Below are 121428 nucleotides of genomic sequence, written 5' to 3'. Positions count from 1 at the left end.
AATCCAGATGTACTGACTGCCAGTGCCTATATCATTACTTGAGACCCTAAAATGCTAGTATAGTACAAATACCTCTAAAAATACCTTTTTGGAAGTATACACCCCAAGGTATTTAGTGTTAGGCATGGTGAATTTTATGAAGTTGTAATTTTTTTCCACGGCTCTTTGTAAAATGAAAAAATAAATAAAATGTGTTTTTTTTCACAAAATTGTCAATTTAACAACTTATTTTTCACACAAGGCAAAGGTGTATTTGCAGTTACACCACAAAACACATTCTGCTACTGCTCCCGAAGAATAGGAATACCACATGTGTAAGACTATGTCACAGCCTAGCCACATTCGGGTCTAAAATGCAAGGATCACCTTTGAGCTTTCAAGAAGCATAAATTATTTATAAATCATGCATCTAATTTCCTGACCACCTATCACATTTTTGGAGGCCCTGGTGCACCAGAACAGTGGAAGCGCCAACAAAATTGCCACATTTTGGAAAGCTAACACCTCAACATATTTTCTAAGAGGCATAATGAGTCTTTTAAAAATGTAATTTGTTTGCCACATGTTTTGGTAAAATGTAGAAAAAAATGTAAATGTATCTTTTAACACAAAATTGTCAATGTATAAGATATTTCTAACACACAGCATGGACATACTGAGAATTACACCCAAAATACATTCTGCCAGTCCTCCCGAGTATGGTGATACCACATGTGAGTCTTCTTCACAGCCTAGCCACATAACCCTAGCCCAACACAACAAGGAGCACTTTCATGCATTATAGGGGCATAAATTACACATCTAATTTCCTAACTGCACACCCAAACATATTTTCCTTAGAGGCATAAAAAGTCTTTTGTATATGTCATTTTTCACCACAAATTTTTGGAAAATGTGGAAAGAAAATGAAAATGTTGTCAATCTATAAGATATTTCTAAAACAAAATATGGACATACTTATAATTGCAACCAAAAATATTTTGCTCTGCTGCTCCCTCTAAGTATGGGGATAAATATGGGGATAACTCATGTATAAGACTTTTTCAATGTCTAGACTAATTATATACCCAATTTTGCAAACTGTGTAACACAAAAATCAACCAACACTGTATAGAAGACTATGTAGTATAATGGTCGCTTCTGTACAAGTGATCAGTGAGAGCCATGTAAGTATTCTTTGATCAGTTTCCTTGGATGGATGAGCCACACTGCATAATTTAAGGGACAGTATCCTTTGTTTAGATGCATATATCAGACAGCTTGAGGAGACAGCCTTATTACATCTGTGGAACTTTAACTTTTATGCAATATTTCATCAGGACCAATAGCACTCCATCTCTATTAGAACTTTCTACATGACATAGTTACTGGTGCTACTACATGACACTAGTGTTCATAATAGAGATATATGCATTACAGTCCCTTTATGTCACTATCCACCAGCGGGTGAGACTGGATTTATGGACTTTCTGTATCAACTATTTGCAAGTGAGCACATATGTGGTTTAAAGATGCTGTATCCATGGTCAGGTTTTTTCCCTTTAAAAACAACAAACATGTTATACTTTCCTGCTCTGTGCAGTGGTTTTGCACGAGAAGCCCAGATCCTCCTCTTCTTGGGGCTCTCGCCGGCGTTTGTGGCCCCTCACTCCTGCCGAGTGCCCCCACAGCAAGCAGCTGGGCTGCCACCTCTTTTTCCTCATTGGCTTACTGACTTTGATTGACAGCAGTGGGAGCCAATAGCGCAGGGAGAGACCCGGACAGCCAAGACTCTTGTGCAACTTCTCTTAATTAAGGGCCTAATTCACTAAGAATAAAGAGAAGAAATAGTCATTCTACATTTAATTACTTCCAATTAAAACAACAAAGACTTCAAATAGGTGAACATTTATTTAGCTATGATCATGTGTGTACATGTATGTCAATAAATATGGGGTGTGCTCTACCTCGTTTGTGGCTTTTTATTTATATTAGAAGGACATCAGCACTCTAGCCGGCCAGTGTATGAACCACACTGGATCAGAAATCCGAAAGGAGCAGATCCAGGATAGAAAGCTAATATTAATCCTCCACTCGGTAGAGCTGGATCAAACGGAACATATCTCCTCTGCTGCCACTTCCAGCAATGTCTCCTCTCTACTTCCTCCCAGAGAAAGTCCAAATTGTAAAGATTGTCAGAAGAAAAAGGCATTACAGGGGCCGCAGGCCTTGGCGATTGCCCAATAGAGCCTTTTGCAAGGGCAGTTAAGGACGCCATTGCTTGGAGTGAAGTGGAGGAAACTCTCCACAAGGTTAGAAAGTACTAATTTCCCTTTGCTGAAAAACTGGTTAATCCAGGAAGAATGGAAGGGGTCAGAGAAAAAGGCCTGCAGGTTGTTAAAACTGTATACCCTATAAAAGCTAAAGGTCAACCTGCTGCAGTCTCCTCTGATGGTGGATGCATCATTATTGCAGTTGGCAAGACACGTCACCTTGTGGTTATGTTCAAGGAGGCTCTAGTCTGAAAATTAGACCCAACTCTGCAGTGCTCTTACGTACTGTAGCATCTGCAGATGCCTGCAGACCAGCAATAACAAGCCCATGTGCTGAGTGAGTCTAATGGAAGTGGTTTCATAATTATCAATCAGCTGCTGCACCTGCAGGACTCTGAGGAAAGGAGCAGGGTCTGCATCCCTTTAGACATGATTTCCTATTGGGAGTATCTTACCAAAAATTACATTTTTGTTGCAGTGGATGCCAGAAATCAGACTTGTATCTTCATGTAGACTTCTGGGAAAATCAGTGAGCCAATCACTCAAGCAGGAAATTATGTTTCAGGGGGGCAGATCACCTCCAGATAGCCATAGTGCCTTGCATTTTACAGACAATTACAGCCCTGCAGATTGAAAAGAAAAGTGGAGTTACCCTTTAAAGAAGCCCTTCGGGAGGAAGTAAAGAAAGACAAGGCAGTAACAGCTTTGTAAGAGATGAAATTGGCAGGAGACTCTGAGGCGGATGTGTCAGTAGATGTCAATTGATGTTTTTCAAGAGCGGTGTTCTCCGCAGTAAAGATCCTGCCTTAAAATGAAAACTGGTGCCAGATACCAGACAACAGATCCAATCTATTTGGGAGTAGACAGGATACAGCCATCTCAAGGGTGACCACTAGCAGGTCAAGACGAATATCATCTGACAAAAAACAGCAAAAAATAAGAAAGGGTCCAGCATACAGGCGGCAACTCCAACATAGATACAAGGAGGCAAACTTCTACGGACCGGGAAAAAGATTAGTAAAGGAACTGGAGAAGTACTCAATCTTCATTATTGAAGCCTTGAAAATCTAAGGCATCTGTCTTGGGAGAACAGCGGAAGTCCTTTTAAGGGCGCACTCATCCAGGGGGTGCCTGTGTGAAGCTTTGGGCACACACCTGAATGGAAAATATTTAGGATCAGTGGACCATATCAGTTACATTAGTGTGACATTGGTGGAAGTTTTAGGGATGTCCACCTTTCCGATTTCTTCTGCCAGCCAGGCTACCAGATGTGATGGAAAAGCAAAAAATTCTGGTTCAGTTTGTAGTTGGATTAAATGAAAAATGAGCAATTGTGAAGGTTCGTGTCGTGTAAGATAGAGTACCCCCAATCATTTCTATTATTGATAAATCTGGGGAATTGGATGCTCTGTAGATTCATCAGACACCAACTTACTTGTCCCAATCCATCCTCAATTCCTCTACCAGTTTCAGTGCTTCCCCCTCGGTCTGTACACCTCCCCCAGGTCATACACAAAGGTCTTACTGTCTGCAATAGCGACTGGAAAAATTCAGTAGAACTTTCACAAGGGAAGATCCGTCCTCCTGATAGAGAAAGTCAAAGGTGCTTTAAGAGCAGAGTCTCTTCCAGCAGAACAGTGCCTAAGTATCCTTGGTTCTTCATAACTGACCAATTGTTGTTTTCGAATGGCATATTATCACATCAGACCCCAGCAAGAAAGGTTGGGGCACTCATTTCAAAGAGCAGGCTGCTCAGGGTCATGGGATGTTCAGCTTATGAGGCAAAGTATTGAATGCTCTCAAACTGAGAGTAGTGTTCAAAGCCCTTCTGTCATTCACTCCTTTTATAAGAGGAGCAAGAGTTGTATTGTGCCTATACAGCAGTGGAAGGGTAGAATTCTTAGGCTGTCAGTGAAACTTCCTGTATCAGGAATTGCAGTTATTCCATTTTGGCTTAGGAGGCTCTAGTGTCTCTCTCCTACAGTTGAGCATTGAGTCACCACTGCCTCTGCCAGCTATGACGGATCTGCTCTCTCATGGCCAGTTTTGCCATCCAGCTCCAAGAGACTACTTTTGATGGCATGGAAGTTGAGAGACGGAGGCTACCAAGTCAAGGGTGCTCAGTGCAGGTAGTGGCTACCTTTTGTCTAGTCAGAGAGGTCTCCATGAATAATACTTACCAGAGAATATGGGTAAATTATGCAAATCTCACATAGCAGAAGTCTGGAGTCCTTAATCACCTAAACCAGCCAAGGTTCTGCAGTTCTTACAACTGGGACTGAACAGGGGCCTAGGTTAAAATATGTTCAAAGTTGAGCCTTGTCTGCACTTACACGGGTTTAAGGAGTCCTTAATAGGGATGATCGAACGGTTCGGGTCGACCATCGGTTCGACCCGAACATTGACTGTTCGAGGTTCGGCCGAATTTAGAACTTTTTGCTGAAAAAGTTCGGAATTCGGCAACCAGAACCGACCAAAATGCAATGGGCCAGGAAATGGGCTTTAAAAGCCTGTGATTGGACCAGAACCATTAGTAAAAGCCAATTGAGGGGGCAGGAGAATGCTAGGAATGTGTTTGGAGTGACTAGGGGGTCCCTAGGCCAATCATTAGTGAATACACCCCCCCAGTATATAAGATAGCCCCCGCCAAATTCCTAGCATTGTAATACAGGGACATGGAAGAGAGTGGAAGCAGTTCTGTTAATTTTACTTTAAAAGTGTCATTTAGCATTTATTAGTGTGAGGAAAGGGATATCTAGTGTAGTTAGGGTGCTATTTTCCACTTTAGTTCGATGCAAAAATTTAGTTTCTGTAGGGAAAGTGTTAAGTGCCAGGGTGACCATAATGTTGTGTAGGGTGAACTGACACTGACTGCTATGGCAGGGTGACCAAACCCTTCCATATCAGGGTGACCGCTATAGAGAAAACATTGTTTCTCTTAGGTCACATTCAGTGCACTAATATGGCTTCTCGCCGGTCAGCCTGCTTTTTGGCTGCAGGCGTTTATAGGCATTTTTTGAGGACAAAATGGAGTGAGGCATGACATCTAAACTTGTGTATTGGGGTATATATACACACACATGTCTGTATATATACCGCTGCACATGTATAGGTGTGAAAGGAGCAGAAAACTATTCTTGCGTTAATTAAATAATTAACACCAATATGGTTACGCTCCTATCACACCTATATATGTGTATGTGTAAAATACATATAAGTGTGTGTGTATATATATATACCCCTATACAGAAGTTCAGATGTTTTGCCTGCCTCCAAAGAACCCAAAAAAATGCCCAAAAAACACCAGCGCCAAAAAAAAAACGCCCAGGTGTGTTTTTGCAGCAGCCGTTGTTTTGGGCATTTTTTTGGGGTCTTTGGAGGCAGGCAAAACATCTGAACTTCTGTATAGGGGTATATATATATACACACATACTTATATGTATTTTACACATACTCATATATAGGTGTGATAGGAGCGTAACCATATTGGTGTTAATTATTTCATTAGCGCAAGTATAGTGTTCTGCTACTTTCACACCTATATATGTGTATGGGTATATATACATATAAGTGTGTGTGTATATATACCCCTACACAGAAGTTCTGATGTTATGCCTGCCTCCAATAACCCCCAAAAAATGCCCAAAAAAACGCTTGCTTCAAAACCGGCAAGGTGTGAAAATAGCGAACCCATATCCCTGTTCTATAAGTGACATAATACAAACAATCTTTTTTTTATGGTTCTGGACATGCTACAGAGCTGAAACTTCACAGGTACACTTTTTAGACCCCCCCAGACACTAAATCCAAATCTCTTTTTTTTATTTTTTTTTTATTTTTTCAATAATTGGCTCTCTATCAAAAATGACAATTTTTAAGAACTTTTTTTGTGTGATTAATAGTCCCTGGGGCATGACCCAGAACCCTAGGCACTTTTTAGGGGCATTTATTGGGTTTTAGGGCTTCAAAATGGTGTTCGGGTCCCATTAATTTCAATGGGGTTTTGAAATCCGGGCCGAACTTTTGGGAAGTTCGGGTGTTCTGGTCGAACCGAACTTTTCAAAAGTTCGATCATCCCTAGTCCTTAACCCTTTAGTGATGCAATTCTTAAAAGGAGTGCATGACGTTATAGACCTGCCAGCAAACCATTGTTCCCTATTCACTATATATGCCACTTATGTATTTATACAGGTTGATCTTATCCCACCTTAATCTCCTATTCTCAGGAGAGGATAATCTTAGTTCAGCAAATCTTTCCTCATAGCTGAGCTCCCTCATGCCTCTTATCAGTTTGGTTGGCCTTCTCTGCATTTTCTCCAGTCCCCCAATGTCCTTTTTGTGAACTGGTGACCAAAACTGAACTGCATATTCCAGATGAGGTCTTACTAATGGTTTGTACAGAGGCAAAAAAATACCTCTCTCTCTCTTTGCTGTCTATACCTTTTTTAATACAGAAAGGATTTTGCTAGTTTTGGAAACTGCAGCTTTGGATTGCATGTTATTATTGAGCCTATGACCTACCAGGACACCAGATTCTTCTCCACCATTGATTCCCCCAGTTTTACTACCCCTAGTATATACGATGCATGCATATTTTTAGCCCCCAAGTGCATAACTTGACATTTAATCAACATTAAACCTCATTTGCCACACAGTTGCCCAATTAAACAATTCATTGAGGTCAGCTTGTAAATTGGAGACATCCTGTAAGGATGGTATTCCACTGCATAGCTTGGTGTCATCTGCAAAGACTGTAATGGTACATTAAATCCCAGACCCTAAATGTATAAATATATTAACAATGAAGGATCCCAATACTGAACCCTGGGGTACAACAAAAAAACAAAAATGAATCATTAAACACTACTCTCTGAAATTGTGTTTTAGCCAGTTTTCTAAGTATATCCAAGTATACTATATCCACAGCCATTCCTTTGTCTAAGGTTTTGCTTACCTTCTTATAAAAAGAAATCAGATTTGTTTGACAACGTCTGTCTTTCCATGCTGACTATTGCTTAAAATGTTTTTGTTTTTTTTGTTTTTTTTCTAGCAAAAACTCATCTATGAGTACCTTTATTAAACTTTCCAGTTTCTTTGCAACTATAGAAGTTAAATGAACAGGTCTATAGTTACTTAGTAAATACTTTTACCCCTTTTTAAATATAGGCACCACATTGACCATATGCCAATCCAATGGTACTATACCAGTCATTAAAGAGTCCCTAATGACAGAGCTCAACTCTTTTTGGACCCGTGGATGTATGCCAACTGGTCCAGGTACCTCTTTAATCTTTAATCTGGCTAAATATTTCTGGTTAGTGGTTAATCTGGGGTTATGTCATTTTGATCCCCAATATGGACATGAGCTTCCCCATGCTCCTTTGTATACACAGAGCTGAAGATTAGAGGGTATTTAATACATTTGCCTTCTCTTTGTCCCTAGTCACCCACTCCAGATTATTTCATAAAGGGCCTACATGCTCAGACCTGACTTTTTTACTATTGATATATTTGAAAACATTTTTAGTATTTGTTCTACCCTCTTTTACAAGCAGTGGTTTGTTTTACATTTTTGTGGCCTTGATTTTCTTTTTACTACTTTATTCTGGTATACTCCTTGCAATTTTTAAATGATGATAGTGTTCCTTTCATATTTTTTAAAAGCTATTTTCTTAATTATGTATAGCTTTTTACCTTTGGCATTGAGCCACATGGGCTTTATATTTAACCTTTTAATCTTATTGCCCATGGGAATATATTTTGCAGTGTGTTTGCAGAAGAATTCTCATTTCATTCTGTGTTCATGGATGCCAATATTTCCTTCCAGTATAAGACTTTGAAAGCAATACTAATCTTTGGAAAATTTGCTCTCTAGGCCTCATGTACACAGGGCTGTTGAAAACCTTTTTTGAATGCTGGAAACTGACAACTAATAACCGACAGTGAAAAATGTCAGTTTTACAGCTTTTACGTACCGAGTTTATGCGAGTTCAGCAGCAGTTATGAGCATTTGAGGTTAGAAGAGTTTTTTTAAAGATAACCCCAGAAGATCCTCCCAAGTGCTCACAATGCATGAAAAACAAGTAAATTATTAACTATTTCAGTCATTCTGTGAGAGAAGAGAGAGCAGTGTGCATTAACTATGGATTATCTCTGTCTCTCTCTCTGTCTCTCTCTGTCTCTCTCTGTCTCTCTGTACCTCTCTCTTTACCTCTCTCTTTTTCTCCCTGTCTGTCAAATTCAAATTTAAATAAGCTTTATTGGAAGGACCAAATACATTCATTTTATCATTGCCAAAGCAGTTGAGTTTGTAAGGGGGGCGGGGGTTATGGGTAATACAAAGGGGAATAGGGGTGAATCCATGTAAAGGATTAAGTCTTCAGTTTTTCATGTCCCTCTCAGTATGTTAATATGCTGTCACATATTGTGCAGCTATTTTTACCATTGGCTCCTCTTCTTCCAGTAGAATTAGAAGTTTCTTCTTCTCTTCTATAAAATTAAAGTCATAGCTGAAAGTGTAGAGTCTCTGGAAGTGAATGTCCCTCACTGATGAGTACTTAGGGCACTGTAGAAGGGAGTGGTCCTCATCCTCCAAGACCCCCTGGTCACATTGCTGACACAGTCTTCTTTCCCTGGGTTTTTAGATTTGTCTATGCTGTCCTAATTCTATTTCCAGGCTGGGGGCGCTCAGTCTGTACAGGCTAAGATATGGGGCAAGTTTGTAGTCTCTCTGCAGTGACTGAAAAACAGTTCATTTCTTGGCCTTTTTTAAATTTCTCCATTCTCCAACATATTTTTCTTTGGAATAATTAATTATGTTTGTTATTTGTGATTTTGTCAGGCCAAATTGTTGGGGGTTAGGGATGGACAAGGTGCTGATGAGCTGTTGCAGGCCGCCAGGCTTGGGCTGGTTCTTATTAGTCTTATTAGGACCATATGGTCGTATGAGTTGTGACTGCTTTTTTGTAGATGATCCCAGAATGATGGTGTCCTCTTCTGTATTGCAAGAAGTAAGGGAAATTTGCCCAGCTCAGACCGACAAGCACTGTTGGAGGTGCTCTAGTGGACTTGGAGGAGGTGCTTACAAAATTCCAGATGAAATATTTTTGTTGGACTGGAGTCCCATTTGGATTGGTCTGGGTAGGTGATAGGACCCCAAACCTTATAAATGCTGTCAAAGATTCTAAGCCAGACACTCACTGGTGGTTTTTGGTGGTAAAGTTGTCTTCTAATGGCAGAGAAGGCACTGCATGCCTTGCCATTTAGTGTCTCTATGGCTGGCTTGAAACTTCCTGATTGGGTAATTTCTAGGCTGAGGTAAGTATTAGCTGTTAGTTTCATCAAGAGTGCAGTTGTTTAATTTAAATGAAGGGTTCTTTGTTTTTTCTTTGTGTTCTTTCCTTGGAAGACCATGATTTTTGTTTTATTTGAGTTGATAGGTAGTGCCCACGTGGCACTGTATTTCTCCAGCACTTCCAGGTTGTCTTGTAGGCTTTTCTCTGTTGGTAACAGAAGTAGGAGGTCATCCGCATACAGAAGGAACTTCACCTTGGTGTCATGCAGAGTCAGTCCAGGTGATAGGGAGGATTCTATAGCTGTAGCCAGTTCATTGATGTAGATGTTGAAGAGGGTTGGACTTAGGCTGCAGCCCTGTCTGACTCCTCGGGCCTGTCAGAAGTGTTCTATTCTTTTTCCGTTTACCTTTACACTGCATCTGTTCTCGGTGTATGAACTCATGATGACATGATATGTTTTCCTTCCTATTCCACTCTTCAATAGTTTGAAGAACAAGCCTGGGTGCCACTGAGTCAAAGGCCTTCTTAAAGTCCACAAAACAGGCAAATATCTTCCCATGTCTTGTATTATGGAGTCTTGATGAAACTGTGTAGGGTGTAGATGTGGTCTGTGGTGCGATGGTTTAGCATGAACCCTGCATTTTTTTTTTTTTTTTTTGTAAGAAATAAACAACCCAGCGATGATTAAATACCACCAAAAGAAAGCTCTATTTGTGTGAAAAAAATGATAAAAATTTCATATGGGTACAGTGTAGCATGACCACGCAATTGTCATTCAAAGTGTAACAGCGCTGAAAGCTGAAAATTAGACTGGGCAGGAAGGGGGTGAAAGCTGCTAATCTGCTGCAGAGATGAGGCTTGAAATTACCTCATAAAGCGCTGCAGCTTTCTTCTAGCTCAGCAGCTACGAATGCCACCTTATTTTTAACCCAACTTGAACACTGTGCCTGTAAACTCTAGGATTGTAAAAGAAATGGGACACCTTTGGGTGCCCCAAGGAGAGTAGTAATGCGGTGCACGCAGCGTGTCGCTGTGAACAGCGGATGTGGCCAAATTGTGTTAACAGTGGAAGGGGTTTAAAGGAACATGGTTAAATAAAACAAAATAATTCTTGTACCCATACAATTTGCTTAGATTAATAAAACAAATGTCAATGTAAAAATATAAACTTAGCCTACCTTATAGTGGACAGTATCAGTCAGTAGAGCAGTGGACAGTGTCAGTAGGTTAGGGGAAAGTGTGTGGACAGTGTCAGTAGGGCAGTGGGCGGTGTGTGGACAGCATCAGCAGGTCAGTGAATGGTATGTGGACAGTGTCAGTACTCAGTAGGGCATTGATCAGTATCAGTAGGGAAACAGAGTCATTAGAGCAGTGGATGTATCAGTAAGGCAGTGGACTTTGTTAGTAGGGCAGAGGACATTGTCAGTAGAGCAGTGGACAGCATGTCTTTTTTTTTTTTACATTTTTATATTGTTTATTATTATATTCAATTTTACTTTTTTATTATTATTATTTGCAATTTTACTTTTTTATTTTTTACAATTTTTAAAAATATATTTTTGCAATTTTTTAGGACTTTAGGAGCCCCTTTGGGGGAAGGGGGCTTTGGTTAGATATCAGGGGTCTGTACAGACCCCTGATGTCTCACTTTTGGACTAAGGACAGAGATTCCCCAGTCCCTTTCTCTGTGGATGGTGGCACCCCTTTCAATGCGGCACCTGGGGCACATGTCTCACTCCCCTCTAGTTTTGGCCCTGATTCTCAACCTTAGTGAGACCAAGGCCTGATACATTCTTTCAATACATTCTCTTTCCCAGCAGTAAAAATGTTTATATCCAGGATAGTAGTATATAGGATAGTATAGGATAGTGGCCCTAATAGTTCCCCAAATCATTAATGTCAGCTGGATAGTTGCTTCCAGGGAATAGCCCCCTAAATTTTAGCGTATGTACACTCACCTCAGTCAACTTTACAGATGCATGTGTGTTAGAGATAATCCAGATGTGCTGGAAGCATTCACAAGTCTTGAAACAGGAGCTAGTGCAAATCAGCAATGTCTATTGTATCAACCTTTTGAAGGCATGCTGACCTTTCTTCTCAAGACACAATTCTATCCCCACTGGTCACACAAAAAAGGAAGTAGTGACATCACAAGTGCACAAACACAAAGGTAAAATGCACAAAGAGTGTTGAGCCCAAAACAGTTAACACAGACAAAACAACAAAGTAATGGCATTGACAAAAAAAAAGAACACAAAAAGAACTCCAAAAAGATGTGCATTTATTATTGTTTTTAGAAAGTTGAATATCAAAACATTACACTAAATATAAAAAATCAGGGCCATCCAGGCCCTAATCAGGTCAGAATATAAACAAACAAAACATGATCATGTGTGAAATCTTGCTGGAGCAGCTGGAAAATCTCAGTCAGTGATCAATAGCACTTACTAATAACCAGTGGCGGCTGGTGGTCGGTAATTCGGGGGGGCGTCAAACCAATGCGCACCCCCCCGGGTCGGTGGGTCAGTGGGTCAGTCGGTCAGTCAGTCACACATTTCACCCCCCCCCCCCCCCGTCTGCCCCCTTACCTAGTCAGTCAGTGACACATTCCCCCCTTCCCCGTCTGCCTCCTTACCTCCTCCTTGCTTCTGTTCGAGCCGGGGAGTGCTGGATGGCTGAGCCTCTGTTCTCCTCCAGCCATGTCTCTTCTGCCTCTTCCTGGCCACTGGCCAGTAAGATCGCTTCTCCTTTTGGCCAATTGGCAAAGGGTTCTCACAACCCTCTTCCTGATTGGCTGGGAGAGTCAGTGTGACAATAGCGAATATTCATTCTCTATTTTCACACAACTGGGTGGGCTCAGGACGCAGTGCTCTGCGCCCTGAGGCCATCATTTTTCTAAGCCTATTAGAGCCTCTGGCTCTAATCACGTGCTTCAAAAAAAAAAATCCCCTATTGGAATCCATGCGTCCGGCGCCCTGCTTGTAGATTAGGGGGCCAGACCCATGGATGGGGGGGTGGCACCCCTGCGCCCCCAATGGATGGGCCGCCCCTGCTAATAACAGTCCCAACATAGCCAAACCCTCAGTGTTTTCCATATGTGGACAGATAATGAATTGTGACCGACAGTGCATCATGTCAGATAAGAAGCAGGAAAATCCCATGCAGCAATTGGAGACAATGCACTCATATAAAGGAGAAGCCGTACTATATACCAAGGCAAAGAATGGTCAAAATCACACACAGACACAGATGAAGACATAAAGTGATTTAGTGACAACAGATAAAAAATCCCCAGGAGCAGAAATATGTGTCATGAAACAATCCCAGCCAGTGGGCAAGGTTTCTGAGGTACTAAACTACAAGGGATAGATAGGATAAAAGAAATAAAATATACTTATCATTATGCAAAATGCAAAATGTCGTTTTCTGTCTTCAAAGAGATGATTTATTTTCTAAACTGACTTTTATTATCTATTAACTGCGATAAGTCTCAGTCAAATCTAGACATTTGCTCAAATTACATTTTATACCTTATCTAAATATACAGACAGATACTGTTTAATTTACCACACCCTTATCTTAAAAGAATGAAGTCTCAAAGTCATTTCGTTTTTAATGTCAAACTTAATCATTTTGTAGCCAGGTGCTTGGCTAAAAATGGAGAATGAGAGAAACACTGGATGCAGCTGCTCTCTGTAGCTGCTGCCCTATGGTGCTAAACTGGCTAACAGCTATATCCACAAGAGGAGGGGGCTTCTAAGCCGGAAGAGTTCAATAGACTGAGTCAGGCTACCCTGCATGGTTGGGACTGTAGTCCAGAGGAGGGAGACTCTTCTGTAATCAAGAGCTTTTGAACTGTGTTTCCCAGAAGGAGATTGCTATGAGAAGGGGAAAGAGCTGACATTTATCAGGCTGTACAGCATAGAGCTTTCTCTTGCCATGAGGGAGACCAGAGAGTGCACATCACTGTCCAGTGTGCACCATCACTGCTGCAAATCAGTGGCCTGAGTGGGATCCAGAGTGCTGAGTTGGGGGGTGCTGACAGCCAGAGTCACATGGGAGCAGAGCAGAGAGTGGATCAATCACTATGTGCGGCTGTATGGTGAGCTGCCATATCACTAGCACTGGTGAGCTGCTGCTTTGGGGATTTGCTATCTGCTGCTAGAGAGACTGAGCCCTTTGGGAACTGATTATACAGCCATTGAGTAGCCTTACTGCTGCCTGCAGGTGTGACTGAGACTATTCTCAGGTGCACCAATGGTACAACTGAGCCTCAATGCTAGCCTGCTAGACTACACAGAGACCTTCACCTATTGCTTATGCTAAGAGGTACCTCTGAGGGGACATTGCACCATATCCTAGCCAAACTAGACTACAATAGTATTATTATTCACTTTGCTGTTAATGCTTATATACACTGTTTATTGCTGACTTTGCTGATTCATGAGTCCCTAGCATAGTGATTAATCTGCCCAGTGGACTGTGTCTGAACCTACCTTCTACGTGTTCATTTACCACTAAACACAAGTTTTGTGTCTGTTTCCTGGTGCTAATTCACAGTCAAGTTAAAGGCAGCTCTCAAAATCTTCACTTGCCTGCTCACATTTGGTAAGTGAAAATTAGTTGAGGAAGAGCGTGGAGCAGGGGTGGACTGGGCCAATAGTTTCTTGGCTGATTTGCTTCTGGCAGAAGCAGTACATTTTTTTTACAGGGCATTAGAGCACTCCACTTCTGCCAGAATCAATCAGCCAGGAAACTGTCAGGAGGAGAGACGGCCATGTCACACAGAGTGGGGATCTCCTGCTGTGACACAGCTTGGAGATAAAACGCTAGCCGTTGTCAAACAAAGTTCTGCCTCCTTGACTGGCATTGGACCAGTGTGCAGTCTATCATAGGAGCTTGTCCAGGAGGTGGGACTTTGACATCAGCCAGTGTTTAATGTACAAGCTGTGTCACAGTGGGAGACCAGCAATCCTCCCTGAGATCCCTGCTGCATTGATGGGCATTGATAGGCTGCACTCATGTGTACTGATAGGCTACACTTATGGGTACTGATAGTCTGCATTGATGGGTACTGACAGGCTGCATTGATGGGTACTGATAAGCACTAATGAGGCTGCATTGATGTGCACTGATAGGCTGCACTGATGGGTACTGATAGGCTGCATTGATGGCCACTGATGAGGCTGCACTTATATGCACTGATAGGCAGCATTGATGAGCACTGATATGCTGCACTGATAGCCTATAATGAGGCCGCACTGATGGCCACTGATTAGGCTGCATTGATGGCCACTGATGAGGTGGCACTGATAAGCTGCACTGATGGAGCTGCACTGCTAAAGCAGCACTGATATGCTGCACTGATCAGCACTTAGGAGCTGCACTGATGGTCACGGATGACGTGGCACTGATGGCCACTGTTGAGGCGGCAATGATCTGAACTGATAAGCTGCACTGATAGACACTGATGAGGCTGCACTGATAAGGCAGCACCTATATGCTGCACTGATGGGGCTGCACTGATGGGGATGCACTGATGGTCACTGATAGGCTGCACTGATAAGACTGCACTGATGGGCACTGATGGCCACTTTGGGCCACTGATGAGGCTGCACTGATGAGGCTGCACTGATGGCCACTGATGAGGTGGCACTGATGGCCACTGATGGGGCAACACTGATAAGCTGCACTGATGAGGCTGCACTGATAAGGCAGCACTAAAATTCTGCACTGATGGGCACTGATAGGCTGCACTGATGACTACTGATGAGGCTGCACTGATGGCCACTGATGAGGTGGCACTGATAAGCTGCACTGATTGACACTAATATGCTGCACTGATAAGCTTCATTGATGAGAAGACAGATGGCCACTAATGAGGCTCCACTGATGGTCACTGATGAGGCGGCACTGGTGGCCACTGACGAAGTGACAATTATGGGCACTAATAAGCAGCACTGATGGGCACTGATGAGGCTGCGCTGATGGGCACTCATGAGGCTGTATGATGGCCACTGATAAACTGCACTGATGGGGCTGCACTGATAAGGCAGCACTTATATGCTGCATGGATGGACATTGATGGGGCTGCACTGATGGGCACTGATGAGACTGCACTGATGGGCACTGGTGAGGCTGCATGGATGGCCACTGATAAGATTTCTCTGATGGGCACTGATGAGGCTGCACTGATTGCCACTTATGAACACTGATGAGGCTGCACTGATGGCCACTGATGAGGTGGCCCTGATAGCCACTGATGGGGCAGCACTGATGGCCACTGATGAGGCGGCACTGATGGCCACTGATGAGGCGACAATGATGGGCACTGATAAGCTAGACTGATGGGCACTGATGAGGCTGTACTGATAAGGCAGAACTGATATGCTTCACTGATGGGCACTGATATAATATACTGCACTGATGGGCACTGATGAGGCTGCACTGATGGGCACCGATTAGCTGCACTGATGGGCACTGATGGTCATTGATGAACACTGATGAGGCACTGGTACACTGCACCAATGGGGCTGCACTGATAAGGCAGCACTAATATGCTACACTGATTGACACTGATATGCTGCACTGATGGGCACTGATAGGCTGCACTTATGGCCATTGATGAGGCGGCGCTGATTGCCACTGATGAGGTGGCAATGATGGGCACTAATAAGCTAGACTGATGGGCACAGATGAGGCTGTACTGATAAAGCAGCACTGATATACTGCACTGATGGGCACTAATGAGGCTGCACTGATGGGCACTGATAGGCTTCACTGATGGGCACTGGTATGCTGCACTGATGGGCACTTATAGGCTGCACTAATGGCCACTGATGAGGCTCCACTGATGGCCACTGATGAGGCTGCATTAATGGCCACTGATGAGGTGGCACTGATAGGCTGCACTAATGTGGCTGCACTGATAAGGCAGCACTGATATGCTGCACTGATGGGCACTGATATGCTGCACTGATTGTCCCTAATGAGGCTGCACTGATGGCTACCAATGAGGCGGCACAGATGCCAACTGATAATTCGGCAATGATGGGCACAGATAAGCTGCACTGATGAGGCTGCACTGATAAGGCTGCACTGATGGGCACTGATATGCTTTATGTTAATATTGTTAAAGTTGTTGTTAATAATTCTGCATAAAACTTTTAAAAGTGTAATTTCACTGAATAATTTACAAAGGCATGTTTAGGAGTAGACTTAGGGGCAGGGCAGAGCAGGGCAGAGCAGGGCAAGGTAGGAGTTGGGTGGGACAAAGTGTTACTAAACCCAGGACCCTAACTACACTATATTTGGTCTGCCACAGTACACAGAATATGGAAATGCAATTATTTTAGTAAATATAAATTGCTAAATATGTTTTTCTCATCAGCAGTTTATAGCAGTATTGTGACTATGAGTTCCTAGTAAAGCTTGTAGGAGGAGTTTTCATACTACACTGAGCTGTCCTATCAGGATCCAGGTCTGATCTGGACAGAGCTGATTGCTGATTGGCCCTGTGCTGATCACATGCACCCTCCCAAGAAAAAAAAAACTCTCTACCAATACACGCCAAACTGAGCATGTGCAGCCTGATTCCAAAGGCTCTGTCTTAGCCAGACATGTTCTGGAGTCAGTTGAAGAAGGGGAGGATCTGTGCATACAGGATCAAACAGCCTTTTTACATAATGCGGAGGGTTACCCTATTAGGTTCCACAGTGAGTATAACGAGCATGCTTTACTGCATATATAGACTGAATTTACTGTTGTGGGTTTAGTAACACTTTAAGGCCTGACTAGTAGATCAGGCCTTAAAATGTTTAGCCCTGTTAAAGGTATTGTGCTTGCAGAAACTTTAATTCAACCAGGTGTGTCAAAGGTACTGATGTTCTTCTTGGAGTTGAGGCGCATAACAGAGAACCCAAATTCCCAAGCGACTCCTGCAGGGGTAGTGCTAACCTTTTATTAAAGATTGTACATGGTCAAATGTACACACACAAAACTTCTGTTCGTATGCACTGGCCAATACACAATTATCAATTCATAATTGTCGACAAGAAATAAATTTGAACCTAATGCACCCCATTCCACTCAGTGGTTCTTACAAACCATTAGCAAAGGAATCTTCTGCTGCAAGCGAGCTTGGTTCAATATACCCCAAGGCAATGGTAAATTGTGTTTTTCAGACCTGGAGCAGTCCAAATGCATCTAATAGATTCCAAATACATGAAATCACTCCACTTTATCAATTTCTTGATCATAGATATTTTTGTAGAAAAATAACCTTAACATGGATGTAAACCCTCACATATACCCAGTAAAGGGAATAGCCTCAGATGATACACAGAGATGAGACAAATCTCGCTTCACAAGTATTATATGTATATCTGCTGTCCTCAGCTTTCTACATTCGTTAGAAAGTGCAGATTGTGTTACAAATTTTTCTCCTGTCTCAGCAGTGGGAGGGGAGATTAGGCATACACTGTGTGAGAGCTGATTGGAGGAAAGGCACACACCCCCCTCCACATAGACAGAGGAACTAAAAAACCTGCAGAGCTGTGCTGTGAATAGACAAGCTCTCTGCTTGGCCCCCCGATACAAATTTTCAGCTATATACAGTATCTCACAAAAGTGAGTACACCCCTCAAATTTTTGTAACTATTTTATTATATCTTTTCATGTGACAACACTGAAGAAATTACACTTTGCTACAATGTAAAGTAGTCAGTGTACAGCTTGCATAACAGTGTAAATGTGCTGTCCCCTCAAAATAACTCAACACACAGTCATTAATGTCTAAACCGCTGGCAACAAAAATGAGTACACCCCTAAGTGACAATGTCCAAATTGGGCCCAATTAGCCATTTTCCCTCCCTGGTGTCATGTGACTCGTTAGTGTTACAAGGTCTCAGGTGTGAATGGTGAGCAGGTGTGGTAAATTTGGTGTTATCGCTCTCACTTTTTTATACTGATCACTTGAAGTTCAACATGTCACCTCATGCCAAAGAACTCTCTGAGGATCTGAAAAAAAGAATTCTTGCTCTACCTAAAGACGGCCTAGGATATAAAGATTACCAAGACCCTGAAAATGAGCTGCGGCACTGTGGCCAAGACCATACAGTGGTTCAACAGAAAAGGTTCCACTCAGAACAGGCCTCATTCATGGTCGACCAAAGGAGTTGAATGCACATGCTCAGCGTCATATCCAGAGGTTGTCTATGGGAAAAAGACGTATGAGTGCTGCCAGCATTGCTGCAGAGGTTGAAGGGGCTGAGGGTCAGCCTGTCAGTGCTCAGACCATACGCCACACACTGCATCAAATTGGTCTGTATGGCTGTCATCCCAGAAGGAAGCCTCTGCTAAAGATAATGCACAAGAAAGCCTGCAAACAGTTTGCTAAAGACAAGCAGACTAAGGACATGAATTACTGGAACCATGTCCTGTTGTCTGATGAGCCCAAGATAAACTTATTTGGTTCAGATGGTGTCAAGCGTGTGTGGTGGCAACCAGGTAAGGAGTACAAAGACAAGTGTGTCTTGCCTACAATCAAGCATGGTGGTGGGAGTGTCATGGTATGGGGCTGCCGCCATTTGGGAGCTACAGTTCATTGAGGGAACCATGAATGCCAACATATACGGTGACATACTGAAGCAGAGCATGATCCCCTACCTTCAGAGACTGGGCTGCAAGTAAGTATTCCAACATGATAACGACCCCAAACACACCTCCAAGACGACCACTGCCTTTCTAAAGAAGCTGAGGGTAAAGATGATGGACTGGCCAAGCATGTCTCTAGACCTAAAACCTATTGAGCAGCCCTCAAATTTTCAACTCACCTGCTCGCATTTTGCGAGTGATAAATGATTGAAGGCGAGAGAGGAGAGGAAGAGACAGAACACTGTCGGTACGTGCAGGGGTGGGCAGTGTCCATATCTGTGATTAGGGGGGGGGGGTGCACTAGGAGCTTCTGCCTTCACCTGCCTGACAGGAGTGAATGTCATTCTCCCTCCTGTTATTGCACAATGCATGATCTCTGGACTCCTCCGTTCCAGCCACTTATCTCTCCTGCAGCCATTCATCACTTCTCTCCTTTCAAGCTCCCCTCCCCCTGTTGGTTTGTTCTCCTTCCCGGCCAGGTCACTTTCACTTTGTCCATCTCCTCGCACTTGTTTTTATCTTCCCTGCACAATCATAAGTCAGCAGCGATTCTTGTGCTCCTCTCTCCTGTTCACATTAACCCTTCATCTACTTCTATCTTTCAGTTGTCCCCTCCATAAATCTGTACTGTATGTCCTGCAGCCTCTGGTCCCAGCTCTGAGCATTCCAAGCAGCCATTTAGCTGACCCTGTCCCAAAATACAGCCTTAGCACTTTCTCTACAGTCCTTCACTCTGCTCTTCATTAACATATATTATTACAACCCAGACCCCCCCCCCCCCCCACCCTATTCACTCTCTTATCCCTAATAACTGGTGAACTGTGGTTTGCCCAGTGTGATTGTATGTGTGCTTTACCTGGATTTTATGTGCATTTCTATTGAATTTCTATTACAAAGTGCGTTTTCATGAAAGCGCTTTAAAGTCCTGCATGCTGCCTCTTTGATGCGGCTTCAGAAAATGCACTGTGTAATAGAATTCAATAGAAGTGCAACTAAAATCCAGGTAAAACGCACATACAATCACACTGTTGTTATTAATATTTGTTTGTGAAACTTCTGCATTCATGCAAAAACATTTAACTGTCATTTATAAAATAATTTTTTGAGGGCGCATTTAGGGGCTGGGCAACTGGTGGCGAGTAACCCTTAAGGCCTGGCTAGTAGCTCAGGACTTGAAATTTTGAGCCCTGCTATTGAGCATATGTGGAGCATCCTCAAATGGAAGATGGAGTAGCGCAAGGTCTCTAACATCCACCAGCTCCGTGATGTCCTCATGGAGGAGTGGAAGAGGATTCCAATGGCAACCTGTAAAGCTTTGGTGAACTCCATGCCCAAGAGGGTAAAGGCAGTGCTGGAAAATAATGGTGGCCACACAAAATATTGACACTTTGGGCCCAATTTTGACATTATCACTTAGGGGTGTACTCACTTTTGTTGCCAGCGGTTTAGACATTAATGGCTGTGTGTTGAGTTATTTTGAGGGGGTAGCAAATTTACACTGTTATACAAGCTGTGCACTCACTACTTTACATTGTAGCAAAGTGTCATTTCTTCAGTGTTGTCACATGAAAAGATATTATAAAATATTTACAAAAATGTGAGGGGTGTACTCACTTTTGTGAGATACTGTATATGTGCAAAAAGTGCACTCCCACTGTGAAAACCTCATATTTGTAAACGGTAGTATGAACTCATATACAGTGAATCTGGAAAGTATTCAGAGCGCTTCACTTTTTCTACATTTGCTATGTTACAGCCTTATTACAAAACAGATTACATTCATTATTTGAACTACAAACAATACCCCATAATAACAACATGAAAGAAGTTTGTTTGAAATCTTTTCAAATTTTTAAAAATAAAAAAAGGAAAAAATCACATGTATATAAGTATTCACTGCGTTTGCCGTGACACTCAAAATTGAGCTCAGGTGCATCCTAATTCCACTGATCATCTTTGAGATGTTTCTACAACTTGATTGGAGTCCCCCTGTGGTAATTTTAGATGATTGGACATGATTTGGAAAGGCACACATCTGTCTATATAAGGTCTCACAGTTAACTGGACTTTTCAGAGCTCAAACCAAGCCATGAAGTCCAAAAAATTGTCTGTAGACCTCAGAGAGGATTGTATGGAGGAGGCACAGATCTGCGGGAGGGTACAGAAAAATTTCTGCAGCATTGATAGTCCCAATGAGCACAGTAGCCTCCATCACTCGTAAATGGGAGAAGATTGGAACCACCAGGACACTTGCTAGAGTTGGCCGCCCTGCCAAACTGCTTGGGATAGAAGGGCCTTAGTCAGGGAGATGATCAAAAACCCAATGGTCACTCTGACAGAGCTCATCACCTGGTCAATACCATCCCTACAGTGAAGCATGGTGGTGGCAGCATCATGCTGTGGAGATGTTTTTCAGTGGCAGGAACTGGGAGTCAGAATCGAGGGAAAGATAAATGCAGCAATGTACAGAGACATCCTTCATGAAAACCTGCTCCAGTGCCCTCTGGACCTCAGACTGGGGCGAAGGTTCATCTTCTAACCTGACAATGACCCTAAGCACACAGCCAAGATAACAAAGGAGTAGCTACACTCCTTGAGTGTCCCAGCCAGAGCCCACACTTGAACCTGATTGAATATCTCTAAACAAATCTGAAAATGGCTGTGCACCGACGCCCTCCATCCAACCTGATGGAGCTTGAGAGGCCAGCAAAGAAGAATGGGAGAAACTGCCCAAAAATAGGTGTGCCAAGCTTGTAGCATTATACTCATAAAGACTTGAGGCTGTATTTGGTGCCAAAGGTGCTTCAACTAAGTATTGAGCAAAGGCTGTGAATACTTATGTACATGTGATTTTTTCATTTTTTTTTTTAAATAAATTTGCAAAGATTTCAAACAAACTTCTTTCACATTGTCATTATGGGGTATTGTATGTAGAAGTTTGAGGAAAATAATGAATGTAATCCATTTTGGAATAAAGCAGTAACATAACAAAATGTGAATAAAAGCGCTGTAGATACTGTCCAGATTCACTGTATATACATACAAAATCAATAGAATTCGAAATCAAAATCAATAAAAGTCCATCATATATGTGCAAATTATTGCAGTTCCATCATATTTAAAGTGCTGAGGTGCCAAATGCTGTAAACAAAATTGGTGCAGTCCGTGCTCCCTTCCTGTGTGCCAACTCACTCATCAGCTGCCATAGACTCCCATAACAGAAGTCATGTGCACTTTGCAAAACATCTCAGATGTGGGGATTAGTAGTACTCCAACGGAGCTCCTTTTTTGTGGGTGTGGATTCCCTTCATATATAGTATAATGTCAGAAGAGAGGAGCAATATATAGCATAATTTTGTTTATTAAAATAATACTAAATTTGCACTCACTTTTGTACAAGGTAAAACAAGAATAAAACTGGAAGTACGCCGCCACTTGATTGTCACCAGCTGACCTGACTTCACCACCCGCGGTCAACTGACGCATTTCGTCCCTCCCACAGGACTTTATCAAAGGCTATCCTAAATTTTCAGCTGCTTTTATCTCCTGTGTTGGAGAGCTTGTCAGAATTTATGCTGATAACAGTGGAATGGAGCAGCACAAAGAAACTGAACTTAGGGCTTTGGAGAGAGATAGGTAAACACTACAGATATATGTGCCCAGGTTAGATTTCATGAATGAGGTTTACATCCACTTTAAGGTACCCTTGTTGATATCTGTTTATTTGTGCATTCCCTTTTCTACTGTAAACATACAGATGAGCAAAGAGATTGAAGTAGTCTCATTTATTTTGAGCCACAGTAATCTTTAGTTTATTGATGTATAGTTCTGACTGACACATATTGATGCATAGTTTAGTTTTTATTTTAAAATAGGTTCCCTATAGCTTTATTTGATGCATGATCATAGCAATTGGGTAATAACTTCTCTATTCAGTGTGGAGTTCTGGTTCTAGCCTGCAAAGACACCTTTAAAAAATACACATAAGGGTGGATCACCAACACCAACAGACCTAAATTGGTCAAAGAACATTCTCTTTGACCAGGAAATTGTTCTTTTATTGGTAAGCTGGTCAGCAACTTGTTCTTCCTTTTTTTTTCAGAGTGGGTGACCAATCAATAAACCAAGATCGTCTTTTAACTAAGCAGATCACAGATAAGCATTTCTTTAACTTAAGGAATGGCAGAGCCAGAGACAGAGTACATCTTGCTCCAAGACACAATATAGAATACAAGTATCACCGCACACTGTATTCATATCTGGTGCGAAGTAAATAAAAGGCAGGCTTCAGTGCAAATTCCTGCCCATCGGTCTTGCCGGGATAGAGACCTCTATGGTTAAGCCCAATGTGGATGAAACATGTCAGAGGGGCATGACCAATGGGCAGGGATTCAATTATCACCATCATCATGATGACTGTGAACTTGAAAGATGTTTTATATTGAGACTCTGATTTTTTTTCCTGGTTTGACTGTGATTTAACTAGCGTGTCACTGCCCAAGCCCTCTAAATGACTTATGATTTGGTCTTTTTTCTCTGGGTATGTTCTCTTGCAATCAGAGCTCAGAGTCCTCCTTAGCTCGGTTGGGTGATCATGTCTGCGTTGTCTTGGAAACTAGCCATTGTTTTTTTTTAAACCTTCTCCAATCAAGTGGCAAATTTTAGGGTACACTACCCTGAGACTTTCCTTTTGCATCACACCCTGGGTTAGGTAATCAAGTGTTCCAATAACATCTGAAGAAATATGATTTCTTTAGACTGAAAATTGAGTAAAGACTTCTTAAACAACTCTCATAGAAGTTGTATTCAGTTTCATGCAAAATAAATTAATGTCCACATCAATATGCAAAAGCAGTATTCCTTTTATTGTTCGGTATTTGCATTTATCTTGAATATGTCTTTTTCTGTCCATAAATTATTCCAATGTAAAACTGACTTTTTTATCTATTATCTTAAAAAAGTTATTTAACTATGATAAGACTGGCCAGTTTCTGGGCATTTGGCCATATGAGTATCTTTTATCTTATCTATATACACAGACATGCTACTCTAAGTATCTAATGTACCACACCCTTATCATTAGTCTAAAGTAAATTTAGTTTTTAACATTAAACTTAAGCATATCTAAACCCAAAACAAGCATTTAATATATTGAAGTTTACCAATCTTTGCATGCAGTGGCTAAATTAATTTTCTTTTTTTAGTATTTTCCCTAAAAAGTTGATTAAAGGGGTTCTCTATGCTAAAATGTTTGGGAAAAGCTAGTTTGTTCTGACCTTGTACCTGCTCTTAAAGTGATTGTAAAGCTTGTTTTTTTTTTTAAATTAAAATACCAAACTTACTTGCTCTGTGCAATAGTCCTCTACTTCTGGGGTCCCCTGAGCTCCAACCCCCACCGAGTGGCACTCATGCTTGCTCGCTCCCGACACACAGTGTAAGACACACAGAGCGGGTCTCGGCCCCTCCCCTGCTCCCTTGTCACTGGCTCTGACTGACAGCAGCAAGCAGAGCTGCTGTTATAAATCACGGGGCCCCGTACAGCCTACCCCCTGAATATATCAAGACAATATATTCACAAAAAATACACTAAAATCATCATTAGCAGACACAAACATAACAGTGAACTTGTGTGAATTAGCCATTTTTATTTGTTTTTTACATTTAAAAATATATATATATAATTTATTTTAAAAATGTTAAAAATGTTTACAATTATTTTACAGTTTTTGTTTTATTAATTTATTACAATGTTTAATTGTTGGTTTTTTTACAATTTGTTATTTTTTTACAGGACAGCGAAGCCTGCAGTGCTGGGGGGGAGGAGATACAGTGAAAAAAAGGGCACACGGGGAGAGGGGGGATCAGAAGCAGGCAGAACAGAGAGGTGGATCGGTGTCGGAGAAGCAATTACAGGAACAATGCCCTGTATCCGTGTCTCTCCCTGCAGTAGCTGAAAACTGGCAGGAGTGGGAGTAACTGGCTTTTAGCTACTCCGGAGAGCCACAGGGTTTCCTTCTGTAATTACCCCTCTGCTCAACCATACTGATTCCCAGGGCTGTTGGGGCCCCCCTGTGTGCCCAGGCCCCCTACAGGAGGACCGGTGGTCCCCCCTCCCTATCAGCGGCCCTGGCAGCGAAAGCCAATCGCTTCTTCTGCTGTATCTAGGCCAATGAAGGGCAAGTGAGCCTCGGCTCTCGCGCACATTGCTTGATTGAGATCAGGCTCAGGTATGTATTTAGGGGTAGAAAATGGTGTCGCGCTGATCAACATATAAAATTTCAACTGTCAATAAGAAGCGAACAAGTCCCAAGTGCAAGTGTCAAGTCCACATAAATCCCAGATAGATGGAAGGGTGCAAGCAGGAGAGTCCACCACCAATCAAGATACCAAGGTACTCTTACCAACTTTAAAGACCCCACAAGGTCAAACACGCTCTGAGTGTGGATAGACAGATGACAAAGGGAAACCAATCACATCGGTTCGTCTCCTCCTAAAACGACCAGATCGGGCTCCCAACCGTTCCTTCAGACACTCCTCTGTTGCCACTTCCAGCAAAGTAGTGGATCCAGCAATGTCTTACAACCACTATAAATTTCTGTGCTGTACTCAGATGTCTGATCATGCACTCCTCTGGATTACTGCTCTACTCTTCTCATCAAGTCAATTTTCCCCCATAACTTTCTAAAACCCTTAGATATGTCCAGGGTCACTTTCTCCCTGTAACTTAAGCCCCGTACACACGTACCGATCGTCGTCATACAAACGTCGGCGGACGAAAGATCTGCCGATTGTACGCTTGTTAGTATGGTGCCTCCGACAGCTGTCTGCGCACATTCTGCGGACAAGAGTCTTTCTTGCAAACATGAAAATTTTTGTATGCCGACACCAGAACCGACGATTGTTCGCCAGTCAGTACAGAATTCTGCCGACAGACCGCAGATTTGCAAGACTGGGCATGCTCAGAAAAGAAAAAACACAGGGAAAGTTAACCATTACATGACATCACTTCTGCAGTCAGCTGAAGTCGGCGGATAACATTCTTGTGCTGTCTTTGCACTTTTCAACAGACATCGACATCCCGGGGAGAAAAGACGAACGTTTGTATGACGACGATCGGTACGTGTGTACGGGGCTTTAGATAAAAAAAAAAAAAAAGAAACTTAGGAAAGAAAAAGAGACTCCATCGTCCACAGCTGTCTCTGATTGCTGCCATCACAAGCTAAAAATTTTGCTGTCCAAATAAGGGCAGTAATATACTGAAAAACTGCTTCCCTAGATTTCTTGGGCACTTAAAGCCATGTTATTGGCAGGAACTTCTTCATTGCTGAAACAAAATGTGAGCATTGAGGAAAGGACTACCATGCCCCACTTACATCTTTTTTTATTTAATAATTTTTTTATTGAAAAGAAAAAAGGATTTTCCAACAAGAAAAACAAGAAAATAGAAGAAAGATGAAAAAAAAATTCAAAAAAATTCAAAAGATTCCAAACAAAACATTAAATACAAAATATGGCCATATTAGCATAACATGGTATAGTGTGTGAGTATATATCATTATTCAAATAATAGGTCATTTTGCCGTATTGGCATAACATATTACAACATATTAACATATGTCATTGTTCAAATTACAAATCAAATTGCCATGTCTAAGATATGTGACATGTCTTTGGATCAAACTATCACACTAAACTTCTATATGATCATAACGAGAAAGAAAAAACGAAAAAAAAAAATTTTTGGAATGAGAGGGTAGGGAAAGGATAAGGAAGGGAAGAAAAAGGAAAGTATTATTCGGAGACCTCCGTGGACTTCTTAAGTCAAAGTATTTGTATTAGATGACATCGTTTTGATATATTCCGATGAACATGTAAAGGAAAGCCAACCAGCCCATCTTTTAAGATATGTATGATTTTGATCTTACATCTGACATGCCAATGCTGGATCAGATGCTGTGGAATATCTGAATATCTGGAATATCTGAAAACATTTCAGACATTTGGAAGGCAAATATTAGTTTGAAATAAACTCATAAAATATTTAGAATTTGCAGTGGAAGCTTTTATTTACATTCTTTGCTTACACACAGGCACTGTGAATAGGTTAGGTTTCCTAGGTTGCCCTAAAACCAGTTTACCAGGGAGGGGGGCACCCTATGGAGGGTAAGTAGCTGGCACAAAAAGCTTCCCTTCTTTTTCAACACCCATTCCTGAGCACCAATGTCTAAAGAACCCAGTGTCCTTCCGTATTGGGCATCAGTGCTTAGGGAGGGATTCATTCATTTTGCTGTATCCAACAAGGCAGGGGGTTGCACTCTCACCGTTTTCTTTGCTATGGGGATACAAGCCTTGCACGCCAGTTAACCCTCCTGTTGGAGAGCTATTACCAGCAGAGCTATTACCTGAGTTAATGGTTAGCTAACTACAGCAGATCTGCCTGCAGGGTAAATGTTACTCTTCACAGATACTACACAAATGCGATTTAATGGCTGTTCAACAACTGTTGCACTTGTCTGGTGCCCATTCATCCTATTGTAAACAGGGTTGACTGTAGAAAACAGTGCAAATGTCATTGAATTTCACAGGGCACATGTCAGTAAAGCACTGCCCAAACTGTTGGCACTATGATAATCCTGTTTAATATTATTAATAATAATAAAGTATTCACTGAGCAAATTTTCCAGTGAATCCTTGATAAATAGACCCCTCTGTGTGTTCAAGCTTAAAAATTAATGTTTTTACCACCAAAAACACAGTTTAAGCCCAAGCTTTCTGTGAAGAGTCGATGCAATCTGTGAACTGGCCACAACCACAATAAAATAAACAAATACATAAATAAATAGAATAAAATATTATTCACCAACCCCAAATCTTTAAATTCAAACCTGACAATAGTGTTCATCTCATCATCACCACCCCCCCCCTTTTTTTTTTCTCTCTTCCACGTGCCTTCCCCAACTATTTCTCTCTTATTTCTCTCTTCTCTTTACTTTCCTTCACATATACAATTTATCTTAAAAAAATAAATAAATAATAAATTACCAATATTACCTAATAAGAACACTCTCTCATACCTTCCACTCTTCATTATTTAAATTTGTTTTATACCATATCATACCGTTCTTGACCCTTCAAGACCTATTAATGCAGGTCATGTGTAGGTCTGTGGGGGCAATCTATACACTTTAATTATTGCACTTAAACTAGGTTTGACATTTCACAATATTATATTAGTATAATATTAGGACGCTTACCTGTCCTTGAATCCAGCCGATGCAAAAAATGTTTTTTGCATCGGCTGTCAGGTGCTGACGCCACCTTTGCCAGTAAGGGAACCTGGCAGTTAAGCCTTGCAGCTTCACAGCCAGTTCCCTACTGTGCATGCGTTCTCTTACTGGCCCGGCAGCAGGGGAAGGAGGAGGGGGGCCACACTGGTGAAATAGCTCGCCATGGTGAGGTCCAACAGAAGTGGGGACAGGGTTCTAGAGGAGCGGAGGTATGCATGGTGGCGGCAACATAAGACCCATCACAGTGCTACGGGGATACTCCATCTCTAACTGCATGATATGGCTTAAGTGGTTCTAACCTAATGCAAGAGTCCCCATTCTTTTGGGAATTCAGCCACAATTTAATAGGACTTTCTTATGCAGTGATATGGATTTATTTTCATGCTACTATTAGCGCTTAAGAGTTATTTGAGGTTCATCTGAGACCATATAAACACCATTCCATTTTGGTCCACCCCACCCCCTCCTCTATACTATCATATATTTGATATCAAGTGACAATCTTTGACAATAACAGAAACTCTTATTATACCAACTCGCCCTTGAGAAAGCTCTTTAGCGAAACATGTCGGGCAAAGATATGGGTGGCAGCATTCAGGCCCCCACCCAATCAATATAAGAGGATCCACAATATGTTCATTGATTGCTAATTGTCACACAATATCTTAATATATGTATTTTCTTTATTTTCTGTGTCAAATTAAATGTTTTTAATCTGTAATCTTTAATAAAATGTATATTTTTTTTATAATTTATGTGTTGATTTACATTATGAGTATGATACCAAGAAAGTCCCCATGCAGCCCAATATTCACCAATCCCCAATAGGGGTGTTGGTATATAAAAATTATCTATTGAATCTGGGATGTAGGTATCGCAAAATTAAATTTTCATATTATATAGCACAATCACTTCAATGACTAATTTTTATGTTTCATGTTTAACTCATCAAATCCAGCTAGATAGTTTTATGTTTCAAAATACACTCTGTGCATTCTGTTCATTAACCAAAACATTGTACCCCAATTAGAGTTTGTATATTGTACCTTTGTTCAATAAACTTTGTATTATGGAAAAAACAAATGAGCTGTAGTGTAAGAATTAATATACTAATAACCAGCTTTGTGACATCTGAAAAAACAGAGCTGCGATAAATCTGTAATGGAAACCTAGAGAAGGTTTCCCTTTTTTTATAACAGGCTATTATCTCAAAGTTCTGCTTATGGTACACATTATTTTCTCATCAATTAAATACCACTAAGTTCTCCAGAAGCCAATTGAAGCATTTTAAGCCATCAAATACCATTACAATATTTTCACTGTGAAGGATTCCTTTAAGACCCAGAAAACGAAGTTCCATTGTTCCATTAAGTATGTGGGTTTGTACATAATGCCTAAGTACTCTAAGAGATGTTTGGATCGTTAAAGCAGACTGTTGAAAACTGATTTCCTTACTGATAACATAGAAAAGCAAAGGCTTAATAAGGTGGAAGGTAAGTTATTATATATTAAGTCAATCTAGTAGAACGTTATATTTGCATTGCTGTATGCAGTATATTTTGCATGAAAAGATCTACAGATATTGTATCAGGTTAGCCAAACTTGTGTAGTATATATTTGTGCTTTCTTAATCTGTATGTTCAAATAGTGTTCAAGATGTGTATAGGGCAGTTACCATAGCATTAATTCAGATTTCCCTAATTTAAAGTAAAAGAAAAACAAAATTTTGATTATAGATTCTTGTGGTTTACTGCTCGTTGCACGTTTGTTCTTCGCATTATTTAAAGACTTAGTACTTTCTTGAAGAACAGTGAGGGGAAATTTGATGATGTGAACCTTCGGACCTCTGAGGTTTAGCAACAAAATTCCCAAGCTTAGTGGGGCTGGCAATGCATTATGATTGGATATGTGATCAGGTCAAACAACTTTTGAGCTGCCTTAATGCATATCTAACCCCCATACCCCACCCAAAAAAAGTTATATATTGCAATTTAATACATCTTAGGTGAGGTTGCTGTATTATTTTTAATTTTTATTTTTATTACAGGTACTTATATAGCAGTGCTTCACATATTGTACATATTATACATTCACATCAGTCCCTTTCCTTTAAGAAGTTTACAATCTAAGGTCCCTAACTCACACTCATAGTAGTAGTCGTGATTTGAGCCGACCACTCTAGTGCTGCTAGGTGCAAATGCTAATCACTTAGACTAAGAACATTTTCAGCAAGTACAGGATATACCGATTCCTTTTTCCAAAATGCAGTGTGCTTGTCACTTGAGTGAGTTGAAAAGACAGCAAAAGCAATGTTTCTTTTTCTTTTGTAAACTTCTAATCTCATCAACAACCATGTATTGAAGATGAACAAAGGCAGATATGTTTGAGGTCCAGCCTAGGTGACCAATCATGGCTGCCTCCATAGATATAGTGGATAAATGTAGTTACAAATGGAAAGGAAATTTGTTATTCACAGGATTACCAGGTGAAAATAAGGGGAGGAAGCCTACAAAAATGAATATAGCCTCCACATCTAATGCACTATATCACTAAAAGTATTGGAATGCCTGCCTTTTCACAAACACATGAACTTTATTGGCATCCCAGTCTTAGTCCGTAGGGTTCAATATTGAGTTGGCCCACCCTCTGCAGCTATAACAGCTTTAGCTCTTCTGAGAAGACTGTCCACAAGGTTTAGGGGGTGTGTATGGGAATGTTTTAACATTCTCCCAGAAGCGCATTTGTGAGGTCAGGCACTGATGTTGGACGAGAAGGCCTGGCTTGCAGTGTGCCCTCTAATTCATTCCAAAGGTGTTCTATCCGGTTAAGGTCAGGACTCCATGTCTTTATGGATCTTGCTTTGTGCACTGATGTGCAGTCATGTTGGAAGAGGAAGGGCCAACCCCAAACTGTTCCCCCAAAGTTGGAAGCATGAAATTGGCCAAAATGTTTTGGTATGCTGACGCCTTAAGAGTTCCATTCACTGGAACTAACTGGCCAAGCCCAACCCCTGAAAAACAACCCAACACCATAATCCCCCCTCCACCAAATGACTTGAACCAGTGCACAAAGTTAGCATAATAAAGACACGGATGAGCGAGTTTGGGGTGGAAGAACTTGACTGACCCCAACCCGATAGAACACCTTTGGGATGAATTAGAGCGCAGACTGCGAACCAAACCTTCTCTCAAACATGAGTGCCTAACCTCACAAATGCGCTTTTGGAAGAATGGTCAAACATTCCCATATACACACTGCTAAACCTTGTGTATGGCCTTCCCAGAAGAGTTGAAGCTGTTATAACTGCAAAGGGTAGGCCAACCCTACGGACTAAGACTGAGATGCCAATAAAGTTAATGTGGGTGTAAAGGCAGGCGTCTCAATACTTTTGGTAATATGGTGTCTCTTCTCACAGGCTCCAACAATTGGCTTTCTGCTTTTGAGTTCCCAGGTCTGCACACCTGGTGTAGTCTTAATGATGGTGTTCCTTCCTATCTTTAATTTTCTTTTTCTGTTTAACCACCTTAGATCTGGAAGGTTTTACCCCCTTCATGACCAGGCCATTTTTGCTATTCAGCAGTGTGCTCCTTTAATTGGCAATCACTCAAATTCAATTTATATCATTTTCTTCACACTTTCTTTTGTTGGTATTTGATCACCACTGTTTTTTCTTTTTTTTTGCGATATTAACCACTTTACCACTAGAGGATTTTGCTGTCTTACGTCTGGGCCACTTTTTGCGATTCGGCGCTGTGCGAATTTAACTGACAATTGCGCAGTCGTGCGACGCCATACCCAAACGAAATTTACGTCCTTCTTTTCCCACAAACAGAGCTTTCTTTTGATGGTATTTGATCACCTGTGCGATTTTTACTTTTTGCGCTATAAACAAAAAAAGAGCGTTTATTTTGAAAAAATAATATTTTTCACATTTTTTTATATGAAATGCCCCCCAAAAAAATGTAAAAATCAAATTTTTTTAAAATTTTTGGCCAATTTGTTTTCTGCTACCTATGTTTGGTAAAAAAAAAAATCACAATAAGCATATTTTGATTGGTTTGCACAAAAGTTATTGCGTTTACTAACTAAGGGAAAGATTTCTGTCATTTTTGGTGGGTTTTTTTTAACGCGTAATGGCGGCGATCTGCGATTTTTTTTGCAGGACTGCGACATTGCGGCGGACAGATCGGACCCCTGACTGACATTTTTGACACTTTTGGGGGTACCAGTGACATTACTGCAGTAATCAGTGCTATATATATGCACTGTTACTGTAAAAATGACACTGGCAGGGAAGGGGTTAATTTTATTGGAGAGGGAGGGGTTAATGTATGCCTGGTGCTTACTGACGTGTGGGGGGGGGGAGGTGACTGTGTGACACAAGGACAGATCGAGAGTTCAACTATGCTGAACCCTGCAATCTGACCCTGCCTGTCACTTCAGAGATCCGCCCGCTTGTGTTTACACAGGCGGGCGGATCTCCACACTCGATTCCCCGACGATCGGGGAAGAGCAGTGGCGATCGCCGCTGCTCCTCCCCTGGCCCGACTCCCGCTGTGACTGAATACAGCGGGAGCGAGCGCCGCCGAGAAAGGGGAGTGTCTGACGACGTAGGTCTACGTCGTCAGACAATAACAAACCACTTTGCCGCAGTAGGCTCAACGTGAGCAGACGGCAAGTGGTTAATAAAAAAAAAAAAACTGAAAATTTTGGAAAAAAACAATATTTTCTACTTTATGTTGTAAAACATATCCAATAAAATAAAATTTCTTTATTACATTTAGGCCAAAATGTATTCTTTGGTAAAAAAGAAATCCCAATAGGTGTATATTATTTGGTTTGCGTTAGGATCTCAGCTAAGGGAAAGACTATAAGCATTGAACTTATCTCTGGAGAGGAGATGCTTAAGAGGGGATATGATAGCGATTTACAAATACCGTACCGGTGACCTTAGCATAGGGAAAAAACTTTTCAGTGAAATGGCCGGTTCACACTGGTGCGATGCGGGAAACCCTGCGAATTCAGTGCGGGTTCCTGCATCGCACCAGAATTGCCTTCAGTTCACGCAGCCCTCTGCGAATTGCTGATGGTGTCAATATAAAGTTAATGACACCCCCAGATCGGTTTGCAGATCGCAGTGCAAACTGTGAATTTGGACAAGAATCGGATCGTATGGGTGTGAACACCCATGCGATCCGATTCTGGTGCGGACAAAAAAAGGGTCCTGCATGAGTTTGGTACAAATGCAATGCGAGTTCAGCCATAAATTTACATCGCATAGAAATTGCATGTGATCTACACAGCAATGCGGTGCAAATCACATGCAATGTCTGGCATCACACCAGTGTGAACTGGCTTAGGTCTCAGAGGGCAAGTCTCTGTGTGAGCCATACTAAGCCCAGGCGGTTGGAAAAGGGGATGGTGATTTCCAGCAAATGCCATTTCAGTCCTAAGACTAAAACTAAAACTAAATTGAAATTTGCTGCCAAAATTAACACTGCTACAGGCTCAGGGATATACCTGTATGTCCCCAAGCACATGTGCACTGGCCCGCCTTCTGGGGATTGCAGTAGCCCCATCCTGTGACAGCGGATAACTGTGCTCAGTGCATAATATTTTGTGATCTCTATTATTGGTCATAGTGATCACATGGTACTCCGGCCGCTCACAGTGGCGAGGGTATCCTGAATGCTATGACCAGTCATTGAGATCACAAGATATTATATAAGCAAACTGTCATGAATGACTTTTATTCATGAACAGCTTGCTTACTGTTGTGATGCTGTGATTGGCCCATAGCCATCACATGGTACCTGGGCTGGGCCAACCCTGTACGATGTGATTAGCTGTAGCCAATCACAGCATGTCAACAGTAAGCAAGCTGTCATGAATGAAAAGCCATTCATGACCGTTACAGTAACTATTGCTTATGACAGTGATGATCACTGTTCTAAGCAAGAACAGCATAAAAAACATCCCTGATCCCCCCCCCCCCCCCCAAAGTAGTGCAGCACTATGGTGACACTGAACTACTCTGATGAAAAACAGAGTAAAAATTATCTAACCTTATTATTTTATTTTTTTTTTTACATGCTGTTGCCAGTCAGTATCCCTGATCACCACTACACCAGTCATACGATACTGCTGTGCAGCACTGGTGACAGTATGTAAAAAAAAAAAAATAATTGTGAAAAAAAAACTAATTTAATGTCTTAATTTAACAAAAAACTGTGACAAAAAAATTCAACTTCAACAAATTCGCTATGCCCCTTACTAAATATTTTGGACTAATTTCCAAAAAGGTATAATATAGGGGGGGGGAGAGATAATTATTAGAGATGGCCTTGCGGTTCGCCCGGCGGTCAGTTTGAGGCGAACTTTGCTCGTTCGCTGTCCGCCGATCATGCGAACATATGGCGATGTTCGCTGCCGCCATATTCTTTTACAATGTGAAGAACTTTGACCCATGACACATCTATCAGGTGGTACAGGACAGCCAATTGAGACATTTCAGCACATGGACATAACCTCTACCTTATAAATAGACCTGATCTGGCTGCCATTTTACATTCTGCCTTTTGTCAGTGTACTGTCTAAGTGTCTATATTCTGTCTTTTGTCAGTGTAGGGAGAGGTTGCTGTGGGGAGCAGGGACAGACTGTCAGTGACACAGATCGCTCGTTAATAGGTCCACAAAAGTCCTTTTAAGGACTGGTATAGGTGTACTGTCTATATTCTGTCTTTTGTCAGTGTAGGGAGAGGTTGCTGTGGAGAGCAGGGACAGACTGTCAGTGACACAGATCGCTCGGTAATAGGTCCACAAAAGTCCTTTTAAGGACTGGTATAGGTGTACTGTTTATATTCTGTCTTTTGTCAGTGTAGGAAGAGGTTTGCTGTGGGGAGCAGGGACAGACTGTCAGTGCCGGTTCACACTGATGCGATGCGGGAACACTGCGAATATATCTGCGTGTTCCCGCAGCACAGGCAGTTCACACTGCCATATGCGATACGCTGGGGGTGTCAATTCAAAGTTAACGACACCCCCAGCTCAGATCACAGTTCGAACATTTGGACCACGGAAGCCTGCCTTTTTCTAGAAAAATGTGAGGATGGCATGATCGAAGGTGGAGTGGAGGACAATTGTGAGGAGAGAGGAGAAGGAGAAGAGGCTGGACGGTGAGAGCCTGGAGTGTGGCTTTGTGGGTTCTGATGGCGTTGCTCCCACTGGGCTCGGTGATGGGAGTCCAGTTGCCTTCTTGGGCCCCTTTCACACAGGCGGACTGTTCAGATCCGCCTGTCTGTTTTTTTGGTGGATCTGAACGGTCCCCCCATGCATGTCTATGGGGCATCGGATGTAAGCGGAGACATGCCCACTGACATCCGATCCGTCAAATCTGGACGGATGGAAACCCTATTTTCCATCCGTCCAGTGGAGCGTCTTATGCGTTGACTGCAAAGGCTCCAGCATCAGGAAACGCATAGACCGACAGGTGTCAGACTACATCGGGTTAACGGCAGATGTGGACGCTCTGAGAAGTGATGAAACCCTGGACTACTGGGTGGGCAGGCTTGACCTCTGGCCAGAGCTTGCACAATTTGCAATGGAACTGTTGGCTTGCCCCTCATCCAGTGTCCTGTCCGAAAGGACGTTCAGCGCAGCAGGGGGGATCGTGACCGATAAGCTCACTCGCCTAGCTCACGACAGTGTTGACTACATCACTTTTCTAAAAATGAATGAGGCATGGATCTCTGGGGAATTCAACACATGTGACCAGTAGACCATGTTTGATTAAAATTCCTCATGGCAGGCCACAAATATCCGCCACCACCCATAACAATTCATGGTCCCTGTCTTAGGTAAATACAGCGGCATAAAAGGCCTTTTATGTCCATTGAATGCCTAATTGCTACAGTCTGTCCCAGCTCCACACAGCAACCTCTCCCTACACTGACAAAAGACTTTTGTGGACCTGTTAGCTAGCGACTTGTGTCACTATACAGTCTGTCCCTACGCCACACAGCAACCTTCAGCCACAGAATACAAAGTTCTTTGCTGTCAGGTGAAACACAGGTGATATCATTTGCTGCTCAGTGATTGCAGTATTCTAGTCTGCATCTCCCCAAGGTAATACTTAAAATCTGGCCTGTTCTTGTGCCCTGAGGACCGAAGTTGAGAAACACTGGCCTAATATACCTCCAGCCACAGAAAACCAAGTTCTTTGCTGTGAGGTGAACGCCTGTGGGTTAATATTTGGGGCCTGTACTGGCCGACACTGACTTCTGTATCCTATGAATGCCTAATATACCTCCAGCCACAGAATACAAAGTTCTTTGCTGTCAGGTGACGCCTGTTGGCTAATTTTTGGGGCCTGTACTGGCCGACACTTATTTCTGTATCCTGTATATGCCTAATGTACCTCCAGCCACAGAATACAAAGTTCTTTGCTGTCAGGTGAACTCCTGTTGGCTAATTTTTGGGGCCTGTACTGGCCGACACTTACTTCTTTATCCTGTGAATGCCTAATTTTTCAGACTGGCATTGAAAATCAATGGGTCTGTAAACGTTCCGCTAAATTGTGGAACAGATGCGGACCCATTTTACAGACGTGTGAATGGACCCTATATGTTTTTGACATGTATTTACCGGCTGGTGTCAGTTCTGGCTAATTTAGAAAAAAAATAAATTCATTTTTTGGCTTAAAAAAAAAAAAAATGTTATGGCAACTTTTCCAATAGCAATACTTCTGGTATGTCAGTGTCCATGTTGTGGGACTATGTGTGCACAGCTAGTAAGTATTTTGTGGTTGCAAATATGACCTGGAGGTTTTTAATGTTCGCCTGTCATTAACGTGAATGGGGTTCGCCGCAAACTTGCGGTTCGCGAACATTTGAGAAAATTTGCGGATCGCGTTCATGAACCGCCCCGTCCGATGTTTGTCCATCACAAATAATCATACTGTCCTGACATTTTAGGGCCTCAAGAAAAGAGATAGGCTGTCAGTACATCAGGATTGATCAATTTTCAAATACATATACCATAACTTGTAGACGCTATAACTTTCACACAGACTCAATAATATACACTGATTTGGTCTATATTAGAAGTGTCACAGACTATATTTTGGCCTAAATTTATGAAGAAGATTACAGTATTTGTTTGCAAAATTGTATAACAGATACTAGGAAAAAACTTTTTTTTTCAAAATTGTAAGTATTTTTTTTGGTTTCTTGGTAAAAGCTACAATGTCACATATAATGCATATATGTTAGATAAAAACTACAATACTATATAGTGCTATAAAATTACATAACCTCATATATATACAGAAGAAAGGATGAACAAATATTCTTATACAATCTATCGGTTGAAATATTATGATCTTTAATTATTATGTCTTTATATTTAAGTCAACAGCAAAAAATTAAACACTTAGGGGTTATTCAATACCACCATAGAAAGCTCTATTTGTGTGAAAAAAAAAATTAAATGAATTTCATTTGCGTACAGTGTTGCATTACCAAACACTTGCCAGTTAAAGTAGCACAGTGCTGAATAGTAAAAAATGCCCAAGTCCTGAAGGGGGTAAAACCTTCTGGAGGTCAAGTGGTTGAAAAAAGTGCTCCTTTTCTCCTTTTTTATCCCTTGTTGCGTTCATTTCTGCTGACTTCATCCCCTTTGTAACCACCTCCTGTCTACAAGCATTCCAGCGATGGCTGCATGGCATTTCCCAAGGCGGGTTACCTGATAGTGACAACAGTGATTTATGCCTGTGTAATGTTTAACCAATACCAAAACATCACAGAACTGGGTCTCTATAAAAACGTATTCGAAAAATCTAGACCAATGCATCATAAAAAACAAGTAACACTGTAACACATAGCCAATTATAAAATTAATCATAGACCCCAAACCACCAAGTCAATATTTCACAATTATTTCACATTCTCATTCATCCTGTAACTGTGTACAGATGGATCCTGGATACTGTAATATTGGCTATGAGCAGGAGGGATGTGCAGAAAGACCCTTATTATGATCCTTCAGGAAGACCAGACATGATAATTTACAGTATGTTCCACTTGAATCAATAGCTGGAAACAAATATATGGATGCAAGAGTTCACTCCAATAGAGTGTTTTATCAGATGCATATTCAAGTGTGTATTCAAACTTCTGGGCAACAGAACATGTGTGGCTGGGTACAGAGTCCTGTACAGGAATAACAGGCAGCAGTTGATGAAACGTCCATAGAACATTTTTCCACAGCATGGTCTAAAGGAGGACTCCAAACTTGAGACTGAAATTCTATGCTTCAACCTCCCTCGCACACCGTACAGAGAATATAGACTTGCAGCATCTGCAATATAGTCCTTGAGACTAATTATCACATATAGCGTGGTTTAGAGGAGAGCTCAAGACTATGGTTCCGAATGTTTATACCAATCTCCCCCAAATGCTTAAACAAGCCACTAGATGACCTGCATGTCATAAGGAGGTATAGTGTACCAGAACCACTTGTTCAGTACTGAGAAATTGTCCCAGTGTAAATGCACAACAAGCCACTTCAAGCAGAAACTGTAGAACGGGGGTCGTACCATACTCCTGACCCCTGCCTTCTGAGCATAATGCACTGGTGAACCCTGCATTCTGAGCGTAATGCATTGATGAACCCTGCATTCTGAGCATAACGCACTCCCAAACTCTGCATTCTGAGCGTATTGCACTTCTGATCCATGCATTCTGAGCATAATACACTCCTGAACCCTGCATTCTGAGCGTAACAAACTCTTGAACTCTGCATTCTGAGCGTAACACACTCCTGAACCCCGCATTCTGAGCATAACGCACTCCTGAATCCTACATTCTGAGCGTATTCTACTCCTGGTCCCTAAATTCTGAGCGTAATGCACTCCTGAACCCTGCATTCTGAGCTCAACGCACTCCTGAACCTTGCATTCCGAACATAACGCATTCCAACGTGGGTTTCGCTCTATTCAAAGTGAGAGAGCGAAATTGGTTTCTCAGCAACGTGAGGTCGGAGAGAGTCTTCGTAGCTAGCGACTTCTTGTGGATGGCCTCCTGGGCCGTGATCTTTTCCAGGAGATCCTCAATGTGCTTTGATTTTTCACTTTTAAGGCGGGATCCAATCTTAATTAACACACCTCTGATGTATCCCTTATGTGCCTCCCACACCATCATGGGTTCGCTGTCTGGAGTCACATTGGAGGAAAATAAATTGCGTAGCTCCCTGGAAACCTCAAAGACTGCGGAGGATTAAATGAAAGATTTGTTCAACTTCCACATCCACATGGGTGACTGCAGGTCTATGTCCACAAAGACATATAATTACGCCGGACACAAACGTTCACCACTCAGGTAAGGGATTCTAGCCAAACCCATCCTCTATTTACAAAAATATTCGACTCTAGTTCCAATATCAAACCAAAAAAACAAAAAAAAGAACCAACACGGACCTCCGTCTGGGACGAAACCGTATACTGAACTGAGGGTACATGGGTATCTCAAGGGAACACTCACTTTCTCAAAAAAGGTGCAAAACTCAAGCTATCATTGAGACCAGGTGGCTTGGTCTCCTCAAGTTCTCAAATCCACCTGGCCTCATGTTGAAATACAAATCTGTCAAATTCACCACCTCTTTTGCTACGGGGTACTACCTCCAGGACCCAACATCTCAGGACACTCAGCCAGAGGCAAGTAAGTCACATGGCAAGCCAGCGTCAGCTCAGATGGACAGCAAAGACGTAGTCAGAAGTCAAACCATGGGTCATACACGAGGACCAAGAGTAAATGTAGGCAAGCAGCAGGCCAAGGTTGGTACCAGGAAGAAAGCAGAGCGTCATCAGGGTCAAGAATCTACAAATCAAGGTCAGAAGCAGGCCAGATCAGCAATGGAAGGTCAGATAACAAGAGCCAGAACACAAGCGCACAGGTCACAGGAAGCTGAAGAACATCCAGCACTTAGCACGAATCAGGACCTCCTTTAAGCAGCTAGCTTGGTGCTACTGCCGGAATTGGGTGTGCGCGCCGGTGCACACAGATGCGACAACATGTCAGTGTACATTAGTTACTAGCCAGAGTCCTTCTGCGTGCTTGCAGAAGCATTAGTTGCATGAGTATGTGCACAAGCATTAGCTGTGCAAGTATTAGTTCCCTATACACAGTGCATCCAGCAACCTGTTGCTGATCGCTGCCACATCAGTGCAATGTTGCCCCTTCCTGCTGCCTGTCCTGTCCAATATATACACTACATTTCTACCTGCTTCCTGGACCGAACTTTTGCCTGTTTGTTGACCTTGGCTGCCACCTGAACTGACCCATCTGCACAGTACATTTGACAGGTGGGGAAGAGTTGATATCGCTTCTTCACTGCATGTTTTAACTACTTGAACCCCGCATCAATGCCTGCCAAATGCAACAGTGGGGATAATTTTTGCCATGGCATGTGTAAACCCTCATCCACCTGCCTTTGCAGCTTAAGGGGGTTCAGCTATGAGGTGGTTAAAACTAGGGATCAATCGATATTGTTTTTTTACCGCCGATACCAATTTTTTGGTCATCGGATATCAGTATCGGCCGATATCCGTTTTTTTTTTTTTTTTAATGTCTACAGATACTGTGGTGGAGGGATCTGGGGGTCTAAAAGACCCCAAACTCCTCCTCTGCACTTAAAAGCATTCAAAACGCCAAGTTTGGCTGTTTTGAATGCTGTACGTTTTCGAATTCGGCGCCGCCAGTACCCAGAAGTGATGTCATTTCATGACATCACTTCCCAGTACTCGGCGCTGCCGAATTTAAAAAAATGGAGACCCGGTCAGACGGCGGCGGTGAAGGTAGGATGCCCGGGTCTCCCGGTGGGACAGGAGACCCGGGCCAGCCTCAGAAGGCGGCGGGAGGGGGGCGCGTCCCCTCCCGCTCCTTGGAATGACAGCCGAGTGGCTTCTCAGGCGCATCGGTTGTCATTACAAGACAGCCGACCGTCGGCTATGGACACTGGTACCGGGGTGATGCATCAACCCAGTACATGCACTTTCCCGAAATATTGGCAATATCGGTAAATCAAAAGGCCGATTCCGATATATCCGGGAAAGTGCATATCGGCCCTCGATATATCGGCTTTGATTTATATCGGCTTTTCGATTTCTAGTTAAAACACCTCTCAAATGTGCATTTCCTGTAATTTTATAAATATAATGACATGGCAGTAATAAAAAAAAATTATAGCAAACTCAGAAAAATCTGTTTAAAAGGAGTCTTTCCTTTGACAACATTAGGGGCTGCCTTGTTCCCGTCTCCTGCAAGTTCCTTGGTGTTCATGTTGACTCTCTTGCTTCCATACTTTTCATAGGTAAACCAGAACAAGTATGCAAATTCGGACTTCCGTCCTTTATTTGGATTTTCCAATCTGCAGGTTAGTGATGCACAGGGCCGGTGCAAGGATTTTTGGCGCCCTAGGCAAAATAAAAATTGCTGCCCCCCCATATGCTCGGCCGACGATGTGACATCACAAACCCATATGATATGCCCATATCATGACATCACATATGACCCATCCCTTTCTCAACTTTTAAATTAAAAGAGTTATATGTTGCAATTAAGCCCCCTATTTAAAATGGGGGAGATTAACTACCAAAACTTAAGCCATTGCTAAAGAAACAAGCCTGTGTATTAGATTGTTTGGTTGCTCGTGAATTGACACCCCAACGGACTCCATGACAGCATCTGTCTAACAAGGGTGGGTTGTAGAAAAAAGTAAGGTTTCAATCACAACTCTAGCTAACAGAAACCCTAAAGCCAAAAATACCAGAAGAAGCCTAGCTTTATACCACAATAAGTCAGAACTGTTTTGGAGGATCATGTCATCACTTTGCAGCTAGTACTGGCACCCTGTTACACGGAGCCTACTAAGTCAACACACTCCTGGTTGAGTCTGTTCTCATCACTTGTGTAGGAACCAAGCATTTAGCCCTATAAGCCAGTTGGCTAGCTGACACGTCCTAGTGATGATTCTGGATAATATCTCCTTCCTCTGATTCTGCCAGAGAAGGCCTAAAACTCACAATTGTCTCATTTTTTTGAACAACATGTTATACTTACCTGCTCTGTGTTTAAGCAGGTGGATGTTAAATATTTCATGTTGGTTAAAAATGTTTTACTATTTTGTAGTTTATGTATGTGGTTAGAAATTAGTGTAACCATGTATCACTGTTTAGATGTGTTTGCCCTGATGAGGTAGTACTCTCTGAAAGGTAAGGGTTAACTCTGCTGTCAGGTTTTCTCAGGAGAGTAAAGCCTTCTTCTGGGACAAACACATAAGGCTCTGTTCACAACATGGCGTTCTGGATTACAGAACTTCTTTTGGGAGACAGGCGTCCCGCAAATCTTTTTGCACGATTTTACCGTAATTTGTCGGGCAACAATCATGGCCAAATTGCGCCGTGATAGGGGTGCCATTGAAATTAACGGGGATCGCAAGCCCGTCCCACGTTTTGTGGCAATTCAGGATCAGAGGAAGAATCGCTGCGATTCCATCCGCAATCCCGAACGCCATGGTGTGAATGGAGCCCTAAAGAAGGAGGAACGTGCTGCTAAGGATGTGATCCACTATTTTGCACTTATTGTAAACACCCCTTGTAAAGCCCACTTGGGATTCCAGGGGTGTTGACTTCTGCTGTTGACTCAAGGACTTTAAAGGACTTTTCACACCTTTTCAAGTAAAGAATGTTTATTGTTATATAACTTTGCCTCATCTGAAGTTACTTGAGGACAATCTAAAAGGAGTGCATACATATATCACAAGAACAGTCCTTTTTAAGGCACAAAATGAAATAGAGAAGATGCAGTACAAATGTCTAGCATGCAGTGAAGCTATTCGAAGGATGCTAGATTGGCACTACTAATGACTACCATACTGCACAAGCAACCAGCTAGTCCGCAAGCCATGTGACTTGTCAGAGGTGACAGAAGGTGGATTGATACAGGATTCAGGTAAGCGTTATGAAAGAGGGCTGTTGGGCACTGATATTGTAATGCAGAGAATGCATTAGGATAAAAAAACCTTCAGCGCTTACAACCACATTAACAAAGCCTTAGGTTGTCAGCAAGCTCTATGTATCCCAGTATTTAGTTAAAAATCAGTAAGACTTAGTAGTTCTGTATGTGAGGAGAACAGTTTTTTGTGCTGCAGCACCTTGGATTGCATCACAGTATGAGTATAAACATTACCTGACAAAAAAGGGTCCCTTTCAGTCCCTGATCCTGTCAAACTCTATGCCTGATGGTACAACCCTTAGAGAGGCTGTCTTCATGGCTTAGTCATTATTCAAACTGCAATGAAGGTAATCCCATCTGGAGCTTCAGGCAGCCATATGGTCCTGCATAGCCTAAAGCCCTTTGTGATCACCTTTAGAGAGGCTTTCTTAATGGCTCAGCCTTTACTCAAGGTGAGCTAAAAGTGTTCCCGTTTGGAGCTGGCAAAGAAGTCCAGAGCAAGTGGTAAATCCCACTTAGGGAGTTTTTGCCATCCCTCGATTCTAAGATATAGCATCCCTTTAAGGTATTGGATGAGTAAAGGAGTAAAGGATATTTCACAAATGAGACATTGGAGATGACAGGGAGTGCAGAGATCTGCCCCCCTAGACAAATGAAGATCAGTATAAAAATCAGGCTGGTGTACCAGTCCAGGCTATACTGGACCTGAGGACTGAAGCAACAGATGTCAAATCAGTCAAAACGGAACAAGCTTTACTCAAATCCTGTTGTAAACGATGATAGTGAGCAATCCTCTGGGAGTGTAGATATTAGTTTAGAGAAAGCAACTCAGGCTGATTACTCTTATCCTCTCAAGACAAGTGTTGAGCACTGCACTCAAGAAGATCTTGTCTGAGAGACAAAGGCTTGCCAGCCTAAGTTCTTTTTGAAAAGACTTGTAAAAGAGGAGGTAATAGTGGCACTAGAGGGGTGTATGAAGACCCATATCAGAAGAAGGCTGACATATAAAAATACAGTCTCACCCATCAGCAGGTGACTTTCACTGATGGGTGAGTGATGATGGTCACTGATGGGTGACTGGTGACAGGCGATGGTCACTGATGGATGACAGGTGCACTGCTGATGGTCTCTGGTGGCAGTCTCTGATGGTGACCGGTGCACTTAATTGGCACTGATAGGTGACAGGTGATGGTCACTGATGGGTGACCGGCAATGGTCACTAATGGGTGACTAATGACAGTCACAGATGACGGTCACTGATGGGTGACTGATGACGATCACTGATGGGTGACAGGTGATGGTCACTGATGGGTGACAGGTGATGATCACTGATGGGTGACAGGTGACGGTCACTGATGGATGACAGGTGCACCGCTGATGGTAACTGATGGCAGTCTCTGATAGTGACAGGTGCACTTTATGGGCGCTGATGGGTGACAGGTGCATTTTATGAGCAAAGATGAGTGACATGTGCGTTTTATGGGCACTGATGAGTGACAGGTGCACTTTATGGGCAATGATGGGTACTGATGTGGTGACTATTAGGTGACATCTACGCTGGGGGGACAGTAACACTGCTGGGCACTGATAAGGACTGTTGTAACGTTCATGCGTTTTTGTTAGTGGATGGATTTACAGCTGCAGAATTATTACACTCAGTAGCCTTGTAGAGATTCTGTTGAACAAACATATCCAACTCTCAGGACTTCATCACAGTGCACAGCCTGTTATGCAATATACATCTACTCAATCAGATGTTTAATGGAGGGATAGAATATATGAGAATGTATAGATGAGAGACAGGCTATTGTATGGTGAGCACTAGGAGTAGTATTTGGAGAGTTGCAGGTGATGGTAAAGCAGATAGGTTCTGATGTCAAGTATAGTGCAGATGGTAAGAGGACACAGATGGAGTATACTTAGACAGAGTAACCTAGTGCAAGGATAGTTGAAGGTAGTCCCAAGAGCTAACAGTCTATGTAGATGATAGGGAATAGATAGATACAGATAGTCCTGGTAATTGCAGTAGATGACAGTAGGAGATTGGTTAGTAAGGAATCCCCTGTGGGGTACTTATCACTTAGATAGGTTAGTAGTAACAGTGTCCATTAGAGAGAGGTGATCCCGTAGCGAGATACGGATCAGCAGCGAGGTTCCGGCTTCAGTTCAGCAAAGGGAAATGTCAGCAGCTCCGACTTCACAGGAGAAGGTGCGGTGAACATGTGGTTTGAACGAGGAATGAGTGAGAGAAAGCCGGCGATTGAAATAGCCGCTCATAGCGGCGCTCAGCAATGATGTCATCCGGTCTTAAAGGTGTATGCGTCTCTTGGATAACAAGATAGGACGCAATTTAGTAAGAGAGAAATATGGAACAAGGGTACCAGAGGTACCAGAACATTACAGTACCCCCCCTTAAGGCCGGCTCCGGAAGGCCTCTAGAACTGGTTTTTCTGGATATTTCGAGTGGAAATTGCGAATCAGTTTAGGGGCATGTATATCGGAGGTATCCAGCCAGGTGTCATCTTGGGGCCCATAGTTCTTCCATCGTACAAGATACTGGAGTCTTCTTCTATGGAAACGGGAATCCAAAATCTCTTTTATCTCAAATTCTTCTCCACCTTCCACTTGTACAGGAGGTGGAGGTGAGATAGTAGGCCTTATTCCTTGGTTAGGAACATGGGGCTTCAGTAGCGACACATGGAAGATGGGATGTATCTTGAGGTCTGTTGGTAATGTGAGTTGTACTGCAGCGTTTCCAATAAGCTTCTCTATTGGGAAAGGTCCCAGAAATAGAGGTCCAAGTTTTTTACTAGGGATTTTTAATCTCAGATTTTTTGTAGAAAGCCAAACAAGATCCCCAATGGCATATTGGGGAGAGGGTTTCCTACGGAGGTTGTAGTACCTCTTTTGTTGGCTATGAGCATGTGATATGGTATTGTTGAGTAATCCCAGAGAATCCTTTATCTGGGCAAGATAATCAGATGCCACTGGATTACTTGATGGCAAGATACGTGGTGGAAGGAGTGTGGGATGAAACCCGTAATTTAGGTAAAATGGACTTTGTTTAGTAGTGCTATGAGTCGCGTTGTTATAGGCGAATTCTGCCAGCGGGAGGAGATCTGCCCAATCGTCCTGTAGATACGAAGTATAGCAACGCAGATACTGTTCAGTGCACTGGTTAACTCTCTCTGTCTGTCCGTTGGTCTGAGGGTGGTAGGGAGAAGTAAGTTTACGCTCTATTCGTAGTATCTGACATAGAGCTAGCCAAAACTTTGAGATGAATTGTGAACCACGGTCAGACAGCAGTGTTTTTGGAATACCATGTAACTTAAAGACATGTTTCACAAGTAATTCCGCTGTTTGTTTGGATGAAGGTAGTTTTCGGATAGGAGTGAAATGTGCCATCTTGGTCAGATGGTCCACTGACACCAAGATGGTGTTGAATCCTTTGGAAGGTGGTAGTTCCACTATGAAGTCTAAGGATACCACTTCCCACGGAACCTGGGGTATCGGTAAACTACAAAGTAACCCCGATGGTTTCGTGTTGTCAATTTTAGACCTTGCACAGATATCACAAGATGAAACGAACTTTTTTACGGTTGTCTTCATGTCTGGCCACCAAAACTGCCTAGTAAGTAGATTGAAAGTTTTAGTCATACCCATATGTCCTGCCATAGGTACATCATGCGACAATTCCAAGATCTTGGTTCGCATAGTAGGGGGTATGTATAATTTATCGTTGTAGTAGAGGAAGCCTTCTGCGTCAGTAGTTAGTTGTGGTGGAGGTGAGTCCAGTCCTATGCTGTGCAAAATCTCCTCCTTCAGGGAGCGAACAACACCGATAATACGTTCAAGTGGTATTATAGGAACTGAGGGAACCTCGTACAATCTTTCTCGGCTAGTCGTGAAAGCGCATCCGCTTTCACGACTAGCCGGAAGGCTGCGGGAGCATTACATAGCCCAAATGGCATTACAAGGTACTCAAACAGTCCGTATCTGGTTCTGAATGCCGTCTTCCATTCATCCCCTTTACGGATTCGAATTAAATTGTATGCCCCTTTTAGGTCCAATTTTGAAAAGAAAGAAGCTCCACGCACCTGTTCGATAAGTTCAGGAATAAGAGGTAAAAGATAACGAGCCTTTATTGTAATGGCATTTAATTGTCTGAAATCAATGATAGGCCTAAGGCTAGAATCCTTATTGCGGACAAAGAAGAGTCCAGCAGCAGTGGAGGAAGTAGAAGGTTGGATGAATCCTTTTGCCAAGTTCTCATCCAGATACTCCTTAAGATGAGAGAGTTCATCCTGTGAGAGAGGATAAACATGTCCGAAAGGCAACTTGCTATTAGGGAGTAGATCGATACAACAATCATAGTCCTTATGGGGAGGTAGCATTTGAGCGTTTTTCTCAAGGAAAACCTCCGATAAATCCTGATAACACTTGGGTATAATGTCATCCGGCACTACAGACAGGATCCTATCATATGTGGGGAGATTACACATCGTTTCACAATAGTGAGAAGAGAAGGCTAGCGTTCTTGTTTTCCAATCGATGATTGGTTGATGTATGTGTAACCAGGGAAGTCCCAAAATGATTGGAAAATGTGGTGAAGTTAATACATCAAAGGTGGTGGTCTCCACATGAGACTCGTCAGCAGTTACAAGGAGTGCCTGTGTCTGACTGGTGATAGGACCAGAGGATAAAGGGGTACCGTTAATAAAACTAACGGAGACAGGTTTGGGTTTTGAAACAATAGGTATTTTATTAAGGGAGACAAAACAAATGTCAATGTAGTTTCCACAAGATCCTGTGTCGATCATAGCCTTGGTGGTGATCCTAGTTTGGTCCCACTGCAATGTTAAATGAACAAAAAGATAAGGATTAGAAAAGGAAGTTGTGAGTCCCCCTAGCAAGACATTTGAACACTCACCCTCTTTTCTGCGGACAAGGGGACAGCCGCTTATCAAATGATTCGGGGATGCGCAGTACATGCAAAGATGTTCGGTTTTCCTCCTGGCACGTTCAGAAAGGGTCAGAGGTGGGCGTATCATTCCTACTTCCATAGGAGTAGGGTCAGCAGGCAACATCCGAGAAGGACTGGATAATGGTGAGCCCATCTTTTCAGCCTTTCTTTCTCGTAGTCGTCTGTCAATATTGATACTGGTCTGTATCAGTCCCTCCAGAGTGCCAGGTAAATCCGCTCGGGCGAGCTCGTCTTTAACGGCCTCAGATAGGCCGAGTCTAAACTGCGTTCGCAAAGATGTGTCGTTCCACCCTGAATCAGGGGACCATCTTTTAAAATTTGTCGCGAAATCTTCAACAGGTCTCCTTCCTTGTTTTAAGGCCCGTAATTGGGTATCAGCGGTACTCTGCTTATTGGGGTCTTCATATAAACTAGCGAGTTGTGCTAGGAATAAAGGGTAAGAATTAAGGAGTGGATCATCCTTTTCAAAGAGAGTGTCTGCCCAGGCCCGGGGTTCACCCGATAAATAGGAGATGACGGTACAAACCTTAATTTGGTCAGTGGTGTAGGTTAGAGGTTTTAACAAAAAAAGCAATCGACATGCGTTTTTAAATTCACGAAATTTGCTCCGATCACCAGAAAACACTAGAGGAGGGTTTATCTTAGGCTCACGGGGCTGAGCAGCAGAAAGCTGTGTGAGACGGCCAACCTGCTGTCTCAAGGTCTGATTTTCGTTTTGTACCTCTGTAAGCGCAAGGATCAATGCCTCTACTTGCTGTTTTAATTGTAGTACATGAGTGGGTAATTCTGCTGAATCCATATTTTTTTTTTTTAAGGCTCGTTCAATCTGTAACGTTCATGCGTTTTTGTTAGTGGATGGATTTACAGCTGCAGAATTATTACACTCAGTAGCCTTGTAAAGATTCTGTTGAACAAACATATCCAACTCTCAGGACTTCATCACAGTGCACAGCCTGTTATGCAATATACGTCTACTCAATCAGATGTTTAATGGAGGGATAGAATATATGAGAATGTATAGATGAGAGACAGGCTATTGTATGGTGAGCACTAGGAGTAGTATTAGGAGAGTTGCAGGTGATGGTAAAGCAGATAGGTTCTGATGTCAAGTATAGTGCAGATGGTAAGAGGACACAGATGGAGTATACTTAGACAGAGTAACCTAGTGCAAGGATAGTTGAAGGTAGTCCCAAGAGCTAACAGTCTATGCAGATGATAGGGAATAGATAGATACAGATAGTCCTGGTAATTGCAGTAGATGACAGTAGGAGATTGGTTAGTAAGGAATCCCCTGTGGGGTACTTATCACTTAGATAGGTTAGTAGTAACAGTGTCCATTAGAGAGAGGTGATCCCGTAGTGAGATACGGATCAGCAGCGAGGTTCCGGCTTCAGTTCAGCAAAGGGAAATGTCAGCAGCTCCGACTTCACAGGAGAAGGTGCGGTGAACATGTGGTTTGAACGAGCAATGAGTGAGAGAAAGCCGGCGATTGAAATAGCCGCTCATAGCGGCGCTCAGCAATGATGTCATCCGGTCTTAAAGGTGTAGGCGTCTCTTGGATAACAAGATAGGACGCAATTTAGTAAGAGAGAAATATGGAACAAGGGTACCAGAGGTACCAGAACATTACAACTGTACACTGCTGATGGGGTGATGTAACAGGTTCACTTTATTTGTGTGCTTGGCGCAGGTCATTGACAAACACAAATCTGTAACTCACTGATCCCTGGCTCTTTTCTCCTCACACTGGAAACGGTGTGTGAGGACAGAAGAGCTGGTAACAGCCAGTTACCGCTCTGTGTTTACATTTGTGATGGGCTGTGAATTGATCATGGACAATCACATGGTAAACAGCCACAGTCATTGGCTGTTTACCACTGTCGGTGACAAGCTGTGTTCCTGGTAACACGCCGCCACCTACATCGCTGCGCAGTGCGCTCCCGAACGCGTGCATGCGCCGTTCAAAAGGGGGAAGTACCAACTGTGATCTGCTGTGAATGGATCACGGCCGATCACATGGTAAACAGCCGTGATCATTGGCTGTTGACCCCTGTCGGTGATGCAGCTGTGCCATGATGCAGGCTTCTGATCACGCACATACCCTGTTGAAATGGGCTGATGTCATATGACGTCCGCCCAGAACGAGAGCCGCACCGCCCCGCCATCATTTTACAATACGGCGGGCGGGGAGTAGTCAAAGTGGTTCTAAACCCTTATACTGTATACCCAGTGAAGTGACTGGCCTCAAGTGATACACAGAGATAACACAAATCTTCTTAAATAATGTGTACCTGTTTATCTGCAGTCCTCTCTTCTCTACATCTGTTTAAAGTCCAGAATTTTTAAAGCTTGTCTGAGCGTTCAAAAAGGGGGGCGGAGAGCTGACATTATTCACTGAGCTCTGCTGAGGAGAGCTCTGAGAGCTGATTGGAGAGAAGGGACAAATCACCACTTCTCTCCAATCAGAGCGGAGGCAGTCAATCACAGGCTGTGTGCTAGGGATCTTTCCCCTGTCACCTTTTTTCTTTTGGTGTCAGGAAATCCTGTCAGAAGGGATTCATGCTGAGAGGAAAGGAATGAAGCAGAATATAGAAATTACACTTAGTGCCCTTATTTGAGATAAGTACACACTATAGAGGGATATGCTTTGTTCATATTTCATATCTGAGGTTTTCTAACTACTTTAACCACTTCAACTCAAGTTTTACCACCCTAAATGACCAGGTCATTTTTTGTGATTCGGCACTGCGTTACTTTAACTAACAATTGCGTGGTCGTGCGACGCTGTACCTAAATACAGTTGATGTCCTTTTTTTCCCACAAATAGAGCTTTCTTTTGGTGGTTGATCACCTCTGTGGTTTTTAGATTTTGCGCTGTAAACAAAAAAATATTTTTTACTTTCTGCTATAAAACATTGCCAATAAAAAATAAAAAAAATAACATTTTTTATCAGTTTAGGCCAATTTGTATTCTGCTACATATTTTTGGTAAATAAAATCCCAAAAAGCATATTTTAACCTCCCTGGCGGTCGGATTATGTCCAGATTTCTGTGCTAAAAGTGGTACATTGTTTTGCATGGAAATCTGTTGTTTTACATTTTAAAACTCACCTTCCCCTGTGATCCCCCGCCATCCTCCCACTGTGTGCTCGGCCGATGCCGGCACCTGTCTTCCGGTTCCCTTCCCGAGCATTGCGACGCAAGGGGGGTGGAACCGGCGGCAATTTAAAAAATGTAAATACACTAAATGACATGATACAAAGCTGTGATCCTAACGGATTACACTGTATCATGCCTTTTCAACACAGGATTGCACCTGGTGACTTTTTCAGAGCCCTGCCTGTGCCTGGAAAATTGAAAATGACCATGGTGTCCAAAAAGCACTCTTTTTCCGCAAAAGCACTTTAAGGCGAACTGGAAAACAGCGACAGAGTTACTTGAAGAACTGAGCGATAGCGATTTGTGGGAAAATTCGTCATCAGGTACGGAAAGTGATGACAGCGACGATTTTGATGTCTCTTTCTGGCACATAGCTCCGTTGGAAATTCTGAAGAATTATTTGATATACTTCCCGAATTCCACAAGCTATGTGCCAGAAAGAGACATCAGAATTGTCGCTGTGGTCACTTTCCGTACCTGATGACGAATTTTCCCACAAATCGCTATCGCTCAGTTCTTCAAGTAACTCCGTTTCACTGTCGATGTTTTCCAGTTCGTCTAAAAGTGATTTTGCGCAAAAAAGAACGCTTTTTGGGCGCCATGGTCGTTCAAAAATTTCCAGGCACAAAGCACTGGAAAAGCACAGGCAGGGCACTGGAAAAGTCACCAGGTGCAATCCTGTGCTGAAATGGCATGATACAGTGTAATCTGTTAGGATCACAGCTTTGTATCATGTCATTTGTATATTTACACTTTTGAATTTGCCGCCGGTTCCACCCCCCTGCGTCGCAACGCTCTCAGGGAAGGGAACCAGAAGGCAAGTGTCGGCAATCAGCCGTGCACAGAGCAGGGAGAGAGTGTGAGGACACCGGGGAGGACAGCGGGGAGGACAGAGGGGGATCGCAGGGAAGGTGAGTGGGATTCTGGGGTAATCCCAAGTGTGGCTCGGGGTTACCGCTTTTGGTACTGAAAGTTAACCCCGAGCCACACTCGGGAATACCACCAAGGAGGTTAATTGGTTTGCGCAAAAGTTATAGCGTTTACAAACTATGGTATAGATTTTTGTACTTTTTATTTATTTTTTTTTGTTTTATTAGTAATGGCAGCGATCAGCAATTTTTAGTGGGACTGCGACATTGGGGCGGACAGATCGGATCCCCAACTGACATTTTTGACATTTTTTGGGGACCAATGACATTAATACAGTAATCAGTGCTAAATAATATGCACTGTTACTGTATAAATGATACTGGCAGGGAAGGGGTTAACACTTGGGGTGATCAAGGGGTTAAATGTGTTCCCTATATGTGCTTGCTAACTGTGGGGGGAGGGGAGGGCTCTGTGACAGGAACAAAGAGATTGGTGTCTCAGCTTAGCTGAAACACAGATATCACTGTGCCTGTGTGATAGAAGAGCCACCTGCTTTGTTTACATAGGCAGACGGCTCTCCTGTCAGTTTCTGTGAAGATTGCGCGAGGCCGGCGACGATCGTGCCCGCTCCTCCCCCACTTTGGCTCCCGCTGTTTCTAATCCGGGTGCACATAATCCCGTAGATCTACGAGATTATGCGCAGCCGAGCCGCCCTGCCGCAGTAAATCTGCGTGGGGTGGTCGGTAAATTGTTAAAATCAAGGGCCTAGCTTTCCATTCACCTAAAAGAAAAAAAACATACCTGAAAGATGCCCCTACGTTCTAGATGTTGGCTGCCTACAAGGATGAAGTAGCATTTAGTGGTTCAACACAGTAAGCACAAGTTTTTTGCTGAAAAATTGCAGTAAGAAATACAAGAAGGTAAAGAGTGTACAACCCTAAGAGGTCCACACAAGGACTGACAAACCAAGTAAAAGTATCAGAATGAAAGATGCTTGCTCCCCTAGCTAGCAGCCCACAGAGAGCAGTCATAGCAGTGATTAATAGCAGTAAAAGAAACACGTCACTGCACAAGTTTAAAGGAGAATTCCACGTTAATAAGAAAAAAATTCTACAACATGTACCTTGTATGATTGCTACTCAAGCAATCTAGTAATTTCATGATACTAAAAATTGCCTACCCATTTCAAACTGCAGCTGCTGAAGTTTCCCAAGCTGTCAGAAAATGCAATGCAATAGTTGTTTGTTAGTTTTGTGAGAAAAAAACAGAAAGGGTTAACCACTGCTGAAGGGTTGCTGACACCGCAACTTCTCACATCAGAGCACTGTGATTCCACCAGGTAGCTAATGAATTAAACCTTGCTATACAGAAAGGGGGACATAAATAGTTATTTGTCGAGAGCAGAAAAATAAAAAGTAGGAATCCTCAAACTTAATAAAATTCTGCAATGTACATAGATCACACAGAGAGGATAGTTATCTCCATTTGATTTTTTTTAACAAAAGTGGAATCACTTCTTAAGTAGCCCACATGCAGTCCGGTCAAGTGCCTCATGCCCACTTCAGACTGCCTCACATACTCATGCATCCTGGACCTCTTCCCCAGGGTGAATGATGCACATGCTGGGTATACCCTGGACCACCTGCTGTTAGAAGGGCATTTGGTCAAACAGTCTGGCTGATGGTTGGGAGTGCTTTTGGATATGCTCCTCATCGCAAGTGTGCCATGAATATCACCCCGCTAGCTGGGGAATCCAGTATCATCCTGGAACTATCTCACTGATAGCTGGGAATATGGTGTGACACAGTCCCACGGATAGCTGAAAACATCAATCCTCATCTTTTGTGTGCCATGAATACCACCCTGCTGATAGCTAGGGAGCCTGGAATCATCATGTAACTCAGAAAAACCCATCACCGCTCATGGCTCTGCCAGAGATCCAGAAGCTGACATCTAACAGTAAACCGACAAAGGTAAGAGAACTCAATCTTGATATGTTCCACAAGGAGGACAAAAAGGGAATATGTGGTCTGGACCAACCTCAAAATTTATGGCAGTGGGGTACTAGGTGGTAGGAGCGAGGGAGAGTCTACCTAAACATATGCTGCACAGCTATACTGTTTGCTGGATAGCATTAGCATTTCCCAGATTTCCTTTTTAACAAACAGTAATTTAGCTTATGTAAAAATTATAGGTATATGCCAAATGTGTGTATATATATATATATATATATATATACACACACAGTATCTAACAAAAGTGAGTACACCCTCACATTTTTTGTAAATATTTTGTTATATCTTTTCATGCGACAACACTGAAGAAATTACACTTTGCTACAATGTAAAGTAATTAGTGTACAGCTTGTATAACAGTATAAACTTGCTGTCCCCTCAAAATAACTGGACACACAGCCATTAATGTCTAAACCGCTGGCAACAAAAGTGAGTACACCCCTAAGTGAAAATGTCCAAATTGGGCCCAAAGTGTCAATATTTTGTATGGCCACCATTATTTTCCAGCACTGCCTTAACCCTCTTGGGCATGGAGTTCACCAGAGCTTCACAGGTTGCCCCTGGAGTCCTCTTCCCCTCCTCCATGACGACATCACGGAGCTGATGGATGTTAGAGACCTTGAGGATGACCAACAGATGCTCAAGAGTCATGCTTGGTAAGTCCATCACCTTTACCCTCAGCTTCTTCAGCAAGGCAGTGGTCGTCTTGGAGGTGTGTTTTGGGTCGTTATTATGTTGGAATACTGCCCTGCGGCCCAGTCTCTGAAAGGGAGGGGATCATGCTCTGCCTCAGTATGTCACATTACATGTTGGCATTCATGGTTCCCTTTAATAAACTGTAGCTCTCCAGTGCCGGCAGCACCCATGCAGCCCCAGACCATGACACTCCCAACATGCTTGACAGTAGGCACGACACACTTGTCTTTGTACTCCTCACCTGATTGCCTCCTTACACGTTTGACACCATCTGAACCAAATAAGTTTATCTTGGTCTCATCAGACCACAGGACATGGTTCCAGCAATCCATGTCCTTAGTCTGCTTGTCTTCAACAAACTGTTTGCCGGCTTTCTTGTGCATCATCTTTAGAAGACGCTTCCTTCTGGGACGACAGTTATGCAGACCAATATGTTGCAGTGTGAAGCGTATGGTTTTAGCACTGACAGGCTGACCCCCCCCGCACACCTTCAACCTCTGCAGCAATGCTGGCACCACTCATACTTCTACTTCCCAAAGACAACCTTTTGATATGATGCTGAGCATGTGCACTCAACTTCTTTGTTCGACCATGGTGAGGCTGTTCTGAGTGGAACCTGTCCTGGTAAACCACTGTATGGTCTTGGCCACCATGCTGCAGCTCATTTTAAGGGTTTCGGCAATCTTCTTACAGCCTAGGCCATCTTTACGTGGTGCACCAATTCTTTTTTCAGATCCTTAGAGAGTTCTTTGCCATGAGGTGCCATGTTGAACTTCCAGTGACCAGTATGAGAGAGCGAGAGCGAGAGCGATAACACCAAATTGAACATACCTGCACCGCATTCACACCTGAGACCTTGTAACACTAACGAGTCACATGACACCAGGGAGGGAAAATGGCAAATTGGGCCCAATTTGGACATTTTCACTTAGGGGTATACTCACTTTTGTTGTAGCAAAGTGTCATTTCTTCAGTGTTGTCACTTGAAAAGATATAATAAAATATTTTAAAAAAAAGGTGAGGGGTGTACTCACTTTTGTGAGATACTGTGTGTGTGTATATATATATATATATATATATAATAAATATATATATATATATATACACATATACTGTATATATACACACATACATATACACAGTATATATAAAATTATTTTATATTTTTTGCAGATAACTGGACAATGCTAAAATGAAGTCAAATTGCTGGAAGTCAAAATGCTGGAAGTTTCTGTCAGCCTTTATCAGTCGCTTTTTTTTTGGTGTACATGGGATCTTTATGATATGTTGCACTGTGGAAGACACAAACAATCACAATTACATGTATCTGCTCTGCATTATTGCCCTCTTGTTCATTGAGATGATCATCACACTGGTGTTAACAGAGAAAGGAGAATGGAAATGGTAATATTGTGTAATAGCATATATAATTATAATGCAAAAAAGACTGCTCAGTTGTCATACAGGAATGCTAAAAAATCAACAACCTTCAGTGATAGATTTTCTGAAATTTCTGAGACTGACAAAGTTTATCACATCCCCAACATACATTTTCTTACTTCCCTCCATTTGATACTGTAGTCCTCTTTTGGGGGTGTTATGAGAAATGAGAGAACCAGAACCTTGGCTAAGTGGAAGAGAGTTGATAATAAAGTTGACAGTGCCTCCACCCAGGACAAGGTCTCTGTGAACAGAAGGGATTCCTTTCCTGGGAAATGAACCAGTAATCTAAGCAAAGTAATTGGGAGCAGAGATATGACTGCATGCAACATACAGTATAACTTTAACCAAAAGTATATAGATGCATACCAGTATGGGAATAATGCAAGCTTTATATAAGAAAAGATAGATAATAGTACATAAATCCAATTTACAAACAGGTATTATTAGCAAGGGTCCAAGAGTCCTGATGGAATTGGGCACGTACAGTATACCCCAGTATATATAGTATATAGTATAATTAATAAAGATACCTCCAGATGAATGTTGCAGTAAAGTTCAATTGCATGGGCCCGCAAAGAATGATTGCAATGATCAAGATGAACAAGATCAGCGGTGATGGTTAGATCCTCCAACCATTGTCCAACCAGCCTGGGAAGCAGCTTCTCAACAGCAGAAACTTTGGTATGGCACTGGAACTCAGAGTTTGCCTATCTACTCTCCATCTAAGTCCCTAGTAGCTTCTAATCTGCCATGCAACCGGCCGTCTAACTACCATGTGGCTGTCAGATGCCTAACCTGGCTCTAGCCTATGCTATTTATTGAACCCTAAGCTAAAACTAGCTATAGAATCCCAGACTAGAAGGAACAGGGTTAACTAAAATAAGAGGAGCTGCATATAAACTCTATTGCAATAAACAAGTTAATCTACTAATATACTGGAAGTTGGCTATTACAAACATACAGTAGCACAGACCTACATATTTAGCACTGTGCGTGTGAGAAAATAAGAACAGGACAGTAATACGTCTGTCACAAAGATTCAGACACACACTCAAGAAGGTGCGGGCAGCTGCAGTTAAACTATTAGAAACTAGGGAATAATTGCATAATAGTCTCTGCTTCTGGTGTGGATCAAATACAGCAACAGCAACTGTGTGTTTATGGTCATGTGGCTTATGTCCTCTCTCTCTCTCTCTCTCTCTCTCTCTCTCCGCTTCCTTTCTCAGGGGTTTCTTACCCACCCACACAGAGACAGAAAGTGATGTACATAAATACATTTGTGATAATAAGAGCACAGGTATCCACAAATATAGACAGTAGAGGGCTCTGATCCCTACACACTCACAGTGGTAAAAATCTTTAGTTAGTAAATCTTGAAGTTAGTAGCAATACATGGTAGGTGAAGCAAAAACAACTAACATGTTGACTAAATTGGAGAATGTCCCTACCCAAGCATGACACAAGTGTAGCTGAGTGATAAACCTGGTTCACCCCTCCAAATTATCATAGGTCAAAATGGATTGAGGATGTCTGACTCTCTGCCTTCTCTTCACATCCCGCCAAGAATGAAGTAGGACTATGAGTCAGGGGAAGTGATGGCACTGGCTGTGTAAAAACACTGGGTTCCTGATTAAACATGCTCATTAACTGAAGCACAAACTCTGGAAATTCACGGTTCAGAGGAGAGAGAGCTCAGTAACTATAGTCAAATCACTCATGGATATAAAGAAGATCATATGAGAGTTCTGCCTAAAACTGGGGTGAGTCACATTTTGAAGAGTCATCTTAACCACTGTCTTGAGGTCTAGGTAGCAAAATATTTCTAAGCCATGTTTTGATCTTACCTTCTGTTTCCTTTATCTTGTATACTGGGATACCAGCCAATTTATTTACCACTATAAAAATCTCTTTCTGTCATCATTCAGCCAGCCTATGTTTTCCAGATGCTCTCAAGTTCTATAGCAAGACTTGGTCACCTGGTTTCGAATCTCTGTATCTCACACGGAGATGCATTTTTTTCAGCTAAACAGTAAGCAGATTTGAGGGTAATGACTTTGATGACTAATGCCATCTGTGGAAACTCCTAGCAGGAGGACTTTGGGTAATCTTGACTCCCTCCCGAACATCAGAAAACAGGGAGAGAATCCCATCCTCTTATGCTTGGTCCTGGTTTAAGCATGGACCATGGCTTTAACACTGCAGATCCAGGTACGCTTACCGTCAGCCTGTAGGGTACCTGGCAAATTAAGCAAGGTTCTGTTGAATCTTTTAGGGAGAGCATCGCCTTTAGGGTGATAAGGGTGGTTTGATGTCTGTGAATGTTCAGCAGCAGAAGTAACTTTTTAATTAGCTTGCTCGCAAAAAGAGTGTTACCTGTGGGGTAGGCTTTAATGGGTGAAATTCTTCTCCCAAAGCACTCTCGCGACTGTAACTGCCCTTTGATCCTTGGTAGGAAATGTTTGGGAAAATCAGATATAGTGGCCAGTCACCACCAGTACATTTTCAAATCCTCTTGAATCATTGTCAATGCAGAGAAAATCTATACTAAGTTCATAGGTCTCTGAAAGTGCTCCAATGAAGCAGCTTGAATCGGCAGGGCTTTCCTCTGTAAACATCTTAGGCAATGTCTACATAGACTACTCATGGTAGCTCCTATCTTGGGCCAAAATAATTGGTTTTGAATAGTGTTGAGCGAACACGGACTGTATTATTCGTGTTCGTACCGAATAATTGGATTTTTTGTACCCGAACACGGACACGGACACTTTACTGTATGTTCGGGTAAAAATCCGTGTTCGGTCGTTTTATTTCCGGGTTTTGCATGCTTTGGCGCTCTTTTCATGGCGGGCTTTCAACAGCCAATCAACAATCGTTTAACTGGTGTGCCTTAAGCCATCCCAGCCATGCCTGCAAATGTCTCAGTAGCTGTGATTGGCCGTCTGAAGCATGTGACCAAGTCTTTATAAGTTCGAGGCAGCCGCAGCGGCGTCATTATGCTGCTTAGATTCAGGGACAGAGCACACATCAACGTGCTGGCTGCTGATTAGGGAAAGATAGGCAGGAAAAAACCATTTGTGTCCGGATAGAATTGAGGGACAGGTCGGAGTGTTTAGGCAGGGCGAGTTGTAGGCATTTTAGGGATAGAGTCTGCTGAATTATAGGGTCAGTGTCTTCTACAAACTACAATCGATATTGCTGTGTGGGGGGTGGGGTCTGCACTCAATCCTGATCTACGATCTCTTCTCAATCCTGTTAGGGACAGAGTCTGCTGAATTTTAGGGAAACTGTGTTCTACAAACTACAATCGATATTGCTGTGTGGTGTGGGATTGGAGATAGGCAGGTGTCAGTGATCCACATCCATTTTTCTGTGTGTGAGCTGCAGTGAACACAATCTTTTTGGGCTGCAGTGAACACAATCTTTTTGGGCTGCAGTGAACACAATCTTTTTGGGCTGCAGTGAACACAATCTTTTTGGGCTGCAGTGAACACAATCTTTTTGGGGTGCAGTGAACAAAATCTTTTTGGGGTGCAGTGAACACAATCCTTTTTGGTGTGCAGTGAACACAATCTTTGTGGGGTGCAGTGAACAAAATCCTTTGTGGGGTGCAGTGAACACAATCTTTTTGGGGTGCAGTGAACAAAATCCTTTTTGGGGTGCAGTGAACAACATCCTTTTTGGGGTGCAGTGAACACAATCTTTTTGGGGTGCAGTGAACAAAATCCTTTGTGGGGTGCAGTGAACACAATCTTTTTGGGGTGCAGTGAACACAATCTTTTTGGGGTGGAGTGAACAACATCCTTTTTGGGGTGCAGTGAACAAAATCCTTTTTGGGGTGCAGTGAACAAAATCATTTTTGGGGTGCAGTGAACACAATCTTTTTGGGGTGCAGTGAACACAATCTTTGTGGGGTGCAGTGAACAAAATCTTTTTGGGGTGGAGTGAACAACATCCTTTTTGGGGTGCAGTGAACAACATCCTTTTTGGGGTGCAGTGAACACAATCTTTTTGGGGTGCAGTGAACACAATCTTTGTGGGGTACAGTGAACAGAATCTTTGTGGGGTGCAGTGAACACAATCTTTGGGGGGTACAGTGAACACAATCTTTGTGAGGTGCAGTGAACACAATCTTTGTGGGGTGCAGTGAACACAATCATTGTGGGGTGCAGTGAACTCAATCTTTGTGGGGTACAGTGAACACAATCTCATACTTCTGAAGGTTTGAGGGTGCTGCCTGTTCCATACTCCCCCTACTCCTCATCTAGCCTTTTAGGGGTACAAACAATAGTAATTGGGGCCTAGTGTGGTTGTGTACGTGTGATATACATACACTTTTTTGGGATCATATTTTCTATTCCGCTATTTAATCAAAAACCTTTGGGGATCAGTTAAATTGGGGGATAGTCTGTGTTGGTACGTGTGAGAGAGATCCACCTTTCCAAGTTGTTGGGGTTCATCTCATACTTCTGAAGGTTTGAGGGTGCTGCCTGTTCCATACCCCCCCTACTCCTCATCTAGCCTTTTAGGGGTACAAACAATAGTAATTGGGGCCTAGTGTGGTTGTGTACGTGCGAGATACATACACTTTTTTTGATCATATTTCCTATTCCGCTATTCAATAAAAACCTTTGAGGATCAATTGAATTGCGGGATAGTCTGTGTCGGTACGTGTGAGAGAGATCCACCTTTCCAAGTTGTTGGGGTTCATCTCATACTTCTGAAGGTTTGAGGGTGCTGCCTGTTCCATACTCCCCCTACTCCTCATCTAGCCTTTTAGGGGTACAAACAATAGTAATTGGGGCCTAGTGTGGTTGTGTACGTGTGATATACATACACTTTTTTTGGATCATATTTTCTATTCCGCTATTTAATCAAAAACCTTTGGGGATCAGTTAAATTGGGGGATAGTCTGTGTTGGTACGTGTGAGAGAGATCCACCTTTCCAAGTTGTTGGGGTTCATCTCATACTTCTGAAGGTTTGAGGGTGCTGCCTGTTCCATACTCCCCCTACTCCTCATCTAGCCTTTTAGGGGTACAAACAATAGTAATTGGGGCCCAGTGTGGTTGTGTACGTGTGATATACATACACTTTTTTGGGATCATATTTTCTATTCCGCTATTTAATCAAAAACCTTTGGGGATCAGTTAAATTGGGGGATAGTCTGTGTCGGTACGTGTGAGAGAGATCCACCTTTCCAAGTTGTTGGGGTTCATCTCATACTTCTGAAGGTTTGAGGGTGCTGCCTGTTCCATACCCCCCCTACTCCTCATCTAGCCTTTTAGGGGTACAAACAATAGTAATTGGGGCCTAGTGTGGTTGTGTACGTGCGAGATACATACACTTTTTTTGATCATATTTCCTATTCCGCTATTCAATAAAAACCTTTGAGGATCAATTGAATTGCGGGATAGTCTGTGTCGGTACATGTGAGAGAGATCCACCTTTCCAAGTTGTTGGGGTTCATCTCATACTTCTGAAGGTTTGAGGGTGCTGCCTGTTCCATACTCCCCCTACTCCTCATCTAGCCTTTTAGGGGTACAAACAATAGTAATTGGGGCCTAGTGTGGTTGTGTACGTGTGATATACATACACTTTTTTTGGATCATATTTTCTATTCCGCTATTTAATCAAAAACCTTTGGGGATCAGTTAAATTGGGGGATAGTCTGTGTCGGTACGTGTGAGAGAGATCCACCTTTCCAAGTTGTTGGGGTTCATCTCATACTTCTGAAGGTTTGAGGGTGCTGCCTGTTCCATACTCCCCCTACTCCTCATCTAGCCTTTTAGGGGTACAAACAATAGTAATTGGGGCCCAGTGTGGTTGTGTACGTGTGATATACATACACTTTTTTGGGATCATATTTTCTATTCCGCTATTTAATCAAAAACCTTTGGGGATCAGTTAAATTGGGGGATAGTCTGTGTCGGTACGTGTGAGAGAGATCCACCTTTCCAAGTTGTTGGGGTTCATCTCATACTTCTGAAGGTTTGAGGGTGCTGCCTGTTCCATACCCCCCCTACTCCTCATCTAGCCTTTTAGGGGTACAAACAATAGTAATTGGGGCCTAGTGTGGTTGTGTACGTGTGATATACATACACTTTTTTTGGATCATATTTTCTATTCCGCTATTTAATCAAAAACCTTTGGGGATCAGTTAAATTGGGGGATAGTCTGTGTCGGTACGTGTGAGAGAGATCCACCTTTCCAAGTTGTTGGGGTTCATCTCATACTTCTGAAGGTTTGAGGGTGCTGCCTGTTCCATACTCCCCCTACTCCTCATCTAGCCTTTTAGGGGTACAAACAATAGTAATTGGGGCCCAGTGTGGTTGTGTACGTGTGATATACATACACTTTTTTTGGATCATATTTTCTATTCCGCTATTTAATTTAACTGGGCCTCCATGCGAGACCTGTGTGCCTTGTTGCGCTGTTTTGAGTACTCCACCAACATGGCCAGTGGCAATGACGCCGTTCTCAGCTTAACTATCCCACTTCTATGCCTCCTTGAAAAAACAATTCGGGCGATGATGGAAGAGGATGTGGCACAGGATGAGGAGGAGGATGAAGAGGTAACATTTCCAAGGCTTTCAGGGCAGTCATTCGCAAGGGGCTCCGAGGGTGGGTTCCTGCACACGCAAACGCCAGGGACGCAATTGTCCAGCAGGGGCACAGTTCTGGAGGATGAGGAGGATGAGGAGGAGGAGGAGCTGGAGGAGGAGATGGAACCATGTTCACAGCAGGGTGGCACCCAGGCCAGCTCATGGCCATCACTGGTGCGTGGCTGGGGGGATACAGAGGACACGGACGATACACCTCCCACAGAGGACAGCCTTTCGTTGCCTCTGGGCAGCCTGGCACACATGAGCGATTACATGCTGCAGTGTCTCCACAACGACCGCCGAGTTGCCCACATTCTAACTTGTGCTGATTACTGGGTGGCCACGCTGCTGGATCCCCGTTACAAGGACAACGTACCGTCCTTAATTCACTCACTGGAGCGCGATCGCAAGATGCGCGAGTACAAGCGCACGCTGGTAGACGCCATGCTGCTGGCATTCCCATCTGACAGCGGGGCCACAGTGGAAGCACAAGGCAGAGGAGGAGGAGGAGGAGGTCGCCAACGCAACCAGGGCACCGCCAGCACCTCAGAAGGCAGGGTTAGCATGGCCGAAATGTGGAAAAGCTTTGTCAGCACGCCACAACAAACAGCAGCACCAGCAGCTCAGATGGAACGTCTTAGCAGGAGGCAGCATTTTACCAACATGGTGGAGCAGTATGTGTGCACACGCCTACATGTAGTGAATGACGGGTCTGCCCCCTTCAACTTCTGGGTCTCCAAATTGGGCACATGGCTTGAGCTTGCCCTTTACGCCTTGGAGGTGCTGGCGTGCCCTGCAGCCAGTGTATTATCTGAACGGGTATTTAGCACGGCTGGGGGCGTTATAACAGACAAGCGCAGCCGCCTGTCCAGAGACAATGTGGACAAGCTCACGTTCATTAAAATGAACCAGGCATGGATCCCACGGGACTTTTCCGTACCTTATGCAGAATAGCAATGGATACCGACCTTACCCACCCATTGTTCCATTTTTGCTCTTTCTCACTCTTTTGGGGTGTACCCTCATTTACAATTTTTGAAAAGAAGCAGTGTTGGCTACCTCGTCCTCCTCCTCAGGGCCAGATTAATGTAGGGGCTATTGGAGCTGCAGCTCCAGGCCCCTACCTTTTATATAGGCCCCGGGTTGGCCATATTCACTGTTACCGCTCTTCTGTCACTTGTAAACACAGAAGTCTGGCTTCTATGCTCGCTTCCCCAGGCAGCACCCTCAGAACCTCCCCACACAGCGTGAAGGCCGGACAAGGAGGGACAGTTGGCGATGCATGGATGTGTTTATGGGCTTCAGAGACAGCATCCCATGTTGAATTAGGCATGCATGGCTGCACCCTTCCTCCTCTGGGTGCATGGCAAGGCACGGCCCTTAAGGCCCTTCAAAATCCTCAGCACCAAGCCCATGATGCTGTTAATCCGGCCCTGGTCCTCCTCCACCGCCGCTTCCACCTACACCGCCCATAGGTGTGCGCAGCCTATTGCATTAAGGTGTGCACCCCAAAGTTGAAATACACATGCATGTGTTTGCCAGCAGGGAGAGTAATGTATCGGGGCCATGTACCTGTAGGCAAGGAGAAATAGAGCAGAGCAGGTCCCAGGGAGATCTTTCCCATCTCCTCACTGGCAATGCTATGTGCCCTAGGTGATTAGGGTGTGCCCAGGCACACCCAGCACACCCTGTGCGCACGCCTATGTCACCGCTAGGCTTGTGACGGTATCAGATTTTCATGCTGCGATTAATTGATTAAGGTTTTGCCACGGTATACGGTATTATCACGGTATTCTATTATTAAATTTAAATTATTAAATTTCCACCTCACTTCAATTTCATTGCTGAATTTAGGGGCTTTGGTTCACTTATGCACATTATTATATAGTCAGTCAGTACAGACTCTGTGAACCAGGCCTAAAATAGGTCATCAAGCAGTGTCTGGCCTAACTGGTGATAACTGGTTCTGGCGCTCGGCTCCGATCCGATGGCCTGGTCATTAAGAGGGCAAATCCTTGTGGTCAAGAAGTGGTTAAACCTGAAGGAGGTGTTGTTTATAAATTACTTTACTATTGCTTTAGGCCTGGTTCACATGTATGCGGGTTGGTGGTTCACATTTGCACAGGCATAGCAGCCCATTGATTTGAATGGGCTGCTATGCCCTCATTTTCCGCAGAAAAAAGGTGCATGCAGCATTTTTTTAAAATTCAGTGGCCTTGAAATCCATCCTGCTTTTGCACCATGCGACTAACCTGCAGTTCCTGCTCTGGCAAGCTTTCTGCATTTTTTGTATACGTGGGCACGGCATTTAAAAATAAACAGTTTGCGTGTGCAGCAACGGCAGGTAAGTCGCATGGTGCAAAAGAAGGATGGATTTCATGGCCACTGCATTTTTTTAAATTCTGCATGCACCTTTTTTCAGCTGAAAACGCAGGCATAGCAGCTCAAGCCCATTCACATCAATGGGCTGCTATGCCTGTGCAAATGTGGGCCCCCAACCCGCATACATGTGAACCAGGCCTAAAGCAATAGTAAAGTCATTAATTGGTTAAACCTGCAGGAGGACCGGTGTTTTTATCTATTAATGACTTTACTATTGCTTTAGGCCTGGTTCACATGTATGCGGGTTGGGGGCCCACATTTGCACAGGCATAGCAGCCCATTGATGTGAATGGGCTTGAGCTGCTATGCCTGCGTTTTCAGCTGAAAAAAGGTGCATGCAGAATTTAAAAAAATGCAGTGGCCATGAAATCCATCCTTCTTTTGCACCATGCGACTTACCTGCCGTTGCTGCACACGCAAACTGTTTATTTTTAAATGCCGTGCCCACGTATACAAAAAATGCAGAAAGCTTGCCAGAGCAGGAACTGCAGGTTAGTCGCATGGTGCAAAAGCAGGATGGATTTCAAGGCCACTGAATTTAAAAAAAATGCTGCATGCACCTTTTTTCTGCGGAAAATGAGGGCATAGCAGCCCGTTCAAATCAATGGGCTGCTATGCCTGTGCAAATGTGGGCCGCCAACCCGCATACATGTGAACCGCCAACCCGCATACATGTGAACCACCAACCCGCATACATGTGAACCAGGCCTAAAGCAATAGTAAAGTCATTAATAGATAAAAACACCGGTCCTCCTGCAGGTTTAACCACTTCTGGATCGCAAGGATTTGCCCCTTTAAAGACCAGGCCATCGGATCAGAGCGCCAGGACCAGTCATCACCAGGTAGGCCAGACACTGCTTGATGGCTATATAATAATGTAATGTGGGCTGCTAGGCGTGTGTGTGTGTATATATATATTTATTAGAGCTGCACGATTCTGGCCAAAATGAGAATCACGATTTTTTAGCTTGGAATAAAGATCACGATTCTCTCACGATTCTCTGTGTAACAAAAAAAAAAAAATTGGGATAACTTTACTGTTACGTTTTTTTTTTTTTTTTTATTCATTAAAGTCTAATCATTGCGTTTGAAAGACTGCTGCGCAAATACAGTGTGACATAAAATATTACAACAATCGCCATTTTATTCTGTAGGGTCTCTGCTAAAAAAATATATAAAATGTTTGGGGGTTCTAAGTACTTTTCTAGCAAAAAAAAAACTGATTTTAACTTGCAAGCAGCAAGTGTCAGAAAAAGATCCAGTCTTTAAGAGGTTAAACTTCCTTTCTCCCTGGCAGAGGGAAGGAAAAGATACAAATGTAATCATTTTTGTTTATAGTTAGGAGACTTAATGCTGAAAGGTGTTAGCTGAGTGAGTGAATGAGTCATCCAGCTCACTGAAATGTATCAATTCACAAGTCAGGCAGACTTGACAGAGAAACTCGGTATTTTAAAAATGCCACAATAACAATACCGTGGCTATGCAATACCGCGATATATCGAATTACCGAAAACCGGCATATGTCTAGTCACCGCCACATCCACCACCACCTCAACCTCCCTCCTACTCCATATGGGCCTCGTCCTTCAGAGATGAAGAAGAACATTGTTTTATTTTTCTGTTTTTTTTTGTTGTTTTAAGTTATTTCCCTATCCACATTTGTTTGCAGAGCACTTGCCATGCTCTTAATTACGTTTTGCTGCCATTTGCAGCACTCTAGCCCTTTCCTTTGGTGTTTTAGAGCCATTTTAGTGCCTTAAAGTTCGGGTCCCCATTGACTTCAATGGGGTTCGGTGTCCGGGAAAAGTTCGGTAAAAGTCCGGGACACGGACCCGGACTTTTTTTTAAAGTTCGGCCGAACCCGTCGAACACGGACATCTAGGTGTTCGCTCAACCCTAGTTTTGAACTATGCCATAAGTTTTCTCAGGTCCCAGGTGACCATGGTGACCATACAGACTTCTGAAGACCATCTTGGAAACAATATGTGAGAACCGGTTGTCACCTTCCAGGGGAGTCATAATACAATACCACATGATAGAGCAGTCCATTATCTATCTTAAACTTCTCCCAGTCTCTTATGAACTGACTACACTTGGTAGGTAAAGCCTTCCTCTTCACCTCTTAGTCTTTGGCACTAATGGCCCTTTACAGAGGTCCAGTTAGGAAGTCAGCCTTTTGGCTCCTGACTATTCACTGTGGAGATATAGAACAGTTCTCAAAGGACCATAAGGCTGCATGGTAGCAATAGCACACATAGCCCCAATGCCAGGACTAGGGAGAACTTCCTATTCACTGTTTTTGGTAACAGAAGCCAATCCTGGTCATCTAGATAGGACATCAGCTCCAATTTTCTGTGGGCCAGATTTGTACTTCACAGTGAATTTAATAATTGGATAAGACAGCCAACCACTGATGTCTTATTTAGAGATGTAAAATTTCCAAAAATTTTGAAGCCATTGGAAACTTACTTTTTTAAATTGTATTTTTTATTACAAATGGAATAACTAGGACTCTATATGTTCAGAACAATTCAACTATGAGAACAGGTAACCACCACCTTTACCCTCATAATAATTTTAAAGCTTCCTGCCAATATGTATTTTCAGGTATTGACAATACGGATTCAGAAGCATACAGTATATTGCTCTTGCAGGAGCTTTATGAATGTTCTCCTAATTTTCAGGTGTAATTTTCTCTATAAATGAAGGTAATGTGTATGTTTGGGAGGCCGTGGCTTGTAACATTTCCTTATGTGAACATGCTGCTGGTGAAGAAACACTTTGTGATGATCCAGAAGCAGCAGAAAGAGTATTTCTGGAATGAGAACTATGGAGGAAAAAGCTCCTTGCACTTCCATTCTGGTTCTCATGATTTCATTTCATAAAGTATTTTTAATGTCTTTAGGACACCTGTCAGGGGAATAGCCAGAAAAGAACTGGCAATGTCACCAATACCCGGCATGGCCGCATCCTGCGGCATGCGGGTGCGCAATGCCGTGAACCAGCAGGTGCGTGTGCACAGTAGTGCGCACAGGCACAATAGATTCTAGCCCCCATTGGCCTTTAAAATAACAGCGTCCTTGCTCACTGGTTGCTGGATGATTGCCAGCCCCCCTGTGTTCCTGTGCTTCTGTGTATTCTGCTATTGGATTTCCTGTTACTGACCCGGCTTGCTTTTGACCTGTCTTGTCTCCATTTCTGGCTGTGACCCCTGGCTTGTGCTACTGACTCTGCTGCTGTCTGATTACCTGTGTATGACCCCAGCTTGTGCTACTGACTCTGCTGCTGCCTGATTACCTGTGTATGACCCTGGCTTGTTCCTGGTCCTGCTAACTGCCTCTGCTTCTGACTGATCAACCGTGCATGACCACTTGCCTGGCTCCTGATCCTGCTTCCTGTCTTGCCCTGCTGTCAAGTATGCCTAGAACTTCTGAGAGACACCTGCCCTGCAGTGCATTCTACCTGTTCCTGCCATTATCTGGTGATCATCATCTCAGCTGTTCTGGCTATCAAAGCTGGTAACCCGTGCGTCTTTGGGTATAGCACCTGTTATCACCTTCAGGGGTGTTCTGCACTCAGCCGCAACCCTCTCAGCACTCCAGCCTCCATCCAGGTACGTGACAGTGCTTATAGTATGCCAGGATGTGTTTTGTCATCCTTGCAGCGTGTGGAAAAGGTTATTTCTTTCACAATATTATTATTGAATGAAGACAAACTCATAAAGCAGTACACAGACGCCAAGGCCAGTGGCAGGCGACAATTTGAGGAAGGGATACATACATACCACAGACAAGTAGGCCTCATACATAGTGTATCTTGTAACTTCAAACAAAGATTAAAAGGTAACAAGGTAAGGATTTCTCAGTACCTTTACGGTCTATGGAGAAATAACAAGTCATATAGTTCTCAATGGTCAGAACCTAAAAGGTATGCTAAGCAAAGAATATTCCAGAAATCATCATGTAGCCAATATAAGACAGTACCTGAGATTTACCTATGTTCGCATATGGAGTAAAGTCTGAGAAGTCTCTCCAAGACCAGAAGAAAAGAAAAAAATAAATAAATACATTTAAGAGTATATCCATATAAAAATGATAGGGGAAGAAAAAAGTTTAACCTCCAAAAATGTGGCCAGAAAACAGTAACAATCTCCACAATGGAAAAGAGCAATGGGTGCAGCGCTTATATATAGTGAGCAGTTCATATATAGTCCACAGACAGGGGTGGAATAAGGGAACAGTATTAGCTCAATTGCAATCAAGATGTCAATCCCTTTATTTCTTGCACTTCTAAGCAAGTATTTAATAAGGTGTCCTTGCGGGCTAGAATATATTGGTCGTACCATTAGGATGCTACATGTTCGGCTCAAGGAACATGTAGCCAATATTATCAATGGGTACCCTAAACACAGCGTCTCGAGGCATTACGATCAGTGCCATGGAAGGAATCCGGAAGGTACTATCTTCCTGGGTATTGATACATTTTCTGGCTGTTGGAGAGGGAGCAACATGACCAGGGGGGTTTCAAAATTGGAAGCCAGCTGGATTTTTAATGCCAGGACATACACCCCGTTCGGTTTAAACATCGAATGGGATGTGAATGCTTTTATTAGTAATGCTTAATATAGATCTTGATGGCATTTATTAGTTTTTAGTAATGAGATTTTTTCCTCTTTTTTTTTTTTATTAGTTTTATTTGTTATTTTGAATTTATGTATTTATTCTAATAATCTGTTGTTCTTGTCAAGATTTGTTATTTTATGATGTTTGATATGTGCTATGATACTATCTGGTGTTGTTTTATATTTATTGTTTGGGCAGTTAGCACTGTGACCACAAGATGGCGCCGGTCCGTTAAGTTGTATTGGCGTTTTTGTCAGTTTTATATATTCATCATTGATTTATTATTAAAGTAGGCCTGTATTGTTATGGTGGGAAATAGCGTGGGATTGCCGGTGGTCTCCTCCTCTTGTGGGGATGATTATTTCCGGTTGGCTGCAACGCATATAGCCCCACTTCCTGCTTCTCAGTATTGATGTGTGCCCCTCCTTCCTCCGGTATATATATTGTGAGAGTAGCGCCACTAGACATGCCCCCTGATGAAGTCTGGTAATGATGAAACATTAAGGCGGAGCTTGGCTGGCGTGACGCTCAGTACATCGGAGGACACGGCAGCCATCTTTTTGGTTTCCAGAGCTAGTGCTGATTGCCATTGCTGACTACCAGATGAGCGAACACTTGCTATACTTTGTGTAAGTGGCCCATTTTTATGTTTTAATAAACCTGCCTGTTGTTATACTGCACCATGAGGAGTGTAACCTTTTTCTCTCTGATCTGAGGTCTGGTACCGGTGGATATCGGGCTATAGGACAAGGATTGCTGTGGTGACTGGTGTGGATTCTCCAAGAGGTTTATTATATGCGCTAGACCTCTGTAATGGGGGTTGGTCAATTCTGGTAAGAGGCTTGAACACCTGGGTGATTGCTGGTGGTGGCCCATGGATTGACATCTTGATTGAAATTGAGCTAATACTGTTCCCTTATTCCACCCCTGTCTGTGGACTATATATGAACTGCTCACTATATATAAGCGTTGCACCCATTGCTCTTTGCCATCCGCACCAACTTAACCTCTCCTCTTGGGGAGCAGATCCTGGCTGCTCAACCTGATGCTCCCACAGAGAGACCTGCGGGCAAATGTTTTGTACCTGAGGGGTTGTGCATCAGAGTGCTGCGCAAGTACCACAATTCAAAGACTGCCGGTCATCCTGGTAAGAACCAGATGTTCTGGGCCAATTCCCCGTCAGTTCTGGTGGCCGTCTCTCTGCACTGATGTTGCTGCGTATGTGGCTGCTTGTTTGTTCTGTGCCCAGAACAATCTCCTCAGCGCCTTCCCTTGAGCCTACTGCATCCCATTCCTAATTGGGAGAGTCCCTGGTCTCACCTGGCCATGGATTTTATTGTGAAACTTCCCGCATCTCAGGTACAGTTACAGAGTTATCCTCATGGTGATCGACCAGTTCTCCAAGTTGTGCCACTGTGCTCTGTTTTAAAAGGCTGCCTACCGCTCAGGCACTTGCATGTTGCATGTGTTTCTCTTGTTGCAGGTGCTGCTCTTGCGCGTGTTTGCCAGGAAGGTCTTTTGCTTACACGGGTTGCCTAAGGAGATTGTCTCAGACCGTGGAAGCCAGTTTGTCTATAGGTTCTGGTGCGCCTTTTGCTCCCAGTTGGGTATTCGACTCTCCTTCTCCTCTGCCCTTCCATCCGCAGTCCAATGGTGCCACTGAGCATTTCAAGCTCTGGAGCAATTTCCCTGCTGCTATATTTCTGACCATCAGGACAATTGGGTTGATCTGCTACCCTGGCCAGAGTTTGACAGAAACTCTGCCATCAACTCGTCTTCCAGAATGTCTCCATGCATGGCTAATTATGGGTTCCAACCCGCTGTGTTGCCCGAGTTGTTCTCACCACTGAACATCCGGGCTGTGGAGGATCATATTTGTGCCCTCCGTTCCTCTTGGGTGCAGATTCAAGAGTCTTTACAGGTCTCTGCACAGTGTCAGAAGCTCCAGGCAGACTGGAGACATTTATCTTCTCCTTCGTACCAGGTCGGGGAGAGGGTGTAGTTGTCAACCCATAATCTCAACCTCAGGGTGCCCATTCTAAAACTGGCAGCCTTTTTTGTTGGGCCTTTTCGCATCCTCCTTAAGGTGAACCCGGTGGCCTTTGCCCTTGGTCTTCCCCCTGGCATTCGTATCTCCAATGTCATTCACGTGTCACTTTTGAAGCCACTGGTTTGCAATCGCTATACTTCCTCACTTCCTCGTTTTTGCCCCATTCCTGTGGGAAATCATGAGGTGTATGCAGATAGCAGCATCTTGGATTCTCATCTGTTCTGAGGTCAGGTTCAATACCTGGTGTGCTGGAAGGGTTAAGGTCCCGAGGAGCGCTCCTGGGTTTCATCCGTTGATGTTCATGCTCCCACCATTCTCCATGCTTTCCATGCTTGCTTTCCTCAGAAACAGTTTTTTGCTCCGCGGAGGAGGGGTCGTTTAAGCGAGGGTACTGTCAAGGTCTTACCTTGCCCTCCTGTTGAGAGCTATCTTGGACATTTGCAGACTTCTGCCTCTTATAGACTCTGATTGCATCATCACTTGCCTGCTGCTTGGGTGTCGCACAGTGATGATGATGCACACCTGACTATATCAATCACCTGATGGGTTGCAGTCCTTGCCCTTGCGTTTGTGCTACAAGGTGCATCACTGCTAGCAGTCTTCTGTTCTCCGTGTTCCTCTGTGGCTGACAACTCTCCTGGCTCTCGACCCCGCATCGGAAGACCACCTGTCATCGGCAGTCTGAGTATGTTCTGTATCTGAATATTGTACTGTATCTGAGTAGTGTGAGTTCCTGAATAGAGGGAGTACCTGAGTAGGATGAGCACCTGAGTATTGTAAGTATCTGAGTATTGTATCTGAGCATAGTGAGCGCCTGAGTGTTGTGAGTATTGTATCTAAGTAGTGAGAGTACCTGAGTAAGGTGAGCAGCTGAGTATTGTGATTATCTGAGTATTGTACCTGAGTAGTGTGAGTACCTGAGTAGGGGAGTATCTGAGTAGTGTGAGTGTCTGAGTATAGTATGAGTGTTGAGAGTACCCGACTGTTGAGAGCAACTGTGTGCTGAGAAATTAGGGTCAAGAAGCTAGTAATCAGCTAATAGGACAGAAGTATATTCCCAATCCCCATTACATTAGTGGTTACAATGCTCGGCGGGTGTGGAGATGCGACTCGGTGTACATCTTGTGGCATGTATGCGTTCCTCAATCATGCGATTGAGGGTGAATACAGCTGCTCAAAATGCAAGCACGTTACTTCCCTGGAAGCTCAGGTCCTGAATCTAGGGAAGCAACTGGCAACACTGAGAAGAATCTCCATACTTAAGGAGAGCTGGGAACATACCCAGGAGGGGCCAGCACAGGTGGGTGGAGATACAAGGGTGCAGGCACCAGAGCAGAGTAGTTGGGTGACAGTTAGGAAGGGTAGAGGGGAAAGAGGCAAGGAGGCTGATCCTGGGCTGGAACATTCCAATAAATACGCCCTATTGCGTGATTTTGAGGAAACCAGTCAGGGACCAACATTGCTGTAGCAGAGCGACGCCCCTAGCTGCTAGGGGAAGAACTCCTCCAGCGAGGGCGGGAGCAAGGCTAAGGGTAAGGAAAGACAGGTTCTGGTGGTAGGGGACTCAATTATTAGAAGGACAGAGAGGGCAATCTGTCAAAAAGACCGTAAGCGCCAAACTGTTTGTTGTTTACCGGGCCCTCGAGTTCGGCACATCACGGATATGGTGGACAGATTATTGGGTGGGGCTGGGGAAGACCCAGCTGTCATGGTACACGTGGGTACCTATGACAAAGTTAGAGGGAGATGGAGAGTCCTAAAAAAACAATTTCAGGAACTTAGGAGCAGGACATCCAAGGTAGTATTTTCAGAAATACTACCTGTACCTCGAGCCACGCCAGAGAGGCAGATGGAGATTAGGGAAGTTAACATACGGCTGAGGAGCTGGTGTAGTAAGGAGGGTTTCGGGTTCCTGGAGAACTGGGCCGACTTCTCAGTCAGCCACCGGCTCTTTAGTAGGGACGGATTGCACCTAAATGGGGAGGGCACAGATGTACTGGGAGCAAAGATGGCTAAAAAGTTAGAGGGGCTTTTAAACTAGGTGATGGGGGGAGAATACAGATGTAGGATTAGTCAGCGGTGAGAAAGGTTCAGTGGGCATTAATGAGGGCATTAGAAGTAGGGTGTCCAGAGATCCTAAACCCAAGGTAGGTAGGCTGACAAATCACAAGTGCAGCCTCATAACTTAGAACAAGGATATAGTATGCAACCGGACAAAATTACGAGGTTTGTAAGAAAATGCTAGAAGTCTGGCCAACAAGATGGGAGAACTGGATCTGCTAATGTATGAGGAGGATTTCAGAGACTTGGTTTGACAGCTCCCATGATTGGCTGGCGACCATTAAGGTGTAATCCCTATATCGCAGAGATAGAGAAGGTAAAAAAAGGGGAGGGGTATGCCTGTATATCAAGAACAATGTGCAGGTAAATATGAGGGACGATATCACGAATTTAGCTAGGGAGGAGGTAGAATCCCTATGGGTAGAGCTTCAAAGGGAAGGTACTATGGGAAAAGTAATATTGGGTTATGCTATAGGCCCCCTAACCAGAGGGAGGAAGGGGAGTCAGACCTCCTATCTCAGCTTGGAATTGCAGCAAGGATGAGAAATGTCACTATAATGCAGGATTTTAATTATCCAGATATAGACTGGGCAGACAGAACCGCGCTTTCGCCTAAGGCTCGCCATTTCCTAAATGTTTTGCAGGACAATTTCATGGGTCAGATGGTGAACGCACCGACAAACAATGCGTTACTAGACATACTGATTACTAACAATACAGACCTGATTATGGATGTAGAAATACGGGGCAACTTAGGAAACAGTGACCACAGGTCAATTTGTTTTGGTATAAATCATAGTAATAGGAAACACAAGGTAATACAAGGACACTGAATTTCCCTAAATTGCACTCTTTGCTAGACAATATAAAATGTGATAGAACCCTATGAACAAATAACACGGAGGAAAAATGGGTGTGCTTCAAGAACATGCTAAATAAAGGAATTGGCTAGTGCATTCCAAAGGGGAATAAGTTTAACTGCTTGCCGACCAACCTCCGCAGTTGTACGGCGGCAGTCTAGCGCTCCCAGGCAAAGTGCCGTACACATACGGCGCTAGCCTGGGAGGAGCTAGGGGCCACCGGAGGCGCGCTCCCGCCCCCGCTCGTCGGCTGGGGAGTCAGCGCGTGTGACTGCCGGCCACTCGCAATCTCCCACTGCAGTGAGAGAAGGACAGACGGCTGATGTAAACACAGCCATCTGTCATTCTCACTAAAGTAATCACAGAGGCTATGCAATCCTGCTATGTAGGATCGCATGTCTCTGTGATTACATCACAAGCCACGCCCCCTGACAGTTGGAATCACGCCCCTAGGGACACACTCAACCCCTTGATTACCAGGAAAGGTAACCCCTTCCCTGCCAATGTCATTTTTACAGTAACAGGGCATATTTATAGCACTGATTACTGTAGTAATGTAACTGGTACTCCCAAAAGTGTCAAAAATGGCAGTCAGGGGTCCGATCTGTCCGCCGCAATGTCGCAGTCCTGCAAAAAAAAAAAATTAATTGCAGATCACCGCCATTACTAGTTAAAAAAAAAAAACAATAAAAATGACATAAATCTTTCCCGTAGTTAGTAAACGCAATAACTTTTGCGCAAACCAATCAAAATACGCTTACTGCGATTTTTATTTTACCAAAAATATGTAGCAGAAAACATATTGGCCTAAAATTTAAAAAAAATTAGATTTTTAAATTTTTTTGAGAATTTCATATAAAAAAATGTGAAAAATATTGTTATTTTTTCAAAATTGTTGCTCTTTTTTTCTTTATAGCGCAAAAAATAAAAATTGCACAGGTGATCAAATACCACCAAAAGAAAGCTCTGTGGGAAAAAAAGGATGTCAATTTTGTTTGGGTACAGCGTCGCATGACCGCGCAATTGTCCGTTAAATTCACACAGTGCGGAATCGCAAAATAGGGCCTTTAGGATGCTAAAGTGGTTAAAAGAGCTAAAATAAACCCTGGGTGGCTAAACTCCAACATAAAAATGCATATTAAAACTAAAGAATAGGCCTTCAAAAAATACCAAGGCTGATGGGTCATTGGCAGCATTCCAACATTACAAAGAGTGCAATAAGAAATGTAAGGGCGCAATCAAGGCGGCTAAAATAGAACACGAAAGGCACAAAGCGGAAGAGAGTAAAAAAGACCCCAAGAAATTCTTTAAGAAAAAAAATAGTAAAAAAGTGAGGCCAGAACATATTGGCCCCATTAAAGACGACAAAGGGAATATGGCTACAAAGGACAGAGAGAAGGCGAAGGTGCTAAATAAATTCTTCTCCTCAGTCTTCACAAAAGAATTGGGGAGCGACATTAACCCAGTTTGTAATGTTAAAATGAATAACACATCACAGGAAGCACCCTTATGGTCAACAGAAGACAGACTCAGAACTAGACTTGAAAAACTTAACATAAATAAGTCACCTGGACCAGATGGCTTACACCCAAGGGTCCTTAAAGAACTCAGCCAGGTGATAGCCAGACCATTGTTCCTAATTTTTATGAATAGTCTACTGACAGAAATGGTGCCAGCTGATTGGAAAAAAGCCAATGTGGTACCAATATTTAAAAAAGGGCCGAGATATATTTCAGGAATTATAGGCCAGTTAGCCTAACAACAGTAGTCTAGAAGATATTGGAGGGGATGATAAGGGACTATATACACAAGACTTTAGTAATGAAAACAGCATCATTAGTAGTAATAATATTAAGCATGGATTCATGAAGAATCATTCTTGCCAGACCAATCTATTAACTTCTTTGAAGAAGTAACCTGCCATCTAGATAAAGGAAGACCTGTGGATGTGGTGTATCTGGACTTTGCAAAGGCATTTGATACAGTTCCCCACAAACGCTTACTGTACAAACTAAGGTATGTAGGTATGGACCATAGGGTGAGTACCTGGATTGAAAACTGGCTCCAGGGGAGAGTCCAGAAGGTGGTGATAAATGGGGAGTACTCGGACTGGTCGGGTGTGGAAAGTGGGGTCCCCCAAGGATCTGTCCTTGGACCAATCCTGTTTAATGTATTCATAAACGACCTAGAGAATGGGATAACCAGCACAATCTCGGTATTTACGGACGATACTAAGCTAAGCAAGCCAATATCTTCTATAAAGGACATGGTAACCTTAAAAGCAGACCTGAACAATAATAATAATAATAATGGGTCCTCAGAAAGGATGTGCTGGAACTAGAGAGAGTCCAGAGAAGGGCAACAAAGATAATTAGGGGAATGGAGGACATCAGCTATGAAGAAAGACTACAAACATTGAATTTATTCTCTCGGGAGAAGAGACGCTTGAGAGTGGATATGATATCAATGTACAAATACTGAACTAGTGATCCTAGCATAGGGAACAAACTTTTCAGAGAATGGGAATTCAATAAGACATGGGGCCACTCACTGAAACTAGAAGAAATGTGGTTTAACCTTAAACTGCTCTTTACTATCAGAGCGGTAAGTATGTGGAATTCTCTTCCAAAAGCAGTGATATCAGCAGGGAGCATCGATAGTTTCAAAAAACTATTAGATGGGAACCTTAAAGACCACAACATACAGGGGTATACAATGTACGGTTAACAGCAAACACACACACACACATCATAGGTTGAACTGGATGGACTGGTGTCTTTTTTCAACCTCACTAACTATGTAACAGTAAAATCAGTCCTTATATGCAGTAAAGCATGTTTGTTATACTCACTGTGGAACCTAAGGGGTTATTCCTCTGCATTGTGTAAAAAGGATCCTGTCTTCTTTGTTCCTTCCCTTCTTCCACAGTCCCCAATCTACGGTATCTGCTGAAAGAACAGAGGCTAGGGGACAAGCTGCACATATTTAGTTTGGTGTGTATTGCTAGAGAGTTGTTGTTTTTCAGAACTTTTGGGGCCCCTTACACAGTTTTTGGCCTGCTTCCCCTCCTCCCTGGGTCTGACCACCAATATTCTCCCAGAACCAACCCACTGGCCGTCCCACCAAATCCACCCACTGGCCATCCCACAGAGTCCTCCAGTGCACCCACTTTTATTTTAACACTCTTACAATTTACAAAAAAAAATAAAATGAAGAGTGTATTCCAAGTCATCAATGCTTTCAAGATTTAACAGTAAGGAATTATATTTATAAAAATTTGAAGCTTGCCATCACAACAAGGTAGACCCTACACTAACACTAACTGCACTATCTTTTCAATGCCCCCACCCCCCATTCTATCCTCCCCTAGCAGGTCTAAGAAAACAAAAACTCCAATACAAAAAAAACAAATATATTCAGTAAAGAGACATCCATATATATTCAGCAGAGATATCTGAATCCAGGAAAGAGAGGTTACCATATATATACAGCAAAGAGACATCCCCATATATTTACCAAAGAGACATCACAATCCAGCAAGGAGATGAACCGATCCAGCAGTGACATCCCTATATATTCAGCAAAGAGATATCACAATCCAGCAGGGATATCTCCATATATTTAACAAAGAGACATCACAATCCAGCAAGGAGATGACCCGATCCAGCAGAGACATCCCTATTTATTCAGCAAAGAGAGATCCCAATCCAGCGGAGACATGCACATATATTCAGCAAAGAGACATCTCTCTATATTCAGCAAAGAGACATCCAAATCCAGCAGAGACATCTCTATATATTCATCAAAGAGACATCCCAATCCAGCAGAGACATCTCTTTATATATTTAACAAAGAGACATCACAATCCAGCAAGGAGATGACCCAATCCAGCAGAGACATCATTATATATTCAGCAAAGAGAGATCCCAATCCAGCAGAGACATGCCCATATATTCAGCAAAGAGACATCTCTATATATTCAGCAAAGAGACATCCCAATCCAGCAGAGACATCCCTATATATTCAGCAAAGAGACATCCCAACCCAGCAAAGAGACATCCCCATATAGCAAAGAGACAGCCCAATCCAGCAAAGAGACATCCCCTTATAGCAAAGAGACATCCCAACCCAGCAAAGAGACATCCCTATCCAGCAAAGAGACATCCCCATAGAGCAAAGAGACATCCACAATATAGTAAAAAGACTCCCCATATACCAAAGAAACAGTCCAATTCAGCAAAAAGGCAGCCCAATCCAACAAATAGATAGTCACAGCACAGGTCCACATCCAGCAGCATTATCAATCAATTTACCATTGTGTTGTCTAATAACTTACCTCCAGACCAGTCCACAGTGAGCACTGAGCAATCCTGCAGGCAGCACCCCAACTCCTGTACACACTCAGCCTCTCTCACACCTGTATGCACTCAGCCCCCTTCACACCTGTATGCATCACAATCCAGCAAGGAGATGACCCAATCCAGCAGAGACATCATTATATATTCAGCAAAGAGAGATCCCAATCCAGCAGAGACATGCCCATATTCAGCAAAGAGACATCTCTATATATTCAGCAAAGAGACATCCCAATCCAGCAGAGACATCCCTATATATTCAGCAAAGAGACATCCCAACCCAGCAAAGAGACATCCCCATATAGCAAAGAGACAGCCCAATCCAGCAAAGAGACATCCCCTTATAGCAAAGAGACATCCCAACCCAGCAAAGAGACATCCCTATCCAGCAAAGAGACATCCCCATAGAGCAAAGAGACATCCACAATATAGTAAAAAGACTCCCCATATACCAAAGAAACAGTCCAATTCAGCAAAAAGGCAGCCCAATCCAACAAATAGATAGTCACAGCACAGGTACACATCCAGCAGCATTATCAATCAATTTACCATTGTGATGTCTAATAACTTACCTCCAGACCAGTCCACAGTGAGCACTGAGCAATCCTGCAGGCAGCACCCCAACTCCTGTACACACTCAGCCCTCCTACACCTTTATGCACTTAGCCCCCCTCCCATCTGTACACACTCAGTTCCCTCTTAAGCCCCGTACACACGTACTGATCGTCGGCCGACAGAACGGCCGACAAATGTTCGCGGCTGGCGTGTTTGTTGTTTGTCTGTTGAAAAGTGCTCAAAACTTGCCCAGGACATTTGTCTGCCGACAGTACGTTCCACGCACGTTCGCCGCTACAAAAGAGGAAGTGAGTGTTTGGCCGTGACCCTTCTGGGCATCTCGCGCTGATTTCGGTAGCATTTGTTTGGTTGACGACATTTCGCTATTTTCCGAGACATCGTTCGAGAATTTATTATGGCGACCGTGAATTCGACCGTTGCTGTCGTTAGTGTTGGAGTTTTGGCTCTGAGACGACGTACGAGCAATAGGAAGAAGAAGCGGACCTCCTGGACGAAAAATTGGTTGCTTAACCGTGATCAATTTTCTCATATGTCCTTGCTGAGGGAGCTCCAGGAAAATAATCCTGATGACTTCAGGAATTATTTGAGGATGACGGATCCCATCTTTTACCGTCTTCTTGCCCTGGTGTCCCCCTATATTCTGAAGCAGGATACTTGTATGCGGCTTGCAATTACTCTTGAGCAAAGGTTAATTGCGACTTTGAGGTATCTTGCAACAGGGAGAAGCCTGCAGGATCTGAAGTTCACCACAGGCATCTCCCCCCAAGCACTTGGAGTCATCATCCCTGAGACCTGCTCTGCCATCATCAAGGTCTTGCAGAAGGACTATATCAAGGTATGTTTTATTTTTTACATTACATGTATTAGTCGTTTCACCCGAATTATTAGGTTTTTGGATGTACAGCAATTGATACAGGCCATTATTTGTAAACTACCCTCTGTCCGCATGCACATAGTAGTAAAGATGTAGATTATCTTAACCATTTGTAAAATTACCCACTAACCACCCCACCATTCTCTCCTATGTGTCCCTAAACGCATTGCCTGTTAACAGTATTTTGAATTTGTGTCATTTTATTACTTTCCCTCAAACAATTATTCCTTGGCCAATGTTTTATTACCTAGTTTATGATTTATCTTAAATACATCAGTCCATCCATTCCCACCTATGATTGTGTATGTTTATGTAATGATGTTAAAACCTTCACTGACCACAAGCCCTTATTGATGTATAAATGCCCAGTTTTACTTACCCATCCCCCCACCCACATGCTAAATCTCAAAGTCAGCATATACCAAAGCTCAAGCTCAGAGGTCTTCAAACTATGGCCCTCCAGTTGTTCAGGAACTACAATTTCCATCATGCCTAGTCATGTCTGTGAATGTCATAGAATTACAAGGCCTCATGGGATGTGTAGTTCTGCAACAGCTGGAGGGCCGTAGTTTGTAAATTTCAGCTCTAGCTGGTGAGTATAATGGGCCATACACACTATAAGATTGTCAGAACAATTTATCCTTCCGATTTACCAAAACCAAATAATATGAGGTCAAACAAACACTTTCAAATCCTATGCAATCTGGCAGGCACTTGCACTACATAGAAAAGGTAAATCTGCACGAAAAAGTCTTCAGAGAATCTTATAGTGTGTATGGCCCTTTACAATATAAGAACAATAGGAGGTTGAAAATAAATGTATGTAGATGTTACATCCCCAAATCAAAACGTTTGCCTTCCTGTTGTTTATATTTTTAACAAGTTGCATAAGCATTTAACAGACAACTGTGTGTGTAATTAATAATGTGATGTGCTCAAGCACTAATTTTTTTTTTTCCCCACAGTTCCCTTCAAACGCAGAGCAATGGCTGGAGATTGCTGCTCAATTTCTGGAGAAGTGGAATTTTCCCAATTGTGGGGGTGCTATTGATGGGAAGCACGTCCGCATTGTCCCCCCTCCGAATTCCGGCACATTTTATTATAATTATAAAGGTTTTTTTAGTATAGTCATGCTAGCCATAGTTAATGCAAACTATGAGTTTATTTTTTTGGATATTGGCAAAAATGGCCGCAATTCGGATGGGGGAGTTATTGAGCAGACGGAGTTCGCTCGTCGTCTTCAGAACGGCACTCTGAACCTGCTATCCAGGGAGCAAACCGTTGAGGGTATGAGCTTTGTTTTTATCGCAGATGATGCTTTTGCGCTTGGGGAGCATCTCATAAAGCCCTACCCTCAGAGGAACCTCACCCCCGACCAAAGGATTTACAACTACCGGTTGTCCAGAGCTCGCAGAGTTGTGGAGAATGCCTTCGGGATAATGGCCAACCGGTTCCGGATATTCCTGACGTCCATACACCTGGCACTGTACAAAGTGGATAATGTGGTCTTGTGTTGCTGCATTTTGCACAACTTCCTACGCAGGAATGTACACAATTATGTATTGCAGCAACTGGATACTGACCCTGCTATGCCAGGTACAAGTGGAGAGGCCCAACCTCCTGACCAAGTGGAGTCCATGACGTCAATGCAAGTTGGACGGTCAGGATTGGCATCACACAGGGCCCGTCAGATCCGCCAGGAATATCTGGACTATTTTTTGGGGAGAGGAGCTGTGTCCTGGCAGCAATCACTGTCACACAACCAATAAACTTCATAAATAATTTCCTAACAAGATAAATGTCATAGATCTATGATTTTTGAACACATTAAACAAAAATTGCTATGATTCTGTATTGTGGATTCTAATCATTTGGGCACATATGGCAAACATAATTTTTGGGGTAAATCATGTGTTATATATGTGTGACTTTGGAAGGGTTAATACATTCATCAGTGTGTTTCTTTACTGTAGTCTCTCAACAGCTGATCCAAAGTGATGATGGCCATGTGTTATTTTTGAGCCAGTGGTGTAAATACAAGGGCCTTCTGCACCCCACAAAATTTCCACAAACCCTGTCACATTGAGAACTAGGTCACACCCAAGGTTCATCTAATGTCACCTTACATTGGTGGTTCTTGTCCAGAAGTTGCCCATACTATATATTTCATATAATACATTAGGGTATTAACAACGTACCTACACCTGTTATGTTGTGTTCATTTATGACATCCTTCTCACTGCCCACCAATGTTAGGATATGTCAGTGTTATGTGAAACTTGATCATTGTTCATCTCAAAGTGTTATATATATAGGTAATGGAAAGTGAACTAGAGCAATGAACAAGCAATACACTATAGATTAAACTGATCTCCCTACACTGATTGCTAATGGCAATATCAATGCCATATTGAATCCTAGGACTGCTAGTACCTTGAGTGTTGAGTCACACTTATGCGATGCGGGAAGTCTGCGACATTGCATCCTTCCTGCATCGCATAAGGGTGACCCGCCACTAACTTTTTCCACAGGATTGTATTACACAAGTGTGAAGCACTGTGCCATCCAATCCTGATACATCAGAAATAAAGGGTCATGTGCGACTTGTGTGCGTGTTCAGTGCGAATGTAGCCATACAAAGTGTATGTCTCAATTCGCACTGCACTCGCACAAAAGTCGCACATGATGCATTTATTCAGCTGCATCAGGATAGGATCGCACAGTCGTTCCCACTTGTATGATCCGATCCTGTATGAAATGTTAGATCGCACTGTGATATGCGTTTAAACTGTTGTGATCTTTAACATTTCATTGACACCTCCAGCAACTCGCATATGGCAGTGTCCAAAATGCTTTCATTAACATATAATATGGGAATAGGACACCCATCATACATTTAATGCTTCTTTACACAGCTTTAGACCTGGTCCCCCCAACGAAAGTCAAATAAAGAATCGAACACACATTGTTGAATGCCAAAAAATTTTTAAGAAACATTCACAGGGTTATGGTTAGGGTTAGGGTGTTTTCAAGTGTTTTTCCCAAACGTGGGTACACTCTTAACAACTGAGTGTCATCAAGATATCATAAAATATTACTAAACATTTGTAATAAAAGGAACGAATAAAAACATAAAAAACGTTGTAAAACATTTTTAAAATTTGGCAATCATGTCCACAAAATCGCGCATTTTGGATTGCAATGCCGTTGCTGTTTCCTTGATTTGCTCGAGGTCTGAGCAACATTGGAAAGCCTCACGTGTTAATTTTGCTAAAGTGCAAGTAGGTAAATCATGATCTGTAAAAAAATATACAACTGAGTCAATGTGAATCACCTACATGAGGTCATAATAGAGAAACATTTGGTGTCCAGGTTATATTAAATTACTCTCGAGTTAATACCTACCCTGTTCTTATGCTCTTTTGCCCTAGGCTCTTCTTCTTCCTTCTGTCCTCCTCTGATCCTGTTGCTGATGATTCTGCCGGTCTCCTGAGCTTACTATATATTCATATAGGGGTGTGAACGCATGATGACGTCATTGTGAGGGCATGGTCGTAATGTATATATATTAAGCTGCAGAGACCAGAGACGGGCAGAATGCACGGCAACAGCATCGGAGGAGGACAGGAGGAAGAAGAAGAGCCTAGGGCAAAAGAGCAGACAACATAAGAGCAGAAGATTGGACAGCAGAAGAGTGGAGAGGAGAAGATCCAAAGAGCAGAGTGGAGAAGACCGGATGAAGATATTTAAGAACATTTCATAAACGTCTCCTGTCGTTATTCACATACACTTCCATTTATGTGGTTAATGTGTAGGGGTACTATGTACCCCATACCCATTCACATAGTGATTGGGGTCTGGGATCTGGGGGCCACCCTTTGTTAAAGGTTGCTTCCAAAGTCCTAGGAACCCCCTGGCCGCATGACCCCCCAAAACCACCAGACAGGGTTGTGGGGATGAGGCCCTTGTCCTCCTCTACATGGGAGCAAGGTGCTTTTGGGTGTGCGGTGCAGAGCCCCCCTGGCCCAAAGCAACAAAACTCCCCCATGTTGAGGGCATGTGTCCTGCTGTGGTCCAGGGGGTGTTTGGTCCGCTTGCTCGTTCTCTTTCTTGGCCTGACAAGCTGCATGCTTGGATAAGGGTCTGGTATGGGTTTTGGTGGTAACCCACGCTGTCTTTTTGTTGTGGGCCTACCCTCAAACTCAATACCACACACAAAAGGCCTGGTTGTAAACTTGGGGGGGACACCCACGGTGGGTTATTCAATTTTTCTGTGTAGTTCCCCCTCAAAAATGTTCACAGCGCAAGTGGCCCCGCAAGTCAGAGCATCCTGATCCGACTTACGGTGCGACTTCCATTCAAATAAAGAGGCTCCCATAGGGAACTAGTGTTGACAATTGGAGGCTAAAAATAACACTGATAAAAATCATTATGAAAAAACCTACGTGGGCACACAATTGGCTCTCTGACACTTGGTCCTGGATCCTCCACATTTTCGGATGTGGCTTCCACGCTGCTTGGCAAGTTGCCAGGAGATGTTGGTTCTGACCTGGCTGGGGATGCCACATCCTCGCATGACGCAACATCTGCAATGTAAATTTGTAAGGGAATACAAGAATAAAAGGTTAAACAATCATTGCAAATACACATATTTCTATGATCCCACTACACAAAAATCTGTGCCTACCAACCTTGTTGCTCTGGTGTCTGGTCACTTGTTGGCTCCACCAGAATAACCTCAGGCATAATGTCTTCATCTACATAATACAAAAAAGTTGCCAGATCATAAAAGTCACAAGAGGTACATTTGTTAGGACATGGTGCCCTGTTTGATAGCTCTTTTAGTAACAAATATGAATACATGTACATGGTTATCTACGAAAAATATGGTACATTAATGTTTGACAGTGCATAGGAACCAATTACCTTTAGTAGAATCTGTGCCACCATCTGGGCCCATGTACTCATCTTCTCTTACAACTGCAGATGGAGCTGCCAAACCTCTCCTCCTCCTTTCCCATTGTTTGGCACGGAGTTTTCGTTTTTCTCCTATTTAAAGGTTTGAATAATAATCTGTGATTAATAGGAATGTTTGCAGAGAATATTCGTGCAGGAAAGAACGTTCGTTGCAACACAATACATATATTTTTAACTATGGCTTCCTGACTTTTAATGTCATATACTAAAACATCAACAATAGATCGATCTAATCACGACATGACAACTAAAATGAGTAATCTAACTTTTTACATAGACATTGTAATCTAGACATGTTAATACAACATACACAAAATTAGAAAAAACATATTGCATGTTAAAAAAAATAAATAAATAAATAAAACGTACTTTTTTTCAGAATCCTATGGATTTGGGAAAGCTGATCCTGCTCACGGTGTTTCAGGTCGGACCATCGTTTCCTAATCTGATCTTTCAATCGCTCCACACCAAATTTGTTTTGCAAACAGGCCACCACCTTATCCATGATGCCATCTTTCCTGGCATTGGGCCTATCGTAATTTGCCAACTTTTCCATCGTAATCCATTTTTTCTAAAATGGAGACCATCTCCACCATTTCTGCCTTGGTCATGGGTGTAGCCCTTGATTTTCTGGTGGCCCAATCACTTCTGCCCACACTAATTGAGCTCTCAGATCGTTGAGACATGGTTCTTAATTAAAAAACGATTATTCCACTGCCTCAGGTGTGTGAGTGTCGCATGTAGGCCTGATCTTCGGCACATACACACCCCTGCACAAGCCCGCCACTGGAGGAGGAGTTGACGCATGCGCTGTATTTAAAGGACGCCAGATCTTTCGGCCGACGATTCGCTAGCGGACATATCGATGGTTGGAGCACGATCGAACGGCGAATCACGACTTTTCCCCACAAACAAAGGTACGACTATTTTATTAGAAAGTGTGTGTTTTGGGCCCTATACAGCTTTTATTAGGAATATCTTTATTATGTCCCAAAATACATGCTATTTTAATATGTTTTGTGTTGTGTTGTGTCTTGCAGGCATATACTGTCCTGCAAAATGGTGGACAATTTCACCAGCCATGAGTTCCTCATCAACTTCATTGATGAATTCAGGCAACTGCCCTGTTTGTGGAAAGTAAAGTCGGCTGAATACAAAAACAAGCACCTAAAAAAACAGGCCATTGAACATTTAGTGGCCTTCTACAAGCCCGCCTGTCCTGCGGCAAATGCCGAGTATATCCGCAAAAAAATTAACAGCATTCGCAGTGCCTACAGGCGGGAGGTTAAAAAAATTGAGGATGCCACAAGGTCAGGAGCAGCTGCCGAAAATATACATGTACCACGGCTGTGGTATTTTGATAACCTCAGGTTCCTGGCAGACACATTGGAATCGAGGCCATCCATTTCCACACTGCCTTCGACTTCGGCAGAGGGCTCAGTGTCGGTTGATCCCAGCCAGGATGAAGATATCCTAGAGGGCAATTTGACTCAGGTATGGCATTTCACTATATATTGTCTGCTAAAAATGTAATCATGTAACAAAATTATAAGCTAAACCATAATTGACCCTTTATGTAAACTGGCATAGCAAGGGGTTGGCATGACAGGCAACCGCCAGGGGCGCAGGCCAAGGGGGGTGGGTCGCAAAAACATTGGCATTGTTTTAGTGATTTTTTTAACAATCCACTCAGCCTGCACACCCCAGAACCCCCAGTTTGCAGGCGGATTCATGCAGGTGTAAAACATTGAGAGCTGCTTCATGCAGGTGTAAAACATTGAGAGCAGCTGAGCCAAAAGACCAGGAGACTGAGACTGCCTCTCACTGCATCCCCAGCACACCTCCGGTCTTACAAACACTGCTGCATCCCCAGCACACCTCTGGTCCTAACAAACACTGCTGGAGCCTCAGCACTCCTCTGGCTCAACCTTTTTTAAAAGAAAACTAACAAACTAACAGCTCCTGCAAATGATCCATCCATCCTTGCTTCCATGTCTCTGGTCTCTCACTCCGGGTCAGCAAGGCAGGTGGCTTCCTTATTCCTGTTTTCCTGCAACGCTTCACCCTCAATGCCCTACATCAAGCCCTCTGCAAGTTCAGGCCCCTCTCTCTCTGCAACCCCCCTCCTCTCTCTCTCACACCCCCTCTTTCTCTCCCTCTCTCTATCTCTCACCCCTCTCTTTCTTGTTTTTCACACCTGAGACAATGATTGCCCACTAGAGAGCTCTACACTGGGCAAACAAGGGACAAATGAGAAACATTTAATGCCCTTTTAGATTTTTTTTTTGGGGGGGGGGGGTTACATTTTTACATTGATCTTGGGGGGGGGGGGGTTGTTGCCAAATACAGCTCCTCAACAAGGGCACTGGAGACCCTAGATACGCCACTGTATGTAAAGTCTGCTATTTGTTCACAATAATATAACAAACATGCATTTTTATATACACTATGACATTCTAATCAATTGTTCATTTCATCAACAGGGAAGTGTCACTGAAGAGGAGCCAGGTTGCAGCCAGGAGCCTGGGGAGCCTGCGGAGCCCTTGGAACTATTTCCAGCACCACCTCCTCCTGCCAAACGGAGGCAAAATAGGAAGCACGTCGATGATATCACCGACGAATTCATACATGAGGCCACCATAGCCCTACGTAGGAAACCAGAGGCAAATGAGTCCTTCGGGAATATGGCGGGCAAAATTTTAGAGCAGGTGGACCTCAGGCAGTGTCAGTATGCCCGAAAAATTATCCTTGATGTGCTGCAAAAGGCGGAAAACGGCGTCCTTACTGAGCACAGCCACGCATGCGAGGAGCACCCATGCCCTCCACCTCCACCTCCACAACACCCACCACCTTGCCAAATGCCACATTGCCAGTGGCAATATGGCCAGCAGGATCCAAACCTGCCCTCATGGCAGCCTGATTATAGTTATCAGCAATTATGATTTTTGTAACCCCCTATTATTTATTTTACCCCTGTTTGTCATTTTCTATTTTAATTTAGTCCAAATTGACCTTTTTTATGTTTATTTTTTAAATACGGAGAGTATTAATATTTACTTTTGTTTGTTTCTGAGATCCAAAAATAAAGAAAATTGGAAAAAAAAATGGCCTATCTGAATTTGTTAACATATTTAATATTGTGCATAACCTGAAAAATATGTTTTATACATTAATTCATAAAAGAATAAAGGGTCATATCAATAGTTAGATCTTTGGTGTGAAAATACAAAAATAATGGTGAAGAGTTAAAATTATTTAATTATAAAATTTGATAGAACAGATAGAATAGAGAAACATTATCTTCATCATAACAGAACACATGCCTTTTTATTAGAAAAGTATGGCATTATGAGCAGCATCTTCCTTCTTCTCACATTTATCAAGATGAGCATGTGCTCCGCATTTCACATATTTTTTGGACTGCCGCGAGCCGAAAGTTCTTTCTGGATAAAATGTTGAGTTTACTAGAGAAAATTCTTCCGGGACCTCATTTGGTTTGATCATGCGTGTTGGGATTTGTAGCTGTGTGTCGGCCGAATTCTGTACTGACTGGCGAACAATCGGCCGTTCTGGTGTCGGCATACAAAAATTTTAATGCTTGCATGACAGATTCTTGTCGGCAGAATGTGCGCTGACGGCTGTCGGAGGCATCATACTAACAAGCATACAATCGGCAGATCGTTCGTCGGCCGACGCTTGTCTGCCGACGATCGGTACGTGTGTACGGGCCTTTACACTTGTAGACACACAGTCCCCTCACACATACGCACTCTCACATCTGTACAAATTAAGTCCTCCCTCACACCTGTATGCACACAGCCCCCCTCACACCTGTATACACTCAGACCCCCCATACCTGTAAAAACACACAACACACACATTCCACACACAGACACATCACACAAACACCATACAGACACACACACACCACACCACCCACCCCTGCCCCACACACACACAAACACCACACCCACACACACCACACCCACACCACACCCAGATACACACACACACAGCCCCTCCCCTTACCTATACACACAACCCCTACTTTCAAAGGAGGTCTTCCTAGTCCCAGCTTGTTTACACAAAGCTGACAAATGTCCCTGAAACTCAGAGAAGCTGCAGCCAATCACAGTCCATAATGCAGTACAAGCAGCACTCATATGAGGAGTGCGCATGCAGGAAGCAGCCACGGGTGAAGAGCCTGATGTGAGCAAAATAACAGAGCAGCAGATGCCAAATCTTCTGTTGTGATTGAATACAAAGAGAAAGACAGGGAAGCCATGCTCTTCCCAGTCCTGCTCAGCGGCCAGGCCCCTGGGGATGCACGGGCCCCTAACGTGTATATTGGTCCCCCCAAGTATGTAGTTTTCCTAAACCTCTGAGATTTCTGGGCAGCCTCACTACTCTCTTTCACCCTTCTCCTAGCCCACCAAGGTATCCAACTGCTGCCTTGGAAGCTTCCAACACTCTGTGACTGGTGGCTGGGAACAGGCCGAGCGTTCTCTGGCTATGCAGAGCATTGGAATTAAATGCTGTCAGAAAGTTTTACAGGCATCAGCCAGTCACCTTAGTGTTGACAGGGCCAGTATGGAAAAACCTCTTACACTTCCAAAAGTGTCAGAATTAGAAGAAATGTATGTGAACAACCTGGAAAGTCTTTCTTGAGTACAGTGTCTCTTTAAACCTGAACTCCAGGTATGCACCAACTTGGGCCAATGTAAGTATGCATATTTCATACCTTTCATACCTAAAGGATGCTGTGGAAGCAAACAATCGCTGTAGTCGTCAAAACCTCTACAGTGATCACTGCGATCTTCTGGATTCTTTACATAGTGGCTGCCCCACTCCACACTGACCACAGGGGGATGCTCACCTAACACTGCCATCATTTACAAAATGCAGAGTATTTTTTTCAATAAATGCAAAGTGTTCTCTGACTGAATGAGGTGGATATTATGATGGCACCAGCCCTCCTTAACATTTCGTCCAGTCAAAGAACACCTTGCATTAATTGAAAAAAATAAATGGTGGGAGTTCAAGGCGAGCAACCCCCTGTGGTCAGTATGCAGTGGGGCAGCCACTCAGCACAGGACCTGGATGATTGCTGCGATCACTATAATAGCACTGACTACTACAGTGATTGTCAATCTCTATAGTTCCCTCCAGTAGCGGATATGCATACTTACATTGGTTCTAACTGAGCTAATATAAATATGCAATAAAAATTATACCTGAGGTTCAGCTTTAAATCAGGCTAGTTTCTTTCAAAGTGCATGTTTCCTATAATTTTAAGTCTCAGTTCAGCTTTTTTTTCCTAAATTGCAGCTTCCCTTATCATTAATGTACCTTTGCAGAAAATAAAAAAAAGTTTTCCTTATATTCTAGAGCAGGCTCCTCCTCAGCATCCAATTTCTTTTATGGAAAACGTATTCATGACTTCTCGGTATACATCCTGCAGGACGGGAAAACTGTTAGTAGTGTGAGGAAGCACTTCGGCAGCTGACCCCATTAAAATACACACCCTGTACCCCCCCCCCCCTCCAACCTCCAGAATATTGCTCCTGCCCACCTCTGCAGTTACATGCTTCTCCAGTCATTGTCATTGAGCACAGTTCTCCCTCAATACACAGCCAGTGCCCTCCTCCGCTGATTAATTGTTTTGTACCTTACCTTCTTCTTTGCATGGATCGTTCATTCGGCAGAGTGTGCACACTGGAGTAGAAGACGGAACTGAGCGATCACATAACAGCCTATGTTGAGCAGAGCTGTAGTTGATAACAGGAGAAGTGTGTTCCTGGAAGACTGTAAAGCTCACCATACAATATACAATCTGATTGTGTATTATCTTACCAGCAACTATGCAGTGCAAGGGCCTGCCTGATTGGATGCAGAATAATTGAATAGATAGGTATGTCCTCTTATTATATGGTTTTGGTAAATCTATAGGAGATCATACATAGATTGTACAATCAGATTGTATAGAGTATGGTGACCTTTACACAGTACACTTTAAAAAGAACTAGTCACAGTTTTGGTGCCATTAATTGTTAAAGGCACCCCAAATGTGGAAGCAAGCATCAATTTTGACGCATGCACAAATGTGGAAAAACAAGCAGTAAAAAAAATGTGCAAAAAGTCTGTGCCTTCTACTTAGGAGCTATAGGATACCCTGCCTATGCACAGCGTTCCTGTATCCCCATTGTCAGACTGTTGCTGACATGCCCCCCCCCCCCCTCCCGGGCCCTGCACATTTTAAATTACCATAGCTATAGTGATTGTGCCTGTACCACCATCAGACTTCTATTAACATGTCCCCCCTTTTAGCCCTGCACAGTTCAAGTGACAGTGGCTGGTTTTGGTGTGCTTGTACCCCCTCAGACTCCTCTTAACACATCCCCCCTATGAGACCTCCAGCGGCTGGGGAGATCGTGCCTGTACTCCCATCAGACTCCTGTTGACACTCTCCTCCAGCCCAGTCCTTCACTGATTGAATGACAGTACCTGAGTTATGTGACATCAGCAGAAGCTGCCGATCGTTTCAAGGATTCTTCACCCCTAACATCCAGAGCTCAGGGTGTAACTTTGAATACAAATCATGACTGCTTGGAAAAAATTGCAAAGAAAGGTATTTACAATGGCTTTTTTATTTAGTAAAACATTTTGTGTTATATTAATATTTTTATTGTAGGGGCTCTCATACACAATAAACATATCTAAAAACAATTAAAGTGTTGATTAAAGAATTAAAACTAGCCATCCTGTAAAAGAGTAAAAATACTTACCTGTGTTTTCTGTGGTTCTGATTGCTGGCTGCTATGTCACTACAGCCCTGCAGAGACACAGTAGAGACATAATGGATGACGGATGGAACCATAGTGAAGCGGGAGGTCCCAGACATCTGACCTGAAATCTTGGATGCTAAAGATTCTGATACTGATTCATAGTCTGTTCTATTACAGGTTCTCACCCATGGTGTTTATCTATTTGTGTTCTGTTATTCCTTCCATCTTTATACTGGAACTTAAACTCATACATTTGGGACAAAAGGAGAGGAACGTAACAACAAATTCAACATGTGACGCGAATCAAGGAGAGGTATGTATCGGATAATGGCATGTCCATAACCTTTTGACTGCCAAGAATGTATCCTATGCAGTAAGGCTGTCCCTCTCTTGGGTGGCCAACAATGTAGAAAATGCATCAGGGAAACCAAAAGCTTAAAACAAACTCATGGCAGCCATGAGCTTTATCTATCTTGGAAGCATGGCCTCTCCATGAATTGCAGAATTAATTTGGGTGGCTACAAACTTTTGTGAACAAATCAGTGAACATACTGTAAGTTGTATGTTCCCTGATAAGGCTCCATGCACACTAAACGCTCCAGCAGCAGCTTTTTTTTCTGCTTCTAGAAGCAAATAGAGTTATCCTATGTGTCCGTGCACATTATTATACTCTAGAAGCGTTTTTGGAGCTTCAGCTCCTAGAAGCAGAAAAAAAAAGTATTTTTTGTATTTTTGGGAATGCTCCTAATTGCTGCTAAAATGCTATTATGAGCGTTTTTCTGGCATTTTTTTAGCTTATAGTGTGCATGGAGCCTAAAACTGTCTGCTGATCTTGGAAAAGGTATTGAGATAAGGAGCTTTTCTGACTCTCATTTGTAGCATACTTGTTCTGGGCCTGTAACTCAACAATACTGAAATCAGACAAAGCCAGGCATCTAACATTTTCCAAAACAGGCCAGTAATTTCAGTGCCTGCACTTTTCTAACTAAGACTCACTTTAAAAAGATCTAAACTCAGTTTCAAGAAAGATGCAGACATGGGGAAAAATGAACCCTGAAAGTACAGAAAAACAACCCATTGACCTGGCAAAATGCACTCAGCTCCTAGGTCCTGTGGTGAACTGGTAACACACAGCATTTTTGTGGCCTAAGTGTTGCCAGCCTTGCCCAGTCTATTTTGCTACATTAATCAAACACTACCCACTCTCAGATCTCCAAAACATACATAATAACTATTTTGTAGTCGAGCATAACAACTAGGAGGGTCTAACACCTTCCCACCCGACCTATAGTAAAATGATGGCCGGGCAAGACATTTGCCATTGAGGGTAGACATCATGTGACGTCCTCCACAGAACGGGCAGCACTGCGGTGCAATCTGTCAGTTGTACACAATGTATGGCTTCCATTTATACATTGTGCACTATTATGTTGATTTTTGTGGTTGGTAAAAGGGATCACATGGTACAAACAGGGCCAATCACATCCCATCTGTACCATGTGATTAGCTGTGGCCAATCACAGCTAATCACAATAGAAAACACTGAATGAATAGATTTAATTCGGAAAAAAATGGTTGCGTATAACAGTGAAGTTCACTATTGTAAAAAAATAAATAAAATCCTGATCACCTCCCCAGGGTAGTACAGTGCTACTATGGTAACATGGTATTGCTCTGGTTACATTATGTAAAGCAAAAAAAATCATTAAAAAAAAAAAAGGTGATCACTGCAACACCAGATTATATTAGGACACGCTACTACACTGGCAACAGTATGTAAAAAAATAAAAAAAAATATTTCTTGAATACTTTCCAAAAAGGGGTAATTTGGGTAATATTTGTACTGTCCTGCCATTTTCGGGCCTCAAGAAACGAGATAGGCCATCAGTATTGATCGATTTTCATCAATATATATATATATATACTGTATATATATATATATATATGTATATATATATATATATATATATATATATATATAAATATATATACACACACACACACACACACAGGTGCATCTCATAAAATTAGAATATCATCAAAAAGTTAATTTCAGTAATGGGGAGCCATGTCATCTGCTGGTGTTGGTCCACTGTGTCTTATCAAGTCCAAAGTCAGCGCAACCCTCTTCATGCTTCCCTCTGCTGACCAGCTCAATGGAGATGCTGATTTCATATTCCAGCCGGACTTGGCACCTGCCCATACTGCCAAAAGTACTAATAACCTGGTTTAACCGCTTCCATACAGAGCAGTTAGACCCCCTTCCTGCCCAGACCAATTTTCAGCTTTCAGCACTCTCACACTTTGAATGACAATTGCTCAGTCATGCTACACTGTAACCAAACAAAATTTTTATCATTTTTTTCACACAAATAGAGCTTTCTTTTGGTGGTATTTGATCACAACTGGGGTTTTTTTTTTCGTGATATAAGCAAAAAAAGAGCAAAAATTTTGCAAAAAAAACACTTTTTTTTAGTTTCTATTATAAAATTTTGCAAAAAATTAATTTTTCTTCATACATTTGGGCCAAAATTTATACTGCTACATATCTCTGGTAAAATTAACCCAAATTAGTGTATATTATTTAGTCTGTGTGAAAGTTATTGAGTCTAGAAGCTATGGTACCAATTACTGAAAATTTATCACACCAGATGTACTGATGGCCTATCTCCTTTCTTGAGGCCCTGAAATGTCAGGACAGTACAAATACCCCCCAAATGACCCCTTTTTGTAAAGTAGACAGTCCAAGGTATTTAGTAAGAGGCATGGTGAGTTTTTTGAAGTTATAATTTTTTCCCACAATTCTTGGGAAAATGAAGAAAACATTTTTTTTTCTTTTTTTTTCCCAAAACGTTGTCAATTTATAAGCTATTTCTAACACATAGCATGTACACAGCAAAAATGACACCCCAAAATTCATTCTGCTACTCCTTCTGAGTATGGTGATACCACATGTGTGAGACTTTTACACAGCCTGGCCACAAAAAGAGACTCCACGTCCAAGTAGCACCATAAGGCGTTTTAGGAGCATAAATACACATAAAACTTTCTTACTACCTATCACACTTTTCAAGGCCCTAGAGCACCAATACAATGGAAAAGTCCACAAAATGACCCCATTTTGGAAAGCAAACACTCCAACGTATATTCTATGAGGCATTATGGGTCCTTTGAACATGTCATTTTTTTCCACAAGTTTTTGGAAAATGTGGGAAAAAAATGAAAAAAAATTTTTTTTACACAAAGTTGTAAATTTATAGAATATTCCTAACACATAGCATGTACATAGCAAAAATGACACCCCAAAATACATTCTGCCACTCCTCCTGAGTATGGCAATACCACATGTGTGAGACTTTTTCACAGCCTAGCCATATAGAGGGGCCTAAACTTCCAAGGAGCATCATCATGCATCCTAGCCACTTGCCTAGGCCTATTTTTGACATTTGGTGTTTACAAGCTAAAATCAGTTGTTTTTGCTAGAAAACTACTTAGAACCCCAAAACATTATATATTTTTTTTTAGCAGAGACCCTAGAGAATAAAATGGAGATTATTGCAATATTTTTTATCACACCGTATTTGCGCAGCGGTCTTCCAAACGCATTTTTTTGGGAAAAAAATCACTTTTTTTAATTAAAAAATAAGAAAACAGTAAAGTTAGCCCAATTGTTTTCCCTAATGTGAAAGATAATGTTACGCCGAGTAAATAGATACCCAACATGTCATGCTTCAAAATTGCGCACGCTCACAGAATGGTGACAAACTTTGGTACTTAAAAATCCCCATAGGCGACATTTTAAAAATTTCTACAGGTTGCTATCTTAGAGTTACAGAGGAGGTCTAGGGCTCAAATCATTGCTCTTGCTCTAACGATCGCGAAGATACCTCACATGTGTAGTTTGAACACTGTTTACATATGTGGGCGGGGTTTCCGTATGCGTTCGCTTCTGCGCGCGAGCTCGCGGGGACAGGGCGCTTTAATTTTTTTTTTTTTTTTTTTTTTACTATTTATTTTATTTATTATTTTTTATTTTTACACTGTTTTTTTAAAAAAAAAAAAATTGATCATTTTTATTTCTATTACAAGAAATGTAAACATTACTTGTAATAGAAATAGGCACGACAGGACCTCTTTTTTGTGAGATCTGGGGTCAAAAAGTCCTCAGATCTCACAAGTACACTAAAAGATAGAAAAAATAAAAAAATAAAAATTAAAAAAAAATTAAATAAAATGAAAAAAAAAAAAGGGACCTTTAAACTGGTTGCTAGGCAATGACGTTTGCCGTAGCTCCGGTCCTCCAAGACCATAGAGTCAAGTGAGGGCAAGCTTGCCCTCACTCGACATCCTGTCTGTGAGGATCTGGGACCGGATCGTTTTCCCCGCTGCCGGCGGGTCCGGTAAACGGGGAAAAGGACCAGAATGCAGCGGGAGGGGGGGGGCACCTCTTTCGCCACCCCGGAAGGGTCATCCCGCGGCGAATCCGCCGCTGGGACCACCCTTATCGGAAAGCCAACCGTCCACCGTTTAAAATAATACCAGGGTTATGGCAGCTATCTGCTGCCATAACACCGGTATTTAGGTTTAAACGGATGACGTATATAAACCTTTTTGGACTTGGACATGGTGGCTGTATGAAGGGTGACAGGTACTCGGGTACTTTGCTGGGCAGGTGACAGGTACTCTGGTACTGATGAGCAAGTGGCAGGTACTCGAGTACTCCGATAGGCAGGTGACAGGTACTCGGGTACTCTTATGGGCAGGTGACAGGCAGGTGATAGGTACTGATGAGTAGTACTGATACTGATAGGTGATACTGATACTGTACTGATGATGGGTACTGATGATCAGTACTGATACTAATAGGTGATAGGTACTGATGGGTACTGATGAGTACTGATGAGTAGTGATGGGTAATGATGAGCAGGTGGCAAGTACTCGGGTACTTCAGGTGTCAGGTACTCTGATGAGCAGGTGGAAGGTACTCGGGTACTCTGTTGGGTAGGTGACAGGTACTTGGGTACTCTGATGGGTAGGTGACAGGTACTCGGGTACTCCGATGACGGGTACTCAAAGTACCAGAGTACCTGTCATCAGAGTACCCGAGTACCCATCATCAGAGTATCCGAGTACCCGTCATCAGCGTACCCGAGTACCTGTCATCAGAGTACCCGAGTACCTGTCATCAGAGTACCCGAGTACTTGTCTTTAGAGTACCCGTCATCAGCGTACCCGAGTACCTGTCATCAGAGTACCCGAGTACCTGTCATCAGAGTACCCGAGTACCCATCATCAGAGTACCCGAGTACCTGTCATCAGAGTACCCGAGTACCCATCATCAGAGTACCCGAGTACCTGTCACCAGCCTATCAGAGTACCTGTCATCAGAGTACCCAAGTACCTGTCATCAGCCCATCAGAGTACCCGAGAACCTGTCATCAGAGTACCTGATGGGCTGGTGACAGGTACTCGGGTACTTTGATGGGCTAGTGACAGGTGCTCTTTATTGGGGGGGGGGGCAATCAGTGTGATTGGGGTGCACTGTACTTGGTAACTAGCTGTTACCACAATCTCCTCCTCACACAGGATCAGTGTGTGAGGAGGAGAACACGGTGACAGCTAGTTACCGTGTTCTCTGATGACATTTGTGACCGGCTGTGATTGGACACAGCCGGTCACGTGGTAAAGAGCCAATTTCATTGGCTCTTTACCTAGATCGGGGATCGACTCTGTCCGAGGGACGAGCCTCGTCCCCGATCGCCGCGCTGCGCGCCCCCGGGGGCGCGCATTAAGGAAGGAACGAGCGGCTCGCGCTGGAGCCGCTCATGTGATCGGCTGTGATTGACACAGCCGATCACGTGGTAAACAGCCAATTTCATTGGCTGTTTACCTTGATCGGGGTTGGGCTCAGTCCGAGGGACGAGCCTCACCCCCGATCGCCGCGCTGCGCGCCGCCGGGGGCGCGCAGTAGCGGGGAGATCCGGGCGCCGTCATATGACGTCCTCCCGGATCGAGAAAGGATTTGTGCCGACGTCATTTGACATGACGCGGTACGGAAGGGGTTAATGATCACGGGATCACTGTGCTTGACTGGCCAGCAAACTTGCCTGACCTAAAACCCATAAAGAATCTGTGGGGTATTGTCAAGAGGAAGATACCAGACCAACAATGCAGATGAGCTGAAAGCCATTATCAAAGCAACCTGGGCTTCCATTACATCTCAGCAGTGCCACAAGCTGATTGCCTCCATGCCACTCCGCATTGATGCAGTAATTCATACAAAAGGAGCCCCGACCAACTATTGAGTGCATACTATACTGTACATGGACATACTTTTTAGTAAGCCCAAATTTCTGTATTAAAAATCCTTTTTTTAAATTGGTCCTATGTAATATTCTAATTTTCTGAGTACTGAATTTTGTTTTTTCACTAGCTGTAAGCCATAACCTTTAAAATTAAAAGAAAGAAATGCTTAAAAAATATCACTCTGTGTGCAACGCAGCTATATAAAATATATGTGTTTCATTTTATTGAATTGAATTACTGAAATAAATTAACTTTTTGATGATATTCTAATTTTATGAGATGCACCTGATAAAAAAAAATGATAAAAATGTCATATGGGTACAGTGTTCGATAACCGCGCAATTGTCATTCAAAGTTCAACAGCACTGAAAACTGCACTGGGCAGGAAGGGGGTGCAAGGGCCAGGTATTGAAGTGATTCTCCATAATTTGCAGGGATTTTCTCTCACTTCCTGTTTGGCTATGGGATTAAAAGTGAAGGTGAATCTCCCCAATGGGACAAAGGTGTCAATCATATACCCTCCTTTAACCACTCTACTACCGCTCACAGTAATACTACTGCGGCAGAGTGGCTCGTTCCCGTCCAGTCACGTAGTATTAACGTGACTGGACTCCACCCCTTCTGGGCGGCGCTTGCGCGCCGCCGGAGGCTCGCTCCCGCTGTTTTCATTCACAGCGGGAGTCGGGCCAGGGGAGGAGCAGCGGCGATCGCCGCTGCTCTTACCCGATCGTCGGGGATCGAGTCTGGAGATCCGCCCGCTGTGTGTAAACACAGCGGGCGGATCTCCATAGTGACAGGGAGTGACAGATCGGACTGTTCAGCATAGCTGGACATCCGATCTGTCCATGAATCACATAGTCACCTCCCCCCCTACACGTCAGTAAGCACCAGGCATACATTAACCCCTCCCTCTCCAATAAAATTAACCCCTTCCCTGCCAGTGTCATTTTTACAGTAACAGTGCATATATATAGCACTGATTACTGCAGTAATGTCACTGGTACCCCCAAAAGTGTCAAAAATGTCAGTCAGGGGTCCGGTCTGTCCGCCGCAATGTCGCAGTCCCGCAAAAAAAATCGCAGATCGCCGCCATTACGCGTTAAAAAAAAAACACCAAAAATTACAGAAATCTTTCCCTTTGTTAGTAAACGCAATAACTTTTGCGCAAACCAATCAAAATACGCTTATTGCGATTTTTTTTACCAAACATATGTAGCATAAAACAAATTGGCCAAAAACTTTTAAAAAAATTGGTTTTTACATCTTTTTTGGGGGGAATTTCATATAAAAAAATGTGAAAAATATTGTTATTTTTTCAAAATAAACGCTCTTTTTTTGTTTATAGCGCAAAAAGTAAAAATCGCACAGGTGATCAAATACCACCAAAAGAAAGCTCTGTTTGTGGGAAAAAAAGGACGTAAATTTCGTTTGGGTACGGCGTCGCACGACCGCGCAATTGTCAGTTGAAGTCGCACAGCGCCGAATCGCAAAAAGTGGCCTGGACGGAAGACAGCAAAATCCTCCGGTTGTAAAGTGGTTAATTTATCCAAAATGAAAAACATTTTTTCTTTTTTACCCTAATGCATTCTTTGCATTAAGGTAAAAAACCTTCTGTGCCACAAGATCCCCCCAGCCTCCTTATACTTACCAGAGCCTGATCCTGATCCAGCACTGTGCCCCAGAGCAGCAGCTCCCTCTGTTCTCTCCCTCCTCACAGGGCAGTTTGACAGCAGGGGGAGCCATTGGCTCTCACTGCTGTCATTCAAATTCTGTGACAAGGGAGTGGGAGCGGGGGAGGGACTGAGCCATGCTGTCTGTTCTCTATAGACAGGCATGTTTATTATTGTAAAGGGGAAAAAAAGGCTTACAATCACTTTAACAGTTTTTTCCTTTGCGCTTATCAAACAGATACAAATAAATGCTTCCAATGGTATATTATAAAGACCAGAAGGCAGCATATAGTAGAAGTTCATTGTTAGGGTTTACATACACTAGAGCGTTTAGTCCTGGTGCATGGGGCTTCATCGGTGAGGGCGGAAGTCACAGGTGTCCCATCCACCCTGCTGCTGGAAACCTGTCACACTCCATTGTGGGCTGACAGCTGCTGCAGCTGAATGGTGCACCTAACAGAATGAATTTTTCGGGCAGTATGCCCTCAGGGATGAATGCCCGTTATGAAAGAATTCTGCATGCCAGGCATTTGCCTCTGAACTAATAACTGAAGTCCTTCAAAATAAAGTGCAATTGTGCTACAATAATGTGTACCAAAGAAATTCACTCTTTTATGCAACTAGTTAATACAAATGTGTTCCAAAACACCTTGGAGCTTGACGTCACTTGGAGTAAGCAATTTTATTTGTCGGATTCTAATTTTGATAAAGCGTTTTATGCAATGGATCTCTTCTGAGTCTGTGTTTTTACATGTGGTTATGGTGGATTGAGGTGGAAAATAGTTGGATTCATGTTTGCAGTTCCCCACTGGCCTTTCTGTATTTAAAAAGGTCATCAAGTTTCCTGAGAATTTGGAAGAATCTAAAGACAATTTTTTTCGAGAGAAATTTCCACATGCAACAGTGCTCAAAGACCTCCTTATTTCTAGTGGTCAATGAGATCTGGTGAGTGATACATCCTAAAGGGGGCCATAAACATGAAAGCACAAGAAGCTGTTTTTGCACTTTAGATTCATGACAATTGCATTTAATAGATACTTTATCAGCATGGGTACTATGGACTACACAATAATTATCTATGCACTTGGTGTTTATCATTTTAGGTCTTTATAATTACATTTGTGGATGTACTGATACTGTATATATGGATGAGAAGAAGGGTCAGTAATCCATACACGTGTATGTGTATTAATTAGTTGCATAAATAGTGGATTTTATTGGAGCACTTTATTTAGCACAGTTGCACTTTAACTATTTTGGAACACTTTAATATTAGCTAGTTGAATAAAATTGTGTATTTGTGTAGAACAATTGCACTTTATATTTTGGAGCACCTTACATATTAGCTCTGCTATTTATTTCCAATCATATTTGCAAGTGCTGTAAGAGGGAATACACCCACTAGCAGCTGCAAGGAATCGTAGAGGTAAAGTTGTTTTCCATGCAATATTAGCTCAGGTGCATATTGTTGTAATATTTGTCCCTAAATGCATACAGCCCTAAACATTCATACCACTAGTTACACCTTCCAGCCCTATCCAGCCACACCGTTTGTCAAACTCTATGTCATAGAGTTTGACAGACTGCTGGCAGCATGCTGGATGGGACACCTGTGTTCTCCACCAGAGTTCCATGCACCCAGGCTAACTACCCAGTGTGCATCGGGCCTTGGGTGTTCCTGTGCAACCACTTCCTCACTTCTTTAAAAAAAAAAAACTGTTTATATATGTTTCTTAATATTATGTTCATTCTAATTTGCCTTAATGTTCTAATCTTTCCGAGAAGTTCCAGGAGAAATCCGTTCTTCTCCAAGTTTTGGAGCAGGTACTGATCGTAGTCCTGATACTGGGACGCTGGTTGATGCCAAAAGGTGGCCTGAACAGAGAACAGCTTTCTCAGCTTCTCCTGATCTACCTTGGGTTAGGGGCTGATATACTGGATATTTTACAGCTAATAAGAGAAAGAAGTGTGAACGCTCATCCAACTGTAGCCATTGTAGGCCTGTGTCTCTTTTGCTGGACCATCACACAGTTCACAATTGTGCTCACACAAGAGGAACCAGCACCAAAGTCTCAGAAAACAAGCGTCACAGAGGAGTCGTTGTCATTATCAGATGTAAAAAAGAACAAAATGCCTTTTTTCAGCTCTAACGAAGTACAAAACTTCCTTATCACTGTTGGGATGCACGATGGACCACTTCTTGTTTATCGAGTATACGTGGTAATTTTACTTGGAGAAGTTACTGATTCTATTGTCTTCTTCATTTTTAAAAACATTTTTAAACTCATAATAGAAACATACAGACTTGGTGTGTTACTATACAAAGATAGGTGGGATAGGAAAAAATATGAACAAAACAAATAAAATAAAATTTTAGAACTGGAAGTTAGGGAAGGGGGAAAAGTGCATAAAGCTTTGAGCAGTTTATGAAGTAGTGATGTCCAGCAGAGCTAAATGCATTCAGCTTTCGTAGCAAGAAACTAGCATGAATCTAACTATTTCCATATTTCCCTTTACAGTAAAACCTTGGTTTGAGAGTAACTTGGTTTGAGAGCGCTTTGCAAGACAAGAACATTTTTTAAATAAATTTTGACTTGATATACACGCGATGTCTTGATATACAAGTAGCGTCATGTATAAAAAAGAAGAGAGGAGCCTCTAAAGTGTAGCAATATGATTACATTTAATGAAGGTTCAATATTTAGCAACTCACATGGTTGATGATTAAAACAGGCACATCTAAGTATGCAGGCATCTGAGGTAAAGCTGTCCACATAGACCGTCCTCTGCACAGCCATCTTCATCATCCCTTCCCCGCTGCACTCCACGAGTGATTCAAAGCCTCACTTTCAGATCAATCTACTGCAGGCTATTCTTCCCGGTCACGATTGCAGACTGACAGTGGTGAGAGCTGGTGGTTCAGAAGATGGTCTATGTGGACAGCTTTACCCCAGATGCCTGCATACTTAGGTGTGCCTATTTTAATCATCAACCATGTGAGTTGCTAAATGTTGAACCTTCATTAAATGTAACCATATTGCTACACTTAGAGGCGCCTCTCATCTTTCTTATATTCTGTAGCTCTGCTAGATTTTGCTTCTAATCCCCTTGGGAAGGCTGCATATTGTGGATGGACATTTTATGGTTACACAACCTATCACATTGCTATAATCTTTGTATATAGACTATAAACTGAAGCACTTGTGGAACGAATCATCTGAGTTTCCATTATTTCTTATGGGGAAATTTGCTTTGATATAAGAGTGCTTTGGATTACAAGCATGTTTCCAGAATGAATTATGCTCGCAATCCAAGGTTTTACTGTATTTGCATTCAGCCAGTTGGGACTTTACATCCCCCTCCTGAGTAATACGGGGCCCTAAGTCAGTACAAAGGACTAAAAAGTATTACTAGTAATAGTATTGATTAGAGACAAACACTGCCTCTACTTGAAGAATTACTCACACCTTTTAGTACCCTTTACCTGATTGTTGTATAGAAAGTCTGACAAACAACCTAGAGACTGCCCCTCTTTGCCTAACTGCTACCTTGACCAATTAAACTGCATTTGCATGTTGCATTTTCATTTGGTTGACATATGGCATATTCAGTAGTTAGGGTGGCCATGTTTTTGAATTGTATCTGACTGGACAACAAGAACTTATTTATTTGATTATGTCGTTTGATCAGTCCCAGTTAAGAGATCCTTCTCTGCACAATCACTGGAAGACAATAATGCAAGAAGAACACTTTATGCCTTCCTTTCTACACTTCTTCAAAAGTTTTATTCTACTTCATTACCCTTCACATACCACTTCTTGAGGGCCAGAGTGCCATGTTACACACCAATCACATTTATGCTATATCTTGGTATTCAGGGGACTTTAATATTTTGGGAGGAATAACTGTTGTTGCTTATGGAAAATTATCTTCAGGAAAACTGAAAAATGTTTCCAAACTTTCCATCTCACTTCACATTTATACCTTGCACAATAAAATATACAGTATATACTTGATGTGATAGTCAGTGATCCACAAATGTTAGGTGATATGGTATTCAAACCTGCTACCAATTTGAAGATCTACCTATCCTAAACCAAATGATGGCTGACAATTTGGTGAAAAATCTCCAAAATTAATACATTTAGGAATAAGTTCATCTTTAAAAAAACAAGGTAAAATTAAGGTTTTGCAGATAAAAAAAAATGTACTTTTTCTATTTTTTTTTTTTAGGAGCCTGGAAAGCATTGCACCAGCGATCAGTAGATCGCTGATGCAATGCAGGACTCCTGCAGACTGTCAGTGTAAGCTGTGTGTCCATGTCTGCCCATACATCTTAAAAATGGGTGGAACATGTAACATGTTTCCGAAGGTGAACTTATCCTTTAAGCTGCTTGTCCTTAACCACTTTCAGACCGGAGGATTTTCCCTCTTAAAGTGGAAGTAAACCCTCCTATCGTTTTCAGTCAAGGAAGCTGCCATCTTGGCCTCTGTTTAATCTTCAACTGCCATGATGCTGCACATGTGATTAGTTATTACACCAGCCATTGGATGGTTTGACAGTTTGGTTGAGAGCACAACCAATGTGACAGCTAGCACTTCCGGCATGCCGGGAATATAACTGCTTTTTGGAAACTGTTAAATCGATGGGTTTACTTCCACTTTAATGACCAGGCAATATTTTGCGATTCGGCACTGCGTGATTTTAACGGACAATTGCGCAGTCGTACGACGCTGTACCCAAACATAATTGATGTCCTTTTTTTCCCACAAATAGAGGTTTTTTTTGGAGGTATTTGATCACCTGTGCAATTTTTATTCTTTGCGCTATAAACAAAAAAAGCGACAAAAAAAAAAAAAAACAATATTTTTCACATTCTGCTATGTGACATTCCCAAAAACAAAAATTAAAAATCAAAATTTTTTAACCTTTTAGGTCAATTTGTTTTCTGCTACATATTTTTGGTAAAAAAAATCGCAATAAGCGTATTTTGATTGGTTTGCGCAAAAGTTATCGCATCTACTATCTATGGGAAAGATTTATGTAATTTTTATTTATTTATTTATTTTTTTACTAGTAATGGCAGCGATCTGCGATTTTTTGCGAGACTGCGACATTGCGGCAGACAGATCAGACCCCCTAACTGACATTTTTGACACTTTTGGGGGGACCAGTGACATTACTACAGTAATCAGTGCTAAAAATATGCACTGTTACTGTAATGTCATTGGCAGGGAAGGGGTTAATACTATTGGTGATCAAGGGGTTAAATGTAAGCCTAGGGGAGTGATTCTAACTGTGGGGGGGTTGGGCTTTTGAAATGATCATAGAGACATGCGATCCTATATAGCAGGATCACATGGTCTCTGTGATAATTGCAGGGAGAAGGAAGAGCGGCTGTGTTTACATCAGCCATCCGTCCGTTCTTCTCAGTCAGCGGGCAGAGATCGCCTGTGTCAGGTAGTGATCTGAGCTGCCTGACACCCGCACTGGCTTCCCGGCTGACGATCGGGGGTGGGAGCGCACCACCTGCAGCGCGCGCTCGCCCCCTAGCTCCTCCTAGGAGAGATGACGCCTATTAACGTGATTTTAACCTGCAGCTGCCACACTGCTGACGTAAATAGGCAGTGCACTGACGGGAAGTGGCTAAAGCTGCCCTGTGAGGATGAAAAAAAACAAGAAGAAATATCTCTTCAATGGAAGAAGTATTATACCCAACTATTTGGTGGCCTGTGTCTCCTACCTCCCTCCAAGCCAGCACTGCAGCCTCCAAAAACCTTTTCAACATTCAACACTTCCTAGGCATCTGGAAACAGGACCAGAAAACATGCAGTAACGTCCACGGCTCCCCCTGGCATCTCCAGCAGCGATCCAAAGTGTGCGGGAAGAATTTGTGAAGTAGATAGGGGATGCAATACTATCTTGTGAGGATCTTGTAATTAGTCTCCTGTATATGCATTGTTCCTGTTTTTGCGTGAATGTGCGATTCAGATCCCTCTCCCACTTCCCCAGACAGGGCAGGCGTTCTCAAACGGGAGTGTCAGTAGGCCATAAACCTTGGATAATGGTCGTGGCAGGGTGTCCCGACCCGAGCAATACTCCTCAAAGAGAGTGAGGTCTCTACCAAAAGTCCTCGAAGCCGGCGAAGATTGCATAAAGTGAATTAATTGAACGGCCTTCCAGAAAGCGGTCGAAAAGGACCCAGCGGATCAGTCAATTGCTTGAGCATGGGCCAGCGGGTTCCAAGCACAAAATGGGAGGCCTGAAAATACCCCATTTCCCTCAGATCCTGCAACGATCTATCTGCCAGGCCAGGGGGAAAGGCAGGGTTACCGATGATTGGGAATAAGGGGGAGTCAGTTGTAGTCAAAAGAGACTGTTTGAGAATTGAATATGCAACACGTAGTGTGGTTCCAATAGTAGGGTGTCGCAAGAGGCCTCGAGAAAGGGAGCCTCAGCCCAAGAGTGCATCAGATTGCAGTTGTTCAATGCGTGCCCATAATTTGTTGTGAGAATGCCGTTGCCAATCTATCAATCTATTCAGTTGAGACACTAGGTAATATTTCAGAACATAAGGAAGGGCTAGGCCCCCTGAACTTTTAGATAAAGAGGGTTGAGTGCGGGGGATACGTGGTTTCATTTTCGACCAAACAAAGCTAGTGATTAACTCATTTACCCTTTTAAAGAAAATGGAGGGGATCGTAATGGGCAATGCCTGAAACAGATAAAGAAACTTAGGGAGTATGCACATCTTCTAAAGGTTGAACCTCCCAAACCATGAATGCAGCCCCTGGTGCCACTTCTCAAGGAGCATGCAAATTTGCGTCAACAAAGGTGGGAAGTTGACCGCGTAGGTCACAGAAAGATCAGGAAGGATGAACGTACCCAAGTACTTGAGAGCCGTGTCTGTTCACCGAAATGGGAGATTTGCTTTCAGATGCCGTAAAAGCCTAGGTGGTAATTTAATTCCCATGGCTTCCGACTTGGTAAAGTTGATTTTCAGATTGGAGAGCCTACTGTAAATGTCAAACTCACGCAGAAGGTTCGGGACTGAGACCAGAGGATTGGTTAGGGAGAAAAGTACGCCGATACCTTACACTGAGTATCCTCTAGACACAAACATGAGATATCTGGGTTAAGACAGACTTTGCAGAGAAAGGGCTCCAGGGAGAGTGCAAATAGCAGGGAGACAATGGACAGCCTTGCCTCATCCCATTAGCTATTCGAAATGGGTCAGACAGGAGCCCATTGGATTTCACTTGCGCATTTGGGTTAGAGTATATCTGAGAGATCCAGGAAACCATGGTGTTCCCTAGGCCAATATGGCGTAGTACAGAGAACATGAACTGCCAATCGAAGCAATCAAACGCCTTCTCAGCGTCAGTACTAAGGAAGATGCTAGGCGTATTAGTCTTAGTAGAAACATGAACCAAGTTCAAGACTTTGGTTGTGTTGTCTCTGGCCTCCCTCGATGGTATAAACCCAACCTGGTCCAGGTGGACCAAATGATTGAGATGAGGGGCAAGGCGCGTGGCCGGGATAGTAAAAATTTTAAGGTCAGTATTCAGGACTGAGAAAGGACGGTACTAGAAATACGGGAAAACATGGACTTTAAAGGCACACAGTAAAATAAAACATAATACATTTTATTCTTTTACATAATTAAAAAGACAAAAAGAACAAAAATACATTGCCTAAAAGGGCGTCAGTGTACTAAACATCAATAGAATTAATAGTATAATATCGTAATACTGTATATCAATAATGATACAATACATAAAGCAAGCAAGTAAGAGCTGGTTGAATTAGCATTTTTATCTGAATGATACTTCACATCAAGACGATCCGTTGAAGATGACAGGTATATGAGCTGTCTTCCCAAAAAGATCAATCGATGTGGTCATATATAGATACAGAAATTCATTGAGCCAGATTGCTCAACATGTTTTGCATTTACGCTTCCCCTAGAGCTAGTGATGCAATGCTCTAAATAATGAAACATGAAAATGATCTATAATATATTGATATATTCACAAAAAAACAGGGAAATAAAATCAAAAAGGGACAAAGTATGGATCATAAATAATCACATTTATCGCTAGAGAATTTTGAGAAAGTGGCTGGGTAGGCCAATGGGGATACCCAGAGATGGTTAACATGGGGATCCGTGTGGTATATATCAGCAGAGATGTCGCGAACCTAAAATTTGCCGTTCGCGAACGGCGAACGCGAACCTCCGCAAATGTTCGCGAACGGGCGAACTGGGCGAACCGGGCGAACCGCCATAGACTTCAATAGGCAGGCGAATTTTAAAACCCACAGGGACTCTTTCTGGCCCCAATAGTGATGGAAAAGTTGTTTCAAGGGGACTAACACCTGGACTGTGGCATGCCGGAGGGGGATCCATGGCAAAACTCCCATGGAAAATGACGTAGTTGACACAGAGTCGGGTTTTAATCCATAAAGAGCATAAATCACCTAACATTCCTAAATTGTTTGGAATAACGTGCTTTAAAATATCCAGTGTGTGTACACGATCAGGTATGATGTTGTATCAATCAGGTAGTGTAAGGGTTACGCCCGCTTCACAGTGACAGACCAAACTCTGACAGACCAAACTCCCCGTTCAACGCACCGCAAACAGTCCATTTGCAGTGGGTACAGTACAGTCTGTGGACCTGACACTCACTGGCAGGCAACTATAAAAAATATATATTTTTTTAATTTGCAAGGTGCTGTGCCACCGTATATATGAGTGGTGGGCACTGCAGTGGGCACAGTACACTCTGTGGACCTGACACTCACTGGCAGGCCAGGCAACTGCAATTATAAAAAATATATATTTTTTTAATCTGCAAGGTGCTGTGCCACCGTATATATGAGTGGTGGGCACTGCAGTGGGCACAGTACACTCTGTGGACCTGACACTCACTGGCAGGCCAGGCAACTGCAATTATAAAAAATATATTTTTTTTTAATTTGCAAGGTGCTGTGCCACCGTATATATGAGTGGTGGGCACTGCAGTGGGCACAGTACACTCTGTGGACCTGACACTCACTGGCAGGCCAGGCAACTGCAATTATAAAAAATATATATTTTTTTTAATTTACAAGGTGCTGTGCCACCGTATAAATCAGTGGTGGGCACTGCAGTGGGCACAGTACACTCTGTGGACCTGACACTCACTGGCAGCCGGCAGGCAACTGCAATTATGACAGAGGAAAAAAAATATTTTTTAAACTGCAAGGTACTGTGCCACCCAATATGAGTGTGGTGTGCACACAGTACAGTCTGTGGTGGGTCTGTGGCCTCTCACACACGGCGGGCAGGCAACTGCACAATAGCTATATATATATATATATATATATATATATATATATATATATATATATATAAAATTGACTGAAATACCAGCCCTAAAAAGGGCATTTTGGGGTGCTGTCAGGATGCTGTTCTTACAGCAGGAGTGGACCGAGAACACTATCTAACAACTGTCCCTATTAACAGCAGCAGCAGCACTCTCCCTGCTCTCACTAACACACTGCTTCAGAATGATCTAAGATGGATGCTGCCTTTGCTTTTTAATAGGAGGTGGGAGGGTGTGGGAGGGAAGGTATGCTGATTGGTTGGAATGTGTCTGCTGACTGTGAGGTACAGGGTCAAAGTTTGCCTCAATGATGAAGTATAGGGGGCGGACCGAACATCGCATATGTTCGCCCGCAGTGGCGGACGCGAACAAGCGATGTTCCCTGGGAACTGTTCGCCGGCGAATAGTTCGGGACATCTCTATATATCAGTAAAGAGAAATGTTAAAACAATTCAATGTTGCAAAAAGGTAACCTTTGAAAATAAGCAAAAGAAGGGAAAGGAGGAAAAAGAATTTCCAGCATACCCGTATTTTGCTTGTAGATCAAATATAGTAAAAGGGGGGAACAACAGGGAAGGTGGAGTCAGGAGCCTGGGATAACTTGAAAGAACTGTTAGAAACTTAGACCCCGTCAGTACAAGCTGGCAGCTTATAGATGCACCAGACCGTCTGGTTGCTCTGTAATCATAAGTAGAAACAGAAAGGAAAAAATGGCCAATAAGAAAAATAAATCTAGGGCTATAGTGAGAATGAAGAGAGACCCCAAGTGCCAAAGAGGATAAGGTTAAAACAGTCAGGTGAACGGTATGAGATATATGGAGGAATAGCGACCACCACACACAAAATGTGAGGGAAGAGAAGCAAGAAAAGTGTATATACCAGGGTGTGACCCATAGTAAGCTAGAATTAGACAACCAGCGGTAGGTGTCCACTCAAGCTAGCAGAGGTGTGGTAAATGAAAGAAGTATAATAGATAAAGACAACCACCAATATGCTAATATTGACATACAAGAGGAAACAATAGCAATAGATAAAGTTAAAAACTTAAAAAAAGGAGAACTAAGCTCACCCGTCATTAAATGACTATGTTCCTTAGATAAGAGAGGAAGTAGTACATGGCAAGTTGCTCAAAAGCCATACAGCGTATGGTGCTGTGGAAGAGGTAATACTGTTCACATGTGTATTCCAAAATGGGGCACATAACATAGCCCCATAAGTAGCTTGTAAATACCAAAAGGGAGCTCCTTCACCAATAGAGCAGAGCTACCTAAAGAGTATGAGCCTTCAATGGAATGAATAGTAAAATTATAATTGAGGGGAGCTTAGCATGACTCCTTACCAGTAACTGCTCCTGAATCTCTTCTCCACCTTCCCCGGAGGGGGATAAACCACCATACTAGGGCTAGTAAGTGTGGCCCTATTTGTACATGGAGATCCCGGGCGGTCCATCTGTGAATGATGACGTCACTGCCCCGGCCGATCAACTGCACAGGTGCAGAGGCCACACCGCGGAGAACCGCTCCCTCGCGATAGGCCTCCTGCCCCACAGAGAGAGTTGAGCTGCGAGCCAAGGGTGGAAGTGCCCCATGTCCGTAGCTCATAGCCGCAGAGATGACCTACCCAATAGGGGGGAGCAAAGCTGCGGCTTTCTTGGCCGCACGTAAGCAAGGGAACAGGCGTACAAAGGGCCCCGGCAAGTGTGCGCCAACTACAGGACAGCCAGGCGATGTCAACATAAAGATGATGCACATACATAGCCTCAACGTTAAACTTAACATCAAAATACAGATTCAATACAAATATATAAGCAAATGAATTGTGTAAGATAACAGTTAAAAAATTATGGGATATATGTGATTGATCACACAGAAAAACGCAGTGATCAAAGACATAAAAAAGTTGATCCCTGGACAGGATAATGGGCAAGAGTATACATTAAGAGGGTCAATATAAAGAGGACTCCTATATTCTGATGATTAGTAACATGGACAATCAAAAAAAGGGAAAGGGAAGATGGGAAAAAATAAGTAGAAAAGAAACCCAATGCCAATGCCAATACCACTACAGGAGGAAGACCATAAAGCATTAAATGATCTCCTGGCCCTACTGGATAAAAGGGATCCTGGATGAAGACCCTGTAGATGATGAAGTTACCCTTACCCTGAGACAGGTTGACTTGAATATTAAATCTAAGTAGATGATCCCCCTTTCAAAAAAACAGGTGGATACATCAATTTCTTACGCAGGTAAAACACAACCTCAAAAAAATTCATTGGAGATATAAAGGATTAGATAATCTCTCTAGAGCTGAAAGGTTAGCTCTGCATGAACTTAAAGAAGGGTATTGTCATAAAAAAGAGTGCTAAAGGAGGGAATGTAGGTATTATGCAGGAGGACAATGTAAAAGAAGTGAAAAGACAACTCAGTAACAAAGACGTCTACTTTAAACTTAGACCCTCTCCCTTTAAACTATCAGTGGATGAACTTAAATGTAAGCTTGCTATGGCTCAAGAGGCAGGACTTCTTACTAAAAACAGCTTAATTTTTTAGAAGTTCAGGAATATAATATTCCAGTTCTATATGTGATCCTTAAACTGCAAAAGGATTCCAATACCACTCCAGGGAGGCACATTGTGTCCGCAATAAATGGCCCCCTTTGAAAGGTTTGGCAGATACGTGGATGAGTCATTGAAAACGATGGTCCCTTTACTTAAATAATTTGTTAGGGATACCAAAGATGTGCTTGGCAAATTGGATGATGTTGTGAATGATGATAATTGGATTCTGGTGGGAGCTGACGTTGAATGATTTTATACACGTGCTTGCGTGCATGCCTGACAGCATTGGGACATGCTCCTAATGAGATGACGGATGGTGTCCCAGGGTATTTCCTCCCAGATCTGAACCAGGACATTACAGAGCTCCTGAACAGACTAATGTGCAACCTGGCGGCGTCGGGTGGACCGAAACATAATGTCCCAGAGGTGTTCTATTGGATTTAGGTCAGGTGAGCAGGGGTTATTCAATGGTATCAATTCCTTCATCCTCCCGGATCTGGCTGCATACTTTTGCCACATGAGGCAGGGCATTGTCCTGCACCAGGAGGAACCCAGGTTCCACTGCACCAGCGTAGGTTCTGACAATGGGTCCAAGGATTTCATCCCGATACCTAATGGCAGTCAGGGTGCCATTGTCTAGCCTGTAGAGGTCTGTGCGTCCCTCTGTGGATATGCCTCCCCAGACCATAACTGACCCTCCACCAAACCCGTCATGCTGAACAATGTTACAGGCAGCATAACATTCTCCACGGCTTCTCTGTCCCTTTCACGTCTATCACATGTGCTCAGGGTGAACCTGCTCTCATCTGTGAAAATTGCAGGGCACCAGTAGGGGACCTGCCAATTCTACTGATCAATGGCAAATGCCAATCAAGTTCCACAGTGTCGAACACAGGGCCCACTAGAGGACATCAGGCCCTCAGGCTGTCTTTGTGAAGTCTGTTTCTGATTGTTTGGTTAGAGAAATTCGCACCAGTGGTCTGCTGGAGGTCATTTTGTAGGGCTCTGGCAGTGCTCATCCTGTTCCTCCCTTGCACAAAGGTGCAGATACTGGTCCTGCTGATGAGTTAAGGACCTTCTACGGCCCTGTCCAGCTCTCCTAGGGTAACTGCCTATCTCCTGGAATTTCCACAATGCTCTTGAGACTGTGTTGGGAGACACAGCAAACCTTCTGGCAATGGCACCTATTGATGTGCCATCCTGGAGAAGTTGTACTGCTTGTGCAACCTCTTAGGGTCCAGGTATCGCCTCATGCTACCAGTAGTAAAACAGACCATAGCCAAATGCAAAACTAGTGAAAAACAGTCAGAAAAGATGAGTAGAGAAAAAAATGTTAGTGGCCTCCACCTGTAAAACCATTCCTGTTTTGGAGGTTGTCTCATTGTTGCCCATCTAGTGCACCTGTTGTTTATTTCATTAACACTAAAGCAGCTGAAACTGATTAACAACCTCTGCTACTTAACTGACCAGATCAATATCCCAGGAGTTTAATTACCTTGGTGCTATACTCTGATTAAAAAGAGTTCCTTTAATTTTTTTTCGAGCAGTGTATAAGTATGTCAATCCTAAAGTGCAGTATATTATCACAATAAAAACAAAGTCTATATATATATATATATATATATATATATATATATATATACTGTACAGTGCCTTGCGAAAGTATTCACCCCCCTTGAACTTTGCGACCTTTTGCCACGTTTCAGGCTTCAAACATAAAGATATAAAACTGTAATTTTTTGTGAAGAATCAACAAGTGGGAGAAAATCATGAAGTGGAACGAAATTTATTGGATATTTCAAACTTTTTTAACAAATAAAAAACTGAAAAATTGGGCGTGAAAAATTAATCAGCCCCCTTAAGTTAATACTTTGTAGCGCCACCTTTTGCTGCGATTACAGCTGTAAGTCGCTTGGGGTATGTCTCTATCAGTTTTGCACATCGAGAGACTGACATTTTTACCCATTGCTCCTTGCAAAACAGCTCGAGCTCAGTGAGGTTGGATGGAGAGCGTTTGTGAACAGCAGTTTTCAGTTCTTTCCACAGATTCTCTCTCGAGAGAGAGTTTGCTGCACTGAAAGTAAAGGGGCTGAATCATTTTGCACGCCCAATTTTTTAGTTTTTTATTTGTTAACAAAGTTTGAAATATCCAATAAATTTTGTTCCACTTCATGATTGTGTCCCACTTGTTGTTGATTCTTCACAAAAAAATTACAGTTTTATATCTTTATGTTTGAAGGGTGAAATGTGGCAAAAGATTGCAAAGTTCAAGGGGGCCGAATACTTTCGCAAGGCACTGTATATGTATAAAAGTGCACAAAGTGCCAATAAAGTGCAAAAAAGTCCTCTGGACTATACAGGACTTTTTTTGAAGTGTAATGGCACTTTATGCATAGTGTATATACTTAACTTATTGTGATATTATACTGCAGTTTAGGATTGACTTATTTATATTTATGTTGAATTTTGCTCTTCATATAGATATGTGACTAATTTTTGCAGTTTATAAATAATTGTTGCACTCTGATTGTGTGGCATTGCAGGTGATCATCCTTAAGAGTATCTATCTGGTCTTTTAAAATCTGTTGTATTTTTATGTGAGTCTGATTAGTTTAACAAAATATTTTGTTAACTTGTATTACTATTTTTAAAATATTGGTTATGTGTATTGTTTGTATGAATTAGAAAATGCATACTTGTACAGAGACGACACAGTCAAATTGTATTGGGTGTACTTTATAATGTTGAACACTTCTAAAGTACAACTGATTTTTTTAATCACTTATGTTATTTTTTTATTGGAATACCTTTTTGGGGAGTTTTTTTGCAGCATTTAACTAATCTAAGTAGATTTAACCATCAGATAGTAATGAAGCGTGTTAACAGCTTAACACACATTAAAATGTATGCATTAATATTCTGAACTGTTAATTAAAGTAGTAGACTGTGATCAGATTGTAACGTGTGCTTTTTTCATATTTTGAAAATGAAAGTATATTCAATAAACTGAATTACAACCAATTAGGCAACTGAGGGGTTGTTTTACTAAAGGAAACTAGGCTGTTTACTTTACAAGAAAGTTGCACTTTGCAAGGGAATGTGTGCACAGAGCTTAGTGAATGTGGTGAAGCTTCACTTTGCAAGGAATAACCAATCCCATACAAGGAAAATATAAAAAAAAGGAATTTTTGTTTGCACATGGTTGGATGACAGAAGTCAGCCAAAGCTTCACGTCATGCACTAAGCTCTGGGGCAAATTCTCTTGCAAAGTGCAACTTCCCTTTACTTAATCAACCCTTAGCCTGGAACACACATGAAACCAACCCAACAGCCTGGAACACTAAGGAACTACGCAGTGTGTGTAATAAAGAGGTGTGCGCACAGTTTGTTATACAGAGGCATGAGCCACCATGTGTAATAAAGAGGTAAGAGGCACTGCATGTACTACAGAGACAACTTTTATTGCATGTGATTACATATATAAGGTTTTAAAAGATGTGGGATTTTAGACATTAAGTACCAATTTAGAAGGTAATAAAAATTGTTACAAAAATGATACAGAGGGTAAGGAAGTCTTCCATAATGTGTAAAAAAAAAAAACAAGTACATTAAGCAGTATGCCTTCCTAAAACAGAAAACAGGATTGAACCTAAAAACAATGACAGATTTGTTTTAAATCTGCACAATCATATGTACAGTATGTAAGATGTTGTAGATTAATAACGACTATGTCATTCATTTTTAAGTTGAATCCTAAACAGCTTTCTGTTTTAGGAAGGCATACTGCCTAATGTACTTGAGTATTGTTATTTTTTTTACACATTATGGAAGGCCTCCTTACCTTCTGTATCATTTTTTGTAACTATTTTTATTACCTTCTGAATTGGTTCTTTATGTCTAAAATCTCACCCAAACAACACCTTCCTTCAGTAAAGCATAGAGGTGGTAATATCCTGTTTTGGGGTGTTTCTCTGCAGCAAGGACTGGAGCACTTGTCAGGATAGAAGGAAAAATGGATGGGGCAAAATACCGTCAAATTATTGAGGTAAATCTGCTGTCCTCTGACAGAGAGTTGTCAATGGAAAGAAGGTTTACCTTCCAAAATGACAATGACCCTAAGCACGCAGCAAAAATGACCACACAGAAAAAGGTGAATGTCCTTGCATGGCTTAGTCAGAGCCAGGGGAGGACTGGGCCAGGAGGCAGGGGGGCCATTGCACCCTGGGTGGCTTTGATGCCTGTAAAAAGGCTGCACCACTTCTGCTACAGACATGCCTAAATGATTTCTGGTGAAGAGAAGTACAAAGTCCCTGCCGCTGACCTACTGAGTGCAGGTTGAAGACAAGGGCAGAGCACAGGCCTCCCCCCCCAGCATGGATGGTGTAAACTGTGTCTGAGCAGAGGCCAGTTTAATGCCTCACTGGAGACTCTCCTCCCCCCAGCTAGCACCAACCAAGCTGTCCCAGCTCCCCCCAACTGCCCCCTGCTGGCCAGGTCTGGAACTGGGATTCAGCCGGTGAGTAGAGAGTATCGGGAGCGGATCTTCAGCCTGGAATGAGGGTCATGAGGAGGACAGGAAGAGGGAGAGTGGGAGTGGGGCCTGAGTCGCTGCATCATGGGTCTCCAGTTTGTAACTGCCCCCTGGGCTGAAAGTTGCCAGTCTGCCCCTGGTCAGAGCCCAGACTTAAACCCCATTGAAAATCTGTGGAATGACTTGAAGACTGTAGTCCACAAACGATCACCATTAAATTTAACTGGAGTTGAACAGTTCTGCAAAGAAGAGTGGGCAAATATTGCAGTGTCTAGATGTGCAACATTAGTAGAGACATATCCCAACAGACTAAAGGCTGTAAATAAAGCAAAAGAAGTTTTTTAAACTCAATGATTCTGTTTTTGATTTTTTTTCATTCACTTGGATGTTATAAGTTTCACTGAGTATATACAGCTGGATAAAACAAAAAGTGTCTGTCTTCATTTCTTGTGATTATTTTAAAGGGGGATGATTTTTTTCTATACTCACTGTACATAATTACAACTTCTTTTCTAGATTACAATCTATTGAGTTACTGTACCTGCTATACCAGTTACATATGCTATTTTTAGCTTCCATGAATCAACTGAACATACAGAAGGTATGAGACTTGTGCATTACTTGAAGATTCATAATTTGATTCTTCTACATTGATTTAATTTCTTTCTATGAAGCTTTTAAAATTGATTTTAGAAACTACCTGCTTTATATTTTCTGATCAGGACTTTTTATAACCTAAAGAGCATCTATGGGGCAGCCATGTGAAAACAGATTGTTAAAACATGATTGAACAATTATAATCAACAACCTTGTGCTACGTGTATGTACTTTAAAATACATCTTTGATAACGCCCCGTGGGAGGGGCGAAACGCGTCAACACAGATTCCAGCTCCTCAGTGACGTCACGTCCAGTTAGCAAGTTAAACCAACCGTGCTGGTTTCCACACTATGCAAATGGATCGACTGCCTTTCTCTGCCATGTACAGGTTATGGAATGCAGGGTTTTTTTTTTATCTGGAGCACTGTAAGTTTACATCTGTTTATATGTCAATGAATAAAGGGAACGTATTACACTATTTGGATTCCTTCTCTTTTATGTGAGTGGTGATCACACAACAAACCCACAGGAAGTGATATCTCTCCACTTACCAGAATAAGCCTGTCAGACCCACATGCAGTACTGCCCTGTTTAAGAATAGAAATCTATCATTAATGTCACTTACACTTTCTTGATAAGTCCAAGGGACATTATTAGCTATAAGTATCGACACTCTACGTGACTTAGTTTGTAAATTGGTTGAATGGTAAACAAAAGGAAAGACTCTGTTGTTAAGATATTGTAATTTATTCTGGACTGACATTTCCCACTCTCCTGGTCCCTTCCATGGGAAGGATTTCTATCCTTTATACACACGGCACTTTGGGTGCCACTTGTGTGCCTACACTGTACCCAACAGAAATTGATGTCCTTTTTTTTTCCCACAAACAGAGCTTTCTTTTGGTGGTATTTGATCACCTGTGCGATTTTTACTTTTTGCGCTATAAACAAAAAAGTGCGACAATTTTGAAAAAATAGCAATATTTTTCACATTTTTTTATATGAAATCCCCCCTCCCAAATGTAAAAATCTAATTTTTTTTACATTTTAGGCCAATTTTTTTTCCGCTACATATTTTTGGTGAAAAATATCGCAATAAGCATATTTTGATAGGGTTTGCGCAAAAGTTATTGCGTTTACTAACTACGGGAAAGATTTATGTCATTTTTATTGTTTTTTTTAAACTATTATTATTATTCAGGATTTCTATAGTGCCAGCGGTTTACGTAGCGCTTTACAATATTAGAGGGAGACAATACATTTACAATACAAATACAGATCAGATGCGGTCCGGTCCGATCCGGATGATGATGATCCATTCATTCCAGATGGTGCAATGGGTCACTGAAGAGTAAGTGAAAAAGAAAAATCACATTTCACTGCATTTAAAAAATAATAAATTTTTTGTGTGTGATTCAATTTGTGTGTGATTCAATGATGGCTTTTTTTTCTACAGTTATCAGCCACAAACTGCTATCTGGAACTTGATAAAAAAAAAAAAATATTTTGACTTGCACTACCCAGGATTAAAACCCGGGGCTCCCCTAATGGTAGACGGTTTCCCTACCATAGAACCAGCATACTAGTGCAGCTTTACCTGGTACAAAACGTCCTGTTGTCTTTCATGACCATGATCTGCACAGTGAAAAGTCATTGTACTTAGCTATGATCATTCTGACCATTTTGTTCACAAGTTAAAACCATTTTTTTCCCTAGAAAACTACTTAGAACCCCCAAACATTATATATATTTTTTTAGCAAAGACTCTGGAGAATAAAATGTCGATCATTGCAATATTTTTTGTCACACGGTATTTGCGCAGCGTTCTTTAAAACGCCATTTTTTTGGAAAAATTTTGAAAAATCACATTTCACTGCATTTAAAAAATAATAAACAGTAAAGTTAGCCCATTTTTTTGTATATTGTGAAAGATGATGTCACGCCGAGTCAATAGATACCCAACATGTTACGGTTTAAAATTGCGCCCCCCTCATGGGATGGCGACAAACTAGCGGGAGCGCCGGCCCTGTTTAAGAATAGAAATCTATCGTTAATGTCACTTACACTTTCTTGATGAGTCCAAGGGACATTATTAGCTTTTTTTCAATTAAAAATTGAAAAAAAAAAACAATTGAAAAAAAAAATTGAAAAAAAAATTTAAAAAAAAATTGAAAAAAATTGAAAAAAATAAAATGAAAAAATTAAAATTAAAATAAAATTTAAATTTTTTTAAATTTATTACAGTTTTAAAAAAATAAATAAATCTGATCACTTTGATTGTAGTCTCAAGCAATGTAAACATCCCTTGTGACACCAATATGTAGTGACAGGTACTCTTTATGGAGGGATCGAGGGTCTAAAAGACCCTAGACCCCTCCACTACACTTCCCTGTATGCAAAACGCTGAAAACAGCGTTTTTGCATACAGCCGTTTTTTAAATTTGCCGCCTTTTGCAGCACACTAACCCGGACCCTCTTAATCCTTTTTTTTAAACTATTATTATTATTATTATTAAGGATTTCTATAGTGCCAGCGGTTTACGTAGCGCTTTACAATATTAGAGGGAGACAATACAAATACAGATCAGATGCGGTCCGGTCCGATCCGGATGATGATGATCCATTCATTCCAGATGGTGCAATGGGTCACTGAAGAGTAAGTGACACAATCTGACTCAGCGGCAGTGCGCCCCTAGGAGGCAGTGCGCCCTAGGCCGCTGCCTAGTTCGCCTAGCGGGAGCGCCGGCCCTGTTTAAGAATAGAAATCTATTGTTAATAAATAAATAAATCTGATCACTTTGATTGTAGTCACAATCAATGTAAACATCCCTTGTGACACCAATATGTAGTGACAGGTACTCTTTATGGAGGGATCGAGGGTCTAAAAGACCCTAGACCCCTCCACTACACTTCCCTGTATGCAAAACGCTGAAAACAGAGTTTTTGCATACAGCCGTTTTTTAAATTTGCCGCCTTTTGCAGCACACTAACCCGGACCCTCTTAATCCTTTTTTTAAACTATTATTATTATTATTATTATTATTATTATTCAGGATTTCTATAGTGCCAGCGGTATACGTAGCGCTTTACAATATTAGAGGGAGACAATACATTTACAATACAAATACAGATCAGATGCGGTCCGGTCCGATCCGGATGATGATGATCCATTCATTCCAGATGGTGCAATGGGTCACTGAAGAGTAAGTGACACAATCTGACTCAGCGGCAGTGCGCCCCTAGGAGGCAGTGCGCCCTAGGCCGCTGCCTAGTTCGCCTAGCGGGAGCGCTGGCCCTGTTTAAGAATAGAAATCTATCGTTAATGTCACTTACACTTTCTTGATAAGTCCAAGGGACATTATTAGCTATAAGTATCGACACTCTACGTGACTTAGTTTGTAAATTGGTTGAATGGTAAACAAAAGAAAAGACTCTGTTGTTAAGATATTGTAATTTATCTGTTTTAAAGTGAGTTTCTTGGATGAATGCAACATTAGTTTTTACTCATTTTAATTCATATAATAAAATCCGCCTCTTCTCAGGAATGTGGTCCCCCCTATCCCGGATTAGTTCCCAGAGGAGTCTGGACT

The 121428-nt window shown here is 42.6% G+C and overlaps 1 protein-coding gene across 1 annotated transcript; it reads left to right on the top strand.

The window, feature by feature from the left end:
• Positions 1 to 56412: 56412 nt before the first annotated feature.
• LOC309568873 (transmembrane protein 26-like) lies at positions 56413 to 103145 on the top strand (the record flags this gene model as incomplete). The annotated part of the gene is made up of 3 exons (XM_082274657.1): positions 56413 to 56624; positions 92983 to 93118; positions 102567 to 103145. The coding sequence occupies 3 exons, from the start codon at positions 56413 to 56415 to the stop codon at positions 103143 to 103145; spliced, it is 927 nt and encodes a 308-aa protein (XP_082130783.1).
• Between the last annotated feature and the right edge of the window lie 18283 nt (positions 103146 to 121428).

Source organism: Pelophylax lessonae (assembly GCF_965119305.1).
Source record: "Pelophylax lessonae genome assembly, chromosome: 12".
Lineage (NCBI taxonomy): Eukaryota > Metazoa > Chordata > Amphibia > Anura > Ranidae > Pelophylax > Pelophylax lessonae.
This window is presented reverse-complemented; position numbering and strand designations above follow the sequence as displayed.